The sequence below is a fragment of the Microcaecilia unicolor genome, chromosome 6, assembly GCF_901765095.1.
Source record: "Microcaecilia unicolor chromosome 6, aMicUni1.1, whole genome shotgun sequence".
NCBI lineage: Eukaryota > Metazoa > Chordata > Amphibia > Gymnophiona > Siphonopidae > Microcaecilia > Microcaecilia unicolor.
In genome coordinates this window covers 340,725,941-340,852,015 of record NC_044036.1, presented here as the reverse complement: position 1 = coordinate 340,852,015, position 126,075 = coordinate 340,725,941, and the positions used below count along the sequence as shown (strand labels likewise).

Genomic DNA, 126,075 nt, shown 5'->3' with positions numbered 1-126,075 from the left:
GACTGTGCATCTGACAACAACCTGTGCCCCTAATGCCAAGATTGTGCCTCTGACAACAACCTGGACTGTGCCTCTGACAACAACCTGTGCCCCTAATGCCAGGACTGTGCCTCGGACAACAACCTGTGCCCCTAATGCCAGGATTGTGCCTCTGACAACAACCTGTGCCCCTAATGCCAGGACTTTGCCTCTGACAACAACCTGTGCCCCTAATGCCAAGACTGTGCCTCTGACAACAACCTGGACTGTGCCTCTGACAACAACCTGTGCCCCTAATGCCAGGACTATGCCTCTGACAACAACCTGTGCCCCTAATGCCAAGACTGTGCCTCGGACAACAACCTGGACTTTGCCTCTGACAACAACCTGTGCCCCTAATGCCAGGACTTTGCCTCTGACAACAACCTGTGCCCCTAATGCCAAGACTTTGCCTCTGACAACAACCTGGACTGTGCCTCTGACAACAACCTGTGCCCATGATGCCAGGACTGTGCCTCTGACAACAACCTGTGCCCATGATGCAAAGACTGTGCCTCTGACAACAACCTGGACTGTGCCTCTGACAACAACCTGTGCCCCTAATGCCAGGACTGAGCCCCTTTGTGGGGTGAGCGGGTGCATGATTTCTGTTCCACTTTCTAATATACTCACCAGAGCCATCAGTCTAATGGAAGGATGGCTGCAGTTGCTTTATTTGTAAAGAGAGCAGTGCCTGCTAATCCCTGCAGAATTGAAATTTGGAGTAAACAAAGAGATGTTAACATTTCTCCAGTCCATTTTTAAAAAAGGATTTATTTATTCATTACAAAAATGGGCTAGGCTCCCTTTCAAAGAAAACCTATCAAAGCAGTTTAAAACAGGCACTAGTTAAAACATGAGATCTCTGAAAATGCCAGGCAGCCAGCTGCAGCACCTCTCCCCCCCCCCCCCCCCCCCCTCTTGGTTTTGGGCCAACTCATCCACAAATCATGGCACGTGACCTAAGGGTGCGAAGCAGTTGCCCTAAGATGGCTGTACATGCTTGCTGGTGAAGCAATATTTGTGAGGGCAGTCTCCTGCCCTAATACCAAATGAAAGCTCTAAAATCAAAAGCCAAGCCATACTATCAAGAACAGCTTATCCTAATTTATGCTTAGATTAATGAGTGAGTTATTTATTTATTTGGATTTTGCTCACACCTTTTTCAGTAGTAGCTCAAGGTGAGTTACATTCAGGTACTCTGGATATTTCTCTGTCCCAGGAGGGCTGACAATCTAAGTTTGTACCTGAGGCAATGGAGGTTTAAGTGACTTGCCCAAGATCACAAGGAGCAGGGGTGGGATTTGAACTGGCCACCTCTGGAGTGCAAGACCGGTGCTCTAACCACTAGGCCACTCTTCCACTGCAGTTGCTACTCTGAGATTCTGCATGGAATCTAGTCACTCTTTAGGATTCCAGAATCTTGCTATTCTTTGGGGTTCTGCATGGAATGTTATTATTATTTATTTAGATTTTGCTCACAACTTTTCAGTAGTAGCTCAAGGTGAGTTACATTCAGGTACTCTGGATATTTCTCTGTCCCAGGAGGGCTGACAATCTAAGTTTGTACTCTGCCATCTGTGCCGAAGCTGGACCTATCCTGTCTTGCTCATTAAACAGTGAGAATTAGCTGAGTCTGAATGGAGTGGAGAAGTTCCACGGACGTATTCTGCCCACCTGTGGTAAACCACTGCTCCCCATCAGCCAGTCCTCTCAGTGTCACCATGGAGGGACAGTCATAGCCTGGGAAAAGAGAGGCAGGAACGGCAGAGTACCTCTTTCTGATACAGCACATATCATCAAATCTGGGCACCACTTGCTACAGTGAGACACTCTCATGGTGACTCCAAGCTTCTGAATGTTTTGCTTTAAGCAGAAATAGGTGAGTGACTCCTGAGGGAGAAGTTCTACAGCAGCCCAAGGGGTCTGGATTGGTGAGGAAAACCAAGAGGGAAAGGGAAATGGGACTTGATATACCACCTTTCTGAGGTTTTTGCAACTACATTCAAAGCGGTTTACATATATTCAGGTACTTATTTTGTACCTGGGGCAATGGAGGGTTAAGTGACTTGCCCAGCGTCACAAGAAGCTGCAGTGGGAATTGAACCCAGTTCCCCAGGATCAGAGTCTGCTACACTAACTGCAGGAACCACTAGGCTACGCCTCCACTCATTCCACCAATAAGAGCCAACCTCATCAGTGATGTCACAATGGCTTGATTGCCCGATACTTGGCTCACTTCTGATATTGTGATGTCATAAGGGAAAGGGGACTTGATATACTGCCTTTCTGAGGTTTTTGCAACTACATTCAAAGCGGTTTACATATATTCAGGTACTTATTTTGTACCAGGGGCCATGGAGGGTTAAGTGACTTGCCCAGAGTCACAAGGAGCTGCAGTGGGAATCAAACTCATTTCCCCAGGATCAAAGTCCACTGCACTAACCACTAGGCTACTCCTCCACTCATTCCACCAATAAGAGCCAACCTCATCAGTGATGTCACAATGGCTTGATTGCCTGATACTTGGCTCAGATATTGTGATGTCATAAGGGAAAGGGGGAAAAGAGAAAGGGGACTTTATATACTGCCTTTCTGAGGTTTTTGCAACTACATTCAAAGCAGTTTACATGTATTCAGGTACTTATTTTGTACCTGGGGCAATGGAGGGTTAAGTGACTTGCCCAGCGTCACAAGGAGCTGCAGTGGGAATTGAACTCAGTTCCCCAGGATCAAAGTCCACTGTGCTAACCACTAGGCTACTCCGGAGCAGAGAAGGAAAAAGGTACTTCATTGCTGACGTCTGATTAACTCAGCAGATGCTCCACAGGCCACTGGACCAAGCAAGAAACAGAACTTCTAGACGCAGAGCTGCTATGAGGCCAGGAGATATCAGTCAGGTCATTTGACTAAGGCCCAACAATTTATGACAGGAGCCCTGTCGCAAGCGCTAAAGTATTTCCTAACCGATCGATGTGCAAGTAGGTTTTTGCCTGGTTTGCCCAGTAGAGAGGAGATCAAGGGTTGGCCAGAGCCACCACTGCCCCTGTAGGTCTTTGTCTGTCCCTGGTGAGCAGAGCTTTAGTTCCTGGGTCGGTCACGTTAGCGTGACGTAAATTTAGAGGTGTGGCTAGAAGATCCTGTCGATGGAAAATTAGGTCCTACCTGTCACTTCCTTCTCCTCTGCAGCTGGAATTTGCGGTGCCAGTAAGTGGCATGAAAACATAAAATGCTGCTTGATGATTCCTCCTGCTTGGGGGGGGGGGGGGGGGGGGGGAGGGGATGGAAGATGGCAGGGATGGTACTATTACATTGGGAATTTTGGGGAGATAAGAGGGTGATATAATTAGAAGTAAAAACCAATGTACTACATAAGTACATAAGTAATGCCATACTGGGAAAAGACCAAGGGTCCATCGAGCCCAGCATCCTGTCCACGACAGCGGCCACTCCAGGCCAAGGGCACCTGGCGAGCTTCCCAAACGTACAAACATTCTATACATGTTATTCCACATATTTGTGGAAATGTAAACACATTTATATTACAATGGGGAGGGGAGGGAGGTGTGCAACCCATTAGTTTAGCTAGTATCCACCAAAGGGTTAATCCTGTCCTGGTGCTAAGAACACCTTAGCTTAACTCTATGTTTTATGAGATATGAGTTCAGTCCTGGTTTAATTCAGTCCTTATTTTCCTCCAGATCAGAGCTTCAGGATATGTGAAGAAGGACGTTATAGTGGGGAGACCAGCCATATGCTAAAAGGCAAAAATTAACGCATACAGGCACCACATCAGACACCATAAACCAAGGAGACACCTCTGGGATGAGCATAACCCTGCATCTGTGAGCAATTATTTTATTTTTCAAATAGGTTTATTGAAAAGATAAACAGAAACAAAATGGCAAGGGCATAATTTCCAATCCAATCAATTGTCAATCCCCCCCCCCCCCACCACCACCACCACCACCATCGAGCAAGAAGACAACAAACAATGGTAAAGCGAAATCAGTCAAGGAATGTTGGACCTTTGAAGTTAAGAAGATGAAATACATCAACAGCAACAAGAAAGGATATAACAAAGATCTGGGTTTCATATCACATTATAAACAATACATTTATACTGTTTTTGTCGTCTTCTGATCACTAATCCATCACTCCCTTATTTCTCACCCCACCCCCGCCTTCCCCATGAGACTGTCATTGGAATACTTTTATGTTTCACTTATATGTTCTGATATTTTTATCTTTTTCTCATATTGACCCAACAAGTTTATTTATTTATTGTATTTGTACCCCACATTTTCCCACCTTTTTGCAGGCTCAATGTGGCTTACAGAGTATGGATATGAGAACGCCATTACATGATTTAAGAAAACAGTCGATCATAAGCTGAGGTGAAAGAGGAATTTAGATGGAAAGGTGTTAGGTAAGGTCCTGTGAGAGGTGTTCTTTGGTGTATTTGGGTGGTTTTAGGAATGATTTGCTTCATTGAGGGTGACGTTTGTAGGCTCTATTGAAGAGATGTGTTTTCAGAGCTTTGCGAAAGCTGGTTAGATTAGTTCAAGGCTGACCTGTTCAATAATTTTTATTTTTCAAATAATTGTTCTAATTAAGGAATGCTGCTATTTATAAAAAGAAATGTGTTTTGATTTCAAATGCTTGACTGATTTTATTTGCTCATGGATATTTGTAATTGCGGTTATTGGATGATGTATATTTTGGTTTGTCCATTCATTTATGTATTTTTAATTGTTTTTTTTTTCTATTTTTATTTTCACAATTTAAATACAAGATTGCTGTTGATCCAGAAACAAAGAAGATAACAAAAAAAAAAAAAAAGAAGATACATTTCAGAAAATTATACGTTCTTCCTTAGACCACAAAACAGCAGGGGAAGCGGAAACAAATTCAGGGAGATTCAAAAAATAAAAGAATACATAATCACAATCTCTGCCATCTACTTAATTAAACTATGAATACAATATCGCTGTATGATCTTCAAATCTAGGAAGGTTTGTGACTACTCAGGAGTTAAAAAAAAAAAACAGTCCATATATAGTCCGTTGTCCCCCCCCCCCCCAATCTAAACCATACCTTTACAAGGGTAAGCCAACAAGACCGTGGCACTAAGATTTTTTTGTCTCTTGCCTCATGACCAGGGACGCAGCTACGGGGGGGCCACGGGGGCCTGTGACCCTGAAAATTTTGTCCGGGCCCCTGGTTTGGCTGGCGGGGGTCCCCAACCCCCACCAGCCGAAGCCCCCTTCAGCGCCGATCTCCAGCGCAGCCACACCCGCCGCCCCGCTCCTCCCCCCTCCCGCTCCCTCTGTGCACACCGACGCGAGCGTCAGGGTGCACAGGAGGAGCAAGAAGAAAGAAGAGCAGGGCAGCGAACACGGCCGCACCGGAGACCGGCGCCAAAGAAAGCCCCAGCCGGCGGGGGCCGGGGACTCCCGCCAGCAAAGGTATTTGTGAGGGGAAGCTGCAAGGAGGCGAGGCGGAGCGGCGAGTAGGCAAGGCGAGACGGTGGGGGGGCGAGGAGGCGAGGTGAGACGTGGTGGTGGTAGGGGCGGCGAGGCGTGGCTTGGCGGCAGAGGGGCAGTGGGGCAGCACTCAAAATGTGCCCCCAACCTCGGGTTCTGGTCCTCTCCCACCGTAAGGTCTGGCTACGCCCCTGCTCATGACTAAAAAAGCCTTCCTTTTTTCTTGAGTTCCCTTTCTTACATCAGGATTTATCCACATTTCTGTCCACAAAATATTTCTTGTGAATGTTTCAATTAAGTCTTAAAAGAGCATTCAAATCCTGTTCGAATTCAAAGGAGACCAATAAAGTGGCCTTTTGACTGGACTCCTTTATAGATTCCTCCAAGATAGCAGATATATTTTTGATGTCAAATTGCCCCAAGCCCCCTTCCATCTCCCCTTGGATATTCTTTGAAGAAACAGGTTGATAATAAATTGTATTCAACATGAAGTCAACAATTTAAAGTCACCTACTCAGTTCAGAAACAGGAAAAGTTGGCTGCAGCCATGGTGTGTCTTGTTTTTTTTTTTTTTAAGTTTAAATTAATTTTATTGATAACTCAAAGTTAAGCAACACAACACACAACATACTCAATATTGCCAACTTACAAACAATAAGATACTATGCATGAACCATACAGCTTGTAAACCGCCCTTTCCCCCCCACCCCACCCCACCCCACCCCACTCCTCCCCTTCCCATCCCCTCCATCCCAACCCCTGTACCACTCAATTTCCAAAGTCTCAGGAACCTTCCTGTTGCTATCCGTGTTGATTCAAGGAAGTACAACAGTACCAGTAATCCAGAACTTTATTGATTTGAATTTATGTTTGTCTTACGATTTTGTTACCCCTGATGCAGCCATTTGGGCGAAACATTGTCATGTTAGGTTTGATTTTTAATTCTCCTCCAAATGCTGTAGTTTATGAATAAATATTTGAAAGTTTTCCCTATTCTTGTGGTTTCCCTCACCTTGTGTCTTGTGGATCCGAGCCTTTCCTGGTTGTCTAGTGGTTAGGGTGGTGGACTTTGGTCCTGAGGAACTGAGTTCGATTCCCAGCACAGGCAGCTCCTTGTGACTCTGGGCAAGTCACTTAACCCTCCATTGCCTGCCGCATTGAGCCTGCCATGAGTGGGAAAAAGTGCGGGGTACAAATGTAATAAACAACAAAAACATATTCATTGTGGATAACTGAAACCCCAGGAAAGGTTTGGGAAGCTTGCTGTACAGTGCCTTGGGATGGAATTTCTAAAAAAAAAAAATGATTACCATCTCATGACATGGAGGCAGGGTGGTAGCACTGAACTCACAGGAGTGAAAGATAAATGTGATGCACATTCTTAGGACTTCTTAAGATAATTCAACAACAATCACAAAAAAGAAAAAGGGATGGATTCATCAGTGCAGAGAGAAGGAAGCTGTAAAAAGCATGAAAATTATTTTAGGAGACATTTAAAAACACAAAAGAAGCTTAAATAAAATGACACAACGTAGCCATGTTTTGGCTACTGCCTGAATGAGGGTCCGTAAAGTGATCATAAAAACTAATTGTAAAAAACCTTCAGGAGTTTATACCTCTTCTAAAGAGCTTATCCAAAGGTTAATTAATTAATATCCCATATACCATAAACATTAAGGGCTAGATTCTATATATCACACCTAAAAATCGGCACTGAAAGAAAATGCTTACTCATCTACTATAATAAAACTCACCCTCAACGTTCTGAGGACACTGACGTCAGTGAAGCCAAGCCACTGACAACAGTTCCTTCAGGTTCGAAGGTTCGTGGTGGTGAAGCCACCGGGCCCCGCCCTCGCGTCAAACGTCATGACACTGAGGGCGGAGCAAACGTTATTACTGTACCTGTGCTCCGCCCTCGCGTCAAAACACGATGACGTCGAGGGCGGCACAGGAAAATCGACACCCACACAGAGCAACGCTAACAGCGGCGGCAAACGAACCACCTGCAACCGCGATGAGCCACGGGGCGGCCCAGGAAAATCGCCACTGATCTCCATATGTGAGTCACCCCCCCCCCCCAAAAAAAAGCTAGCGCCCGTTTCATTGCTCAGAGAAACGGGCCTTCTTTCCTAGTAGTCTATAAAGTACGCCTAAATTTCGACATATAGAATACAGCTACATTTCAGCATGGTTTATAGAATATGCCTAGTGCCTGTCTGAGCAACTAAATTTAGTCAGGGGCAGTTATGCCAAATAAAACTTGGTATAAATGCCTATGCTTAAATTAGACATGGACTGGGTGTATTCTATAACAATATGCATAGATTGTAGAAGTGACCATGCCCTGCCCATTCCACGCCCATGGCCACGCCCCCTTTTCTGCTATGCGCCTTAGAATTCACATGCATTCCGTTACAGAATATGCTTAGTGTCAATCATTGCTTGTTAATTGGTAATTATCAGTACTGATTGGCTTGCTACTTAAATTACATGCACAAATCCCGATTACGACCAGATTTGCATGCACAATTTGAGTCGCATTATATAGAAGCTGGGGGTATATTCATTATAACGCATGAGTGGTTGGAAAATGCAAACCTTTAAATGGTGCTTTTAATGCTAATGCCTGTTGCAAAACCACCAAACTGAGAAGACCCTGAAAAGCTTGCAGGCAAAAACACCCATTCACCAATGACTGTCCATTTCTTAGGCTACAATGCCCTCTTACATACATAAGAGTGTTTCACATGCAAAACACCTATTGCCAAAATCTTCAGGGGAGCAGGAATCTCACTGGAGTTCATTGGCACAAGAATGAGCTCATTGTCACATAGTAACATATTTATTTATTGCATTTGTATCCCACATTTTCCCACCTTTTTGCGGGCTCAGTGTGGCTTACAATACGATATGAAAGATGGAAATATAATTTGTTACAACTTGGTTATGGATTACATTGTGAAGAGTAATCATAATGAATGATGGTACATAAAGACCAGTAAATTGCCCATCTAGTCTTCCCAGTAAGGTGATTACAGTTGCGCCTGCCACTCTGTGCAGGTTACATCCCTGTATGTCTTAACTGTGAAGATCATTTAAGTTTTGCTTTGCATCTATCCTCATGAAAAAGTCTTCCAAGTCTTCCATCCTGCAACCTCAGTTCATGTCCTCCACTTCCACCACTTCTCAATCTCTGAAAAAAAATGTGTTTGTATGTTAATAAACATATGTATCACATCACCCCTATCACTCCTTTCCTCTAGGGTATACATCAAATCTCATATGTCTTTTGGCACAAGCCTCATACCATTTTGGTCAGATTCCTTTAAACAGCTTCAAGCCTTTTGAGAGATCCGGTCTCCGAAACTGAACACAATACTCCAAGTGAGGCTTCCCAATGACTTGTACAGGGGCATCGACACCTCCTTTCCCTCTCTCTATGCAACCTAGCATCCTCTTGATTTTGGCCACCAAATTGTCACATTGTTGTGTCACCTTGAGGTCCTCAGACACTATCACCCCAAAGTTCCTCTCCGAACTGTGCATATTTATTTATTTGTTACATTTGTATCCCACATTTTCCCACCTATTTGCAGGTTCAATGTGGCTTACATAGTACCGGAGAGGCATTTGCAGACTCCGGTGTGAACAAATACAAAGTGATGTTGTGGTAAGATAAAGTTCATGTGGCACAGTCAACGGAAGAGTTGAGTTATGTCCATTACATACTTTTGTTGTGTTGCAGAGATCAGGTATTTAAGTTGGATCGGTAGGGTATGCCTTTTTTAACAGGTTAGTGTTTAGTGATTTCCAGAAGTTTAGGTGGTCGTACGTCATTTTCAAGGCTTTTGGTAGTGCGTCCCACAGTTGCGTGCTTATGTAGGAGAAACTGGATGCGTAAGTTGATTTGTATTTAAGTCCTTTGCAGCTTGGGTAGTACAGATTTAGGAACGTAAGTGTTGATTCAGATGTGTTTCTAGTTGGTAAGTCGATCAAGTCTGTCATGTATCCTGGAGCTTCACCGTAGATAATTTTGTGAACCAGGGTGCAGATTTTGAAAGCAATGCGTTCTTTGATTGGGAGCCAGTGTAGCGTTTTGCAGAGGGGTTATTTTCCGGCTGATATTCAGTCAGCGGCATATCAACCTTTTGCCCTCTATCACATACATCCCCGTTGGATATTTATGCCCTGAGTGTATCACTCTGCACTTCTTTGTTTTAAATTTTAACTGCCAAACCTTAGACTCTTTTCCTCAGATTCTTTTCCTCTCTGGTACAAAAGGGGTAAATTGTCCTAAGATTTTTAACATTGACTCTGCTAATATCCCTATTGTCCATCAGAATAGAAATTTGGGGGTGCAACTTGACACTACATTATCTATGAAAAACCAGGTTGGAAACATAATAGCAAAGGTATTTTTATAAATTAGGAATTGTACGGCGTATTAGATCACTGGTTTCTGTCGAAAACTTTCGTAAATTGTTCAGTCTGTAGCTTGTCCACTGTTAGATTACTGTAATGGTTTGCTAATGGGGATTCCCGGTAACATGCTGAAGGCATTACAAGTAGTTCAGAACACTATAGCCCGAGTGATTAAAGGAGGTTTTCGTTATGATCATGTTGCTCCAAGTTTGAAATCACTGCATTGGCTCCCTGTAAAATTTAGCATTGAATTTAAAATTGTATTGCTAGTTTTCAAAATATTGAATGGTAATATTTCAACCTACTCGCTCTCTGAGATCATTTCTGATAGTAGGAACCAACTTTTCAAAATTATTGGGGGTGCCAAGCCCAATGGAAATAACCCCTCCCTGGACACATGCAAGCAATTTTCTCAAGCACCCGCAGAGTCAGCTCCGATGCGTCTGATTGTGTTGTTAGAAACAGCTTTTTCACGTGCTCAGCCGGACTTCATGTCCTGTGCACAATCATTAGTCACTGGCAGAATGCGTGACTCAGTCTCCCTCCTTCTATCTGGCTTCTCACATTCATTCCGCTCTCCTTGCTTTCATTATGTCTTCCCTTCTCGTTGTCTTGTTGCTGTGCTTATGAGGAATAACATTCCCATAGCTGTGTGGGTCTCTTTAGCTTGTGACAGCCATCAGAGCTGCCCAGCTCCCAACCAGGAGAAGGAGCCTCAGATGTGACTCAAATCTTCTGACAGAGAGAAACTCTCTTATTTTCACAGGGACACACTGTTCTTTTTTGACAGCAGAGAGCTACAGGAGTGTCATACAAAGTACAACCCACACCCTTGCTCCTCTCTTCAAGGGGGAGAAGCCTGCCTGAATAGGGTATAGCCTGCAAGATGGTCGCTGGAGTTACCTTCCCAGTTTCTGCCCAGGGACCCAGCATGACTAACAGTGGCCTTGGCTGTCGTTGGGAAGAAATCTTTGGAAGACAAGCTAAAAAGAGACACAGACGAAGATCAGAATGGATAATTTCACTGCAGCATGAACAAGTGGACCCCATCACAGAAAGATACATTTATTTATTTATAAAAGTTTTTTTTTTTTTTAGTTTAAAGTAATTTTATTGATAACTCAAAGTTAAGCAACACAACACACAACATACACAATATTGCCAACTTACAAACAATAAGATACTATGCATGAACCATACAGCTTGTAAACTGCCCATTCCCCCCCCCACCCCTCCCCTTCCCATCCCCTCCATCCCACCCCTGTACCACTCAATTTACAAAAACTCAGGAACCTTCCTGTTGCTATCCGTATGAATTCAAGGAAGTACAACAGTACCAATAATCCAGAACTGTTTGGCAGTCTACAGATTATGCGGTTACCTCTATACACTAGGGAAAGCAGCTTACTACGAGGCAGAGAGGAGGTGGAACCCCCCCCCCCCCCCACCCACCCACTCCACAGCCAAAATCAACAAGCATTAATAAGTAAACTCCGACCCCTTGGGCTTAGAATCTGAAGATAAGGCATCCAGATCTGAAGAAATTGTTTTCTACATTTAGGCGACATCTTGGAATCTCTAGCCTCCCAAGATGCTAAAAGGTGCACCTGATTACGCCAATGCCAGTAAGCGGACGCTTCCGAAGAGGTCCAATATTGCATTATACACTTTCGAGCTACCAAACTCAGCTTTCTGCATAGCATAGTTGCAGGAGTACTCAAAGAGGCAAAAGCCCTTGGATGGTCTAGCAAAAACTGTCCCTCCGTGCCCTCAATTTTATTCCCAAGCTTGATCAGAAACCCCCGGACCCGCTGCCAAAACGCTCGCACCCCTGGACACTGCCACAAAGTTTTATACCATTTATGTGACAAAATTATTCAAAATGGTTTACAAACTTCAAATAAAACAGTGCAGGGACTTGTGAGCTTAGAGCATTTGTTGGGTGATAATGGGGAGGTGTTGCCTTTTGAAGCTATTCAGAATAGGGTGGGAGTGGCCTGGGGTAATAGGTTTGCTTATGCGCAAGTTAAACATTATATTAAGTCCTTACCTCAGGCTTCTTTGAGGGGTCGTTGGGGAGACCGAATCCGAGGTTTTTTCAAAGAGCTGGTAGCAGAAAGGCATTCGGTCTCGGATTTGAATGGGGCTTTGGTGCGGTGTATACCCCAGAGATGGTATGATGGACTCAAACAAAAATGGGAACAAGATTTGGGATATGCATTAACATTATGGAATGTGGAGGCCACTTTAAGAGGCCTTCGGCAGCTAGTAACGGATGAGCGGTTGAGAGAGTGTGGGTACAGAATAGTCCTTCGGGGATACATGTCCACAGCACAACGGGCTCATGTGTTAGGGCAGGTTAGTTCTACCTGTTCTAAATGTGTGTGTGTGTGTGTGTGTGTGTGGGGGGGGGGGGTCCAGGCACCTTCTATCATGCATTGTGGCAGTGCCCACAGGTGCGAGCGTTTTGGCAGCGGGTTCGAGGGTTTCTGATCAGGTTAGGGCGTAAAGTTCAGGGAACAGAGGGACAGTTTTTGCTAGACCAACCAAGGGCTTTTGCTTCATTGAGCGCTCCTGCAACTCTGTTATGTAGAAAGCTGAGTCTGGTGGCTCGAAAGTGTATACTGCAATATTGGACCTCTCCGGAGGCGCCCGCCTACTGGCATTGGCGTAATCAGGTGCACCTTTTAGCTTCTTGGGAGGCTAGAGATTCGAAATCCTCGCCTAAGTGTAGGAAGACATTCCTCAGGATATGGATGCCATATATTCAAATTCTTAGCCCAAGGGGACGAAGTTTGCTTATCAATGCGTGTTAAGGATGGTATGGATGGGGAAAAAGTACATGTTTATGGATGAGGAGTAGGGAGAGGGAGGGGTCAGGCTTGTACTCTTAGCCTAGTCCATGGATACATTTCCAAGTTTTGTAGAATGTGGGCAACCCAGGCATACTGAGTTATTGGGTTTAGAAGTAGTGGGGGGGGAGGTGGATTGGGTTGGATGGTGGGGGGAGGGAAGGGACATATACACGTTATATGGTTTCAGCATGTTATCTTATTGCTTGTATGTTGGGTAAATAGAGCATGTTGAGTTGTTTACCATTGATGTTGTCAATAAATATATTTAAATTTAAAAAAAAACAATAATAGGAAAAAAACAAGTTACAAAAAAAGCATCATTATACAGTAAGGGTAAGGGCAGCGCTCACCTTGCATCACTGGAAATTCCTGCGCAAGTCAAATGGGGAGGAGACGGGGCAGATCAGAGACATGGGTGCCTGGACAAGCCACACGGCCTGCTTGTATATGACAGAGAACAGATTGCCTGATACAAAAATATTAGAAGAATGCATTTAGGGGGGAGGTTATCAATGCGGGCTATCGTTACAACGTGTTATTTTACTGTTAACTCCACTTATTAGTAACTAGGTCACTGTTGTCACAAAAGGTTTCATTGCCATGTACTTGACTTTTATTACATATAGAAGTAATATTTGGTTTCTAGAGATATTTCTTTCTTCTTTAATTAAGGGGGAAAGTTATCAACATAGGCTACCATTAAGAGGTGTTATTTTACTGTTAACCCAGGTTATTAGTAACTAGGTCTCACTGCATCAAGTTAGTGGTAAAATAACCCATATTGATAACATTCCTCCTTAGTGTGAAGAGTTTCAGTCTCTGATAACCAGAGCTGATATTGTGATGTCATAATACCTCCTTCCACCAATGCCTAAGAGCCAACCTCATCAGTGATGTCACAATGGCTTCATTGACCTATCACTTTTATTACATATAGCAGTGATTTAACCAGAGATGATATTGTGATGTCATAATGCCTCATTCCACCAATGCCTAAGAGTCAACCTCATCAGTGATGTCACAATGGCTTCTTTGTCCTACACTTGGCTCACTTTTATTACAATATAGCAGTGATTTTGATTTCTAGACACATTTTATGCCGCTTATTTCCACGCTGAAATCCAAGTGGATTCTATAACAGCGCGTGTAACTTAATTAGCTTAATCAGATAATTAGCATTGAAAACAGCACTTAACAAGCAATAATGAACACTAATTGGCAATAATTAGAATTTACCCGCACAACTCGCTAAGTGTATTCTGTAACATGCTGCGCCTAATTTCTAACGCGTGCAGAGAAAAATGGGTGTGGTTATAGGTGGGGAAGTGGGCATTTTATGGCCATTCTGAAATTCACATGCGCAGTTATAGAATATGGCCCTCTGCACCTAAATCTTCACGCCGGAATTTATGTCATGTTTTCATTGGCGTAAATGGAGGCAGGAAGATTTAAGTGCTACAATTGCCACCTAAGCATGTTCTATACACTGTGCCGAAATCTAGGTGTGGATTATAGAATATTTATTTATTTTGTTACATTTGTACCCTGTGCTTTCCCACTCATGGCAGGCTCAATGCGGCTTACATGGGGCAATGGAGGGTTAAGTGACTTGCCCAGAGTCACAAGGAGCTGCCTGTGCCTGAAGTGGGAATCAAACTCAGTTCCCCAGGACCAAAGTCCAACACCCTAACCACTAGGCCACTCCTCCACTCCATATGCTTAGGCGGAAATGTTTTCCATGCAGATTTTTTAGGCACTATATATAGAATCCCCCCTAAGTGACTGGCTAATAAAGGTCACAAAGTGAGTTGGTGGTTTCATGACCTGTTCATTTACCTTCTTATAACATGATGCGATACCGGTGTTTTTTGTTCATCATTTGTTCTGTCTATAAACTTATCTACCATTAATTGATAGATGCTAAAAATAACAGGTCATGTAAATTAGCTTATGTGCTGAAGAGCAAAATGGAATGACAGGTTTCAGCAGCTCTGATGATGTCACCTGTCACAGCTGCCAGGTTCATAAGTGTTGCCATACTGGGACAGACTGAAGGTCCATCAAGCCCAGCATCCTGTTTCCAACAGTGGCCAATCCAGGTCACAAGTACCTGGCATGACCTCAAAACAGTACAATACATTTTAAGCTGCTTGACCTAGAAATAAGCAGAGGAATTTCCACGAGTCCATTTTAATAATGTCTTATGGACTTTTCTTTTAGGAAGTCATCCAAACCTTTTTTAAAACCCCGTTAAGCTAACTGCATAATCCCCCAGATTCAATCTAACTTATTTTCGAAAGGGAAGGACGCCCATCTTCCGACACAAATCGGGAGATAGGCGTCCTTCTCCCAAGGTCGCCCAAATTGGCATAATTGAAAGCCGATTTTTTTGTGTCTTCAACTGCTTTCCATTGCGGGGACGACCAAAGTTCACGGGGGCATGTCGGCAGTGTACCGAAGGCGGGACGGGGGCATGGTTAAGAGATGGGCGTCCTCGGCCGATAATGGAAAAAAGAAGGACGTCCCTCACGAGCATTTGGTCGACTTTACTTGGTCCATTTTTTTAACGACAAGCCTCGAAAGGGTGCCCGAACTGACCAGATGACCACCAGAGGGAATTGGGGAGGACCCCCCTTACTCCCCCAGTGATCCCCAACCCCCTCCCACCCTAAAAAAAAATAAAAAACATTTTTTCCAGCTTCTATGGCAGCCTCAAATGTCATACCCAGCTCCATCACAGCAGTATGCAGGTCCCTGGAGCAGTTTTTAGTGGGTGCAGTGCACTTCAGGCAGGCGGACCCAGGCCCATCCCCCCCACCTGTTACACTCGTGGTGGTAAATGTGAGCCCTCCAAAACACACCCAAAACCCACTGTACCCAAATGTAGGTGCCCCCCTTCATCCGTAAGGGCTATGGTAGTGGTGTACAGTTGTGGGGAGTGGGTTTTAGGGGGGGTTTAGGGGGCTCAGCACCCAAGGTAAGGGAGCTATGCACCTGGGAGCAATTTGTGAAGTCCACTACAGTGCCCCCTAGGGTGCCCGGTTGGTGTCCTGGCATATGAGGAGGACCAGTGCACTATGAATGCTGGCTCCTCCCATGACCAACGGGCTTGGATTTGGTCATTTTTGAGATGGTCGTCCTCGGTTTCCATTATGGCCAAAAACCGGGGACAACCATCTGTAAGGACGACCCAAGGATGACCATCTCTAAGGTCGACCTGAATGTTGAGATTTGGGCGTCCCCGACCGTATTATCGAAATGAAAGATGGATGTCCGTCTTGTTTCGATAATACGGGTTTCCCCGCCCCTTTGCCAAAACGCCCTTAGAGATGGTTCGATTATGCCCCTCCACATGGTGCGGCTAGAGATCCACGCCAAAATCCAAGCAGATTATATAACAACGCACGTAACTTAATAAGCTTAACAAGCTAACGAGCACTGATAACAGCAATTAACAAGCAATAATGAGCACTAATTGGCAATAATTAGAATTTAGGAGCATGAGAGAGATTCCAAGATGGCGACCTGAAGGGAGCACACTGAAGCATCTCCTGAATCCAAATAAAATTATTCTACTTTTCTAAACAACTTTTACCTTAAAATGCCCAAACGGAGAGGCAGGCAAAGGCCAGGTCCTGCGGCAGCTGCCTCCCCTGTAGTTGGGACGATGGACTGCTTTGTGACACCAGGATTACAGATGGGCTGTGATACTTCGCTGTTGGTGGAGGCGGAGAAAGGTGAAACGCCTCCACAACTTGAAACTAACACCTCGTTCAGCCCAGAATTGAGATTTCCACCGCCAATGCCTGCTGCCGAGCAGGGAGTCTTTGTACAGGGGTTTTACACCCTCCGAAGCGGGGGCAGTAATCCCTGCAGCAGGGCCAGACCCCAGCGATCGACTGTAGAACGCCCCGATGGAGAAGGGCGACAATCAGCATGGCGACGGCCTTTCTGAAGGAAAATCTGGTGAGAAGGAGAAGGTTGCCTCTGTAGAATCTGAGAACATTTCCTCATCACTAAGTAAGTCTTCTTTTTTTCCCCAAACCTTCAACTGTTACTCTTGAAACAATATGGGACGCCCTTTTGACTCTGGAAGCATCTTTTTCCCCAAAACTGGTGTTATTATCTCAGAATGCACAAACCCCTAATGAAACCATTTCAAAAATGGAGAATCAAATTAAAAATGTCGAAGAAATATTTGAGAAAAATGCTAAGGATATAGAACTACAGTGTAGTAAATTTAAAACAAATCAGAGATTTTTTCACCCAACGTGTAATTAAACTCTGGAATTCATTGCCGGAAAATGTGGTGAAGGCGGTTAGCTTAGCAGAGTTTAAAAAGGGGTTGGACGGTTTCCTAAAGGACAAGTCCATAAACCGCTACTAAACGGACTTGGAAAAATCCAAAATCCCAGGAATAACATGTATAGAATGTTTGTACGTTTGGGAAGCTTGCCAGGTCCCCTTGGCCTGGATTGGCCGCTGTTGTGGACAAGATGCTGGGCTCAATGGACCCTTGGTCTTTTCCCAGTATGGCATTACTTATGTACTTATGTACTTAACTATCTCAACAGGTGCCTCTTTGAGCACTCCTGCAACTATGCTATGCAGAAAGCTGAGATTGGTAGCTCGAAAGTGTATAATGCAATATTGGACCTCTTCGGAAGCGCCCGCCTACTGGCATTGGCGTAATCAGGTGCACCTTTTAGCATCTTGGGAGGCTAGAGATTCCAAAATGTCGCCTAAACGTAGAAAACAATTTCTCCAGATATGGATGCCTTATCTTCATATTTTAAGCCCAAGGGGTTGGAGTTTACTTATTAATGCTTGTTGATTTTGGATGAGGAGTGGGTGGGTGGGGGGGGGGGGGGGGGGGTTCCACCTCCTCTCTGCCCCGTAGCAAGCTGCTTTTCCTAGTGTACAAAGGTAATCGCGTAGTCTGTGGGCTGCCAAAAAGTTCTGGATTACTGGTACTGTTGTACTTCCTTGAATCAACACGGATAGCAACAGGAAGGTTCCTGAGACTTTGGAAATTGAGTGGTACAGGGGTTGGGATGGAGGGGATGGGAAGGGGAGGGGTGGGATGGGGGGGGGGGGGAGGAAGGGCGGTTTACAAGCTGTATGGTTCATGCATAGTATCTTATTGTTTGTAAGTTGGCAATATTGTGTATGTTGTGTGTTGTGTTGCTTAACTTTGAGTTATCAATAAAATTACTTTAAACTTTTTAAAAAATGCTAAGGATATAGAACTATCTCAACAGGTTCAAGCAAATATCATAAAGGAAAATAAATGGTTACAAAGAAAAATTGAAAACCTAGAAAATCAACAGAGAGCAAAGACTCTACGAGTAATAAATTTTCCAAAAGAAGATATGTTTGCACCGTTACTGACATTTAAAAAATACATGTTTGAAATTTTTAAAGTACCAGAACAAGCTTGTCCACCAATTTCAAATATTTATTACTTACAACCATATAAAAAATCAAGTAATACTAAATATACATAATAGATGACGGCAGAAAAAGACCTGCATGGTCCATCCAGTCTGCCCAAGAAGATAAATTCATATGTGCTACTTTTTTATTTGTACTGTCCTCTTCAGGGCACAGACCGTATAAGTCTGGCCAGCACTATCCCTGCCACCCACCACCGGCTCTGGCACAGATCGTATAAGTCTGCCCAGCACTATCCCCGCCTCCCAACCACCAACCCCGCCTCCCAACCACCAGCTCTGGCACAGACCGCATAAGTCTGCCCAGCACTATCCCTGCCACCCACCACCGGCTCTGGCACAGACCGTATAAGTCTGCCCAGCACTATCCCCGCCGCCCAACCACCGGCTCTGGCACAGACCGTATAAGTCTGCCCAGCACTATCCCTGCCACCCACCACCGGCTCTGGCACAGACCGTATAAGTCTGCCCAGCACTATCCCCGCCTCCCAACCACCAACCCCGCCTCCCAACCACCAGCTCTGGCACAGACCGTATAAGTCTGCCCAGCACTATCCCTGCCACCCACCACCGGCTCTGGCACAGACCGTATAAGTCTGCCCAGCACTATCCCCGCCTCCCAACCACCAGCCCCGCCTCCCACCACCAGCTCTGGCACAGACCGTATAAGTCTGTCCAGCCCTATCCCCGCCTCCCAACCACCAACCCCGCCTCCCACCACCAGCTCTGTCTATCTTATCATGTATTTCCATTATTCATGACGTATTGTAAGCCACATTGAGCCTGCAAATAGGTGGGAAAATGTGGGATACAAATGCAATAAATAAAAAATAAATAATAATAAGTATAGGTGGGCTACCTGACTCAGAAGGGACTGAACCGATATTTCAGACTTTGAATCTCTCACAAATTATAGAAGGAGAAGAATGTGGGTTTGGAATCAGCAACTCTTACAACCAGATAGGGATTGGATAATAAAACAATTTTTCAGGCATAGAAAAGAAATGTTCCTTAATTTCAAAATAAGAATATATCCAGATGTATCCAAAGTAACACAAAAGAGGCATCAAAGTTTTCTTAAATTGCGCCCCATTGTGTTTCAATTGGGAGGATTATTTTGGTTGAATTTCCCGTGTAAATGTGTTGTGAAACTGAACTCAGTGAAATATATTTTCTTTGACCCATTACATTTGAAAACTTTCTTGGATTCTAAGAGAGTAATCACGCCATCTCTGAACTCAGAAACGGTTATAACAACTACCCCTCAATTGTAATAAATATAATCCTGTGAACCTCCCTTCTAAGTCCCCGACTGAGAATTAAAAACACAAATTTTGCTTTGTATTGTGCCTTGTTTCTCTCCCAGTATAGTGGACTAACATAAGATGATTACAACCTGTTTTCATAATAGATAATTTTTCCTTTCTATATTATAATATTGTGAATATAATCTTCTTATTTCTGTACAGGATTTGTTCTTGGAATTGTTAATAAGAAATATAAATAAGGAATAATAAAAAAAAAAAAGAATTTAGGAGCACAACTCGCTAAGCGTATTCTGTAACAAAGTGTGCCAAACTTCTGACATGTGCAGGCAAAACGGGCTTGGATAAGGGTGATGAAATCGGTGTTTTGCGGGTGTTCTGAAATTTACACACTTAGTTATAGAATATGGCCCAGTGCATCTAAATCTACGTGCTGGAATTTACACCACATTTTCATTGGTGTAAATGGATGTGCGCAGTTTTAGACGCTGAGATATCAAATAAGCGTATTCTATATACTACGCCTAAATCTAGGCACTGCTTATGGAATACCCTTTGCACTGATTTCCGTGCCACTTTTTTTAGATGCCATATGGAGAATGCCCCCCAATGTGACAGTTCAGATCTGCATCTCCTCACTAGCGACTCACTGTTAAAGTTTGTATCATTACTGGGAGCTGCTAATGTTGCCGTGTGTGTGTGGAGGTAAGTGCTAGGTAACCATTGCGTATGTTAGATTTTGTATCTTTATTTAAATAAAAACCTAGTGTATGATGGTAAAAAAGGATCATTAGGGCTGCTGGTCTGGTTCCTAATGCAGCTCTGTATACCCTGGCTCGTCAATATTAAACCTTCACCACTAGGGGCCCCTCTGCACTTATATTAAGTGGCTGTGTATTACATGGGCTTGTGCCTGTTGTATTTATTTATCAGGATTTATTTCCTGCCTTTTTGAAGGAATTCACTCAAGGTGGTACGTGTATATGCCATGAATAATATATATGTTGAGGAACAGAAGCTACAGCACCGAGAACATTTTAAGCCCGTGCTCTGCTGAGACAAATGGTGATGGAACCCACGAGGGAGGGAGCAATGCTGGATCTGATGCTCACAAATGGGGATAGTGTGTCAAATGTCCGAGTGGGTGCCCACCTGGGCAGCAGTGACCATCAAACGGTTTGGTTTGATATGAAGGCTGAAGTGGAGGGTGGCCACTCAAAACTCAAAGTCCTGGATTTCAAGCGTGCTGACTTTAGTAAAACGGGGGAATACCTGAGGAAGGAGCTGATGGGATGGGAGGAAATACAAGAAGTGGAAGGACAATGGTCCAGGCTGAAAGAAGCTATAAATAGGGCCACGAACCTTTATGTAAGGAAAGTAAATAAAAGCAAGCTAAAAAGGAAACCGATATGGTTCTCCAAGCAAGTGGCTGAGAAAATAAAGGCTAAAGAGTTGACGTTCAAGAAATACAGAAAAACTCAAGAAGAGGAAAGCGGAGAGGAATACCGGATTAAAATGAAGGAAGCCAAGAGAGAGATACGTCTGGCGAAAGCACAAGCGGAAGAACAAATGGCTAGAAATGTAAGAAGGGGTGACAAAAATTTCTTCAGGTATATAAGTGAAAGGAGAATGACTAAAAAGGGAATTGTGAGACTAAAAGATACTGCGAACTGTAGATAATGATGAAGAAAAAGCCAATTTGCTAAATAGATACTTTGGTTCTGTTTTCACAGAAGAAAATCCTAGAGAAGGACCACGAGGGACTAGCAAAAGTACACCTGAGAATGGAGTGGATAGAGCACCGTTCACGGAAGAGAGTGTGTATCAACAACTTCAAAATCTAAAGGTGGACAAAGCAGTGGGACCGGACGGGATCCACCCCAGGATATTGAGGGAGCTCAGAGAGGATCTGATGGGTCCTCTTAAAGATTTGTTTAATAAATCCTTGGAGACGGGAGAGATTCCGTGGGATTGGAGAATGGCGGATGTGGTCCCTCTTCACAAAAGTGATGATAGGGAAGAAGCTGGAAACTACAGGCCGGTAAGCCTCACTTCGGTTACTGGAAAAGTAATGGAAGCCATGCTGAAGGAAAGGATAGTGAATTTCCTGGAAGCCAATAAGTTGCAAGATCCGAGACAACATGGTTTTACCAAAGGTAAATCGTGCCAAACGAATCTCATTGAATTCTTTGATTAAGTGACCGGAAAATTGAATCATGGATGTGCTATAGATGTAATCTACTTAGATTTCAGCAAAGCTTTTGACACGGTTCCCCACAGGAGGATCTTGAATAAACTACACAGGCTGAAGATAGGACCCAACGTGGTGAACTGGATTAGGAACTGGTTGACGGACAGATGCCAGAGGGTGGTGGTTAATGGAATTCGCTTGGGTGAGGGAAAGGTGAGTAGTGGAGTGCCAAAGGGATCGGTGCTGGGGCCGATTCTGTTCAATATATTTGTGAGTGACATTGCTGAAGGGTTAGAAGGTAAAGTTTGCCTTTTTGCGGATGATACTAACATTTGTAACAGAGTGAACACCCGGGAGGGAGTGGAAAACATGAAAAAGGATCTGCAGAAGCTAGAAGAATGGTCTAAGGTTTGGCAATTAAAATTCAATGTGAAGAAATGCAAAGTGATGCACTTAGGGAGTAGAAATCCAAGGGAGACATATCTCTACCTGGGGCAATGGAGGGTTAAGTGACTTTCCCAGAGACATAAGGAGAATCAAATCCAGTCCACTGCACTAACCACTAGGTTACTCCTCTATGCAAGCAAGGGACATCATATATAAAAGGAAAAAAAAATTTTAAGAGAAAAGTGGAAGAAAAATAAAGTCATAGTCATAGGCGCCCCGTATAAGAGGCTTGGGGAGGCTAAGCCTCCCCAGCCGAATCGTCGACTTCCGCTTGTTGTGGAGCCCACCCTCCCGCCCCGCGCATTTTCATCTTTTATTTCCGTGGCAGCGACGTCAATGAAGAAAAAGACTACAGGCTCGCCGCCAGCTTCTCCCTTCTCTCTGCTCTCGCGGAAACAGGAAATGCATCACGGGACACTGTGTGCAGAGAGAAGGGAGAAGCTGGTGGCGAGCCTGTAGTCTTTTTCTTCATTGACGTCGCTGCCACGGAGCGTATGGAGGTAAGCTCCGCCCCTTTAGCCTCCCCAAACAGTTGGGCTACCGACCGTCTATGGTCATAGTACTATTTAAGGAGAACATATCTGTAACAGAATAAACCACCAAAAAGCTTTAAATATCCAACACAATATCTGTAATATGTATCTAGGGTCCAAGTCTATGAATACACACATCCCCTGGATTCTATATATTGAATCGCGATTTCCATGCAGAAATCAAAGAGTGTTCCATAACAATGCGCATAACCTAATTGGTTAACAAGTCAATCAGCACTGACAGTTGCCAATTAACAAGCAATTATTGATACAAATTGGCATTAATTAGAATTTACACACAGAGCTGTCTAAATGTATTCTATAACATGTTGCACATAAATTCTAAATTGCATAGTTGAAAAGTGGGTGTGGCCATGGGTGTGAAAAGGGCAGGTCATGAGTGTTTCTAGAATCTACGTATGTTATAGAAAGGGAAGGGAAATGGGACTTGATATACCGCATTTCTGATGTTTTTGCAACTCCATTCAAAGCGGTTAACATATATTCAGGTACTTATTTTGTACCAGGGGCAGTGGAGGGTTAAGTGACTTGCCCAGAGTCACAAGGAGCTGCAGTGGGAATCAAACTCAGTTCCCCAGGATCAAAGTCCACTGCACTAACCACTAGGCTACTCCCCCACTCATTCCACCAATAAGAGCCAACCTCATCAGTGATGTCACAATGGCTTGATTGCCCGATACTTGGCTCACTTCTGATATTGTGATGTCATAAGGGAAAGGGGGAAAGGGAAATGGAACTTGACATACTGCCTTTCTGAGGTTTTTGCAACTCCATTCAAAGCGGTTTACATATATTCAGGTACTTATTTTGTACCAGGGGCAATGGAGGGTTAAGTGACTTGCCCAGAGTCACAAGGAGCTGCAGTGGGCATTGAACTCAGTTCCCCAGGATCAAAGTCCACTAGGCTACTCCTCCACTCATTCCACCAATAAGAGCCAACCTCATCAGTGATGTCACAATGGCTTGATTGCCCGATACTTGGCTCACTTCTGATATTGTGATGTCATAAGGGAAAGGGGGAAAGGGAAATGGGACTTGATATACTGCCTTTCTGAGGTTTTTGCAACTACATTCAAAGCGGTTTACGTATGGATCCTAAGGAGCTTAGCCGAGATTGGGTGGCAGAGCCAGCCGGTGGTGGGAGGCGAGGATAGTGCTGGGCAGACTTATATGGTCTGTGCCAGAGCCAGTGGTGGGAGGCGGGGCTGGTGGTTGGGAGGCGGGGATAGTGCTGGACAGACTTATACGGTCTGTGCCCTGAAGAGGACAGGTACAAATCAAAGTAGGGTATACACAAAAAGTATCACATATGAGTTTGTCTTGTTGGGCAGACTGGATGGATCATGCGGGTCTTTTTCTGCCGTCATTTACTATGTTAACTATGTATATACAGGTACTTATTTTGTACCTGGGGCAATGGAGGGTTAAGTGACTTGCCCAGAGTCACAAGGAGTTGCAGTGGGAATCGAACCCAGTTCCCCAGAAACAAAGTCTATTGCACTAATCACTAGGCTACTCCTCCACCAGAATATACCTGGCCTGCACCTAATTTAGGCGTCGGGAGGTTCTCCTTGGTGTAATTGCCCATGAATAAATTTAGGAACACAGACCGGTGATCAATGTGTTCTCTAAACCACGTGGAAATTTAGGCTTATTCGATAAAGTATGCCTAACTTAAGGCATACTTTATAGAATGCGCTTAGGTGAATTTCATTTTGGCACCAAATTTTTAGGAATGAATTATAGGGAATACTGTAGGACAGGAGCGATGCTCCGTGTGGGGATCTCATTGCTGGAATAGCAGGATAACGCTGCAGTACAGCAATGATGTGAATTAGCAGAGCTGTGGGATTAGGGAGTCTCAGTACTAGAGTAATAGGGGGAGAGGCTGGAGGACAGGAATAAGATGTTTTCACAGAGCTATTTTGGCCCCATAGCTGATTACAATACAATGTTCTGTATCGGACTCTCTTAATGAGATATGCAGGAAATACCACAGTATGTACACAGCTTTAAGAAATGATCAACACATAGGTCTATATTGATAGGGGAAACAGATAGAAGAAATGGATCTATGGAATCTTAGCGGAGATTGGGTGGCGACGCTGGTAATTGGAGAGTAAAACCAATGCTGGGGGCGGACTTCTACGGTCTACGCCCTGATCTTGACTGAATTGATAGGGATGGGCTGGAGTGTAAATTTTAAGGGGCTTCGACATTAGCTTCAGAACTTAGTACAAGAACAGTACTGGGTAGACTTCTATGGTCTGTGTCCTGAGAATGACAAGGACAAATCAAACTCGGGTATAAAGTATCACATACCATGTAAAATGAGTTTATCTTGTTGGGCAGATCTGGATGGACCGTTCAGGTCTTTATCTGTTGTCATTTACTATGTTACTATGTTACTCTTTGGGGTTCTACATGGAATGTTGCTCCTAATTGGGATTCCGGAATCTTATAACTCTTGATGATTCCAGAATTTTCAGAACTTTTAGTATAAGAATAGTGCTGGGCAGGCTTTTACGGTCTGTGTCCTGAGAATGACAAGGACAAATCAAACTCGGGTATAAAGTATCGCATACCATGTATAATAACTTTATCTTGTTGGGCAGACTGGATGGACCGTAAGGTCTTTATCTGCTGTCATTTACAATGTTACTAAGTTACTCTTTGGGGTTCTACATGGAATGTTGCTACTAGCTGGGATTCCGGAATCTTGTAACTCTTTAGGATTCCAGAATCTTCAGAACTTTTAGTACAAGAACAGTGCTGGACAGACTTCTACGGTCTGTGCCCTGAGAATGGCAAGGACAAATCAAACTCAGGTATAAATTATCACATACCATGTAAAATGAGTTTGTCTTGTTGGGCAGACTGGATGGACCGTACAGGTCTTTATCTGCCGTCATATACTATGTTACTCTTTGGGGTTCTACATGGAATGTTGCTACTAGCTGGGATTCCGGAATCTTGTAACTCTTTAGGATTCCAGAATCTTCAGAACTTTTAGTACAAGAACAGTGCTGGGCAGACTTCTATGGTCTGTGCCCTGAGAATGGAAAGGACAAATCAAACTGAGGTATATATATAAAGTATCACATACCATGTAAAATGAGTTTATCTTGTTGGGCAGACTGGATGGACCGTTCAGGTCTTTATGTGCTGTCATTTACTATGTTACTAAGTTACTCTTTGGGGTTCTACATGGAATGTTGCTACTAATTGGGATTCCGGAATCTTGTAACTCTTTAGGATTCCAGAATCTTCAGAACTTTTAGTACAAGAACAGTGCTGGACAGACTTCTACGGTCTGTGCCCTGAGAAAGGCAAGGACAAATCAAACTCGGGTATAAAGTATCACATACCATGTAAAATGAGTTTGTCTTGTTGGGCAGACTGGATGGACCGTACAGGTCTTTATCTGCCGTCATATATTATGTTACTCTTTGGGGTTCTACATGGAATGTTGCTACTAGCTGGGATTCCGGAATCTTGTAACTCTTTAAAATTCCAGAATCTTCAGAACATTTAGTACAAGAACAGTGCTGGGCAGACTTCTATGGTCTGTGCCCTGAGAATGGAAAGGACAAATCAAACTGAGGTATACATATAAAGTATCACATACCATGTAAAATGAGTTTATCTTGTTGGGCAGACTGGATGGACCATTCAGGTCTTTATGTGCTGTCATTTACTATGTTACTATCTTTTGTTATTGGAATCAGTTAAATCTTCCTCTACTCTGAACCTCACTGCTCTCTCCCTTGCATTTGTTGAAGGAGGCTGGAGATCTTGTGATGGGAACTGACAGGAGCAGCAATTCCTGCAATCTGTACAGTGCATGTGCATCAGACATTACTGGAAATCCGAGTCTGCGGTGCCTAGCCCCGATAGCACTGAAACTACAAAGAGCCCTTGATCGTTTTTTTTTTTATTTGATCGTTTTAAACAGAAAAACAGTCTTTAGATGGTTATTAGGAGTCAAGAAGCCTTTTGTTTGTTGTTGCGATTTTATTATGAAAAACTATTTTTTGCCTTAATGAATGATTCACAATTGCACTCCCTTACTCCATAAATCTGTGAAAGACTTCTATTTTGCAACTTGAATTTATTTAAATTATACCTCTTCTATTTTAAATCTGTTTTTATTGATGACAAAACTAGAACTAGATGAATCAACATACAACAATGCAGGGTACAAAGAAAACCCCAAAATACAATTGCCACCAACATTTGTTTTCTGTGTATAATATTCCCCAATCCCATCACTCTATAAAATAATGAGTGCAGTGGAACGGGTAGATGTGAATCGCTTGTTTATTCTTTAAAATACTAGGGGGCACTCAATGAAGCTACAAAGTAGTAAATTTAAAACAAATCAGAGAAAATATTTCTTCACTCAATGTGTAGTTAAACTCTGGAATTCATTGCCAGAGAATGTGGTAAAAGAGTTAGCTTAGCGGGGTTAAAAAAAAAAAAGACTTTGATAGCTTCCTCAAAGAAAAGTCCATAAGCCATTATTAAGATGAACTTGGGGAAAATCCACTGCTTATTTCTAGGATAAGCAGCATAAAATGTATTGTACTGTTTGGGGATCTTGTCAAGTGACCTGGATTGACCACTTGTTGGGCTTGATGGACCTCGGTCTGTCTCAGTATAGCAAAACTGATGTTCTTTGCTTTTAAAAGTCACCTGCAGTGTTTCAAAGTAGCCAGCTGACAGGAGCAAGGCCCATAGGAGCTTACTTCATGCTTTTAGCATGTGCGTGATTTTTTAAAATTTAGACGTGTTTACAAAGACACGCTATAGGTGTGTTAGCATTTTTAACACACGTTAAATGCTAATGTGCGTCAAACACTAACGTGCCTATAGGAATGTATTGACGCATTAGCATTTAACACGCCTTAACTTTAAAGGCACGTTAAAAACGCTAACCTCCCTTAGTAAACATACCCCTTGGTTTTTATTCATTTTGTAATTTGGTTTTGATTGATGTTTTTTAAAAATCAGTTTATTGTAGTGCGAACAGCATTTCTAAAACAAGCGCCATAGTAACTAATGCCAGATAACAGTAACATAGTAGATGACGGCAGAAAAAGACCTGCACGGTCCATCCAGTCTGCCCAACAAGATGAACTCATATGTGCTACTTTGTGTGTATACCTGACCTTGATTTGTATCTGCCATTGTCAGGGCACAGACCTAGAAGTCTGCCCAGCACTAGCCCCGCCTCCCACCAACGGCTCTGCCTACACAGTCCATCCAGTTTGCACAACGAACAGCCAGAGCCGCACTTGCCAGTCTGTGCAGGTTACACTACTTCATGATTAAACATTGTTATTAACACTGTTGGCCGAGATGGTTTCAGAAATATGTTATGGGTTACCCAAGTTCCTGGTTGACCTTTGTGTCCATCACAAGCTCAGTATTCAGGAAACCAACCTGTTTCGCTTAACATTGACCACAGAAAACATAATAACCATGAAAACCGATTAGGCTGTAAATCATTATCGCCATGAGAGCACCTAACTACCAAAGCTTCAGCGACATGCCTGGAGGCAGCACCTAATCAATTTAGGAAGTAATTGCAATAATCTTCTTTTGTGATCTGCCTAACAAAAAAATGAGTTGTCTTCTTCTCTCTATCATCAGCTCCCGTTCCCTAAGAAACTTCCAGGGCCTCCGTCTCAGCCGAATTCCTTTGTGTACGCAGAGAACAGCAGACATGGTAGCACTTGAGAGCAAATTAGCTTCCTGGCCTGACTTGAATGATGAAATACATCAAGTCAGCAATAGCCCCTGGTGTATCCCGGCAATGCTCTGTCAGATAAAATGCTTTATATAGCTTTGATCAGGCAAACACCAATGAAATAAAATCTACTTAGACAGCTGAGTGAAGTCAAAACCTCTCCATTAGTATCTGATCAGACTGTACCAGGGGCTAATAGATTATTAATGCCACATCCTGGAATGGTTAGCATCCCCGAGAAGGGCCAATACCTCCCTGAATAGATAATGCCCTTGAGAAAGGCTGATACAGTAGTTTTCCCTTCTGCCACATTCTGGAATTCGATCTTACTGAGATTCAATTCTCATCTTTGGCTCACCTACTTCAAAAGTGTGAACTTTCTGTTCCCAGATATATCGTGTCTGTAATTCCTGGTACTGCTCCGGTGGCTCCTCTATCAGATGGGGATGCTGAGGCTGTGATCCAAGCAACTGATACAGAAGGAGACAGAAGGATTAACTTACATTTTAGACACGAAGGGGTTATAATGTGAATGTGGTTAGTATGGATGAGAGGAAGAAACTTAGCCATTGAATTCTTTCCAGGTTGTAATATTAGGCCAAAGGATGAATGATCTGAAATGAATATATGCAGGTTAATGGGTACAATTAGGAAAACCCTGACAGGGGCTCTGCAGGAACAGAAGAGGGAGCTGAAGATGCTCCGTCTGAAACAAAATCATGTATTGTTCTGGAAAAACAATTACAATCAGAAAACCTGTTTTTTCTTGCAATGGGGTCATTGAGCAACATGGACTGTTATAAGTGATCTGTTTATAAGTCGGTAATATAAGATTAGATTCAGTAAATGGCGCTCAGAAAATCAAACTCAGCGCTCGACACTCAAAGTTCAGCACTCATTAAAGAATAGCATTATATAAGTACATAAGCATTGCTATACTGGGACAGACCGAAGGTCCATCAAGCCCAGCATCCTGTTTCTAACAGTGGCCAATCCAGGTCACAAGTACCTGGCAAGATCCCAAAAAAGTACAAAACATTTTATGTTGCTTATCCTAGAAATAAGCAGTGGATTTTCCCCAAGTTCATTTTAATAAAGGTCTATGGACTTTTCCTTTAGGAAGCTGTCCAAACCTTTTTTTTAAACTCCGCTAAGCTAACTGCTTTTACTACATTCTCTGGCAATGAATTCTAGAGTTTAATTAGACATTGAGTGAAGAAACATTTTCTCCAATTTGTATTAAATTTACTACTTTGTAGCTTCTTCACATGCCCCCTAGTCCTAGTTATGTGCTCTTAAAATGTTGATTGGCTTTTTAAACCAATTAAGTTATAGAATACGCCCAGAGTTCAGTGGAAATCTCTAGGCGTTTCTATATAGAATCCAGGGGATATTGTGCTAAATTTGAAAAATAACAGTGCGCAAGGGAGGTTTACCTTGAAAACTACCTAAGAACGTAAGATGTACTGTGCTGAGTCAGACTGAGGTTCAAGGAGCCAGACATCCTATGAGCAGATTCCAAACAGTACATTTCTCAGAGCTCATTTCCAAGGCTGAACGATGCCTCTTTCCAGGGGTGTGCTGGTAAATTTTTAACAACAGGCTCTTTCTCCGGACATAGCCAGCTCTGCAGTTGGAAGGACCAGGGGTTGCCGGGGGGGGGGGGGGGGAGCAACACTTGCCTCTCTCTCCTCCCTCCCTTCATGCGGGCACACTAGGCATACCTTTGCTGGCAGCCAATAAATGGACTGCCACCACTCCCAACGTCTTGCTCTGAGCAGCATGCTGAAACTTCTCACATATGCTGGAGAAGTCCCAGCCTGCTGCTCAGAGCTGGAAACAAGGAGTGGGGAGCAGCAGCAGTCTATTGGCTGGCAGGGCTCAGCATCCCCACCAGCAAAGTAAAAGAGAATTCAGCAGGGGGCCCAAGCCCACATTTTGGGAGCCAGTTGTTAAAGTAGCCATGGAGGGCCCTACTTTAACAACCGGCTCCCAAAATTCTTAAAAACTTAACAACCGGCTCTCGCGAGCCTCTGAGAGCCTGCTCCAGCACACCACTGCCTCTTTCAAGTCTGTCTGATCATAAGAAAAACAGAGCTGCAGATATTTTATTTAAATACTAGCCGTTGAGCCCGTAAAAACGGGCTGGTATTGGGGTTTTCCTTCCCCCTCCCTCCCCGCGAGGTCGCCACCACTACCGTCCCCCACCCCCACCCCCGGAGTTGCCGCCATCCCTCCACCTGGCCTGGGCCTTCTCTCCGCTACTAAACTTACACATTCATTCGCCGGAACACAGCACGCACATCAGCTGAGCTGCCGTCGGCCCTTCCTTCTCTGCCTGTGTCCCGCCCTCCTGTGACGTAACGTCAGCGAGGGTGGGACACAGGCAGGGAAGGAAGGCCGATGGCAGCTCAGCTGATGTGCATGCTGCATTCCGGCGAATGGATGTGTAAGTTTAGTAGCGGAGAGAGGGCCCGGGCCGGGTGGGGGGGAGGAACGGTAGTGGCGATCTCAGGCGGACGGGGGGAGCGGCATCAACCTCGGCGGCGCAGTTTTCCTCTCTGTCCCGCCCTCGTCATCACGTATTGACGCGGGGGTGGGAAAGAGAGGGAAGTCTCTACTGCGCATTTGCGAGTGAGTCGGTCACTCGCCGTTTATATGTTTGATGGCATTTGTACCCCACATTATTCCAAACAAGATCAGGGTCAATGTAGCTTACATCAACCTTTGAAAGCAAATTACTATAAGAGAATTGTAACGAAAATACAGAACAATAATAGGTAAAAACATACAAGCAGTAAGATGACATTTTGAAATAAATTAACTAAAAGAATAACAATCAGCAACAGTGGCGAGGCATTCGCTAAATAAGAATGTTTTGAACAATTTATGAAATTTCAAGTTGTCAGTAACATGTCTGAGTGACTTTGGTAGGCAATTCCATTTTCTAGTAGCTTGGTATATGAGGCTTGATTCATGAACAGATTTGTAACGAAGATTTTTGTAACACGGAAAATGGAGGAGAAGATAAGAGGCGTATTTTCAAAACACTTAGAATTATAAAGTTACGTGGGGGGAGGGGGGGGAGGGGCATTTTTGATATGACATCTAAGTCCAACTTTGGACGTTTTGCTACAACATCCAAGTGGAGAATACAGCCATTTTCAAAACAGAAAAAAGTATTTTTTTTTTCTTTTTCAAAAATAGCTATTTGCTAGATGTTTTTTTTTTTACTTTAAGTTTTATTTATTGTTATAACAAAGGTAAACAACTCAACATACTCATAACATCCTACATACAGTCAATAAAATATCTCGGTTGAACCATACAACGTGTAAAGTTCCCTTCCCCCCCCCCCCACACCCCCTCCAACCCCTCCTCCCCCCTAGTACTTAGTCTCGGGAACCTGCTTACTGCTAACTGAGTGGTTACAAGTAAATACTTGCTAGATGTTTTTGTGCTCTGTGTGTTCATCTTTTTAGTCCATTTTAGAAAAAAACAAAAAAAAACAAATCCAAGTGAAAAATGTACAAACTCAAACCATTGGAAAGTAGGTGTCCTTGTAACACCAATTGTATTACTACCCTGTTATTGGTGTTGCCATAACAGATGTTTGTAAGCCACATTGAGCCTGCAAATAGGTGGGATACAAGTACAATAAAGAAATAACAGGCTGTCCACCCAGACATCCCAGAAGAGCAATGGGGCACCCTAGGGGCAGGGCCGGTCTTAGGCAGGGGTGACAGGGGCGGTCGCACAGGGCCTCGCACTCCTAGGGGCCCCGCATCTCTGTCCTCCTGTCTCGGAACACCTCCCTGCTCCGTACCTTAATGCGCGTCCACATTTCAGTAGAGAGCATCAGGCAGCGGCAGAGATTTTCATATCCTGTCAGCTACCAAGCCCGGAGCCTCCTAGCTGCTGTGGCCCGCCCCCTTTTGATGTCACTTCCTGCTTCCACAAGGACGGGATGCAGCAGCGAGAAGGCTCTGGGCTCGGCAGCTGACGGGATATGAAAATTGCTGCCGCTGTCTGCCGCTCTCTACTGAAACGTGGTGAATGCATATGAAGGTATGGGGTGAGGTGGGGTTCCGAGAGCTCTAAACCTCCTTTTAAACTGATAAATTATGGCTTATGGTAGGGGAGTGAGTGGGGGCAGGCATGGGCAGAGGTGGAGTGAGCACGGGTGGGAGGTGGGCGGGCACAGTCAGGGGGGCCCACTGAACTGGTCTGCACAGGGCTCCACTAAGACAGGCCCTGCCTAGGGAGCACTGCAGTGGACTTTAAATAAATGCTCCCAGGTACACATCTCTCCATTGCTCCCTTATCTTGTCTGCTGAGCCTCCAAAACCCGCTACCCCCAACTGTACACCACTTTAACAGCCCTTATGAGTGAAGGGGGCACCTATATATGGGTACAGTGGGTTTCTGGTGAGTTTTGGAGGGCTCACAGTTTCCACCACAAGTGTAACAGGTAGGGGGAGGTATGGGCCTGGGTCCACCCACCCACCACTAAACTACTCCAGGAGCTTGAATGCTGCTCTAAAGGACCTGAGTATTTTATCGGAGGCTGGCATAAAGGCTGGTAAGTAATGTTTTTAATCACAGTTTCTTGGGGGGGGGGGGGGGTTGGTGACCACCGGGGGAGTAAGGGGAGATCATCCTCAATTCCCTCCAGTGGTCATCTGGTCATTCAGGGCACTTTTTGTGGTTTATCCTATATAATAATTTGCACCTCCAATGTTCTACACCTGGATGCTTGGGTTCGTAACACAATTTCCATTGGTCCGTCCTCGCGTCGGAACGTGATGATGTCAGAGGGCGGATCAATGAGAGGAAAGCGAAACCAGCACCAGACAGCAAAAGAACATTGGAGGTGAGGATTAAATCGACGGAGAATCGCCCCCCCTCCCTCCTCCCCTGTCCTCCAAATTTCAGGCCCCCCTCTTCTCCGACTTCCAGGGCTGCCCCCCTGTCCTCCGACTTCCAGGGCGGCCGTCCTCCCTCCCTCCTTCTTCCCTCCCCTGCGAGTTCCATGCCCCCGTCTTTGGTTCCAGACCCCCGCCCCTCCATCTCTCTCGCTCAGTGGCAGCCCGACCTGCATTGGCCGCTCCCTCCCTCCCCCCCCCTGCGATTTCCATGCCCCCTGTCTTCGGAGTTCCACAACCCCACACCTCCCTTCCTCTCTCTCTCTCAGTGGCAGCCCGACCTGCGTTGGCCGCCCACTTCTCGCAGTCCTGCGCCTGCCCCTTACCTTCCTGCGTGCCGGCTACAATTTAAAAGTTCTTACCTCGGTGTACGCTGGTAGCAGTGAAAGTAGAGCACGCACGGTGCTTCAGCGATAATGGAACCAAGGACTCCCATCTCAGAAATGACCAAATGCAAGCCTTTTAGTCATGGGAGGAGCCAGCATTAGTAGTGCACTGGTCCCCCTCAAATGCCAGGACACCAACCGGGCACCCTAGGGGGCATTGCAGTGGACTTCAGAAAAAGCTCTCAGGTACATAGCTCCCTTACCTTGTGTGCTGAGCCCCCCCAAACCCACTCCCCACAACTGTACACCACTACCATAGACCTTATGAGTGAAGGGGGCACCTACAGTGGGGGAAATAAGTATTTGATCCCTTGCTGATTTTGTAAGTGTGCCCACTGACAAAGACATGAGCAGCCCATAATTGAAGGGTAGGTTATTGGTAACAGTGAGAGATAGCACATCACAAATTAAATCCGGAAAATCACATTGTGGAAAGTATATGAATTTATTTGCATTCTGCAGAGGGAAATAAGTATTTGATCCCTCTGGCAAACAAGACCTAATACTTGGTGGCAAAACCCTTGTTGGCAAGCACAGCGGTCAGACGTCTTCTGTAGTTGATGATGAGGTTTGCACACATGTCAGGAGGAATTTTGGTCCACTCCTCTTTGCAGATCATCTCTAAATCATTAAGAGTTCTGGGCTGTCGCTTGGCAACTCGCAGCTTCAGCTCCCTCCATAAGTTTTCAATGGGATTAAGGTCTGGTGACTGGCTAGGCCACTCCATGACCCTAATGTGCTTCTTCCTGAGCCACTCCTTTGTTGCCTTGGCTGTATGTTTTGGGTCATTGTCGTGCTGGAAGACCCAGCCACGACCCATTTTTAAGGCCCTGGCGGAGGGAAGGAGGTTGTCACTCAGAATTGTACGGTACATGGCCCCATCCATTCTCCCATTGATGCGGTGAAGTAGTCCTGTGCCCTTAGCAGAGAAACACCCCCAAAACATAACATTTCCACCTCCATGCTTGACAGTGGGGACGGTGTTCTTTGGGTCATAGGCAGCATTTCTCTTCCTCCAAACACGGCGAGTTGAGTTCATGCCAAAGAGCTCAATTTTTGTCTCATCTGACCACAGCACCTTCTCCCAATCACTCTCGGCATCATCCAGGTGTTCACTGGCAAACTTCAGACGGGCCGTCACATGTGCCTTCCGGAGCAGGGGGACCTTGCGGGCACTGCAGGATTGCAATCCGTTATGTCGTAATGTGTTACCAATGGTTTTCGTGGTGACAGTGGTCCCAGCTGCCTTGAGATCATTGACAAGTTCCCCCCTTGTAGTTGTAGGCTGATTTCTAACCTTCCTCATGATCAAGGATACCCCACGAGGTGAGATTTTGCGTGGAGCCCCAGATCTTTGTCGATTGACAGTCATTTTGTACTTCTTCCATTTTCTTACTATGGCACCAACAGTTGTCTCCTTCTCGCCCAGCGTCTTACTGATGGTTTTGTAGCCCATTCCAGCCTTGTGCAGGTGTATGATCTTGTCCCTGACATCCTTAGACAGCTCCTTGCTCTTGGCCATTTTGTAGAGGTTAGAGTCTGACTGATTCACTGAGTCTGTGGACAGGTGTCTTTCATACAGGTGACCATTGCCGACAGCTGTCTGTCATGCAGGTAACGAGTTGATTTGGAGCATCTACCTGGTCTGTAGGGGCCAGATCTCTTACTGGTTGGTGGGGGATCAAATACTTATTTCCCTCTGCAGAATGCAAATAAATTCATATACTTTCCACAATGTGATTTTCCGGATTTAATTTGTGATGTGCTATCTCTCACTGTTACCAATAACCTACCCTTCAATTATGGGCTGCTCATGTCTTTGTCAGTGGGCACACTTACAAAATCAGCAAGGGATCAAATACTTATTTCCCCCACTGTATATGTGGGTATAGTGGGTTTGTGGTGGGTTTTGGAGGGCTCACATTTACCACCACAAGTGTAACAGGTGGGGGGTTGATGGGCCTGAGTCCTCCTGCCTGAAGTGCACTGCACGCACTAAAACTGCTCCAGGGACCTGCATACTGCTGTCATGGAGCTGGGTATGACATTTGAGGCTGGCAAAAAATATTTAAAAATGTTTTTGAGGGTGGGAGGGGGTTAGTGACCACTGGGGGAGTAAGGGGAGGTCATCCCCAATTCCCTCTGGTGGTCATCTGGTCAGTTCGGGCACCTTTTTGTGCCTTGGTCGTAAGAAAAACAGGACCAGGTAAAGTCATCCAAGTGCTTGTCAGGGACGTCCTTTTTTTTTCCATTATGGGTCGAGGACGTCCACGTGCTAGGCACACCCAAGTCCCGCCTTCCCTATGCCTCCGACACGCCCCTATGAATTTTGGCCGTCCCTATGACGGAAAGCAGTTGGAGACACCCAAAATCGGGTTTCGATTATACTGATTTGGACGACCCTGGGAGAAGGATGTCCATCTTCTGATTTGTGTCGAAAGATTGGCGTCCTTCTCTTTCGAAAATAAGCCTGATTGTTTCCAGTGCATACCTGTGTGCGCACGTGTCTGGCGCTCTTCCCATGCTAGTGCACATTTTTGCACTGGACCTATTTACGTACTATTTGCTTACTGTGTAGGGGAGAAAAATGTAGGCGTTAGTCTCTCCTCAGGAAGCATCAGTGTGCAGCTCTAATGCAAGGTTTCTGTGTTGGCCACTAAGGGGTTTAAGTGGGCAGGACAGGCTCTTGCTCACTTAAACCCTGATCAGCAGGTTATATTTCGTGGCACGATCCAGTTAGTGTCAGGAAGGTCCAGAGGTGGAGTCAGCAGCTTTACGGGCATCAGGTCACATTCAGTGCCGGCTCCTGCATAGCTAAACAGATAGACGAGACCACACAAAAGACAGTCTTACATTTGCCGACCTAGCTATGTGGTTACCGGCACTGAAAATTAGCCAGGACCTGCATAACTTCCGGGTCCGTAGCTGACCCAGTGGTACCTGGACATGGCCTGGCATTGGATATCCAGGTCTAACTCAGCCTGTGCCCGTTAGTGGCTTGAAAACCGATGGCCTACTTGTGCTGAATATCGGGGAGGTATGTTTGTGTCTGAAACAGAAGATTAAGGGACCTGCCCAAGGAAAGGAGGAGAATGGGTAGGATTTGAACTCTGGCTTCAGTAGTTCCTCAGGTCTAACCATGAGGTTACTCCTTAGCTTGAGACAATAATTACTATTGTGTTAATTTGGCGACTCTCCCCAGTACTAAATTCTTCTTTAAATTGAAAGCAGACAGTAACATGTTGCAAGATAAACAGTTTCATTGTGAGCAAGGTAATCAATAGAAATCAAACAAAATAAAACATGGAAAAGAAAATAAGATGATGCCTTTTTTATTGGACATAACTTAATACATTTCTTGGTTAGCTTTCGAAGGTTGCCCTTCTTCGTCAGATCGGAAATAAGAAAATGTGGTAGATGACAGTATATATAAGTGAAACATCCAAGCATTTCATTGACAGTCTAACAGGGTGGGGTGGGGGTGGGTTTTCTAGCCCATTATAGACCATAAAGTTGTATTTCTCTGTTTATCACCTTCTTCTCACCCATACACACCCAATGAAATGCTTTGATGTTCCCATGTATACCTCCAACCCACCCCCACCCTGTTAGACTGTCAATGAAATGCTGGATAGTAACATAGTAAATGACGGCAGATAAAGACCTGAACGGTCCATCCAGTCTGCTCAGCAAGATAAACTCATTTTACATGGTATGTGATACTTTAGACCCGAGTTTGATTTGTCCTTGCTATTCTCAGGGCACAGACCATAGAAGTCTCTTGTACTAAAAGTTCTGAAGATTCTGGAATCCTAAAGAGTTAAAAGATTCTGGAATCCCAATTAGTAGCAATATTCCATTTAGAACCCCAAAGAGTAACATAGTAAATGACGGCAGATAAAGACCTGTATGGTCCATCCAGTCTGCCCAACAAGATAAACTCATTTTACATGGTATGTGATACTTTATACCAGAGTTTGATTTGTCCTTGCTATTCTCAGGGCACAGACCATAGAAGTCTCTTGTACTAAAAGTTCTGAAGATTCTGGAATCCTAAAGAGTTAAAAGATTCTAGAATCCCAATTAGTAGCAACATTCCATGTAGAACCCCAAAGAGTAACATAGTAAATGACGGCAGATAAAGACCTGAACGGTCCATCCAGTCTAACTCATTTTACATGGTATGTGATACTTATACCTGAGTTTGATTTGTCCTTGCCATTCTCAGGGCACAGACCGTAGAAGTCTGCCCAGCACTGTTCTTGTACTAAAAGTTCTGAAGATTCTGGAATTCTAAAGAGTTACAAGATTCCGGAATCCCAATTAGTAGCAATATTCCATGTAGAACCCCCAAAGAGTAACATAGTAACATAGTAAATGACAGCAGATAAAGACCTGTACGGTCCATCCAGTCTGCCCAACAAGATAAACTCATTTACATGGTAAGTGATACTTTATACCTGAGTTTGATTTGTCCTTGTCATTCTCAGGGCACAGACCATAGAAGTCTGCCCAGCACTGTTCTTGTACTAAGTTCTGAAGCTAATGTTGAAGTCCCTTAAAATTTACCCCCCAGCCCATCCCTATCTATTCAGTCACGATCAGGGCATAGACCATAGAAGTCTGCCTAGCACTGATTGTTCTTGTACTAAAAGTTCTGAAGATTCTGGAATCCTAAAGAGTTACAAGATTCTGGAATCCCAATTAGTAGCAACATTCCATGTGGAACCCCAAAGAGTAACATAGCAAATGATGGCAGATAAAGACCTGAATGGTCCATCCAGTCTGCCCAACAAGATAAACTCATTTTACATGGTATGTGATACTTTATATGTATACCCAAGTTTGATTTGTCCTTGCCTTTCTCAGGGCACAGACTGTGGACGTTGCCCAGCACTGTTCTTGTACTAAAAGTTCTGAAGATTCTGGAATCCTAAAGAGTTACAAGATTCCAGAATCCCAATTAGTAGCAACATTCCATGTAGAACCCCAAAGAGTAACTTAGTAACATAGTAAATGACGGCAGATAAAGACCTGTACAGTCCATCCAGTCTGCCCAACAAGATAAACTCATTTACATGGTATGTGATACTTTATACCCGAGTTTGATTTGTCCTTGCCTTTCTCAGGGCACAGACCGTAGAACTCTGCCCAGTACTGTTCTTGTATTAAGTTCTGAAGCTAACGTGGAAACCCCTTAAAATTTACACTCAAGCCCATCTCTATCTATTCAGTCATCATGATCAGGGCACAGACCATAGAAGTCTGCCCAGCACTGTTCCTGTACTAAAAGGTCTGAAGATTCTGTGTCAACACAATACGTAATAGAACATTTTAATTGATAGTGAAGGGTAAAGCAAAGATGGGTCATATAGATAGGTAAGAGAGTAAGAGGAGTTAGAGAATAATTTAAATAATCACAGGTTTTAGCTCCCATTTCTGTCACCGGGATTAACTGCTTTAAGGTCTGTGAGTCATGGTTTGATTGTCTCTGTTGCACTGGGTTCATGTTTTAGGTGCAACCAATTTGCAGTGTAAGGAGGAGGAGGCTGGTTCAGTGTGAGAGATTGAGGGGCGGAGAGGGGGAGGAAGTAATTATAGTCCACATGTGTAGCCCTGTCTCCTGTCAGGCACAGAGTGGCTTTGTGTAAGACAGACTTTCTGAAAAGAGAAATTATGAAGAGAGGGGAATGGGATTCTTCTCATAGGGAAACAAACAAACGTGCGTGCGGTGCGGATCACTTCTGTGTTAAGATATTGTAGCTCTCGCACCTTGAACGCTGATCTGGCCACAAGGCTTCCTGAAGTCCTCAGTGGTCGACTTGGGAAGTGCGGTGAGCTGGCAGGGAGCTGGACTAGATACCTGTTTCAAGGAATATCTCTGTGTATTGTAAACCTGATATCATGTCCCTCGTGGCCATGCTGCACACAAAATCTAGACTCGCTTACAGTGACCACATGCAAAACAGCAGGACACGAGCTGAGTGTGGATATGTTATTTCTCTGTGCTCTCATGAGAACACCAGAGGTGCCAGGCTGGGTCAGACCAAGCGTTCACTGAGCCCAGCTTCTTGTATTGGACAGCGACCAGGTCCTATCACAAGAGCCCAGCAGGACTCCAGAAAGTAGACTCAGTCCTCAGTGTTCACTCGAAGCGATAAGTAAGTGGCTTTCCCAAGGCGACATGCCTAAGAATGGTTGGGCTGACTTGGTTCTGCCCCCGTTTGGTTACGGGTCATCGGTAGCTGTGCCGATGTATGATTTCTCCCGCTGTATAGCTTTATAATGCCATTGTGGTGCAGTTTCTGCCACAGCTGCATCTCCAGCTTGAAGTTATGGTTCTCATAGAAGAACAGCTCTTTAAAGGTCTTGTCGTAATAGTGATCGGAATATTTATCATAGTCCGGAGTGATGAATCCATAGGCACTGACCTGAGAGAAAGGGAGAGAAACTGTTACTAGACAGAGCGTAACACACCTCGGAATAGATACTACATAATCAAAATAGTACAACACATCTAAAACTAGGTACAGTGTAACACGCCTCAGAACAGATACTACTTATCATTTCTTTAGCGCTACTAGATGTACGTAGCACTGTACACTTGAACATGAAGAGACAGTCCCTGCTCAAAAGAGCTTACAATCTAATCAAAATAGACAAACAGGACAAATAAGGAGGAGTGGCCTAGTGGTTAGGGTGGTGGACTCTGGTCCTGGGGAACTGAGGAACTGAGTTCGATTCCCACTTCAGGCACAGCTCCTTGTGACTCTGGGCAAGTCACTTAACCCTCCATTGCCCCAGGTACAAATAAGTACCTGTATATGTAAGCCGCATTGAGCCTGCCATGAGTGGGAAAGCGCGGGGTACAAATGTAAATAAAATAAAATAAAATAAGGACAAAGAGTAGCAAGATGCCAGAATCCCAACGAGTAGGAAGATTCTGTGTAGAATCCCAAACTGTAACAAGATTCAAGAATTCCAAAGAGTTGCAAAGGTTCTGTGTAAAATCCCAAAGAGTAGAAGAATAGCAAGATTCCGGGTCTCAAAGACTACTACTATTACTTATCATTTCTATAGCGCTACTAGACGTACGCAGTGCTGTACACTTGAACATGAAGAGACAGTCCCTGCTCGACAGAGCTTACAATCTAATCAGGACAGACAAACAGGACAAATATGGGATAAGGACAAAGAGTAGCAAGATTCTGGAATCCCAAAGAGTAGCAAGGTTCTGTGCAGAATCCCAAAGAGTAGCAAGATTCCAGAATCCCAAAGACTACTACTACTTACCATTTCTATAGTGCTACTAGACGTATGCAGTGCTGTACACTTGAACATGAAGAGACAGTCCCTGCTCGAAAGAGCTTAAAGACTAATCAAGACAAACAAACAGGACAATTAAGGGATAAGGACAAAGAGTAGCAAGATTCCGGAATCCCAAAGAGTAGCAACATTCCATGCAGAATCTCAAAGAGTAACAAGATTCTGGAATCCAAATCACTACTACTACTTATCATTTCTATAGCACTACTAGATGTATACAGCACTGTACACTGAACATGTAAGAGACAGTCCCTGCTCGACAGAGCTCACAATCTAATCAAGTCAGAGAAACAGGACAAATAAGAGATAAAAACAGAGAGTAGCAAGATTCCGAATCCCAAAGAGTAGCAAGATTCTACTATTTATCATTTCTATAGCACTACTAGAAGTACGCAGCACTGTACACTGAACATGTAAAAGACAGTCACTGCTCGACAGAGCTTACAATCTAATCAAGACAGACAAACAAGACAAATAAGAGATAAAAGAATTACTAAAGGTGGGAATTATAAAACAGACATGAGTACTGAACAAGTGAATAGGTATTACACAATCAGAACAGATACTACACAATCAGAATAGCACAACACACCTGAAACTAGATACAGTGTAACAGACTTCAGAGTAGATACTGCACTATGAGCATATTACAACACACCTGAGTCTAGGTACACAAACCTCAGAGCAGATATTGCATAATGAGAATACTACAACACACCTGAGCCTAAGTACAGTGTAACACACCTCAGAATAGTACAACACACCTGAGCCTAAGTACAGTGTAACACACCCCAGTATAGTACAACACACCTGAAACTAGATACAGCATAACAGACTTCAGAGTAGATACTGCACTATGAGCATATTACAACACACCTGAGTCTAGGTACACAAACGTCAGAGCAGATATTGCATAATGAGAATACTACAACACACCTGAGCCTAAGTACAGTGTAACACACCCCAGAATAGTACAACACACCTGAAACTAGATACAGCATAACATCTCAGAATGCATACTGCATAGTCCGAACCGTACACACGCTTGAGCTCCTTAGCTTCTAACCACTTGTTTCCTCGTTAGGGCTAACTAAGGAATATCCCAGTAAATGCTGAAATGATGTTAGAATATTCCTGACTTGTGGAAGACCAATTGTTTTGTTTCATTCATGTATTCCCTACTCTTCTTGGAGAATGAATTAAGGAGAAATGAAACTCAAATTCTAGTTTCAGTTGTGTTGTACTATTCTGAGGTGTGTTACACTGTACTTAGTCTCAGGTGTGCTGTACTGTTCTGAATGTGTAGTATCTACTCTGAGGTACGTTACGCTGTATCTAGTTTCAGTTATGTTGAACTATATCTGTCATGGGTGTAACGTAAGATTTCTAAGTACTAATGTGTAGTATCTTATCTGCTCCAAGGTTTGTTGTAATGTTGTATTGTACCCAGTCACAGGTGTGGTGTATTCTACCTGATCACTGATGTGCTGTATTGTACTTGGTTACAGCTGTGTTGTTTGTACTTGGTCCCAGGTGTGCTGTACTGTAGCTGATTACCAGTGTGCTGGTTGTACCTGGTCAAAGGTGTGGTGTATTGTACCTGGTTACAGTTCTGTTGTTTGTACCTGGTCCCAGGTGTGCTGTATTTGGTCCCAGGTGTGCTGTGCTGTACCTGGTCCCAGGTGTGCTGTACTGTAGCCAATTACCAGTGTGCTGGTTGTACCTGGTTACAGGTGTGCTGTACTGTACCTGGTCACTAGTGTGTTGTGCTTGGCCGTTAGCTTGGCAGAGTTTAAAAAGGGGTTAGACGGTTTCCTAAAGGACAAGTCCATAAACCGCTACTAAATGGACTTGGGAAAAATCCACAATTCCAGGAATAACATGTATAGAATGTTTGTATATTTGGGAAGCTTGCCAGGTGCCCTTGGCCTAGATTGGCCGCTGTCGTGGACAGGATGCTGGGCTCGATAGACCCTTGGTCTTTTCCCAGTGTGGCATTACTTATGTACTTATGTCCTCTACTTGGCTCACTTTTATTACATAGAGCAGTGATTTAACCTATTGTGATGTCATAGTGGCTCATTCCACCAATAAGAGCCAACCTCATTAGTGATGTCACAATGGCTTGATTGTATAGAATGTTTGTACATTTGGGAAGCTCACCAGGTGCCCTTGGCCTGGATTGGCCGCTGTCGTGGACAGGATGCTGGGCTCGATAGACCCTTGGTCTTTTCCCAGTGTGGCATTACTTATGTACTTATGTACTGTAATATACCTGGTCACAGGTGTGGATGGCAGCCAGTAGCATTGCTGCTCCTGTAGAGACCCGGTAGATGTCTCTGTCTTCAGTATTTAAAATGGGGTCCCAGAGAAACCTGCAAGAAAGAATTCAGAGAGGCTATTTTTCCTGCTAAATCCTTCATTGCTAAAATATTTTCCCGATAGTCAGTTAAAGTAGCACTTTTATGAGGTTATATGCTAACATAAACGGATCTGTGACTTCCTATTAGCTTCCCTAGGTTTCTGCCTTACCCAATCATTAAACTTTTAAATTTTACAAAATATTTATAATGTAACAAAGTGAGCCAATAACATTGTTTCCCATCCTTATTCCACACAGCCAGCTCACTGCACTAGTAATATAATTCCATATTGGCGGATTATATACCAGGGCTTCTCAAACTGTGGGTTGCAACCTGAGTTGGCCGAAAAAAGCCTCAGGGGTCCACTTCTCCAGATGAGCCCATGCTATAACGAGGCCTGTGCAGTCTCCATGGAAGGTGGTGGTGAGGGGGGGGGGGGGGGGTGATGTAAGCGTCGGCTGTAATGCTGCAGGAAGGCCGAGACCCGAGAGCATAGTTGGCCTCTGGGGATGAAGTGCTTCTGTGGCTGTCATAATGAGGTCACTGTTACAGAACGCTGGAGCAACACTGCTATATATACAGATGTGGTCCTTCACCTCTCAGTCTCTGTGATCCATACCTGTGACTCTCTCTTTCCTTCTCCATCTCTCTCGGTCAAGTGACTTGGAAATAAGAGCAGTGAATCATTGGGAAAACGGTGCCATAGATATTGGCCATTCAGTCAGAGGTGGGAGGCAGTTCGTGAAACCGAATTTTTATGCTTAACAAAATGATATAGATAAACAACCCAGCTGTGCAAGTTTCTGCCAGTGATCTTCAGGTTCATTCTTTCCCCCCCTCCCCTCACCTGCCCTGCCCCCCCATACCAGCAGGTGGCAACCTTCTGTCTAGCACAATCAAACATATAAACGGCAAGTGACCGACTCACCTGCAAATGCGCAGTAGAGACTTCCCTCTCTGTCCCGCCCTCGCGTCAAGACGTGATGATGATATAGGGCGGAACAGAGAGGGAAACGGAGTCGGAGTCACTGTCGGACGCTGCCGCCTGGAAACAAACATTGCGCGCACCAACCTCCACCCTCCCCCCCATCCTCACCGCCGCTCCCGCCCTCCTCCGCATCGGGCTCCCTGCACTGACCTGACAGCGCCTCTCACCTCCGTGTGGAAGCGCTGCAGGCAGCAGCAGAGCGATCTGCTGCTGCCTGCAGTGCTTTCACACAGAGGTGAGAGGCACTGTCAGGTCAGTGCAGGGGGCCCAGCACAGAGGGGGGAGGGAGCGGCGGCGAGGAGGGTAGCTGGAAATCTCACCCATTTTTACGGGCTTAACGGCTAGTTCATTATTATAACATGTGTACAAATTTACAGAGAGAAAAGTTATATAAATTCCTACTAAGAATGTATGTCTCCCCTCATCGAGCAGGACACATGGTTTGGTCTTGCCCCAGGGTTCAAGGTTTTTGGAAAGGGCTGCTAAAGACGGTGGATGCATTATGGAGTTGCACGATAGTATATGAACCATTGCTTCTCTTTAGTAGCTATACTTACACATCTGTCCCACCTCAGGGCTTCAAGGGCTTTATACGGATGGCTATATCTTTTGGGATCAACACCATCCTGGGCTCTTGGCTGTCTGGCACGGGACCCTCCTTGACGGTGTGGAGATTGCAGTAAATACACCAGATGAGGCTGGACAGGTGTGGAGTGGCGAAGTTAGACAGTGTACTGGGTTCTCGATTTCGGGACATGTGGGAGCCGCTATGGCTCACCTTGCCTTCTAGAGGGAGAAGTTATATTTTGAACTTTTAATTATGTCACAGCATGTCAGGGTGGGGAAGGGGGGGAGTTAGGGAAGGGTGTTAAGGAAAAGTTACTAATGGTATACCTGGTTTTTGACTAGACTCTAAATGTTTTATGACTTGGATGTTCTACCAATAGAACTGTATAAACTGTATAAACTTCCCCCATTCTCTATCTCCGTTAATGGCTCTCACATCCTCCCTGTCTCCTCGGCTCGTAAACTTGGAATAATCTTTGATTCCTGTCTCTTCTTCTCTGCACATATTCAACAGATCGCCAAAACCTGTCGTTTCTTCATCTACAACATTAGCAAAATTCGCCCCTTCCTTTCTGAATACGCTGCAAGGAACCCTTAGCCACACCCTTGTCGCCTCTCGCTTGGACTATTGCAATTTACTTCTCACTGGTCTTCCACTCTGCCATCTCTCTCCTCTCCTGTCTGTCCAAAATTCTGCAGCACGACTTATTTTCCGCCAGAATCGTTATACCCACACTAGCCCACTCCTCGAGTCACTTCACTGGCTCCCTGTCCGCTTCCGCATACAGTTCAAACTTCTCTTACTGACCTTTAAATGCATCCATTCTGCAGCCCCCCCATTACCGCTCCACTCTCATCTCTTCCTACATTCCTCCCCGTGAACTCCGCTCACTGGACAAATCTCTCTTGTCGTCCCCCTTCTCCTCCACTGCCAACTCCAGACTTCGTTCCTTTTCCCTCGCGGCACCTTATGCCTGGAATGGACTTCCTGGACCTATACGTCTAGCTCCATCTCTACCTGTTTTCAAATCTATGCTGAAAACCCACCTTTTCATCACTGCTTTTGGCTCCTAGCCACTACTCAATTGCCTCCCCTTGTTCCTTCTCACCCAGTACTTCCCTCGCCCTTAATTGTCTTGTCTGTCTGTATTTTTAGATTGTAAGCTCTTTTGAGCAGGGACTGTCTCTCTGTGTCAGTTGTTCAGCGCTGCGTGCGTCTGGTAGCGCTATACAAATGTTAATAATAATAATAACACTTGACTCTAATTTTGCTGTTCAATAAAAATGACTACTACTACTACTACTTATTTCTAAAGTGCTACTAGACGTATGCAGCGTTGTACACTTGAACATGAAGAAACAGTCCCTGCTCAACAGAGCTTACAATCTAATTAGGACAGACAAACAGGACAAATAAGGGATAAGGACAAAGGGTAGCAAGATTCCGGAATCTGAAAGAGTAGCAAGATTCTGTGTGGAATCCTAAAGAATAGCAACATTCTGGAACCCAAAGAATAGCAAGATTCCGGAATCCTAAAGACTACTACTACTAATTATCATTTCTATAGCACTACTAGACCTACGCAGCGCTGTACACTTGAACATGAAGAGACAGTCCCTGCTCGACAGAGCTTACAATCTAATTAGGACAGACAAACAGGACAAATAAGGGATAAGGACAAAGGGTAGCAAGATTCCGGAATCTGAAAGAGTAGCAAGATTCTGTGCGGAATCCTAAAGAGTAGCAACATTCCGGAACCCAAAGAATAGCAAGATTCCGGAATCCTAAAGACTACTACTACTACTACTTATCATTTCTAAAGCGCTACTAGACGTATGCAGCGTTGTACACTTGAACATGAAGAAACAGTCCCTGCTCAACAGAGCTTACAATCTAATTAGGACAGACAAACAGGACAAACAAGAGATAAGGGAATATTAAAGTGAGGATGGTGAAATAAGGGTTCTGAACAAGTGAATAAGGGTTAGGAGTTAAAAGCAGCATCAAAAAAGTGGGCTTTTAGCTTAGATTTGAAGACAGCCAGAGATGGAGCTTGATGTACCGACTCAGGAAGTCTATTTCAGGCATAAGGTGCAGCAAGATAAAAGGAACGGAGTCTGGAGTTAGTGGTGGAAGAGAAGGGTGCAGATAAGAGAGATTTACCCAGTGAACGGAGTTCCCGGGGAGGAGTGTAGGGAGAGATGAGAGTGGAGAGGTACTGAGGAGCTGCAGAGTGAATGCATTTGTAAGTCAGTAAGAGGAGTTTGAACTGAATGTGGAAACGGATAGGAAGCCAGTGAAGTGACTTGATGAGAGGGCTAATATGAGCATAACAACACTGGCGGAATATTAGTCGTGCAGCAGAATTTTGAACAGATTGAAGAGGAGAGAGATGGCTAAGTGGGAGACCCGTGAGAAGCAAGTTGCAATAGTCTAAGCAAGAGGTGATAAGAGTGTGGATGAGGGTTCTGGTAGTGTGCTCAGAAAGGAAAGGGCAAATTTTGGTGATATTATAGAGAAAGAAATGACAGGTTTTAGCAGTCTGCTGAATATGTGCAGAGAAGGAGAGGGAGGAGTCGAAGATGACCCCGAGGTTAGGAGCTGATGAGACAGGAAGGATGAGAGTGTTATCCACAGAAATAGAGAATGGGGGAGGAGGAGAGGTTGGTTTAGGGGGAAAGATAAGAAGCTCAGTCTTGGTCATGTTTAGTTTCAGATGGCGCTGAGACATCCAGGCAGCAATGTCAGACAGGCAGGCTGATACTTTGGCCTGGGTTTCAGCTGAGATTTCTGGTGTGGAGAGGTAGATCTGGGAGTCTTAAACATAACATGACTTAAACATAACATGGATCCACAGAAGCATAGCTGAAATTGGGTGGCTGGGGGAAGAGGGATTGGTGGTTGAGAGGTTAGGATAGGGGAGGGCAGACTTATACGGGGTCTGTGCCAGAGCTGGTGATGGGAGGCGGGACGGGTGGTTGGGAGGCGGGAAATACTGCTGGACAGACTTATACGGTCTGTGCCCTGAAAAAGACAGGTACAAATCAAGGTAAGGTATACACATATGAGTTTATCGTGGGCAGACTAGATGGACCGTGCAGGTCTTTTTCTGCCGTCATCTACTATGTTACTATGTTACAGAGGTGGAATAGATCAGTCACTGCAGGTGCTAGTCCAGGAAGTTACCATTTCTGGAATCAGGAGCCTCCAAGACCCTCACCGTAGCTCATATGCGGTGAAATGGGGTGGGATACCAGTATTTTGCTCAATTCAGCATAAGCAATTAAGAACTAGAAAGTTGCATGGGGACAGAAATCTTACCCATCCCCACCTGTCCCCACTGGAATCTTACCCATCCTCACCAGGTTTTAACCTGTCCCCACCCAGTCCCACAAGAATTTAATGGTACATAAAAATTCTGGTCGGCTCTCTCGGTCTCTCTCTGGATTCGAGCTGCAGCACCGCAGGCAAGGAAGGAACGAACGGAATTTGGAACCTGGAACACTCTGCTGCGCACATGTAAGACTTGTCTCTGATTCACTGCCACTGTGGGCTAAGAGGTCGCCACATGCACGCGCCAGTAGGTCAGGTGACATCTGATGCTCGTGCCTGTGTCAGAGTTGAGGTCTGCGCATCAGCCCAGGAGCAGAGAGGATTAATAGTAACATAACTGACGGAAGGTAAAGACCTGATTGATCCATCCCGTCTGCTCAATAGTTACACTCATTATCAATTCATTATTAAATCGAGTGTGATATTATATACTTGATTATGGTCTTTGGCGTTTCTGGGACATAGACCATAGAAGTCTTTCTGGCCCTATTTTTATGTTCCAACTGCTGCAGTTACCGTCAAAGTCCAACTCCAGCTTATTTGTCTTCTGATTTGTGGGACACTTGTCCAGCTCTGTCCTCATGTTCCAGCCACTGAACTTGCTGTCTAAGCCTTTCCAGTCCATCCTAAAAGAGACACAGACCATACAAGTCTGCCTGGTATCAGCCCTAGTTCATCACAGCCGGAGTCGCCATCTAAGCGTCACATCCAAACACATACAGCCATTTAAGGTTAGGTTTTATACAACTTCCATTTTCTAATTAGAGATCCTCTGTGTTCATCCCACGCCTTTTTGAATTCTGTCACCTTTTCTGTCTCTGCCACCTCCTTCATGGAACACTTTCCGCATCTGTGCTGTTAAAGCAAGGAGGAGGAGGAGGAGGAGACAGCACTCAAAGAACTTGGTACTTGGTAGTTGAGAGGCTGGCGCAGGTGCAGCTTATATTTTCACTGGAACCCCACAGGAACTGCTTCCGTCCCCACAGGAACCCCACAGGAACGGCTTCCATCCCCACAGGAACGGCTTCCATCCCCACAGGAACGGCTTCCATCCCCATGGGAATTCCCGCGAACCCCATTCCCGTGCAGGTCTCTACTAAGAACCTGGAAGAGGGCTGGAGATTGGCTTTGTTTGGCCTCCTGGTGTTCCTCTGCCCTGGCAGTGCCTTACAGAGTTAGCTCAAAGGTACAATATCCTCTCTTTCCCCTTCTCTCTCCCAGTACACACTGATGCAGAGTTCTCAGCTCAGTCCTCAGGTCACACTCGCCAGTCTGGTTTTCAAGATGTCCATAATGAATATTTATAAAATCAATTCGCATACAATAGAGGCTATGCATGCAGATCTATTTCATGCATATTAATTGTGCATACCGTGACGATCTCAAGAACTGGGTTGACAACCACTGCACTAGCATGTGCTTGAAGGATTGAGGTGTAAATGAAATATATGGTACATCACCACTGGTCAAGCCATTAACTCAGGGTGGCAGAAATGAAATATGTGAACAACCTTTATAATAGTCTGTTCCATTTTGCCCAGCACTGATGTCAGGTTCACTGGTCTATAATTTTCCGGATCACCTCTGGAACTTTTTTTTTAAAAATCGGCGTTACATCGGCCACCCTCCAATCTTCCAGTACCATGCTTGATTTTAAAGATAAATTACATATTACTAACAATAGCTCTGCAAGTTCATTTTTCAATTCTATCAGTACTCTGGGATGAATACCATCTGGTCCAGGTGATTTGCTACTCTTCAATTTGTCAAATTGTGCCATTACATCTTTTAGGTTTATAGAGATTTCATTCAGTTTCCCTGACTTGTCAGCTTTGAATACCATATCTGGCACCGTTATCTCTCCCAAAGCTTTATCTTCCCTGAGTGCCCCTTTTACCCCTCGGTCATCTAGCAGTCCAACTGATTATTTTGCTGGCTTCTTGCTTTTAATATATCTAAAAAAAGTATTTACTATGTGTTTTTGCCTCCAACGCAATCTTCTTTTCAAAGTCCCTCTTAGCCTTCCTTATCAGCTCTTTGCATTTGACTTGCCATTCCATATGCTGTTTCTTATTATTTTCAGTCACAAAAGAGAGGGAAAACAGCATACAAATACAACAAAGCAAACAAAAAAAGCAAACACTGGGCCTTCAGGATTGAGAAAAAATGTAGTCCTTTAATATCACAAATACCCGACACGGGCCGTGTTTCGGCGTACAACCGCCTGCATCAGGGGTCAATAAACTCCTATCGGTCAACTTGCAAACTGTAACGCAAGAGGTAAGTGAAACAATCGGGGTAAAACTCCTCTCTCATATCCAGCGATTCTTCGTCCCTCAGCGTCCTCCTTCACTGCCTGCCAGCCAGCGTCGGACTCAGGAGCGAACGGTGCAGGCAGCGATTGGCTGGCAGCGTCGTAACTTCCCTCTGCAAGTCCCGCCTATGCGTAAACAGCTTATTATTTTCAGTCGGTTCCTTCTTCCATTTTCTGAAGGATTTTCTTTTAGCTCTAATAGCTTCCTTCACCTCACTTTTTAACCATGCTGGTTGTTGCTTAGCAGTGGCATTCCTAGGGGGGCTGACACCCGGGGCGGATCGCTGATTCGCCCCCTCTGGGTGCAGCGCCCCCCCCCGGCGAAACGACGGACACAAACGGGCTGGCTGGCGGGGGCGGGCGCGGGACTCCCATCCCCTTACTCTGCTATCCCTGGTGGTCTAGAGGTACCTCTTCATCTTCGGGGCAGGAAAGAGCCCCCTCTTTCCTGCCCGCAGCGCTGCTGCTAGCTGCCCTGCATACTGTGAGTCCGGCTCTCGGCATTTCAAAATGGCCGCTAAGAGTTGAAGCAGCCTCGTGAGACTTCAACTCTCGGTGGCCATTTTGAAACGCCGAGAGCTGGACTCACCACAGGATGCAGGGCAGCTGTCAGCAGCGCTCCGGGCAGGAAAGAGGGGGCTCTTTCCTGCCCCGAAGAGGTACCTCTAGACCACCAGGGATAGTAGAGTAAGGGGAGGGGAGGTGACGGGGGGGGGGGAGTGGAGATGACAGGGGGGAGGCAAGGTGATTGGAGGAGGAGGGGAATATGCGCCAGGGGCGGGGTGAGGGCGTGGAAAGGGCGGGGCAGGGGATGTGAAAGGAGCAGCTCCCCCCAGTGAAACGACACCCCCCCGGTGCATCTTTACTGCTTGGGGGGGGGTGGCACGCGTCTGTCAGCAATGCTGGTTCCCTGCTCCCTCTGCCCCGTTACAGGAAATAACCCGTTCCGGGGCCAGAGGGAGCAGAGAATGAGCATTGCCGACAGACGCACGGCACCCCCCCCCCCAGCGGCGTGCATCCGGGGTGGACCGCCCCCCCGCCCCCCCTTAGTACGCCACTGTTGCTTAGCCTTCCTTCCTTCCTTCTTTTTTAGGTTTAATAATTTTTATTGATGAATGCATCTCCAAAACAATTCCATATTAACATAACATCTCAGGCATTTAACATTGCCATCCTGCACTAATACAGCAAAACCGCTATCATCAATTTTTCTTTTCTCCCCCCCCCCCACCTTCCCTCCCCCCCCCTCCCCTCCCCCTCTAAATTACTGTATTAATTAACCCTGGCTTATGCAAGCAATAATGTCATAAATAGCTATTATCACCATCTCTGTCTGCGATTTCTGAAATATATCCATTAGTGATCAGAGTATTATGCAATGAGATTTGTGAACAATAAATGCAAATCCCTGATATCATTCTGTGTGCTTGGTTTTATTCATAATGTAATAAAATTTAAAAATAAATATATATCACTGATGTCGTTCTGTGTACTTAGCTTCATTCCATTACTCTATTATATCAGCCTCCGTCAGCCAGCAAGTCATCACTCCTTAGCAGGAGAATCACAGCAATCCTGCATTATGTCAGTATCTCAAACAGGCTTTACTGGTTATAAATTAAATTGATCTGCATCTTGCATATCCAGGCTCCGCTTACCAAGCTGTTCCATTGCCATCCCATAATACACCCAGAACATCACTCTCAGAATCCTCCATTCATACCAATAGATACATATCGATACGATAATACACTCTTTCCCCCCTCATTGCATGTAACCCCCTTCCTTCAGAAATCACATTCCTTTATCTGGTCTCAGTTTCATCAATTGCAGCATAAGCCCAGCACACATCCCCCCCTTTCCCTCCCTCCTCCCTCTTCCTCCCATCACCTCACCCACCCCCCTCCCTCCCACTCCAGCCTACTCTACCCAGTCTTCTTCCCTATCCCAAGCTACAATGAGAGTGAGTTTACTAGTAAGCTGCGGGCTCTACCTGACAGGGCCTGCACATATGGCTCCCAAATCTCCCAGAATCGTTGTTTACTCCTAGGGCTTCGATGTACCTCACGCGCCTCCAGCAGCACCAAGGCATGAAGTGAATTCCTCCACTGCCAGAAAGAGGGTCCACTTTCCTGGGTCCAAAATTGCATAATACATTGCTTCCCTATTATTATAGCCTTATACATAAATATACCTTCTGTATGTTTCAGATTTAGCCCTCTCCCCCCTGGACCCAATATTAGATTTTTAGGTGCCCATCTAATTGTCTTATGAATTAATGTCTCACAAAATTTCCTAATATTATCCCAAAATTCCTTAATGTCCGGACACTCCCACAGCATATGATAAAGTGATGCTCTCTGAAAGTTACACTTGCTGCACTGTGGTGTTGTAAGTCTACCAGCATGGTAGGCCTGTACAGGGGAGAAGTATGCTCTCATAATAATTCTAAATTGAATCTCCCTATGTCGTGCACTGGTCACTTTATATACTATCTCCTTCAGAGCCTGGGCTATATCTCCGCTTCGAACCTCCACTCTCATATCCGCAGACCACCTCCGAGCAACCTCCTCATATCCACGGGGCGGGAAAATCATTCTCAGCTGTTTATAAAGTATTGAGATTGAGGTCTGTTCTCTACCTTGTGGCAGAAATAAATTCAGCAATAAGTCATACATCCCTCTCTCGCATCCAGCAGAATTTAGCTGCTTAATGTAACTATGTAATTGATAATAATCATACCATGTCACATTCTCAGCTCCCACTATATTCTCTAAGGCCTCTCTAGATATAATCTTCCCCGAATCCTGCATAACATCGGCCACTAATACTATCCCTTCCCGTGCCCATTTTCTGAATCTCGGTTGTGTATTCCCAGGATCAAAGGCACTATTCCCCACCAGAGGAAGCAGATCTGTATAATGTGGATTCTTATTTAATCCCTTTAAAATATATCGCCATACCCGTCGCATTGGTTGTAACAAGAGATGCTGACTCCATCCCTTAGGTATCCACTTTCCTTGAACATGCATCATATAGTAGGGGTGATAAGGCTCAAACAGCACACACTCCGTACTCCACGCCGTATGTTCCTCTGAATCTAATATCCAGTCCGCTAAATGTCTGGTCAAACATGCCCAATTATATTGTTGGATATCAGGCATCCCTAAGCCTCCCTCTTTCCTACTCCCATACATATATTCCAGTTTAACTTTGGCCTTCTTTCCACCCCAGCAGAATCTAGTCACCATTCTCCTAAGTTTCTTTACATCCTTGATCTGTAGCAATATTGGCAGCTGTCTTAAGACATATAGCCATCTCGGGAACAGCATCATGGCATACATACCAATTCGGCCACTCAGTGTTAACGGCAGTCCTTCCCATAGATCCAATTGATTCCTTGTATAGTTTAATAACTCATCAACGTTTCTTCTATATAATCTTCTCAAGTCCCCCGTTAATTTTATACCCAAGTATTTAAATTCCTGATCCGCCCACTTCAATGGAAATGATCCCTTCCACCTCTCCCTTACCATGCTGCTAGTGGGTAGTCCTTCTGATTTTTGAAAATTTAAACTAAAGCCCGAAAAAGCCCCGTATTCTGCAAATACTTCCATCAGCACCGGCAACGTTTCCTCCGGTCTCGCCAAATGGACTAAAATGTCATCAGCAAACGCCGCAACTTTAAATTCTTGGTGTCCCAATTTAATCCCCTCTATCTCCACATTCCCCAGAATTTCTCTAATCAGGGGATCCAATGTAATGGCAAATAATAAGGGGGACAGAGGACAACCCTGTCTAGTTCCACGATTTATTGGGAAACATCGTGAATAAGTACCATTAACCAACACCCTTGCTGTCGGGTTCTTATACAGAATGGATATCGCTTGTGTAAAAAATCCCTCAAAGCCATATGCCCTGAGCGATGCGAATAAAAACTCCCATTCAACCCGATCGAACGCCTTTTCGGCGTCGAAGCTGATCAAGAGGGATTCCCCTCCTTCTCTTCGCACTCTCTCCATCGTGGCCAATATCAACCTAATATTCTTCCCACTCTGTCTTCCCTGTATAAATCCCACCTGTGGGGGCGCCACTATATGTGTCAGTACTGTTGCCAGTCTAGCAGCCAAGATCTGAGCCAATAGTTTAGCTTCATAGCTAATAAGTGATATAGGCCTATAGGATTCTGGTAAGATCACATTTCTTCCTGGTTTCAAAAAAACCATAATATCCGCTAGACATAAGGATTGCGGTAATTCCCCCAATTCCACCGACTTGTTAAAGGCATCTGCCAGTGGTTCTCCTATATCTTGCATTAAGATCTTATACAGTTCTGCCCTGAACCCATCTGGCCCCGCAGCTTTATGTAATGCACTGCCTCTAATTTCTCTCAGGACCTCTTCTACTTCTATTGGCTTGTTTAGCTCTTCTTGCTGCTGCACTGTTATCTTCGGCAGTTTAACATTCTCAAGATAAATATCTGGATCCAAATCCTCCTTTTCATTCTTAGTGTACAACTTAGCATAATAGTCATGAAATACATCTAGTATCTCTGCATCAGTATGTACCAATCCCCCTTCCTGTGTCCGAATGGCTAGCACTCTCCTCTGTCCCTTCCCCCTTTTTACTAATCCTGCCATCATCCTCCCTGTCTTATTACCAAACTTATACAATTGGTATCTGTAATACTCTGCTGATTTATTAGCACGCTGATGTAATAGCTCATTCAGAGATGTCTGCATGGCTAATAATTGCTCACGAAGGTGGTCCGCGGATTGCTGTCCGTAAGCTCTCCTCAACCGTATCAGGCTATCTCCTAATCTTATGATCTCTTTATCTCTTCGTCTCTTTTTTCTGATGCTATACGCTATTATCTCTCCCCTTAGGACAGCCTTTCCAGCTTCCCAAAACAATATCGGGGTATGCCTGTGAGATGCGTTGTGTAATGAATATTCTTTCCACTTTGCTCTGATATAAGTCCAAAACTCCGAATCCTTATATAGATCCATAGGAAATGCCCACCTATACTGTCTATTATGTGAGGTAGTATCTTGAAATTTGATATATATAGCCGCATGATCTGATATAATCGTAGGATCAATATCGGCCTCCGCTATATGTGTGAAGCTCTCTTCATCTATCAATAGATAATCAATCCTTGATTGAGTGTGATGGGCTCTTGAGTAGTGTGTATAGTCTTTAGTATTTGGATGCAATACCCTCCACACATCAACCACTCCCAATGTTTCACATAGCAGTTTTATGCCTTTACCGGCCCCCACCATCGTGCTTGCTGTCCCGTGTGATCTATCCAACATTGTGTCCGCCACCACATTAAAGTCCCCTCCTATTATCTTATTTTTAACGTTGAAGTGTTGTATCTTACTAATGATTAAATGGTAAAATTTCTTACAATACACATTGGAGCATATATATTACTAATGAGACATATATTGCCATTCACTTTTACCTGTGCTATTATATACCTCCCTTCAGGATCAACACACACCTGTTCCACCTCCACCTGTAGAGCTTTATGAAATAAAATAACAACGCCCGCTTTTTTCCCTACTGCCGGGGCCTCCAATATGGTCCCCACCCACCAAGTTCTCAGCTTCTCATGCTCCTGCTTTGATAAATGTGTTTCCTGAAGGAGCGCCACATCTGCCCTTTTCTTTTTAAGACTATGAAGGATTTTCTTTCTTTTAATGGGGGAGGATATTCCCCCCCACATTCCAGGAGTATACTTTAAGGCCCATCAACCTCCGTCATCTCTTACATGTCCCCGCTCATGCCTCTTATCCAAAAGCAGGTAGACATGGTGTCCCAGCAGCACCACCCCCACCACTCTGTGTCGCAGCCATTCAACGTTCCACTCACTCACATATCTCCATCTATCATTTTTTGGTAATCGTTCCCCTACTTCCCGCCCTCTAATCCCTCCCCCCTCCCTCCCATATGTATCCTCTCTATTCCCTATTCCCCTATCCTTCCCCCCTAGCCCTCCTGTTCCCAGAACTAGTCACGCTATAACACCTGCACTCACCCACCAACATATCACACATCCCCCCCTCCCTCCTGATTCTTCCCCCAGCTTCCCCAACTTCCCCAACATACAAAACTTTATGTGTTATATCTCTAGCATCATATCTTAATTGTCTCACACTTCCATTCCTGTGTAACTCCTCCGGTGGCCAATGTTACTTAGTTCTTATATGATCAGACCCTGTAGACTTCTGACTTCTACTTCATTTCCAAGAGCCCCAAAGCAGTTTATTTAGCTCTGCCATGTCGTCATCTCCTGCAGTCAAATGGCGTCGAGACGTGCTAGGTACATCCAGAACACTGTCTTGGGCGCACTCCAAAAACACCCGCACACCCGAAATATATCTGTCCAATCTATCAAGAGTCCATCAGTCATGTTCTCAATCCAAAAGGTCAGGTCAATATTCTCCCAATCTGGTTTCCACTATAAAGCTATAATATAATCTCCAGCGTCCTCTTTTATGCCGCTGTTCCATCCTGCACATTACCTCTGCTTCATTTAAGCTCTCCATGTTGTTGTATATATTCTTTAGCTGCCTCCACCTGTTCAAAAAATTGAGTTACACCATTTATGGTGAGTCTGAGCTTGGCAGGGTATAGGAGTGCAAATTTTATCTTCTTGTTATATAACTCCGTGCATAATGGCGCGAAGGATTTCCTCTTCAATTGCACCTGATGTGAATAATCTTGGAAGCAAAGGATTTTTCTCCCTTCATAGGTAAGTGCTTGCCCACCTCGAAGCGCATCCAATATGTATTGTTTATGCCTGAAATTAAGAGTCTTTAGGATCACCACTCTTGGTCTGTTCCCTGACTGCCTCGTGGTCCCCACCCGATGGGCTCGCTCCACACAGAATTGTGATACTTTATCCTCTATATGTAAAGTCTTTGGCAGCCATCCTTCCAAGAAGTTGGGCAGATCCCTATCCAATAAGGATTCTGGTAGTCCAATCAGGCGCAGGTTATTGCGCCTGCTGCGATTCTCCAAATCATCCAATTTAACCTCCAGATCCTGCACTTTCTTTTCCAGTTCTTTGTTTAACTCCTTCTGTGCCTCCACGCTCTCCTCTACCTCTGATATGCGCTGCAGGCCTTCATCCAACTCTAAGCTCATGCTATCAATACGTTCATGAGCCTCCTCTGTGCGATCGTAAAGTTGTTGAAGCTTCTTGTCCAGCGCTGTCTCAACCGCTGCAGTTACCTCCGCGGTAATTTCTGCTAACCACGCGGATCCCACAGCTAGCTCTCCGATCTCACGCTGGTCGGCCATCTTGGCATCGGCCGGCTTAGTCTTGTCTCTCTCTCTGCGAACTGTTTTCGCCGCCATGCCGTGCCTCTGCGCCGTTTTATCGATCGCTATCGATTTCCGCTTCTTTCATACACCAGACAGCGCCGTTTCTCTCCTCGGGACCGTCGAATTTGCTGATTTTTGGGCGAATGTGCGCGGAGCCTAGCTATCCAGCGTCAGCCCTGCATCATGGCGTCACGTGACCTCCCTTCCTTCTTTTTTAATACATGGACTATAACTGGCCCGGGCTTCTAGGATGGTATGTCATGATAACATCAAGATTGGATTACTGTAATGCACTCTTCACTGGCTGGACTACAAAGAGTTTGAACCAGCTCCAATTAACTCAGAATGCTGCACAAGACTGATAGGTTGTAAGCAAAGTTGTAATCAACTTGTTCTTTCTGAACTCCACCTTGGGTGAATTTCTTCAAAAGGCTGGTAAATAAATGTTAATAACTAACTAATTAATTAAGGCTCCCGTTTAAAAAGCCGCACTAGTGGTACTGCTGACACAGCCCTTTCACTTTGAATGGCTCTGTAAACGGTGGGTGGGGGGGGGGGGGTAAATAAATAAAACAAACATTTTCTAGAATTCAAAGTTCAGTGCACCAAAGTTTTGCCAAAGTTGCAAGCAAACTGGCATCTAAAAGTTCAACGAAATTTTCTTGAAAAATTTTGATGGACTGAAATAGTCTCGACTTTTGCATTAAAGTGTTTACACCCCAGTGGTTGGGAAGATAACACTTCCTGCAGGATAAAACTGCCAATGACATTTTTCTTTTAGGATTTTCTGGATCCTTAGAAGGGAGAGGCATGGAGGACCATGACAACATTCCTCAGTACCTGGGTGTGGGACAGCAAGACCACAACATAACCTGACTTGAGCCCAGGACTCCTTTCCTAGTTCTCTTCCAAGTAATCTCATGTCAGTTTATGCTTCGGGTAATTTATTTAATTTATTTATTTGTTCCATTTGTATCCCACATTTTCCCACCTATTTGTAGGCTCAATGTGGCTTACATAGTACTGGAGAGGCATTTGCAGACTCCGGTGTAAACAAATACAGGGTGATGTTGTGGTAAGATCAAGTTCATGTGGCACAGCCACATTAGGGAATCAGAGAACGGAAGAGTTGTGTTATGTCCGTTACGTGCTTTAGTTTGGTTGTGTTGCAGAGATCAGGCATTTATGTTGGATTGGTAGGGTATGCTTTTTTAAACAGGTTAGTTCTTAGTTTTTTTTCTGGAAGTTTAGGTGGTTGTACGTAGTTTTCAAGGCTTTTGGAAAGGCGTTCCACAGTTGTGTGCTTATGTAGAAGAAACTGGATGCGTAAGTTGATTTGTATTTGAGTCCTTTGCAGCTTGGGTAATTAAAACCTACAAGAGGAAGAAAGGGGAAAAGTACCTGTTCCTCAGATAGCGCATGAAGTCTGGGTGCAAAATCTTGAATTTCTCTGTTCTCAGGTTCTGACCAAAGAGACGGGAAGGGCTGGGGAGGTGGACAGAAGGAAGACGTTAAGATTCAACTGCACAGCTGGAAATGGGGAATTAAATTTTCAGTCTGCTTTGGAGAAACACACTTTATTATTAAAACCCAGTATGGGGACTCCCCAGGAAAGTCTGAACTCACCGATATAATTTCTTCACCACCGTGTGTGTGAGAGCAGCTCTCAGTAGCAAATAATCCTGTTCATGGTCTGGCACGAAGATATATCGTGTTTCCTGTTGGGAGACATCAATCTGTGATTTCTCTAGATGACTATTTTTATTCATCTATTGGGTTTTTGGAATTCATCACTTGTTTTTTTGGACTAAATGCAATTATGTATTTTATAAAGGCAGGCACAGATATGCCTGTAAGCAAATCATGCACAAACACTGATGCACCAGTTTATACCTGCTCCAATGCTCCAATGTTAGTGTAAATACATGCATGTATTCTATGCATATATCTGCATATTTTATGTATACATCACACCTCTGCCCCTGGGGACGCCTTTGTGGAATTAGAAAAGGTGCAGAGAAGGGCGATGAAAATGATAAAGGGGATGGGATGACTTCCCTATGAGGAAAGGCTAAAGCGGCTAAGGCTCTTCAGCTTGGAGAAAAGGCGGCTGAGGGGAGATATGATAGAGGTCTACAAAATAATGAGTGGAGTTGAACGGGTAGATGTGAAGCGTCTGTTCACGCTTTCCAAAAATACTAGGACTAGGGGGCATGCGATAAAGCTACAATGTAGTAAATTTAAAATGAATCAGAGAAAATATTTCTTCACTCAACATGTATACTTCCTCATGTATTCCAACTATTCATGGTGTATTGTAAGCCACATTGAGCCTACAAAGAGGTGGGAAAATGTGGGATATAAATGCTACAAATAATAATAATAATAATAATAATAATTAAACCCTGGAATTCTTTCCCAGAGAATGTAGTAAAAGCAGTTAGCTTAGTGGAGTTTAAAAAAAAGGTTTGGATAGCTTCCTGAAAGAAAAGTCCATAAGCCATTATTAAAATGGTCTTGGGGGAAATCCACTGCTTATTTCTAGGATAAGTAGCTTAAAATGTATTTTACTGTTTTGGGATCTTGCCAGGTACTTGTGACCTGGATTGGTCACTGTTAGAAACTTAATGCTGGGCTTGATGGACCTTTGGTCTGTTCCACTATGGCAATACTTATGTTCTTATAAGTTTACCTCATCTTGTCAGCACACATTCATGTAGGTGAATTTGATAAAAATCCTTCTCTGTTTGTTTAACAGGGTTCAGACATGGGAAAACCTTTATAAAATCATCTCTCTCTCCCTCTGTCACGTCTATTTGTGGGAGGTGCAATTTATGGTTTAGCATTGTGCATTGCTTTGGGTGCTTTTTATGAGATCAGGGAGGTTCAAGGTTATATTTATTTGATGAATCGCCTAATGGCAATGCCGTCAAAGCAATTTACATATAATAAAAGCATTATCACACAGTATAATACAGTCACGTCTTACAATCCTATATAATAATTCTCACCTCCAACATTCTGAGGCTGCCTGGAACCGTGGATTCCGCCGGATGTGGTCTGCTTCATTGAGTAGATCAAACTGACGTCAGCAGCAAACAGCGATGCAGCCCGCCTAGGAATCGTTCCACACTGGCTGCCAACCTCCGAGTTCCGAACCACCCACGCATCCTAACCACCCTGGAAAACCCCCCGCCGCCCTCCCTGTCCTCTAAGTACGGCCCTAGCCACCCGCAACCCCCCACCGGCCGGTACAAAAAGAAAGAAGAAACCCAAAACAAAAAACAAACTGCAAAACGCGGCTCCGTAGACAGCCATCTGCCATTCGCTGTCTGTGCAGCTGCTCCTCCTCTCCCCTACACGTCACTGCCCCTGGAGGAAGACCCCGGAGGAGCGCTGCGACGTCAGAAGGGAGAGGAGGACCGGCTGCAGAGACGACAGCCAATGGCAGATGGCTGTCTACGGAGCCGCGTTTTCCAGGTTGGTTTTTTCACCCCCCCCCCCCCCCCGTTTTTGTCCTTTTTTTCCGCCGCTGCTGCTCAACAGGAGAAGCAGCAGCGGCCACACACTGCTACTATTGGGCATTGACGGTGGTGGGGGGGGGAGGGGAGGGGCTTGTGTGATGCGCAGGGGAGAGGGGCTTGGGGGATGAGGCGGGGCAGGGGGGAGGAAGCATTGCTAGCGCCCGTTTCCTTCACAACAGAAATGGGCCTTTTTTACTAGTTTTACAATAAAAGCAAACAACAGAAAAAAGTAAAATAAAACAGTAAAAGAAGTAAAAAAACAAGACCAAACAGAGCACAACTAAGCAAATTAGCAAGCAAACCTGCTGCATCTCACACGACCCAAAAGGCTAAAGCAGACCCATGGTTAGGGAAAACAAGTTTAGAGGCCCTTTTACTAAGCCGCATAGAGGGGCATAATCGAATGAAAACGTCTATCTCCATGGGCGTTTATCTCCGAGAACGGGTCCATGAAGGGGCGGACCGAACCGTATTTTCGAAAAAAATAGACGTCCATGTTTTATTCGACAATTTGTGAGCTGGGCGTTTTTGTTTTTCAGCGATAATGGAAAATGAAAGCGCCCAGCTCAAAAACAAATAAATCCAAGGCATTTGTTCGTGTGAGGGGCCAGGATTCGTAGTGCACTGGTCCCCCTCACATGCCAGGACACCAACCGGGCACCCTAGGGGGCACTTTTACAAAAACAAAAAAAAAGGTAAAAGAGCTCCCAGGTGCATAGCACCCTTCCCTTGTGTGTTGAGCCCCCCAAATCCCCCTCAAAACCCACTGCCCACAAGTCTACACCATTACTATAGCCCTAAGGAGTGAAGGGGGGCACCTACATGTGGGTACAGTGGGTTTGTGGGGGTTGGACGACTAAGCATTAAGTAGCACAATTGTAACAGGTAGGGGGGAATGGGCCTGGGTCCACCTGCCTGAAGTCCACTGCACCCCCTAATAACTGCTCCAGTGACCTGCATACTGCTGCCAGGGAGGTGGGTATGACATTTGAGGGTGAAAATAAAAAGTTGTGAAACATCATTTTTTGTGGTGGGAGGGGGTTAGTGACCACTGGGGGAGTCAGGGGAGGTCATCCCCGATTCCCTCTGGGGGTAATCTGGTCATTTAGGGCACTTTTTGGGGCCTTATTCGTGAAAAAACAGGGTCCAGGAAAAGTGCCCTAAATTCTAGCTACAAACGCATACTTTTTTCCATTATTGGCGAAAGGCGCCCATCTCTGTTCGGGTGATAACCATGCCGCAGTCCTGCCTTCACCACGCCTCCGACACGCCCCCCGTCAACTTTGTACGCTTCCGCGATGGAGTGCAGTTGAAAATGTCCAAGTTCGGCTTTCGATTATACCGCGTTATTCGTTTTTGTGATAAAAAGGATTTTAGAGATTGCTTTTCAACTCTATCTGCCTTGACTAACAAGTGCACTTGGGGTCTGTATTGTTGATTAGAAGTAATTTTGTTTAAAAATGATTCTTTAACTTTGATTGTGTGAAAATAAATTGGAATGCAGAAGATAAGACACTAATTAATTTGGTATGTGAAGAGGAGGATGGTACTTGTTTTCGAAGTTCAGACTGGCCACCTGGACTTGGAAGCATGTGACCACATTCCCAAAGTATGGCTTGTTTACCTATTCTCAAGCATTCTGTAATTTTCCTTGGCTCTGAAAGTAAGCTTTAGCTTAATAAAAGGAGGGGGGCTTGTTGCAGCAGAGCTTTTGAGGCTCCTCTGTGGGTGGACACATCGCGCAGAAAAGACTTGTTCCTGGTCATAAAGAGACTTCGGGCTTTCGCTGCAACGGGCCTCCTGGCTGATGAGATAAGGGCCTGAAATTCCTGACCAGTGATGTTGTATGTATAGTGTATTATTGCTTCTTTTCCTGGTCTAAGAACTCTTAGCATTGCTTAGATGTAGAGACCAGTGATGTAATGATTGTTTATAGATAGGTATTGTTTCTTTTTAGTTATATAGCTAATCATTGTAGATTTTAGCACCTCTAATAAAGGTCTCATTTACCTAATACGAATCCAAAAGAATTCCAAGTAATTATTGAGTAGTCTGTGTCAGTGAGACAGGCTGTAAATTCATAGCAGTACAGCACGCCAAATTGAAGTTACCGCCCATTTACCAAATGACACTTGCGGTAATTTCAATTTTAGCGCGCATCTGCTACGCGCATCTGAAAAATATTTTTTATTTTCTGGCACACATAATGGACGCGCCAAGTGGCATTTGACGCATGTACCACCAGATTCTTTACCACTAGGTCAATGGCTGGCGGCAAGGTCTCAGAATCAAATGGACGCACTGCAACTTTGATTTTGCCACACGTCCATTTTCGGCCAAAAAAAGAGGCCTTTTTTACAGGCACGTTAAAAAATGGATCGGCGCATGGCTAAAATCCACGCCTACACTATCACAAGCCATTTTTCAGCACACCTTTGTAAAAGGACCCCTTAATTGGCGAATGTGTAGATAATAAACACAGTTATGCACCCTGGAGTAGAGTCAAAGGGCAAAGGCCATAAATCGTAAGGCCCAGGAACTTATGATCTGATATGATATCCTTATGGACAAACAGGCCTGGGAGAGGAGGAAGTATAAACAAACATGAGAATGTGGTCTAGCAGGTGAGGGAAACCAGATAGTTTTGAAAAAGCCCAGATGATCCCTAGTAAGATAACTTGCTGAAGCCTTGTAAATCATTGTTAAATACAAGTGTATAAAATAGCTGTTTCAGTTCAGTATGTTGGAGTGATAGATACAGAAAGCATGTATGTATGCAGTAGTTCTATCCTCTCATGAGAAAATATAATTGTATCAATACTTGGTAAGTAAGTAAATTGCTTTTCTCATAAGTGGCAGCCTTGGTCTTTTATCTCTACAAATTGTGGGTAACTGGTATATGTAGATTTGGAGAGGTGGTAAAAAGACCTAAACATTTACAGTGAATTAAGTCATTCAAATGCTAACCAAAAAAAAGAGGCTGTCTAGAGGTTCTTTAAATAAAGAAATAAAACATTACGAACGATTACTTGAATTTACAGCAATGCAGGAACATGCAGACACCTTACCATGGACTTGGGAAGTTCAACAAAACCATCACTGAAGTAAGCAATTAAGGAATTCAGCATTGTATTGGAGGAAAAGCCATAAAAGGACGTGCGGTTCCCAACATCTTCCTCAAAGCCCTTGAGAATGGCCGCATTAACCCTGCAGGAGAGAAGCAGCAGTTTCAGTACTCTGGCACTCAGGATGTCTCTGGCGCAGATGTAGGTGATAAAGATGGGCATTTTCGAAAGAAACGTCTAAGATGGGATTTGGACGTCTTTGTAAAAAGCTTTTTTCGATTATGGCTCAAAGACATCCAAGTCTTAGGCACGCCCAAGTCCCACCTTCACCACGCCCCCTTGAGATTTGGACGTCCTTGCGAAGGACTTCAGCTAGAGACGTCCAAAATCAGGTTTCCATTACACCGATTTGGACATCTCTGGGAAATGGACGTCTATGTTTCGATTTATGTCGAAAGATGGACGTCTATCTCTTTCAAAAATGAGCCTGAAAGTCACCTTACAGACGTGTACACATTATAGAATTCTATCTGCTGATCAACAACAATCATAATTTATTACTGTAAAAGGTAAAACAATCATTTCAGGAGCTTTGGGTGGGCTGTGTGGTCTTTGTCTAACCTTGTGTTCTATGTTATTTGTGTCCCCAAGATGTTTGAACAGTGGTCCAGTTATATATTTGGGCTTACTTTCTATCCTTCTTCCAAGAAGTACCTCAGGTTCACTCTTCAATGACTTTCAGTACAAAGTCTGCCCCTTCAGCCTGTCACAGGCCTCTGGGGTGTTTTCCAAGCGCCTTTTGGTAGCAGATGCTCATCTTCACATACAAGGCCATTTACTATTTCTTTACCTGCAAGACTGGCTTTTAGTGGCTTAGTCAGAGTCACAAGCCCTAATTCTCCTGGAGAAAATAATTGCTCTTCTTCATTCTCTGGGTTTCCTTATCAACTTTCAGAAGTCCACACTACAACCAACCGACATGAATTTCATAGCAGTTTATAGTTTATTTCGATTTGCTAGACTACTCTAGCTGCTAAAGCAGTATCGAGTGGTGTACAGGCTAAAAAAATTGAAACAGGAAAGGAAAACTCCAATTAAAAATAGAAAAAATTATCATTCACACATACAGTTTAGACAGAGAAAATGAGAATAGTAAAGGAAGCTCTCTAGCTGGTGAAGCTCATGCCATCTAATCAGTCTGACCCTCCGAAAACTTGACTAAAAAGCCAGGCCTTCAGGCTGACCTTGAAGGTTTTATGTTTCAACATTTTTATTGATGACAATTATCTGATATACATACTACAGTTGACATGAGTACAGTGCCAATATCTTTTCATTCACTAGCATGAATCTTAAAAAAAAAAATACCTGCCATCAAACTTGTTTTTTTTTATCAATTTTCTCCCATCCCCCCGCTCCCACCCTCTACCATTCCCCAAGCATGCTTTCACTTTGACATTTGTGTAATAACATCAACGTACAATAACAACACAATTCTCTCCAGTGCAGCCTATCCACAAGAAATGTGTTGATACATGGTTAACATAACAAATAAACAAACCTTAGAAACAGAACCATAACTTGTCCTTAATCCCCTTTCTCCAGAACTCTTCTTCCCCTTTCCCCAAGTCCTCACCCCCCCCCCCCAACCACTGCTCAAGACTCCAAACTCCCTTCATTTATTCCAGGGGAGCCTATTCAAAATATGACTCCTCGCCCTGCTAGGAACCTCCGCTGTCTTCCCGGTGACAGACCTGCCCCTCTAGATTCCCAAGCCAACAATTCATGAAGCTTATTCCTCCAGTGACAAAAGTTGGGTGGGCAATCCCGAGTCCAATAAAGGAGAATGCATTTTTTCCCCAATATACAAGCCTTTCCAAGGAACAATTTCTCCCCTCTTGTACCTCCCAGCCATAGTCTAGGCGCACTAAGTATCGCTCTTTCAAAAGTCAGAGTTATTGCTCGCCCCAGCACTCTATTCAAGTACCGGCCAATCGCCGATCAGAATAGCGAAATCGATCTACATTGCCAGATACCATGATAAAAATTTGCCTCTAACGGGTGACACTTCCTGCAGTGTTGTGTATCCGATACTCCCGCTCGAAAAGCTTGTCTCTGAGAGAAATATGCTTGATGAATAGTGCAAAAGTGACACTCCTGTAATTCTGCACTATGCACCATGGTCACCCCACTCTGAAGGGCTGCCAATATCAATGGTGCGGAGATGTTTTTGCCCGACTCTATACTCCAGCTATTTGCAACCTCTGTCAAATCCAGGGTCATTGACAACCTGCCCAACCTATCATAGAACCAAGACACTGAAATTTGCCCCGCTGCATCGCCTTCTAACAATTCTCTTAACTGTCTCCCGAAGTGTGGGCGCAGACTATCCGTTGGTAGTGTGCTCACATGAGACAGCTGCCTATACGCCATCCAGCCGGCTGTCCCCTGCCCACATTTCACCAAGAAGTCTGTGTACGAAAGCAATGATCCATCTTCCATTACCAGATTTTCCAAAGAGTGCGTTCCCCTATCCACCAATGATCGAAAAATCACATTTTCATCTCCAGGCCTAAATGAAACATTTCCCCTTAATGGTAACCATACACTACCCCTACTATCTTGCCCCCAGAGTGGAAGCATCGTCTTCCACAGATACCACAAAGGCTTTAACAAGACACTCCCCTGTACTCTGTCCAGCCAATCTCTTTTTGGAGAATGCAACAAAGAAATCAAATGCCAAGGCCAGAAATAAGCACGTTCTAGTTCCACATGTGTATAACCATCTAAATCCATCAACCGGTCTCTCAAGTGCCTTAGCAGGCACGCCTGGTTATATTTCCTGATGTCTGGGAACCCTAAGCCTCCCATCTTTTGTGCCCCTAACAAATACTTCCACCTCACTTTAGATTTCCTTCCCCCCCAGCAAAATTTCACTGCTAATTTCCGGAGCGCTTCTAAATCCTTTTTTAGCAACCACAAAGGGAGCGTCTGTAATGCATAAAGCCATTTAGGAAAAACCATCATTCGGAACAGATGTAATCGACCCAAAAGGGTTAATGGCACGTTAGCCAGTTCATTAGCTGCTCCCTCATCTCCCTGAGGAACCTTGAAACATTGGTTTCAAATAATTTTGATGGGTCCATTGTCAATTGAATCTCCAAATATTTAAACGATTCTTTTGCCCATCGTAATGGGAACCCCTCTCCCCACGATCACTGCAGATCATCTGAGCTTGCCAATGCTTCCGATTTGGATAGATTCAATCTGAAACCCGAAAAATCCCCATATTCCTCCAAGCTCTCCATAAGATAGTGCAGGGAGCCTCGAGGCTCAGTTATTAATACCAACAGGTCATCTGCAAAAGTAGCTGTCTTAAAAAGAAAGTCCCCTTTATGCACCCCTTTCACATCAGAATTAAGCTGTAACTCCCTCAGCAACGGATCTAAGGTTAAAACAAAACAATAAGGGGGAGAGCGGGCATCCCTGCCGAGTCCCTCTTCTGATCTGAAACTGGTCTGAAACAATTCCATTAGCACACACACACGCTTCCGGGTCCTCATATAACGTCTGTACTGCCCTATTAAACCAGCCTTCTATCCCATAAGCCTTCAATATCCCAAACAAAAAGCCCCAGCCCACTCTATCGAACGCTTTTTCAGCGTCGAAACTAATAAGTAGAGCCGGGTGCCCTTCCAATCTAATCGTCTCTAAAGCCGCCAGGATCCGTCTTATATTTTTGGCTATTTCTCTCCCCCTTGTAAACCCCACCTGAGGCTCTGCTACCAATGACGGTAGAACTCTCGCTAACCTGTTTGCCAATATCTTGGCCAATAGCTTTACCTCAGTATTGAGCAGTGAGATGGGACGATAGGATTCTGGTTGGTCCTCTGTTTTACCGGATTTTGGTAGTACTATTATCTGTGCTGTGTTCAAATGCACTGGAAGCTTGCCTTGCTGTACAGATCTCTGAAAGACTTCCATCAGTATTGGGCTTATATCGTCTTGTAATAGTTTATAAAACTCATTCCGTAGCCCATCCGGGCCCGGTGCTTTTCCTAGAGCACTTTGTTTGATTACCCATGCCACTTCCTCTTTATCTATTGGGGCACTCAACTGTGACAACTCTTCCCGCGATACCTTTGGCAGGTCTATACTATTCAAGTAAATCTCACTATCTACCAACTGGGAATGCTGAGACTCATATAATTTAGTAAAAAAGTCCCTAAGCACTTTATTTATTGCCCTATCTTCGTTCACCCGTATCCCTCTAGAATCCACCATTGTGGTTATCTTACCATGGCCCAAACCTCCCTTTGCTAACCGAGCCAGAAGGGCACTACTCTTATTTGCATATTTATAGAGTTGAAATTTATAAAAGGCCCAGGATTTCTTTGCCTCTGTATGCAATAACCTTGAAGGTTTTAAAGGAAGATCCACTAAGAAGGGGGAGTGGGAGATGGGAGATTGTTCCATATATGTGGTGATAGAATGAAGAAAGCACTGTGCCTAGTAGATTCGTAATGGGCAGTCTTGGGGCCGGGAAGGACAAGGCGATGGTCACTGAGAGAACAAAGAAGGGTGCGAGCAGGTGAGTAAGGTATGGTGAGGCATGTTAGGTAATCCGAAAGGCCAAAGCGAAGTTGCTATCTTAAAGATTATTGCATTTTTTTCTAGCCCAAAAGTTGCCGGTACTCAAATGCCAGGCCACCCTTCAGGGGTGGGGTGATCACCAAGGGACCCACCCCACAATAGCCAGGCCCCCTGCAACCAGTCACAGAATCTATGACAAGGCAGAATTTGTGTATTGAGCTTGAGCTCTTTCATTAAAACTTGGGGACGATATTAACAGACAATAGAAAAGGTGCCGGTACTCAGTACCCCCAAGTACCCCCTCAAAGAAAGCCCTGGATTATACACTGATCAACAGGTAACCGATGGTGTTGTTTAACAAAGGAGTGATGCGATCTGAGTGATGGGCATGACACAGCATTCTGACAGCAGTGTTCTGAAGCGTTTGCAATTAAATTTGCAATTAAATTAATTACTCTTGAACTTTAATGCAACTACCACTATGTATTTCTGACACCGGAACTGGCACTCGCCATCATGGTACTATGTAAGCCACATTGAGCCTGCAAATAAGGTGGGAAAATGTGGGATACAAATGCAACAAATAAAATAAATAAATAAATAAATAAAGAGGATTGGGGTAATCCTGCGTAAACAAGATTACAGTAGTCAAGGTGGGAGATGAAGAAGGAGAGGATAACATCATGAAAGTCGTCGTGACTGAAAAAGTGACGAACTTCACGAAACTGGCGAAAATGAAAGAAACTTTGGACAGTTGCGATATGTAGGGCTTAAAGGAGATTGAGAGAGGAATCCTAAATGATCCCAAGATACTGAAAACTAGTGAGTGGGGAAATGTGCAACCCAAGCAGAGTGAGGGGTGAGGATGGGGGGGGGGGGGGGGGGGGGGTTAGAGAACCTGAAAACCAACAGCCGACCGTTTTGTCCAGATTAAGAACCAGACGACGATCAATCGGCCATTGAGGACTAAGTCTAGGCAGGTTTGGAGTGGGGCAGTTGAAGGGGGGGAAAGAGTAGGATGGGTAGGTTGGGGAGATAAGGAGGATGTCGTCTGCATAATAATAGGCTGAGATACTGAAGGACTGGATGAGGGTTACTAAAGGGACTTAGAAACAGGTTAAACAAAAGAGGGGAGAGAATCGAGCCCTGAGGGACACCACAGTGTAACTCCCTAGTGCGTGAGGCAGATGACGCAGTAAAAACCTGAAAAGAGCAGTGGGATAAAAAAAAGAGGTGAACCAAGCCAGTACCTTGCTAGCAATCTTGGACACTATCCACTCCAGACCAGTGTTCTCTCTAAGCTGTGCAGAAGTCCTCCAACCACATTCCTGACAAAGAAGGACAGGTCTTCTGGAGTTCCACAGAGCTTGCATGTCCCTTGCTATTGAAAATGTGATACTGAAACAGCTCCCCCCACTGGCAGGAATGTAGGTGGCGGACTCCCTCACAGGGAACATTGGTTCAGACCCTTTCTTCCAGAAGACAGGATCCAGATGCTCGTGGTCCATGTTCATGGCATACAGTCAGCATCTAAAGTCACAGTCCGAGAATACTTACAGATTCTATTGAGCGATGTCCTTGGGATCAATACTCCCATCCTCTCTTCTCTATATTTTTGCCACCTTCTTGTCTTCGCCTCATGTTACAGTGGTGGACTCGGCAACCTAACCTAGCAGTGGATGTTCCTTTTGCACTGTAGCAAAACCATAAGCACATAAGCATTGCTAGTCTGGGACAGCCTGACGGTTTACCAAGCCCTGTTTCCAACAGTGGCCAATCCAGGTCCAAGTACCTGGCAAGATCCCAGAACAGTAAAACAGATTTTATGCTGCTTATTCTAGAAATAAGCAGAGGATTTTCTCAAGTCTATCTTAATAATGGCTTATGGGCTTTTCTATTAGGAAAATATACAAGCTAACTAACAGGTTTTACCACATTTTCTGGCAATGAATGTAAGAGTTTAATTACATGTTTGAGTGACATTTTCTCCAATGTGTTTTTGATTTACTACTTAGTAGCTTCATTACATGCCCCCTAGTCCTTGTATTTTTGGAAGGAGTGAACAAGTGATTTAGCTCTATCCATTTCACTCCATTCAGGATTTTGTAGATCTCCGTCATATCTTCCCTCAGCCGTCTGTTGTCCAAGTTGAAGACTTCTATCCTTTTTAGCTTTTCCTCAAAGGGAAGTCGTCTAATCCCTTTTATCATTTTTGTTGCCCTTCTCTGTACCTTTTCTAAATCTGCTATATCTTTTTTGAGATTCGGTGATCATAATTGCATGCAATGTTCGAAGTGTGGTTGCACCATGGAGCGATACAAAGGCATTATAATATTTTCAATTTACTCAATAGTCAGTTAGCTCCGACTACAAATGCCTTGATCTGAGGGCGAGAAACTCATCTTGACAATCAACATTTGCAGGGAGTGTGGTCAAGATATGAAACAACTCTCCACATCAAGCACTTGGAACTCAGGTCAATCTTCTGTATCCTACGAGTATTCATTCATTGCCTTCACAGTTCCTTTGCATTTATTCAGATGGACACTCAAGTGTCAATGTTTTTTCATGAACAAGCAGTGTGGCATAGGTTCTCTGCCCCTTTGCCGAGAAGTACCCACAATCTAGGACTTTGCTATGGCCAATCACATCCAGATAGAAACCACATGAACCAAGTGTGGTACCGGAAGATTGGAGGTTAGCCCATGTAACGCCGATATTTTAAAAAGGTTCCAGAGGGGATCCAGGAAATTATAGACCGGTGAGCCTGACGTCGGTGCTGGGCAAAATGGTAGAGACTATTATAAAGAACTAGAATGGGGAGGAAAGCCGACAATCGCCCAGGAGCGCATGGTTTGGTGCCGAATATCGTAGGAGGATACTATTGAAACAGAACTTTTAGGGAATCCCAGTAGAGAGGTTTCAACAATGCTGAAAGTAAGCCATGTGTGCTTAATGAGAGAGCAGGATAAAGGATGCACATTATCCCCTTCAACTTCTAAGCAGCTTGTAGATCAAAGGAAAAAACACAGTCAGAAGTGCCTGTATACAAATGCTAGAAGCCTAAAAAATAAGATGGGACAGTTAAGAGTATATAACACTAAACGATGAGGTAGAAATAATAGGCATCTCAGAGACTTGGTAGAAAGAGGACAATCAATGGGACACAATGTTAACAGGGTACAAATTGTATCACAATGATCGAGAGGATCAAATTAGAGGGGGATTGAACTATATGTTAAAGAGGAAATTGAGTCAAATAAAATAAACATTCCACATGACACAGATAGCAGCATGGAATCATCGTGGATAGAAATTCCATGTGTGAAGGGAAGGAGTATAATGGTTGGGCTGTACTACCGTCCACCGGAACAGAACAAACAGACGGATGAAGAAATGTTTACACAGATTAGGAAAGCTGGCAAAATTGGGCAACATTATAATAATGGATTATTTTAATTACCAGGTATTTGAAGGTGTGTCTTGTAAGTTTCAATGAAGAGTTGGTGGAGAAAAAAAAGACTTCAGTGTTCACGGAGATACCTCAATTTGAAGGACACACATTTCTGAGTACATAGGGCTCCTCATTAATCATGTCTTCAAAAAAAACTCTGCATACAATTTCATATTCATGAAACAGCTACATAATCACCTTTCCATAATACTTATGGGGTGAGACTGGTTAAGGCGAAACAGGGTTCCCCTGTTGGGAGATTTGATCATTATTATCGAAAAGAGGATATTGGATAAGGAGAACATTTTGTCATCCAAGATACGTAATATCTGTTGACACACTTTCACTATAAAATTAAGTCTCACCCCATAGGTATTGTGGAAAGGTGGTTATGTAGCTGTTTCATGAATATGAAATTGTATGCGGAGTTTTTTGAAGACATGATTAATGAGGAGCCCTATGTACTCAGAAGGGTGTGTCCTTCAAATTGAGGTATCTCCGTGAACACTGAAGTCTTTTTTTCTCCACCAACTCTTCATTGAAACTTACAAGACAAATGCACCCGGTCTGCGGCTCCTCACTACCTCTCTACCCTCATCTCCCCCTATGTTCCCGCCCGTAACCTCCGCTCACAGGACAAATCCCTGCTTTCAGTACCCTTCTCCACCACTGCCAACTCCAGGCTCCGCTCATTCTGCCTTGCCTCACCCTATGCCTGGAACAAGCTTCCTCAACCCCTACGCCAAGCCCCCTCCCTACCCATCTTTAAATCTCTGCTTAAAACTCACCTCTTCAATGCTGCCTTCGGCACCTAACCTTTCGAGAAATATAGTATGCCCTATCAGATCGACTCTACACTTGTCTTTTAGATTGTACACTTGCCTCTACATTGTACACCTGTCTTTTAGATTATACACCTGTCTTTTAGATTGTAAGCTCCTTGAGCAGGGACTGTCCTTCCATGTTAAATTGTACAGCGCTGCGTAACCCTAGTAGCGCTTTAGAAATGTTAAGTAGTAGTAGTAGTATCTTCAAATACCTGGTATATAATTGTAGAATTAATGCCATAATATTGATATTGAATTCTATAGATTCCAAATAGTGTTAAGTTTGGTTTTAATTACCCCAGTGTTGACTGGATAAATGTTACATCAGGGAGTGCCAGGGAGATAACATTTCTAGATGTAATAAATGACTGCTTCTTGGAGCATTTTATAAAGTCCACTGCAGTGCCCCCAAGGATGCCCTATTGCTTTCCTGGAATGTCACTTTTCCACTATTCTACCTGATGCCAAGTTTTCTATTTTTTTTTAATAACATTTGAGCCTTGTGTCTATTGTTTATCAGTAGATCTGGGCTTTGAATTCAGATCTATAGATGAAAAGGAGGTCTCATTACATGTATGTAAATACCAGAGTGCTATTTTTCTATACTTCATAGCAAGAGTGTACGTTCCCTAATTACATGTCCCAAAGCAACTGAAGCTTTTACCTCCTCAGTGCATGTAAATGGTTTCATCCCTGTGTGGAATCTCTGATGCCATGTGAGGCTTTCTTTCCAACCAAAGCTTTTACCACACTCCGGACATGTAAATGGTTTCACTCCTGTGTGTATTCTCTGGTGCACTGTGAGATTTACCTTCTGACCAAAGCTTTTACCAGACTCTATACATGCAAATGGTTTCTCTCCCGCCCTTGCGGAAACAAGAAATGAGGGCGGGACCAGAGCTGAGAGACAGAGAAGGGAAAACTGAAGTAATTGCCGAGCCTGCACCCTTTTTACCGCTGCTACCGGCCACCGTAACCCCGACGAGGTAAGTCAGGATGACTTTTAAAATTCGGAGGGAGGGGGCCTGGAACTGGAAGGGAGGGAGGGACGACGACCCTGGAACATGGAGGGAGGGACGAAGACCCTGGAACTGGGAAGAAGGGAGGGGGGTCCCTGGAACTGGGAAGAAGGGAGGGGGGACCCTGGAACTGGGAAGAAGGGAGGGGAGACCCTGGAACTGGGAAGAAGGGAGGGGGGACCCTGGAACTGGGGGGGAGGGAGAGAGGGGGGACTCTGGAATTGGGAGGGAGGGAGGGAGGGAGGGGGATGCTGGAACTTCCCTTAAAAACATTAATGGCAGAAGGTGATTACCTTGCTAGCGCCCATTTAATTTCAATGAGAAATGGCTTTTTTTACTAGTCTATATATAAACACAAGAGCTCAAGGGGATAATACTTTCGGATAGAGACGAACTAGGAAAGTGAAGTTACACAGACCACAGACCCTGAAGCAGTGAACAAAACTCTGGCCATAGTCGGCCATGGGCTGAGTGAAGACTCTGTGTACCTATACAAGTTAAGTGAAAGATTTCATACAGCATTAAAGTACATCATTTTGGGACACTTCTTGGAGGTTTTCTGAGCCATTGATGACAGCGAGCACTCTGTAAATCAGCGGAATATTTAATCCGCTTTCAAGGAGTCGGTTGAGGCTTTTTCCTCCAATAGAGGGTTCTCTCTAAGAAATTCCACTCACCTGGTATTATACCCACATACGTAGGGGATTTGTTTTGTTTCGTGAATGATAAGAGCCATGAAATTCCTAGAATCATCTTTCCCTTGAAGAATTAACTCAACTTCTCTTTCCACAAGTAGGTTTCAACTTGAACAAGGTCTCATTAATGGTTACTTTCAGATTTGCCACAGCCTCCTTCCTCTGTCTGCTGCACCTGGGTAGGCTTCTGATGTACAAACATTTCTCACAAAAGATCATGGTCTTGATTCTTTGTTTGTGGTGACCACACCAAGACTGAAAATCAACAAGGTAGACAATGGATTGCACCATTCCTCAAAATGATTCAGCATTACCAAACCTCTCTATAAGGACACTGGAGCCTGACTCTCTCTTCAGTTCTTTCATGTAGGACATGGATGAATTCCACTTCATGATCACATAAAACATTGCATGAGATCAGGAAGTGATGTGGCAGATGTCTGGTTGCACTGTCGGCTTGCTACGTTCCTGACAGAAATTATTGTGGACCACACTCGCGGTTTATTTATTCGCACAAAAAGTATCCTGGAAGCGGTGCAAAGAAAAGCTACGAAAATGGTATGGGATTTGCATTGCAAACCGTACGAGGAGAGACTTGCTAACCTGAACATGTATACCTTGGAGGAAAGGAGAAACAGGGGTGATATGATACAGACGTTCAAATATTTGAAAGGTATTAATCCGCAAACGAACCTTTTCCGGAGACGGGAAGGCGGTAGAACGAGAGGACATGAATTGAGGTTGAAGAGGGGCAGACTCAGGAGTAACGTCAGGAAGCATTTTTTCACAACGAGGGGGGTGGATACATGGAATGCCCTCCCACGGGAGGTGGTGGAGATAAAAATGGTAACGCAATTCAAACATGCATGGGATAAACACAAAGGAATCCTGTTTAAAAGGAATGGATCCAAGGAATGTTAGTGGAGATTGGGTGGCAATGCTGGTAATTGGGAAGCAAAACCCTTGCTGGGCAGACTTCTACGGTCTACGCCCTGATCGTAACTGAATAGAGATGGATAGGCTAGAGTGTAAATTTTAAGGGGCTTCGACGTTCGCTTCAGAACTTTTAGTACAAGAACAGCGCTGGGCAGACTTCTATGGTCTGCGCCCTGAAAATGGCAAGGACAAATGAAACTCGGGTATAAAGTATCCCATACCATGTAAAATGAGTTTATCTTGTTGGGCAGACTGGATGGACTGTGCAGGTCTTTATCTGCCGTCATTTACTATGTTACTCTTTGGGGTTCTACATGGAATGTTTCTACTCTTTGAGATTCTATATGGAATCTTGTAACTCTTTAGGATTCCAGAATCTTCAGAACTTTTAGTACAAGGACAGTGCTGGGCAGACTTCTATGGTCTGCGCCCTGAGAATGGCAAGGACAAATCAAACACGGGTATAAAGTATCCCATACCATGTAAAATGAGTTTATCTTGTTGGGCAGACTGGATGGACCAGTCAGGTCTCTATCTGCCGTCATTTACTATGTTACAATGGAATGTTACATGAAGATTTAGTATATGATTTCTGATCTGCAGAAGAAGGTATTGCCTTCCAAAGCTATTCAAAAGTGTATTAAGTTAGTTAAATCATCTTATTTTCTTTTCTTTGTTTGGTCTTATTTCCATTTATTACCTTAAAAAGTGGACTAACATAGTTCCAGGGAATTAGAAATGTGTTCACTTACCTGAAGACATAGTCGTGCTGGTCTATTTCAGCTCCTACCTTGGAGCCATTGAGAATCCCCCCATTCCCCACCACTGCACAGCGGATACAGGAGGAGTCCGCTGAGCGCCTCTGCTGCCAGTCGTCAAACAAGTAGCCATTGGCCGAGGAGTTCAGGAGATTCAAAGTTTCATTCAAGACTGAAAACCCAAGTAAGACACAGAGAGAGGATGAGCTGCCAGGCACAGGCTGTCAGGAGACACAGAGACAGTGCAACACTGGCAAAAGACAGAGAGACAGAGCCAGGCATTACCAGCACTGCCAGTAGACACAGAGACACTGCAACACTGGCAAAAGACAGAGAGCCAGAGCCAGGCATTACCAGCACTGCCAGGAGACACAGAGACACTGCAACACTGGCAAAAGACTGCGAGCCAGAGCCCGGCATTACCAGCACTGCCAGGAGACAGAGAGCTAGAGCCAGGCATTACCAGCACTGCCAGGAGACACAGAAGCACTGCAACACTGGTAAAAGACAGAGAGCCAGTGCCAGGCATTACCAGCACTGCCAGGAGACACAGAGACAGTGCAACACTGGCAAAAGACAGAGAGTCAGAGCCAGGCATTACCAGCACTGCCAGGAGACACAGAGACAGTGCAACACTGGCAAAAGACAGAGAGTCAGAGCCAGGCATTACCAGCACTGCCAGTAGACACAGAGACACTGCAACACTGGCAAAAGACAGAGAGCCAGAGCCAGGCATTACCAGCACTGCCAGGAGACACAGAGACAGTGCAACACTGGCAAAAGACAGAGAGCCAGAGCCAGACACAGGCTGCCAGGAGACACAGAGACAGTGCAACACTGGCAAAAGACAGAGACCCAGAGCCAGACACAGGCTGCCAGGAGACACAGAGACAGTGCAACACTGGCAAAAGACAGAGACCCAGAGCCAGACACAGGCTGCCAGGAGACACAGAGACAGTGCAACACTGGCAAAAGACAGAGAGCCAGAGCCAGACACAGGCTGCCAGGAGACACAGAGACAGTGCAACACTGGCAAAAGACAGAGAGCCAGAGCCAGACACAGGCTGCCAGGAGACACAGAGACAGTGCAACACTGGCAAAAGACAGAGACCCAGAGCCAGACACAGAGAGAGGATGAGCTGCCAGACACAGGCTGCCAGGAGACACAGAGCCAGGCATTAGCAGCACTGCCAGGAGACACAGAGACACTGCAACACTGGCAAAAGACAGAGAGTCAGAGCCAGGCATTACCAGCACTGCCAGGTGACACAGAGACACTGCAACACTGGCAAAAGACAGAGAGCCAGAGCCAGGCATTACCAGCACTGCCAGGAGACACAGAGACACTGCAACACTGGCAAAAGACAGAGAGCCAGAGCCAGGCATTACCAGCACTGCCAGGAGACACAGAGACACTGCAACACTGGCAAAAGACAGAGAGCCATAGCCAGGCATTACCAGCACTGCCAGGAGACACAGAGACACTGCAACACTGGCAAAAGACAGAGAGTCAGAGCCAGGCATTACCAGCACTGCCAGGAGACACAGAGACACTGCAACACTGGCAAAAGACAGAGAGTCAGAGCCAGGCATTACCAGCACTGCCAGTAGACACAGAGACACTGCAGCACTGCCAAAAGACAGAGACCCAGAGCCAGACACAGAGAGAGGATGAGCTGCCAGACACAGGCTGCCAGGAGACACATAACCAGGCATTACCAGCACTGCCAGGAGACACAGAGACAGTGCAACACTGGCAAAAGACAGAGAGCCAGAGCCAGACACAGGCTGCCAGGAGACACAGAGACAGTGCAACACTGGCAAAAGACAGAGACCCAGAGCCAGACACAGAGAGAGGATGAGCTGCCAGACACAGGCTGCCAGGAGACACAGAGCCAGGCATTAGCAGCACTGCCAGGAGACACAGAGACACTGCAACACTGGCAAAAGACAGAGAGTCAGAGCCAGGCATTACCAGCACTGCCAGGAGACACAGAGACAGTGCAACACTGGCAAAAGACAGAGAGTCAGAGCCAGGCATTACCAGCACTGCCAGTAGACACAGAGACACTGCAACACTGGCAAAAGACAGAGAGCCAGAGCCAGGCATTACCAGCACTGCCAGGAGACACAGAGACAGTGCAACACTGGCAAAAGACAGAGAGTCAGAGCCAGGCATTACCAGCACTGCCAGGAGACACAGAGACACTGCAGCACTGCCAAAAGACAGAGAGCCAGAGCCAGACACAGGCTGCCAGGAGACACAGAGACAGTGCAACACTGGCAAAAGACAGAGAGTCAGAGCCAGACACAGGCTGCCAGGAGACACATAACCAGGCATTACCAGCACTGCCAGGAGACACAGAGACAGTGCAACACTGGCAAAAGACAGAGAGCCAGAGCCAGACACAGGCTGCCAGGAGACACAGAGACAGTGCAACACTGGCAAAAGACAGAGACCCAGAGCCAGACACAGAGAGAGGATGAGCTGCCAGACACAGGCTGCCAGGAGACACAGAGCCAGGCATTAGCAGCACTGCCAGGAGACACAGAGACACTGCAACACTGGCAAAAGACAGAGAGCCAGAGCCAGACACAGGCTGCCAGGAGACACAGAGACAGTGCAACACTGGCAAAAGACAGAGACCCAGAGCCAGACACAGAGAGAGGATGAGCTGCCAGACACAGGCTGCCAGGAGACACAGAGCCAGGCATTAGCAGCACTGCCAGGAGACACAGAGACACTGCAACACTGGCAAAAGACAGAGAGTCAGAGCCAGGCATTACCAGCACTGCCAGGAGACACAGAGACACTGCAACACTGGCAAAAGACAGAGAGCCAGAGCCAGGCATTACCAGCACTGCCAGGAGACACAGAGACACTGCAACACTGGCAAAAGACAGAGAGCCAGAGCCAGGCATTACCAGCACTGCCAGGAGACACAGAGACACTGCAACACTGGCAAAAGACAGAGAGTCAGAGCCAGGCATTACCAGCACTGCCAGGAGACACAGAGACACTGCAGCACTGCCAAAAGACAGAGACCCAGAGCCAGACACAGAGAGAGGATGAGCTGCCAGACACAGGCTGCCAGGAGACACATAACCAGGCATTACCAGCACTGCCAGGAGACACAGAGACACTGCAACACTGGCAAAAGACAGAGAGCCAGAGCCAGACACAGGCTGCCAGGAGACACAGAGACACTGCAACACTGGCAAAAGACAGAGAGTCAGAGCCAGGCATTACCAGCACTGCCAGTAGACACAGAGACACTGCAACACTGGCAAAAGACAGAGAGCCAGAGCCAGGCATTACCAGCACTGCCAGGAGACACAGAGACAGTGCAACACTGGCAAAAGACAGAGAGTCAGAGCCAGGCATTACCAGCACTGCCAGTAGACACAGAGACACTGCAACACTGGCAAAAGACAGAGAGCCAGAGCCAGGCATTACCAGCACTGCCAGGAGACACAGAGACAGTGCAACACTGGCAAAAGACAGAGAGTCAGAGCCAGGCATTACCAGCACTGCCAGTAGACACAGAGACACTGCAACACTGGCAAAAGACAGAGAGCCAGAGCCAGGCATTACCAGCACTGCCAGGAGACACAGAGACAGTGCAACACTGGCAAAAGACAGAGAGTCAGAGCCAGGCATTACCAGCACTGCCAGGAGACACAGAGACACTGCAGCACTGCCAAAAGACAGAGAGCCAGAGCCAGACACAGGCTGCCAGGAGACACAGAGACACTGCAACACTGGCAAAAGACAGAGAGTCAGAGCCAGACACAGGCTGCCAGGAGACACAGAGACACTGCAACACTGGCAAAAGACAGAGAGTCAGAGCCAGACACAGGCTGCCAGGAGACACAGAGACACTGCAACACTGGCAAAAGACAGAGAGTCAGAGCCAGACACAGGCTGCCAGGAGACACAGAGACACTGCAACACTGGCAAAAGACAGAGAGTCAGAGCCAGACACAGGCTGCCAGGAGACACAGAGACACTGCAACACTGGCAAAAGACAGAGAGTCAGAGCCAGGCATTACCAGCACTGCCAGGAGACACAGAGACACTGCAGCACTGCCAAAAGACAGAGACCCAGAGCCAGACACAGAGAGAGGATGAGCTGCCAGACACAGGCTGCCAGGAGACACATAACCAGGCATTACCAGCACTGCCAGGAGACACAGAGACACTGCAACACTGGCAAAAGACTGCGAGCCAGAGCCTGGCATTACCAGCACTGCCAGGAGACACAGAGACACTGCAACACTGCCAAAAGACTGTGAGCCAGAGCCTGGCATTACCAGCACTGCCAGGAGACAGAGAGCTAGAGCCAGGCATTACCAGCACTGCCAGGAGACACAGAAGCACTGCAACACTGGCAAAAGACAGAGAGCCAGTGCCAGGCATTACCAGCACTGCCAGGAGACACAGAAGCACTGCAACACTGTCAAAAGACTGCGAGCCAGAGCCTGGCATTACCAGCAATGCCAGGAGACAGAGAGCTAGAGCCAGGCATTACCAGCACTGCCAGGAGACACAGAAGCACTGCAACACTGGCAAAAGACAGAGAGCCAGTGCCAGGCATTACCAGCACTGCCAGGAGACATAGAGACACTGCAACACTGGCAAAAGACAGAGAGCCAGAGCCAGGCATTACCAGCACTGCCAGGAGACACAGAGACAGTGCAACACTGGCAAAAGACAGAGAGTCAGAGCCAGGCATTACCAGCACTGCCAGGAGACACAGAGACACTGCAACACTGGCAAAAGACAGAGAGCCAGAGCCAGGCATTACCAGCACTGCCAGGAGACACAGAGACACTGCAACACTGGCAAAAGACAGAGAGCCAGAGAAAGGCATTACCAGCACTGCCAGGAGACACAGAGACACTGCAACACTGGCAAAAGACAGAGAGCCAGAGCCAGGCATTACCAGCACTGCCAGGAGACACAGAGACACTGCAACACTGGCAAAAGACAGAGAGTCAGAGCCAGGCATTACCAGCACTGCCAGGAGACACAGAGACACTGCAACACTGGCAAAAGACAGAGAGCCAGAGCCAGGCATTACCAGCACTGCCAGGAGACACAGAGACACTGCAACACTGGCAAAAGACAGAGAGTCAGAGCCAGGCATTACCAGCACTGCCAGTAGACACAGAGACACTGCAGCACTGCCAAAAGACAGAGACCCAGAGCCAGACACAGAGAGAGGATGAGCTGCCAGACACAGGCTGCCAGGAGACACATAACCAGGCATTACCAGCACTGCCAGGAGACACAGAGACACTGCAACACTGGCAAAAGACAGAGAGCCAGAGCCAGACACAGGCTGCCAGGAGACACAGAGACACTGCAACACTGGCAAAAGACAGAGAGTCAGAGCCAGGCATTACCAGCACTGCCAGTAGACACAGAGACACTGCAACACTGGCAAAAGACAGAGAGCCAGAGCCAGGCATTACCAGCACTGCCAGGAGACACAGAGACAGTGCAACACTGGCAAAAGACAGAGAGTCAGAGCCAGGCATTACCAGCACTGCCAGTAGACACAGAGACACTGCAACACTGGCAAAAGACAGAGAGCCAGAGCCAGGCATTACCAGCACTGCCAGGAGACACATAGACAGTGCAACTCTGGCAAAAGACAGAGAGTCAGAGCCAGGCATTACCAGCACTGCCAGTAGACACAGAGACACTGCAACACTGGCAAAAGACAGAGAGCCAGGCATTACTAGCACTGCCAGGAGACACAGAGACAGTGCAACACTGGCAAAAGACAGAGAGTCAGAGCCAGGCATTACCAGCACTGCCAGGAGACACAGAGACACTGCAGCACTGCCAAAAGACAGAGAGCCAGAGCCAGACACAGGCTGCCAGGAGACACAGAGACAGTGCAACACTGGCAAAAGACAGAGAGTCAGAGCCAGACACAGGCTGCCAGGAGACACAGAGACACTGCAACACTGGCAAAAGACAGAGAGTCAGAGCCAGACACAGGCTGCCAGGAGACACAGAGACACTGCAACACTGGCAAAAGACAGAGAGTCAGAGCCAGACACAGGCTGCCAGGAGACACAGAGACACTGCAACACTGGCAAAAGACAGAGAGTCAGAGCCAGACACAGGCTGCCAGGAGACACAGAGACACTGCAACACTGGCAAAAGACAGAGAGTCAGAGCCAGACACAGGCTGCCAGGAGACACAGAGACACTGCAACACTGGCAAAAGACAGAGAGTCAGAGCCAGACACAGGCTGCCAGGAGACACAGAGACACTGCAACACTGGCAAAAGACAGAGAGTCAGAGCCAGACACAGGCTGCCAGGAGACACAGAGACACTGCAACACTGGCAAAAGACAGAGAGTCAGAGCCAGACACAGGCTGCCAGGAGACACAGAGACACTGCAACACTGGCAAAAGACAGAGAGTCAGAGCCAGACACAGGCTGCCAGGAGACACAGAGACACTGCAACACTGGCAAAAGACAGAGAGTCAGAGCCAGACACAGGCTGCCAGGAGACACAGAGACACTGCAACACTGGCAAAAGACAGAGAGTCAGAGCCAGACACAGGCTGCCAGGAGACACAGAGACACTGCAACACTGGCAAAAGACAGAGAGTCAGAGCCAGGCATTACCAGCACTGCCAGGAGACACAGAGACACTGCAGCACTGCCAAAAGACAGAGACCCAGAGCCAGACACAGAGAGAGGATGAGCTGCCAGACACAGGCTGCCAGGAGACACATAACCAGGCATTACCAGCACTGCCAGGAGACACAGAGACACTGCAACACTGGCAAAAGACAGAGAGCCAATGAAAGGCATTACCAGCACTGCCAGGAGACACAGAGACACTGCAACACTGGCAAAAGACAGAGAGCCAGAGCCAGGCATTACCAGCACTGCCAGGAGACACAGAGACACTGCAACACTGGCAAAAGACAGAGAGTCAGAGCCAGGCATTACCAGCACTGCCAGGAGACACAGAGACACTGCAACACTGGCAAAAGACAGAGAGCCAGAGCCAGGCATTACCAGCACTGCCAGGAGACACAGAGACACTGCAACACTGGCAAAAGACAGAGAGTCAGAGCCAGGCATTACCAGCACTGCCAGTAGACACAGAGACACTGCAGCACTGCCAAAAGACAGAGACCCAGAGCCAGACACAGAGAGAGGATGAGCTGCCAGACACAGGCTGCCAGGAGACACATAACCAGGCATTACCAGCACTGCCAGGAGACACAGAGACACTGCAACACTGGCAAAAGACAGAGAGCCAGAGCCAGACACAGGCTGCCAGGAGACACAGAGACACTGCAACACTGGCAAAAGACAGAGAGTCAGAGCCAGGCATTACCAGCACTGCCAGTAGACACAGAGACACTGCAACACTGGCAAAAGACAGAGAGCCAGAGCCAGGCATTACCAGCACTGCCAGGAGACACAGAGACAGTGCAACACTGGCAAAAGACAGAGAGTCAGAGCCAGGCATTACCAGCACTGCCAGTAGACACAGAGACACTGCAACACTGGCAAAAGACAGAGAGCCAGAGCCAGGCATTACCAGCACTGCCAGGAGACACATAGACAGTGCAACTCTGGCAAAAGACAGAGAGTCAGAGCCAGGCATTACCAGCACTGCCAGTAGACACAGAGACACTGCAACACTGGCAAAAGACAGAGAGCCAGGCATTACTAGCACTGCCAGGAGACACAGAGACAGTGCAACACTGGCAAAAGACAGAGAGTCAGAGCCAGGCATTACCAGCACTGCCAGGAGACACAGAGACACTGCAGCACTGCCAAAAGACAGAGAGCCAGAGCCAGACACAGGCTGCCAGGAGACACAGAGACAGTGCAACACTGGCAAAAGACAGAGAGTCAGAGCCAGACACAGGCTGCCAGGAGACACAGAGACACTGCAACACTGGCAAAAGACAGAGAGTCAGAGCCAGACACAGGCTGCCAGGAGACACAGAGACACTGCAACACTGGCAAAAGACAGAGAGTCAGAGCCAGACACAGGCTGCCAGGAGACACAGAGACACTGCAACACTGGCAAAAGACAGAGAGTCAGAGCCAGACACAGGCTGCCAGGAGACACAGAGACACTGCAACACTGGCAAAAGACAGAGAGTCAGAGCCAGACACAGGCTGCCAGGAGACACAGAGACACTGCAACACTGGCAAAAGACAGAGAGTCAGAGCCAGACACAGGCTGCCAGGAGACACAGAGACACTGCAACACTGGCAAAAGACAGAGAGTCAGAGCCAGACACAGGCTGCCAGGAGACACAGAGACACTGCAACACTGGCAAAAGACAGAGAGTCAGAGCCAGACACAGGCTGCCAGGAGACACAGAGACACTGCAACACTGGCAAAAGACAGAGAGTCAGAGCCAGACACAGGCTGCCAGGAGACACAGAGACACTGCAACACTGGCAAAAGACAGAGAGTCAGAGCCAGACACAGGCTGCCAGGAGACACAGAGACACTGCAACACTGGCAAAAGACAGAGAGTCAGAGCCAGACACAGGCTGCCAGGAGACACAGAGACACTGCAACACTGGCAAAAGACAGAGAGTCAGAGCCAGGCATTACCAGCACTGCCAGGAGACACAGAGACACTGCAGCACTGCCAAAAGACAGAGACCCAGAGCCAGACACAGAGAGAGGATGAGCTGCCAGACACAGGCTGCCAGGAGACACATAACCAGGCATTACCAGCACTGCCAGGAGACACAGAGACACTGCAACACTGGCAAAAGACAGAGAGCCAGAGCCAGGCATTACCAGCACTGCCAGGAGACACAGAGACACTGCAACACTGCCAAAAGACTGCGAGCCAGAGCCTGGCATTACCAGCACTGCCAGGAGACAGAGAGCTAGAGCCAGGCATTACCAGCACTGCCAGGAGACACAGAAGCACTGCAACACTGGCAAAAGACAGAGAGCCAGTGCCAGGCATTACCAGCACTGCCAGGAGACACAGAAGCACTGCAACACTGTCAAAAGACTGCGAGCCAGAGCCTGGCATTACCAGCAATGCCAGGAGACAGAGAGCTAGAGCCAGGCATTACCAGCACTGCCAGGAGACACAGAAGCACTGCAACACTGGCAAAAGACAGAGAGCCAGTGCCAGGCATTACCAGCACTGCCAGGAGACATAGAGACACTGCAACACTGCCAAAAGACAGAGAGCCAGAGCCAGACACAGGCTGCCAGGAGACACAGAGACACTGCAACACTGCCAAAAGACTGCGAGCCAGAGCCCGGCATTACCAGCACTGCCAGGAGACAGAGAGCTAGAGCCAGGCATTACCAGCACTGCAAGGAGACACAGAGACACTGCAGCACTGCCAAAAGACAGAGACCCAGAGCCAGACACAGAGAGAGGATGAGCTGCCAGACACAGGCTGCCAGGAGACACATAACCAGGCATTACCAGCACTGCCAGGAGACATAGAGACACTGCAACACTGCCAAAAGACAGAGAGCCAGAGCCAGACACAGGCTGCCAGGAGACACAGAGACACTGCAACACTGCCAAAAGACTGCGAGCCAGAGCCCGGCATTACCAGCACTGCCAGGAGACAGAGAGCTAGAGCCAGGCATTACCAGCACTGCCAGGAGACACAGAAGCACTGCAACACTGGCAAAAGACAGAGAGCCAGTGCCAGGCATTACCAGCACTGCCAGGAGACATAGAGACACTGCAACACTGCCAAAAGACAGAGAGCCAGAGCCAGACACAGGCTGCCAGGAGACACAGAGACACTGCAACACTGGCAAAAGACAGAGAGCCAGTGCCAGGCATTAGCAGCACTGCCAGGAGACACAGAGACACTGCAACACTGGCAAAAGACTGCGAGCCAGAGCCAGGCATTACCAGCACTGCCAGGAGACAGAGAGCTAGAGCCAGGCATTAACAGCACTGCAAGGAGACACAGAGACACTGCAGCACTGCCAAAAGACAGAGATCCACAGCCAGACATTACCAGTACTGCCAGGAGACACAGAAGCACTGTAACACTGGCAAAAGACAGAGAGCCAGTGCCAGGCATTAGCAGCACTGCCAGGAGACACAGAGACACTGCAACACTGGCAAAAGACAGATAGCCAGTGCCAGGCATTAGCAGCACTGCCAGGAGACACAGAGACACTGCAACACTGGCAAAAGACAGAGAGCCAGTGCCAGGCATTAGCAGCACTGCCAGGAGACATAGAGACACTGCAACACTGGTAAAAGACAGAGAACCAGAGCCGGGCACAGAGAGAGAATGAGATGCCAGACACAGGCTGCCAGGAGACACAGAGCCAGGCATTACCAGCACTGCCAGGAGACATAGAAGTAGAGCCAGACTTTACCAGCACTGCCAGGAGACACAGAGACACTGCAGCAGTGCCAAAAGACAGAGAGCTAGAGCCAGGCATTAACAGCACTGCAAGGAGACACAGAGACACTGCAGCACTGCCAAAAGACAGAGATCCACAGCCAGACATTACCAGTACTGCCAGGAGACACAGAAGCACTGTAACACTGGCAAAAGACAGAGAGCCAGTGCCAGGCATTAGCAGCACTGCCAGGAGACACAGAGACACTGCAACACTGGCAAAAGACAGAGAGCCAGTGCCAGGCATTAGCAGCACTGCCAGGAGACACAGAGACACTGCAACACTGGCAAAAGACAGAGAGCCAGTGCCAGGCATTAGCAGCACTGCCAGGAGACATAGAGACACTGCAACACTGGTAAAAGACAGAGAACCAGAGCCGGGCACAGAGAGAGAATGAGATGCCAGACACAGGCTGCCAGGAGACACAGAGCCAGGCATTACCAGCACTGCCAGGAGACATAGAAGTAGAGCCAGACTTTACCAGCACTGCCAGGAGACACAGAGACACTGCAGCAGTGCCAAAAGACAGAGAGCCAGAGCCAGGCATTATCAGCACTGCCAACAGTCACAGGAGACTCAGAGTCAGGCACTGCAGCTCTCCCAGACGTCAATATGGAACCCGTCAATGGTAGTGGCAGACGAGCAGAGTATGTGTGAAGGGGGGAATGATGCAAGGACTCATATGAACTTTCTTTCTGGGCTGGAGCAGGATGGAGCGATCCCAGCACTGCCTCTAATTTCAGTTGCGGATGGAGTCCAAGGAAGTTGGGACACTAGACTCTGAAACTCTGGAGTAAAACTGGAGAAATTCCCATCTGAGGACCTTAACAGCCTGCCCTTCATCACAGCAATCCCTAATTTCAACAAAGCTGACCAGATGCTGCTGTGAAACATTTTGCCCTGGGGCTTCACCAAGGGCCATTCACGCTGTTCACCATCTCAGCACCCCCTCCCCCCCCCCCCCCATCTCTTTCACCTTTCAAACAGGCCAGCCATGGAAGGGTCTGAGACATTACGTACTCCAACTCAACAGTATATTAAACCTTATTGAATGTTAAGGAACAGAGATCTGTCCCTATGGCTTAACTACTGTGACTAAAGCAAGGTTCCCAAGTCCGTAGAGATAAGAGGAACTCCCAATGAGAGACAGCAGAAACTCATAGGACAGAATGACAGCGGCTACTCACTGTGCCAGTCAACTTCCTTCCAGCCTTGAGCCCCTTTGTACTTGCGGAGCCTCTTGTATTCCTCCTGGGTGGCGTGTTTTTTCCACTGCAGGACCGGAATCATTGATAGGAAGGAACTCTGCAGTTCAGTCCGTGCAATTCTCTCCCTGATGCTGTCGGGACATGTCTGATACAGGGGACAGGAATGACTGAAGTTATGGTACACACACTAAGTGCATTCTAGAGACCTCCTACCTCAAGAACACATTGTGGAGAGCAGGGGAATAGGGCTAAGAGGTCAGCCTCTACCTCCCTCTAACAGCTTCAGGAGGAGAAAATCCTGGGATGGGCTAGACAGGAGGATCACTGGGATGGAGACAGTATTATCCCTCCATTTCCCTGCTAGTTACACCTCTCCTTATACCCCAGCATCACCCTGGCTCTGACCAACATCTTATCACACCGTTTTGCTACCTCAGGATCATAAGTACATAAGTATTGCCATACTGGGAAAGACCAAAGGTCCATCGAGCCCAGCATCCTGTTTCCAACAGTGACCAATCCAGGTCACAAATACCCGGCAAGATCCCAAAAATGTACAAGACATTTTATACTGCTTATCCCAGAAATAGTGGATTTTCCCCAGTCCATTTAATAATGGTCTATGGACTTTTCCTTTAGGAAGCCGTCCAAACCTTTTTTAAACTCTGCTAGGCTAACCGCCTTTACCACATTCTCCAACAACGAATTCCAGAGTTTAATTACACATTGAGTGAAGAAATATTTTCTCCAATTCGTTTTAAATTTACTACATTGTAGCTTCATCGCATGCCCCCTAGTCCTAGTATTTTTGGAAAGCGTGAACAGACGCTTCACATCTACCCGTTCAACTCCACTCATTATTTTATAGACCTCTATCATATCTCCCCTCAGCCGCCTTTTCTCCAAGCTGAAGAGCCCTAGCCGCTTTAGCCTTTCCTCATAGGGAAGTCGTCCCATCCCCTTTATCATTTTCGTCGTCCTTCTCTGCACCTTTTCTAATTCCACTATATCTTTTTTGAGATGTGGCGACCAGAATTGAACACAATATTCGAGCTGCGGTTGCACCATGGAGCGATACAAAGGCATTATAACATCCTCATTTTTGTTTTCCATTCCTTTCCTAATAATACCTAACATTCTATTTGCTTTCTTAGCCGCAGCAGCACACTGAGGAGAAGGTACATAAGTACATAAGTAGTGCCATACTTGGAAAGACCAAAGGTCCATCTAGCCCAGCATCCTGTCACCGACAGTGGCCAATCCAGGTCAAGGGCACCTGGCACGCTCCCCAAACGTAAAAACATTCCAGACAAGTTATACCTAAAAATGCGGAATTTTTCCAAGTCCATTTAATAGCGGTCTATGGACTTGTCCTTTAGGAATCTATCTAACCCCTTTTTAAACTCCGTCAAGCTAACCGCCCGTACCACGTTCTCCGGCAACGAATTCCAGAGTCTAATTACACGTTGGGTGAAGAAAAATTTTCTCCGATTCGTTTTAAATTTACCACACTGTAGCTTCAACTCATGCCCTCTAGTCCTAGTATTTTTGGATAGCGTGAACAGTCGCTTCACATCCACCCGATCCATTCCACTCATTATTTTATACACTTCTATCATATCTCCCCTCAGCCGTCTCTTCTCCAAGCTGAAAAGCCCTAGCCTTCTCAGCCTCTCTTCATAGGAAAGTCGTCCCATCCCCACTATCATTTTCGTCGCCCTTCGCTGTACCTTTTCCAATTCTACTATATCTTTTTTGAGATACGGAGACCAGTACTGAACACAATACTCCAGGTGCGGTCGCACCATGGAGCGATACAACGGCATTATAACATCCGCACACCTGGACTCCATACCCTTCCTAATAACACCCAACATTCTATTCGCTTTCCTAGCCGCAGCAGCACACTGAGCAGAAGGTTTCAGCGTATCATCGACGACGACACCCAGATCCCTTTCTTGATCCGTAACTCCTAACGCGGAACCTTGCAAGACGTAGCTATAATTCGGGTTCCTCTTACCCACATGCATCACTTTGCACTTGTCAACATTGAACTTCATCTGCCACTTGCACGCCCATTCTCCCAGTCTCGCAAGGTCCTCCTGTAATCGTTCATATTCCTCCTGCGACTTGACGACCCTGAATAATTTTGTGTCATCGGCGAATTTAATTACCTCACTAGTTATTCCCATCTCTAGGTCATTTATAAATACATTAAAAAGCAACGGACCCAGCACAGACCCCTGCGGGACTCCACTAACTACCCTCCTCCACTGAGAATACTGGCCACGCAATCCTACTCTCTGCTTCCTATCTTTCAACCAGTTCTTAATCCATAATAATACCCTACCTCCGATTCCATGACTCTGCAATTTCTTCAGGAGTCTTTCGTGCGGCACTTTGTCAAACGCCTTCTGAAAATCCAGATATACAATATCAACCGGCTCCCCATTGTCCACATGTTTGCTTACCCCCTCAAAAAAATGCATTAGATTGGTGAGGCAAGACTTCCCTTCACTAAATCCGTGCTGACTTTGTCTCATCAGTCCATGTTTTTGTATATGCTCTGCAATTTTATTCTTAATAATAGCCTCCACCATCTTGCCCGGCACCGACGTCAGACTCACCGGTCTATAATTTCCCGGATCTCCTCTGGAACCCTTCTTAAAAATCGGAGTAACATTGGCTACCCTCCAGTCTTCCGGTACTACACTCGATTTTAGGGACAGATTGCATATTTCTAACAGTAGCTCCGCAAGTTCATTTTTTAGTTCTATTAATACTCTGGGATGAATACCATCAGGTCCCGGTGATTTACTACTCTTCAGCTTGCTGAACTGACCCATTACATCCTCCAAGGTTACAGAGAATTTGTTTAGTTTCTCCGACTCCCCCGCTTCAAATATTCTTTCCGGCACCGGTGTCCCCCCCAAATCCTCCTCGGTGAAGACCGAAGCAAAGAATTCATTTAATTTCTCCGCTACGGCTTTGTCCTCCTTGATCGCCCCTTTAACACCATTTTCGTCCAGCGGCCCAACCGACTCTTTGGCCGGTTTCCTGCTTTTAATGTATCTAAAAAAATTTTTACTATGTATTTTTGCTTCCAACGCTAATTTCTTCTCAAAGTCCTTTTTTGCCCTCCTTATCTCCGCTTTGCATTTGGCTTGGCATTCCTTATGATCTATCCTGTTACTTTCAGTTGGTTCTCTTCTCCACTTTCTGAAGGATTGTTTTTTGGCTCTAATGATTTCCTTTATCTTACTGTTTAGCCATGCCGGCTGACGTTTAGTCTTTTTTCCCTTTTTCTAATACGTGGAATATATTGTCCTGAACCTCCAGGATGGTGTTTTTAAACAGCATCCACGCCTGATGCAAGTTTTTTACTCTGCGAGCTGCTCCTTTCAGTCTTTTTTTCACCATTTTTCTCATTTTGTCGTAATCACCTTTTCTATAGTTAAACGCTAGCGTACTTGATTTCCTAGTTTCACTTCCTTCAATGCCAATATCAAAACCGATCATATTATGATCACTGTTATCAAGCGGCCCTCGTATCGTTACCCCCTGCACTAGATCATGAGCACCACTAAGGACTAAGTCTAGTATTTTTCCTTCTCTTGTCGGCTCCTGAACTAGCTGTTCCATGAAGCTGTCCTTGATTTCATCAAGAAATCCTATGTCCCTTGCGTGTACAGATGTTACATTAACCCAGTCTATATGCGGGTTTCAACGTATCTTCAACGACGACACCTAGATCCCTTTCTTGGTCCGTGACTCCTAACGTGGAACCTTGCATGACATAGCTATAATTCGGGTTCCTCTTTCCCACATGCATCACTTTGCACTTGCTCACATTAAACGTCATCTGCCACTTAAACGCCCAGTCTCCCAGTCTCGTGAGGTCCTCTTGTAATTGTTCACAATCCTCCCGCGATTTAACGACTTTGAATAACTTTGTGTCATCAGCAAATTTAATTACCTCACTAGTTACTCCCATCTCTAGGTCATTTATAAATGTGTTAAAATATGTTAGAGGGAGTAGCCTGATGGTTAGAGCGGTGGGCTGAGAACCAGGGGAGCCAGATTCAAATCCTGCTACAGCTCCTTGTGATCTTGGGCATGTCACTTAACCTTCCAGGGACAGAAATTAAAATAAATAAATGGATAGACATTAACCTCCTGACGTCTCTCTCCTGGTCCTTGCACATCAGCTTTTTCATCCCAAATTGTACTGCTCCCTCAAATTTCTGTATCCCATTTCTCGGTTTTTCTACCACTTGCAGACTGCAGAAAAAAATTGGCCCAGGGGATTTTTTTCCAATTCTATCCCAGTCCATTTCTTCCTCCTATGTCCCCTCTGATGGCCCAACCTGCAGCATGAAGGTAAACTCTAAGCCTGGAGCCTGAGCTGCTGCAGGGGGTAAAACCCTGCCCTGTTTTTTGGCACCAGTGGCGTTCCTAGCGTGGATGGCACCCGGGGCGGATCGCCGATGCGCCCCCCCCACCTGCGAAATGACACCTTCCCCCCTCCCCAGCGAAATGACACTCCCTCCCCCGGGTGCACGCCGCTGGGGGGGGTGCCTCGGCGCACGCTTGTGGGCTCCGACTTCGCGAACTTCGCTCGTTCGCTGCAGCTCCCTCTGCCACGGAACAGGAAATAACCTGGTCCGGGGCTGAGGGAGCTGCAGCGAACGAGCGAAGTTCACGAAGTCGGAGCCCACAGGTGCGCGCCACGGCACCCCCCCCAGCGGCGTGCACCCGAGGCGGACCGCCCCCCCCCCCTTGGTACACCACTGCTTGGCACAGACTTCTTTTCTCCTTAGAGTGAAGTCCAGGCTGCCCTGTTGTCTGTCTCTCAACCAGTTTCTAATCCAGTCCTGCACTTTCAGACCCCCCCCTCCCCTGGCTGCTTAGTTTACGTATGAACCTTTCATGTAGGACAGTATCAAATGTTTTGTTGAAGTACAAGTAAATCCCATCCAGTGAATTAACCTTCATCTGGTTACCCAACTGTAGAAATCAGTTTGATTTGTTTGACTCGATCTACGCACCCAGGTTCTGGCAACTAATGAGCTTGTAAAGACATCACTACTTTTTCGTTAATAGTTTAGGTCAGACTAACCAGTCTATAGTTTCCAAACTCCTCCTTCAGTCGCATGGGATACTGCCATCTAGTGGTGTACCAAGGGTGGGGCGGTGGGTGCACTCTGCCCCTAGTGCAAGCAGTAAGGGGGTGCATTGAGCAGTCGTGCAGCTGTCGCCTCTGCCGGTCCTCTGCCACCTCTGACATCATTTTCCTGTTCCAGGGCAGGGGACCGGCAGAGACGACAGCTGCATGACTGCTCGATGCACCCCTTACTGCCTTGGGGGTGATGTGCCTGAAGGAGGGGGTGCCCTGCTCCAGGTGGCAACCAAGCTAGATGTACAAAACACTGAAAACAAACTGAAGCTCTAAAACTCAAGATAAACAAAATAATGAAGAGTCCAGTAATGATACAAAAACCATTTAGTGCAGAAATCCTTACTGAAAAAAAAAAACGAGGAAAAGACCTCAAAACACCCAAACGCTTTTGGCGACTTTTGTTGGGGTTGTGGTATTCATCATTGGTCTAAAAAAAAACTCGTAACATTGTCTTTATTTACTGTTTTAATTTATTAGTCCTTTGTTAAAATATTTATTTATTTTTTGTTACATTTGTACCCTGCGCTTTCCCACTCATGGCAGGCTCAGTGCGGCTTACATGGGGCAATGGAGGGTTAAGTGACTTGCCCAGAGTCAGAAGGAGCTGCCTGTGCCGGGAATCGAACTCAGTTCCTCAGGACCAAAGTCCACCACCCTAACCACTAGGCCACTCCTCCACTGTTGCTACTATTTGAGATTGTACATGGAATGTTGCTATTCCACTAGAAGTCGTCCCTTGCAGATCACCAATGTGGCCGTGTAGGCTTCTACATGGAATGTTGCTAGTGGAATAGCAACATTCCATGTAGAATCTCCAAAAGTAGCAACATTCCATGTAGAATCTCCAATAGTAGCAACATTCCATGTAGAATCTCCAATAGTATCTATTTTATTACATTTGTACCCTGCGCTTTCCCACTCATGGCAGGCTCAATGCGGCTTACATGGGGCAATGGAGGGTTAAGTGACTTGCCCAGAGTCATAAGGAGCTGCCTGTGCCTGAAGTGGGAATCGAACTCAGTTCCTCAGGACCAAAGTCCACCACCCTAACCACTAGGCCACTCCTCCACTGTTGCTACTATTTGAGATTCTACATGGAATTTTGCTATTCCATGTAGAAGTCGGCCCTTGCAGATCACCAATGTGGCCGCGCAGGCTTCTGCTTCTGTGAGTCTGACGTCCTGCACTCACAGAAACAGAAGCCTGCGCAGCCTTCTACATGGAATGTTGCTAGTGGAATAGCAACATTCCATGTAGAATCTCCAATAGTAGCAACATTCCATGTAGAATCTCCAGTAGTAGCAACATTCCATATAGAATCTCCAATAGTATCTATTTTATTTTTGTTACATTTGTACCCTGCGCTTTCCCACTCATGGCAGGCTCAATGCGGCTTACATGGGGCAATGGAGGGTTAAGTGACTTGCCCAGAGTCACAAGGAGCTGCCTGTGCCTGAAGTGGGAATCAAACTCAGTTCCTCAGTCCACCACCCTAACCACTAGGCCACTCCTCCACTGTTGCTACTATTTGAGATTCTACATGGAATGTTGCTATTCCACTAGCAACATTCCATGTAGAAGTCGGTCCTTGCAGATCACCAATGTGGCCGCGCAGGCTTCTGCTTCTGTGAGTCTGACGTCCTGCACCAGACTCACAGAAACAGAAGCCTACGCAGCCTTCTACATGGAATGTTGCTAGTGAAATAGCAACATTCCATGTAGAATCTCCAATAGTAGCAACATTCCATGTAGAAGTCGGCCCTTGCAGATCACCAATGTGGCCGCGCAGGCTTCTGTTTCTATAAGTCTGACGTCAGGACGTCAGACTCACAGAAACAGAAGCCTGCGCAGCCTTCTACATGGAATGTTGCTAGTGGAATAGCAACATTCCATGTAGAATCTCCAATAGTAGCAACATTCCATGTAGAATCTCTAATAGTATCTATTTTATTTTTGTTACATTTGTACCCTGCGCTTTCCCACTCATGGCAGGCTCAATGCGGCTTACATGGGGCAATGGAGGGTTAATTGACTTGCCCAGAGTCACAAGGAGCTGCCTGTGCCTGAAGTGGGAATCGAACTCAGTTCCTCAGTTCCCCAGGACCAAAGTCCACCACCCTATATATTTACGTTTTCAATCTTGACAATTATAAAACAGAAAAGGTCGAGCACTTTCATTGTGCAAGACAATCATACAGCTGTTATTGTATGATCAAAAGAGTATGACCTTTTTGTTAAGATCGAAAAAGTAAATAGATATTTTAACAAAGGACTAATAAATTAAAATAATTTTAAATTAATAAATTAAAATAGTCAATAAAGACAATGTTAACTTTAAGGCCATCACACTAATCCACAAGAACATCCATGGAGTATCACCAGGTTACATGGCCAATCTTTTAAATCTTCCATCCAGAAACAGGTCAACATCTTCACGAAGGGAAATGGGACTTGATATACTGCCTTTCTGAGGTTTTTGCAACTGCATTCAAAGCGGTTTACATATATTCAGGTATTTATTTGTACCAGGGGCAATGGAGGGTTAAGTGACTTGCCCAGAGTCACAAGGAGCTGCAGTGGGGAATTGAACTTAGTTCCCCAGGATCAAAGTCCACTGCGCTAACCACTAGGCTACTCCTCCACTCATTCCACCAATAAGAGCCAACCTCATCAGTGATGTCACAATGGCTTGATTGCCCGATACTTGGCTCACTTCTGATATTGTGATGTCATAAGGGAAAGGGGACTTGATATACTGCCTTTCTGAGGTTTTTGCAACTACATTCAAAGCGGTTTACATATATTCAGGTACTTATTTGTACCAGGGGCAATGGAGGGTTAAGTGACTTGCCCAGAGTCACAAGGAGCTGCAGTGGGAATCGAACTCAGTTCCTCAGGATCAAAGTCCACTGCACTAACCACTAGGCTACTCCTCCACATGCCTTAACCTGCACCTTCCCAATTGCAAAGGACTAAAGTATAAAACATATCATGCATCTAACTTCCCCTACCTGGGATCCCAACTCTGGAATGCTCTACCCAGATACATTTGATCAACTAGTGAATACCTTCCCTTTAGGAAACTACTGAAAACCCATCTATTCAAACAGATTTACCCTGAGGAGAGACATGATAGAGGTATATAAAATAATGAGTGGAGTGGAACAGGTGGATGTGAAGCTTCTGTTCACGCTTTCCAAAAATACTAGGACTAGGGGGCATGCGATGAAACTACAGTGTAGTAAATTTAAAACAAATCGGAGAAAATTTTTCTTCACCCAACGTGTAATTAAACTCTGGAATTCGTTGCCGGAGAAAGTGGTGAAGGCGGTTAGCTTAGCAGAGTTTAAAAAGGGGTTGGACTGTTTCCTAAACGACAAGTCCATAAACCGCTACTAAACGGACTTGGAAAAATCCAAAATTCCAGGAATAACATGTATAGAATGTTTGTACGTTTGGGAAGCTTGCCAGGTGCCCTTGGCCTGGATTGGCCGCTGTCGTGGACAGGATGCTGGGCTCGATGGACCCTTGGTTTTTTCCCAGTATGGCATTACTTATGTACTTATGAACGACTTGACCTACCATAAGCAACCCATCCATTTACCGGTTCATCTAATCATTAACAACAATGACTCAGAAATTACCTCCTACCAACCTTCTTACCCTCCATGCTCTTCCCCTACCTCTTCTTTATCGCTCTACGTCCTTACCTATCCCTATCCTTTCTCTCATACCTCTTTTATCCCATTTACCCCTTGTTCATTTGTCCTACCACCTTTGCTGGTCCTGATACTACAGATTGTATTCTCTTGTTACTATGTAAGCCGCATTAAGCCTGCGATGAGCGGGAAAGCACGGGATACAAATGTAATAAATAAATAAATAAATGTTGCGAGGTTTTTTTTAGACCAATGATGAATACCACAACCACAACAAAAGATGCCGAAATCATAGTAAGCGTTTGGGTGTTTTGCGGTCTTTTCCTCGTTTTTTTTAAAGAAAATAAGGATTTCTGCTCTATATGGTTTTGAATCATTACTGGACTCTTCATTATTTTGTTTGTTGACCAAGCCACTGCTCCCATCTCCAAGGATGCATCTCAAGCAGCCCCAGGACTTTGTCCAACCTCTGATTTGCTGGTTTACGTCTACTGACTCTCCTCTGTAAACGGTGCAGTATCTACCCCATACCCATAGGCGGTCGGTGGCCCAACTGTTTGGGGAGGCTAAAGGGGGTGGGGTTAGGGGTGGGGCCAGGGGTGGAGCTTAAATCCATAATTGTCTGATAACACACAGAAAAAAATAAATAAAAATAAAAGTCACAATTAATACCTTTTATTAAATTTAGATATTAGATATGTATCATATGTCAAAGAATAAAGTGGTTGCTCAAAGCATATTCTAAGCACAATCGCTCAACTGCAAAACACTATGCACAACTTTGTGCAAAAACACACTCAGAACCTTACTGTACCATAAATATTACACTGGGCAGAATCTAATACACCAATATACCACCCATACGGAAAATGCAGACCGTCAACAATATGAAACAAGGGATCATAATATCACAAATCTCATGTAGAGCCACAAAACACCCTAATTCATGTTTAATATGGGATAAAATGCCATAAATAAATATAAACTTTTAATGTTGAGCACCTGATTCTCAAAGTGGACATATTCCAAACACTATAATGAAAATAAAATGATCTTTTCTACCTCTGTTGTCTGGTGACTTTTTCTGATCATGCTGGCCCAGTATCCGATTCTGTTGCTATCTGTCCTCAGTGCAGGTCAGGAAGTCATCCTCGTTAAATATCTCCCTGGCAACCCAGGACACCTCCAGCCAACCCCCCCCCCCCCTCTCCCAGCAGTAAGATAAACAAACCATAAACCAATTTCTACAATTGGTTACACAAGGCTAGAGGGCTTTCACTGCAGCTCCTGCTGTGAGGATGGAGGTAAATCAACAATTTAAACCTCTCACAGCACAGCAGGGGAGGCTTAGCCTCTCCAAGCCTCTTATACCGGGCGCCTATGCCCATACCTATATGTATCTGCCCACCAACATCAGTGTTCACCAAACAGAAGTATTTCTTCAGCATTTCTGCTTTTTCTTCATCTCCCTCTTCTGCTCTCCATCTTACAATGCCGACTTTTCCTGGTGTACCTAAAAAAGGTCTTGTTACCTGGTTTTACATCTTTAGCTATTTTTCCTTGCACCTGTGCTCTCAACATATAGTTACGCTCTGGAATTCATAGCCAGAGGATGTAAAAGCAGTCAGTGGCATAGTAAGGGAAGATGGCACCTGGCAAACACCCCCAGCAATGGGGGCTCTTAACTGCACTCCCCCACCCCCAGTATTATTTAAATCCTTCTGTTCTTCACCGGTAGTGAGCAGGGACTCCTACCTGCTGCTTACGTAGACTCAAGCCTTCCCTATGATGTAACTTCCTGGTCAGGAAGTTATGTCAGAGGGAGGGCTCAGGGCCAGCTTAAGCAATGGGTAGGAGTCCCTGCCTGCTTGCTGCCGGTGAAAAACAAAAGGATTTAAGAAGTACAGGGGAGGGGGGAGAAGAGATGCCACGAGCTGGTGGAATTTGAGGCTCCTTGCCAGCCACATCGCTGCTGTGCTGCTACTGGGTGGTGCCCCTGCTAAGACAGCGCCCGGGTGGTCTGTCCACCGCCCCCCTGACTACGCTACCTAAAGCAGTTAATGTAGCTGGGTTTAAAGAAGTTTTGAACAAATTCCTGGAGGACAAGTCCGTAAGCCGTTATTAAGGAAGACCAGGGGAAAGTCCCTGTTCGTTCCTGAGATTAAGTAACATGGAATCTTGCTGCTTGTTCGGACTCTGTCAGGTACTTGGTGACACTTGGCAGTGAACTGGTCTGTGTTGGAAACACGATACAGGGCTTCATGGATCTTTGATCTGACCCAGTACGGCAACTCTTATGTTCATATGACCTCTTCCCGTTTCTGAGCTCCTTTGTACTCTTATGTTTTCAGGTACATCCTTGGAGAACGGTGCCAGTTTCCTTTTTTTTTTCTTACTTTTCCGACCTCTTGCTCTTCCTGTTGCTTCCTTAGTTGACTCCTCTAAATGCAATATATGGTGGTGGTGGGAGTAACTCTTCAAACAGTGATACTATAACACAGAACTCCCACTGTACTGTAAAAAAGGGGACCGATATATCTGCTGGGGGGGGGGGGGGAAGCTTTTCCCAGCTTTTCCCAACATGGACCCTGAAGCAGCTAATAGCTTATAAGGAGCACAGCGAAACACTGGCCACCGTTGGTCGGGGAAACGAAGCTATGGCAACCGTGGATATCGGCAGACCGTCTAATAGAAGCTAAGTTTCAACTTTTGTTAGAATTATGCAGATGAAGGAGTTGTCTGGCATTTAAGCAGCAAATGTTCAGGAGTAATAGAATCATTGAGGAAGTTTCCCAACGACAATATCTCCTTCGCCGTTGAGTGGTTACTCTGGGGAGGTTTTTGCCCGTGATGAGGAGTGGATCCCCTCAATGACCGAGTGATTGGTCAAAAGGATCAGTATGTTGCCAATGGGAGCGTTTCTGAACCAGGCACTTTGAGGCTCCCCCCCCCCCCCCCCAGGGTACCACTGATACAGCATCTGCTAACATTACAAGCGGATATATCGGTCCCCTTTTTTACAATACAGTGGAAGTTCTGTGTTATAGTTTCTTTAGTTGAGCCATCTGTGCTTCCATAACACTTATCTCCTCCCATCCTGCCAGGGCCTCCTTAAAGTGCTCTCCCATATTACTAAAGTCTTGTATTTCTCAAATTTTGGACTTTTTTTTTTGTTACATTTGTACCCTGCGCTTTCCCACTCATGGCAGGCTCAATGCGGCTTACACGGGGCAATGGAGGGTTAAGTGACTTGCCCAGAGTCACAAGGAGCTGCTTGTGCCTGAAGTGGGAATTGAACTCAGTTCCTCAGGACCAAAGTCCACCACCCTAACCACTAGGCCACTCCTCCACTGTTGCTACCATTTGAGATTCTACATGGAATGTTGCTATTCCATGTAGAAGTCGGCCCTTGCAGATCACCAATGCGGCCGCGCAGGCTTCTGCTTCTGTGAGTCTGACGTCCTGCAGGACGTCGTGCAGGACGTCAGACTCACAGAAACAGAAGCCTGCGCAGCCTTCTACGTGGAATGTTGCTAGTGGAATAGCAACATTCTATGTAGAATCTCCAATAGTAGCAACATTCCATGTAGAATCTCCAATAATATATATTTTATTTTTGTTACATTTGTACCCTGCACGTTCCCACTCATGGCAGGCTCAATGCGGCTTACATGGGGCAATGGAGGGTTAAGTGACTTGCCCAGAGTCACAAGGAGCTGCCTGTGCCTGAAGTGGGAATCAAACTCAGTTCCTCAGGACCAAAGTCCACCACCCTAACCACTAGGCCACTCCTCCGCTTTGAGCTGGGCTAAGCCCATTATATTGAACCTTCTGCCATCTGGTGATCACTGCCACCTCTACTTGGATATTTGAGATACTTCTGCTGTTTGCAAATATCAGACCCAGGGAAGTTCCTTTCCTCGTTTGTCTGAGGAAAGCTCATGGAAAGGAGTCCAGGATCAATCTGTTTCTAACCAAGTCCCTCCCAAACAGCAACAGCTCACCTTTCACCACCACCTTTTAATTCCCTAAAAAGTAGTTCATCTGCCATCCCACCCACCCCCCCTTTCCATGACAGCTCACTGTCAGCTGCATTTCAGTGGTTGTGACATTATGTTTCCAAGAAAGTGCCACACCTGCTCCTTTTATGCTGGCCCTGTTCTTCTAAACACATTCAGCAACTGGTAAGTCCTTTCAATGACAACCTCACTGGGCTAAAAAAAACAAACAAACAAACCTTGAACCCATAGATTTTCAGGTAGCACAGCTGCTAATCTGCACAACTTTAAATGGATTTCTCACCTCTTTAAAATTAGTTTGCAGCTGCTGAAAATTGACACTCTCTCTCTTTGTCTGTTTCTCTCTCTCTCTCTGTCTCTATCTCTCTCTCTTTCTGTCTGTCTGTCTCTCTCTCTGTCTCTCTCCATATAAATTCATGCACCAACAGGATGGTAAGTGCTTATCCATCCATCACACAGGGGCGTTCCTGGGAGCACAACTTAATTGAAACAGGTGGTTCAGAAACAATTTACAGCATCTTTGGATTGAGTACATTTGCGCTTCAGCATTTGCACATTGTCAGGACTGGTTCTGGCTGCTCAGTGACCATTTATAAAGCCCCCAAGTGCATTATAAAACCGGCATCTTTTTGGATTCTCCCCCCACCCCTTAGTGTCCTATTATAAAACCAGGTGCAGTGACCAAAGCTGCTCTACAGATAAATGGATTATTTGTCAACTGCCCATCTGCAGATAAAAGTGCACATGGAGGGGTCTTTTGCTTTGGCTATAGCTGCCCCCCCCCCAGACGCTGCTGCACTAGGTGACCACCTAATGGTTAAAGTGATCCTTGTCTGGACAAATCTATGACTTGTTTCTTATAGCTGGTGAGTGATCTCAGGAGAGGAGGTGAAGAGCCATATTTAATGTGGAGCACCATGAGTTATATGAACGATTATTGGAACACTTGCTTGATGGGTTGAATGACATAGGAGTGGACTGTAAGGACACTAGAACACGACTGACCCCAAGTGGGGAGGGGGAGGGGATAGACTAGTGCCTGCTGACTAAGCTGAATCGTTTTGCACGGTCATGTATGAGACTTGGGTTTGGTTAACAATGAACATGAACCACACTGGTCCATGACATCTCTGAAGCTCTGGTCCAGTAGGCGTGCCTAGTACTCACCAGTTTCAGGTATGTGATGTCCTCTCCATACTCATCCCCCTGATCTAAAAACCGAATGGTCATATCAGCTGTGGTCAGACGCCTGTGTGTGGTTGTTGGTTGGGGTTCCAGTCTTGGCACTGGGTGGACCCCCACAGCTGCCTTTCCATTCCTTGCTTCCAATGTCTTCTTCTGTTCTCTGTCCACCTTGTGTTCATGGTGGGGGATCTTCAGTTTATTGCTAAGAGAATGAGTTAACAAGTTAGCTTCATCCAAAGTGAACGATTCTCTGTTGGCCAACCTTTGCACAGAGCTGTGAAGTGACTGTTTCTGGAGGAAGATTTTAGGCCTGACCTGGTTTTCTAGGTTACCCCTCCTGAAGCATTGTGGTATCTGAAGTGTTGATTAAATGAGTTAAAAACAGGAACTACAGATTTTATTGTACTGTGGGCCAGTGGCGTACCAAGGGGGGGGCGGTGGGGGCGGTCCGCCCCGGGTGTCAACGGGTGGGGGGGTGCGCAGCACCTCTCACTCCCCCCCCCATCCGACAGTCCCCCCCACCTGCCTATCAGCTGAGCTCCGTGCACGGCCCCTCGAATCTGCAGCGCTGAGTCCCGCCCTCTGATGTAACTTCCTATTTCCTCGAGGGCGGGACACAGTGAGTGAAGGGCCAATGACGAGATGGTTTTCTTCTTTTACAGTCAGCAGCGCTGCAGATTCGAGGTGCCGTGCACAGAGCTCAGCTGGTAGGCAAGTGGGGACTGTGGGGGGGGGGGAGTGAGAGACGCTGCACCGGGGGGTCCATGCCGGGGGGGGGGGGTGCCGTGCCACGCCCGGGGGGGTCGCCGTGTTGCACTGCACCGATCCGCCCCGGGTGTCAGCCAAGCACGGAACGCCACTGCTGTGGGCTACAAGTTTATCAAGCAGAAATACCTGAAAATGTTCTTCTACAATGTAAATCGCCCTCCGGGTAAGAGAAGCCCCACCGGAAGTGTGTGCCTATGGATTTGATTATTCAAGAGCTGCCAAGTTACCCAGTTCCAGAAGGGAGAATTTTGGCCAGTCTTGGTTTTGAACATATTTATTTCTTAGGATTTATTTACCGCCTTTGCAAAGGAATTCACTCAAGGCAGTGTACAGTAAGAATAGATCAAACATAACCAATAGACAATTACAGCAGTAAAAATATTCAAATAACAATTTAAAGTATGGCATAGTTACTACTTACAATGTCAACCAGGTATATAATAGAACATTTTAATTGATAGTGAAGGGTATAAGCAAAGATTTATTTATTTATTTATTTATTGCATTTGTATCCCACATTTTCCCACCTATTTACAGGCTCAATGTGGCTTACAGAATTTTGTTCACATTGTCATTCCAGGATATCGGATACAGTTAGTGATGTGCAGAGATTAAGTAAAGGAAGAGAGAAGGGAGTAATCAGGGTAGGTGTAGAAGGTGGGCTTTCATAACTGAGTGGGTTGGTGAGGTGGATTAGTGAGGTTATAGGTTCTCATTGTAGGCTTTGTTGAAGAAATATGTCTTCAGAGATTTGTGAAAGATAGTTGTTTCGTCAATTGTTTTCAGGTCTGTAGGTAATTCATTCCGTAACTGCGTGCTCATGTAAGAGAAGGTCGTGGCATGCATCAGCTTGTATTTTAGTCCTTTACAGCTAGGGAAGTGCAGGTTCAGAAATTTGCGGGATGATCTTGTGGCGTTTCTGGGAGGTAGGTCCACGAGGTTTAGCATGTAGATTGGGGCGTCTGCGTGAATGATTTTGTGTACAATCGTGCAGATCTTGAACGCAGTGCGTTCCTTAAGTGGGAGCCAGTGAAGTTTCTCTCTTAAGGGTTTTGCACTTTCATATTTAGTTTTTCCAAATATGAGTCTGGCGGCCGTATTCTGGGCAGTTTGGAGTTTTTTGATTGTCTGTTCTTTGCACCCAGCATACAGTGCATTTCAGTAGTCCAGATGACTTATTACCATTGATTGTACCAGGGTACGGAAGATGTATCTCGGGAAGAAAGGTTTTACTCTTTTTCCACATGGTGTAGAACATCTTTTTTGTCGTGTTTTTCATGTGGGCATCAAGAGTGAGGTTTCGGTCAATGGTGACTCCAAGAATTTTCAAGTTTTGTGAGACAGGAAGAGAACAGTATGGTGTGATTATGGTGGAGAAATTTTTGTGTTATGTTGTGAGGTGAGCACAAGACATTGTACTCACCTCACAACATAACACAAAACACATAACACATATAGATAGGGTAAGAGAGTAAGAGGAATTAGACATTTAAAGAAAGTTGAACATGAGGTCGGAGAGATGGTTAAATATTATCTCAGCTAGGGTAGGAGTGGATAAACATGTCCCGCTGCAGTATGTGTAGCCCGAGTCATTCCTTGTGTGTGAGAGTGAGACTAACAAGTTAGTTACTTCTTCCATTAAAGGCCTGGTTCCACCCAATGAAATCAGTGCTGCAGATCCCATAATGCATCAGGATGAGATTGGTAGAAATCCAGAATTGGCTGAAAATCTCCCTCCAGGAACTGGGTAACTTGGAAATTCTACATCTTTTGAAATCCAAACAAAGGCAAGTTACATTCTAAGAGGGTCTATTTACTCAGCTGCATTATGGCCATGGAGCCCTTTGAAGAGAAATTCACAGCCATTAAACCCTCAAATGCCCATTCATTGTGCTTGATGCTCATTATTTCACCAAAGTGCATGGAAATCTGTCCCATCAGGTGTTAAAAATGTATGCAGAGCAGCTCATAATTACGCAAAATGAATACTGAAGCTTTTGCTAAACTTTGCATGTTGCATTATTCATGGGAAATTGAAAATATAAAAATAAACAAAATGACACTGTGTTTGGCAATGTGGTTATTGCAAAAAATGTTTTTGTATGAAGAGAATCCCTCAGAAACCTATCGGACCTTACGTCCTAGGTTTACAGCGGATACAATGAGAGCCACTGGTATTTATTTATTTATTGCATTTGTATCCCACATTTTCCCACCTTTTTGCGGGTTCAGTGTGGCTTACAATATGAGTTAAATGATGGAAATACAATTTGTTACAGATTGGTTATGGATTACATTCTACAGAGTTATGCGAGACAATCGAGGTGTCGTTAAGGAATGTAACAATGGAACACAAACATTGAAACGTTGGAAGGAGACAATGGGAGCTTAGAGGGCGATAATAAGGCATGAAGACATATGGTATATATCTTTCTGTGAGTAAAGGTATGGGTGATGTGATATTACGGGAATGAGAGTTCAGAAGTGGATGTATGATGCATTAATGAACAGTAAGTATGGACTTTATGTGTTTTGGTTCTTTCCGTAAATTTTTTTAAAAAGATGGGTCTTCAATAATCTGCGGAAGGAAGCTTGCTCATGGATCGTTCTTAAGTTGCGCGGCAGTGAGGGGCATAATTGAACGAAAACGCCTAACTCCATGGGCGTTTATCTCCAAGAACGGGTCCGTGAAGGGGCGGACCGAACCGTATTTTGGGAAAAAATAGACGCCCATGTTTTATTCAACAATGTGTGAGCTGGGCGTTTTTGTTTTTCAGCGATAATGGAAAATGAAAGCGCCCAGCTCAAAAATGAATAAATCCAAGGCATTTGTTCGTGGGAGGGGCCAGGATTCGTAGTGCACTGGTCCCCCTCACATGCCAGGACATCAACCGGGCACCCTAGGGGGCACTTTTACAAAACAAAAAAAAAAAGGTAAAAGAGCTCCCAGGTGCATAGCACCCTTCCCTTGTGTGTTGAGCCCCCCAAATCCCCCTCAAAACCCACTGCCCACAAGTCTACACCATTACTATAGCCCTAAGGGGTGAAGGGGGGCACCTACATGTGGGTACAGTGGGTTTGGGGGGGTTGGACGACTAATAAGCATTAAGCAGCACAATTGTAACAGGTAGGGGGGATGGGCCTGGGTCCACCTGCCTGAAGTCCACTGCACCCCCTAACAACTCCTCCAGTGACCTGCATACTGCTGTCAGGGAGCTGGGTATGACATTTGAGGGTGAAAATAAAAAGTTGAGAAACTTCATTTTTTGTGGTGGGAGGGGGTTAGTGACCACTGGGGGAGTCAGGGGAGGTCATCCCCGATTCCCTCCAGTGGTCATCTGGTCATTTAGGGCACTTTTTGGGGCCTTATTCGTGAAAAAACAGGGTCCAGGAAAAGTGTCCTAAATTCTAGCTAAAAACGCATACTTTTTTCCCATTATCGGTGAAATGCGCCCATCTCTGTTCGGCAGATAACCACGCCCCAGTTCCGCCTTCGCCACACCTCTGACACGCCCCCATCAACTTTGTCCGCATCCGCGACGGATTGCAGTTGAAAACGTCCAAAAATCGGCTTTCGATTATACCGCTTTATTCGTTTTTGTGAGATAAACGTCCATCTCCCGATTTAGGTCAGAACTTGGGCGTTTTTCTCGTTCGATTATAAGCAGGAGTGTATTCCAAAACTGCGTGCTCATGTGAGAAAAGGTTGACGTGTGTAGCGCCTTGTATTTCAAGCCCTTGCAATTGGGGAAGTGGAGGTTAAGGAAGGTTCGGGATGATCTTTTGGCGTTTCTGGGTGGTAAGTCTATTAACTCAGACATGTAGGCTAGGGCTTCGCCGTGAATGATTTTGTGTCTATTATAGGGATTTGTTGATATCTCTTCTTATTTTACATTTTTTTTAAGTGCTGAATTGCTAAATTTATATTATGCAATTCTGACCAGAACCGATTTTAAATCCAGGAAAGCGCCAAACAGATAAAATGCAACACACTTAGTAAACTCTTCCTCAGATAAAATGGTGCCATTTTATCTCAGGAAGCGTTTACTAAAAAATCATGGAAAGCAGTTGCAACGCCAGTCCCTGATGAAGCCACAGAACGGTGAAACGGTGGCAACGTAGGACTATAAGCTAAGTGTTGCATTTTATCTGTTTGGCCAAACACAGTGTAATTTTGTTTATTTTTGTATTAGTTTACTTTATTGTTGACACTTGTTATACTGCACATTTTCTTTCGAAATTGAAAATATCTCCAAAAATGTGGTAACTTTCTGGCAATGGAGGGTGGACCAATGCTGCTGGAGAGAAACATAAAGAGGTCAGTGCTTAGGAGACCCCCCCCCCCATACCTCCTGATCCATTTGTAAAGCCTTACCCCCTTTCTCCACCACAATTCATTGGAAGTAACTCCCCCAGGAACCCACATCACCCTTCTTCCATTTGTAATGGAGTCCTTTGGGACCCAGTCCCTGCCTCCACCCTCCAATCCCAGATCTCTGAGTAACAGAACCCTCCTTTTAATCCCCTGCACCTACAGGGGATCTCCTTGGCGGGTAGGAGGAGGCAGGAATGTTCCCCTAGGGCTCTGGTCCCCTTGGCTCCCTTATTCAAAATGGCAGCTTCAGCTCCATAGTATTAGTCTTGTGGTAAGACTGCTGAAGCCGAGGTGTCAGACTATAATTCTCTCATGAATATGCACGTGTTATATTTGCATGCATTGCCTCACTGTATGCAAATATATCTAATGAATTAGGGATATCCAAAACATCTGACTGGGTTGCAGCCCTCCTGGACTGAGGTTTGACACCCCTGCGCTAAAGGGTCAGGCTCCCTTATTTGGCAGCATAATCCCCTAGTGGTAGTGTCGTGAAAGTTCAGCTAGGGGGCGTATGTGGGGGTGAATCCTAGGGGATCCTGGATTTCTGTGGGGAAAGGCTTAATTTTTAGATTGTAAGCTCTTTTGAGCAGGGACTGTCTCTCTGTGTCAGTTGTTCAGCGCTGCGTGCGTCTGGTAGCGCTATACAAATGCTAATAATAATTAAATCGGGCCACTGAAGTAGAGAAAGGGGGATGGGGGCTTGATATACCACCTTTCTGCGCTTATATACAGGTGCTTACTTTGCACCTGGGGCAATGGAGGGCTAAGTGACTCACCCAGAGTCACAAGGAGCTGCAGTGGGAAGTGTAAATGGAAGTTTAAAACTTGACATTGCCTCTTGGGCTGGCGTTAAAAATGAACGCTAAGAGGTGAAGAAAAACGCTATAAATTCAATGCACTTCCCTGTACTGTAAGTAAGCTCTCTTGAGCAGGGACTGTCCTTCCCCATGTCTTAACTTGTACAGCGCTGCGTAACCCTTGTAGCGCTATAGAAATGCTAAGTAGTAGTAGTAGTAGTAAGTAATTCCAGATGCCGCTCTTTTCCAGCCACTTGCATGGAATATGCACTAAACTGAAACTGCATTTCTAGCACACGTTTTGCCACAGGAGAACTCGGCCTAAACACAGACGTAAATTTAACATGGAAAATAAGTGGGCTATATCAGAGCCAGGGCCGGTGTTAGGGCAATTGTTCTGGGTCCGCATGCCACAGGGAGCCCCGACCTGCCTCAATCTGAAAGAGGCATAGCTTCCAGGCAGGCTTTTGGGGCCCCTGCATGTCTAACACCAGCCCAGCCGTAGTCCTAACTGAGCTAGAAGCCCCAGCGAGAAGGGACCTGCCAGGTTGAAAGACGCCCCAAAGGGGAGAAGGCGAAGAAAAGAACAGGATCCAAATTTGAGAACGCAAGGGACAAGCACAGAGGATCTCTGAAGGAGAAAAGACACTAGGCTGTTGGTTTGGATGGATAAACGATACGGACGTTTTCTGCTGACATTTTCTCCGTTTCGATGTTTATTGGATTTTATACAAAAGTTTAGAAAACGGGTCAGATTATCAGTGCCAGGCTTTGATTTTATTTCACCTCAGGTTATTTGAGCACAAATATTTGTTTTATGGGTTTGGAATCTGCCCTTTACCAGTTTGCATAATACATTTTCTCTTTCTTTCAATAGCTAAGCTGCTTCTGTGAATTCGGTTTTGGCTGAGGTTCAGGACGTGCAGGACGTCAGACTCACAGAAACAGAAGCCTGCGCAATCTTCTACATGGAATGTTGCTAGTGGAATAGCAACATTCCATGTAGAATCTCCAATAATAGCAACATTCCATGTAGAATCTCCAATAGTAGCAACAGAATCTCCAATAGTAGCAACATTCCATGTAGAATCTCCAATAGTAGCAACAGAATCTCCAATAGTAGCAACATTTCATATAGAATCTCCAATAGTAGCAACATTCCATGTAGAATCTCCAATAGTAGCAACATTCCATGTAGAATCTCCAATAGTATCTATTTTATTTTTGTTACATTTGTACCCTGCGCTTTCCCACTCATGGCAGGCTCAATGCGGCTTACATGGGGCAATGGAGGGTTAAGTGACTTGCAGGACGTCAGACTCACAGAAACAGAAGCCTGCGCAGCCTTCTACATGGAATGTTGCTAGTGGAATAGCAACATTCCATGTAGAATCTCCAATAGTAGCAACATTCCATGTAGAATCTCCAATAGTATCTATTTTATTTTTGTTACATTTGTACCCTGCGCTTTCCCACTCATGGCAGGCTCAATGTGGCTTACATGGGGCAATGGCGGGTTAAGTGACTTGCCCAGAGTCAGAAGGAGCTGCCTGTGCCTGAAGTGGGAATCGAACTCAGTTCCCCAGGACCAAAGTCCACCACTCTAAACACTAGGCCTCACTCCCCAACAATAATCATGGTCACTCCAACACCAGCCCTCCCAGAATAAATGGAATAAATAGGCTGCTTGAACCCCCCCCCCCCCCCAAACTCTGCACTGATTCAAGATGCGTGTCCTGTTTCTTTGAGCTCACCTGGTTGTCAGTCCATTGTTTTGATTTGACTGCAGCTGTTCTTTGGTACCCCTTCCCCTCCCCCCCCAAAGCTGCTGCCCTAGGCGATTGTCTAGTCCAGTCTAACGCAGAGATACCAAGGAGGACAACCCACTCGGGGCCCACTCCAAGCCACCCCACTCTGCCTCGCCCCCTCCATTGCTCCGCCCTGCTTCACCTATTGCTACCCCCATCCCGAGTGATTCGCGGCCAACGCCCAGCGGGAAAAGGAGTGGTCTTCCCGTCCAGCAGCAGCAGGAAATGCCTTCATATAATGCCATCTTCTGCTGCCATGGAATCAGCAGCAGGGGCGTAGCCAGACTTTGGCGGAAGAGGGGTCCAGAGCCCGAGGTGAGGGGGCACATTTTAGTCCCCCCCCCTGCCAATTTTCATGCCCCCTCCCGCCACCACCAACCCTCCCCCGCCAGGTACCTTTGCTGGCAGGGGTCCCTAACCTCCCCACCAGCCGAAGTCCCCTTCAGCGCCGGTCTCCGAGTCCAGCGCATTCGCTGATCTGGATTCTGTTTCTGTGAGTCCTGATTTCCTGCACGTCGGGACTCACGGAATCCGGATCAGCAACGCACCGGAGACCGGCGCTGACTTCGGCTGGTGGGGGTTGAGGACCCCCCCCCCGCCAGCAAAGGTACCTGATGGCGGCGGGGAAGGGTTGGCAGCGGCGGGAAGGGGGAGGTCGAATGTGGCAGGGGAGGATCGGCGGTGGGGGGGGGGGGTGTTGAAAGCAGGGGGGCCAGGGCTAAAGTGGCCTCACCTAGCTACGCCCCTGATCAGCAGCATTATGAGATGGTGCTTTATGGAGGTGTTTCCTGCTGCCACTGGACGGGTAGGCCACTTGGCAGGAGATTCCAGCTTCTAGGCAGCAGTAGACCTGCAAAAGCAGGAGTTTCCCGCTGAAAGAGGGAGACTTGGCAGGTCCGCTAACAGTTGGGCTGACCCTGAGGCTCGCAAGTCCTTTCCACTTTGCCCCCACTGATCTGAAACTTCATGCAATGGCCAGTGCCATGGAGGTATTTCTTTAGCCCACATTCTTTGCAGGTAGAGGGTCATGGATTTGATATATCGCCTTTCTGCAGTACAACCAAAGCGGTTTACATTTAATATATGCAAGTACTTTCTCTCTCCCTAGTGGGCTCACAATCTAAGTTTACAATGTATGCAGTGTAAACAATGCAGGGGGGATTTCAAAATGTGGATAAGCTAGGTACGTTCTCCTGCAGCGGGGACATGTTTCTGTAAACAAACATTTTATCACAGATAATCCACCTGAAAACTGCACCTTATTAGATACCGCATTCAATTCAAGCTTCTCCTTCTTACCTACAAATGCACTCAGTCTGCTGCCCCTCACTATCTTTCTACCCTCATCTCCCCTTACGTTCCCGCCCGTAACCTCCGTTCACAGGACAAATCCCTCCTCTCAGTACCCTTTTCCACCACCGCCAACTCCAGGCTCCGCTCATTCTGCCTCGCCTCACCCTATGCTTGGAACAACCTTCCTGAACCCTTACGCCAAGCCCCCTCCCTGCCCGTCTTCAAGTCTTTGCTTAAAGCCCACCTCTTCAATGCTGCGTTCGGCACCTAACCCTTACCGTTCAGTGAATCCAGACTGCCCCAATTTGACTGCCCCTATCGGAACGACCGTTCACTTGTCTATTAGATTGTAAGCTCTTTGAGCAGGGACTGTCTCTCTTTGTTAAATTTACAGCGCTGCGTAACCCTAGTAGTGCTCTAGAAATGTTAAGTAGTAGTAGTAGTATTACATATAGCAGTGATTTAACCAGAGCTGAGATTGTGATGTCATAATGCCTCATTCCACCAATGCCTAAGAGCCAACCTCATCAGTGATGTCACAATGGCTTGATTGTCCTATATTTGTCTCACTCTTATCTATTAGATTGTAAGCTCTTTGAGCAGGGACTGTCTCTCTTTGTTAAATTGTACAGCGCTGCGTAACCCTAGTAGCGCTCTAGAAATGTTAAGTAGTAGTAGTAGGGTCAATTCACACTAATCTCGTGTTATAAAATTATCCCCCACCCCCACCCCATGACTAGGGCCTCAGTCTTCCTCAAGGGTCGCTACCAGCTCAGGTTCTCAGGATATTTACATGCCCACTAACTCCATCATAAGCAAATCTCTTATACATATTTATGAGGGTCTGAGGGATATCCTGAAAACCTGGCCCGTTGGTCGCCCTAAAGGACTGGAACTGAAGACCAAGGAACTAGAGCAATGTTTCTCAAGACCAGTCCTGGAATACCTCTTGCCAGTCAGGTTTTCAGGATATCCACAATGAATATGCATGAAAGAGATCTGCATGTAATAGAGGCACTATATGCAAATCAAGTTCATGCATATTCGTTGTGGATATCCTGAAAACCTGACTGGCAAGGGGTAGTCCAGGACCGGACTTGGGAAACACTGTACTAGAGCTTGCTCACTTTTCTTTAGACCATGGGTTCTCAATCCAGTCCTCGGGTCACACCTAGACAGTCATGTTTTCATGATACCCACAATGAATATGCATGAGATTGATTTGCATACAATGAAAGTGAGCACAACAACATACCTATACCCTGCGTCCTACACCACCCAGCGGGAAAAGCCACCCTCTTCCTGAGGAGAACCTGGACAGTCGGAAAAGGCACTCTTAAAAATAGAAATCACTCACTTAATGGACAGCCACAACAAAAGAACAGAAAGAAGACCAAGAAACACAAAAACCCAAACAAATGGCAACTAACGAAAATTGTCACAGTTGTGCTAAGAGGAGAAATATCTACCGTTGTATCGCTCCATGGTGCGACCGCACCTTGAGTATTGTGTTCAATTCTGGTCGCCACATCTCAAGAAAGATATAGTAGAATTGGAAAAGGTGCAGCGAAGGGCGACTAAAATGATAGCGGGGATGGGACGACTTCCCTATGAAGAAAGATTAAGGAGGCTAGGGCTTTTCAGCTTGGAGAAGAGACGGCTGAGGGGAGACATGATAGAGGTATATAAAATAATGAGTGGAGTGGAACAGGTGGATGTGAAGCATCTGTTCACGCTTTCCAAAAATACTAGGACTAGGGGGCATGCGATGAAACTACAGTGTAGTAAATTTAAAACAAATCGGAGAAAATTTTTCTTCACCCAACGTATAATTAAACTCTGGAATTCGTTGCCGGAGAAAGTGGTGAAGGCGGTTAGCTTAGCAGAGTTTAAAAAGGGGTTGGACGGTTTCCTAAAGGACAAGTCCATAAACCACTACTAAATGGACTTGGGAAAAATCCACAATTCCAGGAATAACGTATAGAATGTTTGTACGTTTGGGAAGCTCACCAGGTGCCCTTGGCCTGGATTGGCCGCTGTCATGGACAGGATGCTGGGCTCGATGGACCCTTGGTCTTTTCCCAGTGTGGCATTACTTATGTACTTAGAACTATGTATGTTGTGAAGGATCCCTCCGCTGCTTTAAGGGAAACTCAGGCCTCCGGCCCGAGTTTTATATATGATAATCCACCGGGATACAACACCCTCAGCAGCACTATTTCAGCACAGCTCCCAAAATATATAGTCAGGAAAATAACTCCAGCAGTTTCAAGAATATAATTCCAAAACCAAACAGTTACCCCCCCCCCCCCCCCCCCCACCACCCAGTAGTTTTAATAATGCAGTTCCAAAAGCAAAACAGTTCAGGAATCTCAACAGCTTTAAAAATGCAGTTCATAAACACCCAGCTCAGAAATCCCCCATCAGCTTCAATACTGCAGTTCAACACAAACAGGGCATGAATCTCAGCCGTCACAATGATGCAATTCAAAATAAGCAGTTCAAAGAAAACAAGCACTTCCAAACAGGCAGTTCAAAAACAAGCAGTTTAAAAATCCCACCAGCAGTTCAGAGGGAGAGAGCTTCCAGAGGTCCCACCCTTCTCTGGCCAGCTCAATCTCCTGGCTAGCTCCCAGTTGCGCTTCCTGGCTCCTCCACGATAGCCACTGCCTTTCTTTTTTTACCAAGACCCCACACCAAGTGGTTACCTGCTGTTTGAACTTTCCACCTTTGGATCTTGCCAGAGCTGCAATATCCATCAATTCCTCTTGCCTCACTTCCTCCTCCATTTCTTCCTCCTTCCATTCCATGAGCTCCTCACCCCACCCATTCTCCAGCTGATCCTCCCCCCCCCCCCCCCATGATTTGTTCTACTTAGAGGCTCCCCCTCCATTCTTGGACTCCCGACCGTGTTTTGGGTTTCACCTTTACCTGCCTTTCCCTTGGGCTCCACTGGGGGCTGCTGGGATAGGAAGTTTTTGATTCTGTTGTAAGACCTCCTCAAGGGCTGCTGGGAATCGTAGTTTTTACCCTGCCTCCAGCCCTCTGGGGAAAATGATCTATGCCTTCTCCTAACATGTGGAATTCCTTGAGCTAAGAATCTGGGTTGTCACCTCCTCTGGGCCTTATCTTCTCCTCCGCCGGTACCCCCCTCTCTGTTCCAATGCAATCAAAGGCACAGGAACCTACCTCACTCTTCACTTCCCCAAATGCCAAGGCCTAAAATACAAATCTGTACACTCAACCAGCTTCACATACATCTGTCCCAAAATCTGGAACACAATACCGAAAGTCCTAAAACGTACCACCAACTAATTAACCTTTCGAAAACACCTGAAAGCCCACTTCTTCAGACAATCTTTCTTCGAAGAGCCCACACAGGCTGACTATTCAACAATACAAAACACCATGAAACACGACCACTAACAGAAAGTAATCAACAACACCCGCTAACCCCCAACGAAAATGTCACAAGCCTAATTTTACTAAACTGTAAGCCACACTGAATCAACAACCTGATTGGAAAATGTGGGGTACAAATGCAGAATAAATAAAATACTTAAGGCCCAATATTCAGACTTTGGGAGCTAGCCTGGCTAACTTCCAGGGTCAGGGACAAGCCCAGATCTTCAATGTCAGGCCGTTTCCAGTGACCGACATTGAATATCCGGTTTATTTTTGGCCAATTCAAACTTAACTGGCCAAAGCCAATATTCAGTGCTGGCCGGTTAAGTTTGAACTGACCAAAGATATTACAGGCCAAATATGGCCAAATATGGCCGCCAAACTCATGCTGGAAATTGGTAGATAGCTGGTTATATCATGCAATATAACTGGCTAGCCACTAACTGTGAACTTTCAGCGGCTCATGGCCAGCCACATCCCTGCTGAAAATTCACAGATAGCCAGTTATGTGGCATTTAACCCTGTTTCTATTGAAACTGAACACATGAATGGAAAGCTGAACTGAACCCTAAGGATGAGAGATTAAAAGTGAGCAAAGAAAAACTGAGGAAACAGACTTACATGGATTCTGTAACGAAGAACTGGAAACGGTTACTCATCTTGTGACTGGCTGCAAAGTTCCAATGGAAGAAGGTTTGTCTACAAAAAGACAACACAAGGTAACATTTTATCCATCTGAGCCTTATCTTCGCTGTACCAGAAAAGCATTGGGATCACGACTTCAAGAGAATTATAGAAAATGATGAAGAGGATTTGATCACCTGGGACATTCCCATCCTGATGACAAAAAAAGTGAATTAAAAAAAACCCCGACCATCATAGTAAAAGAGAAAAGACCAGAGGTGATCATTCTGAGAATCAGGTGGAGAGGGAGAAGTAGTGTAGTACCGGAAGACTGGAGGGTAGCCAATGTTACTCCGATTTTTAAGAAGGGTTCCAGAGGAGATCCGGGAAATTATAGACCGGTGAGTCTGACGTCGGTGCCGGGCAAGATGGTGGAGGCTATTATTAAGAATAAAATTGCAGAGCATATACAAAAACATGGACTGATGAGACAAAGTCAGCACGGATTTAGTGAAGGGAAGTCTTGCCTCACCAATCTAATGCATTTTTTTGAGGGGGTAAGCAAACATGTGGACAATGGGGAGCCGGTTGATATTGTATATCTGGATTTTCAGAAGGCGTTTGACAAAGTGCCGCACGAAAGACTCCTGAAGAAATTGCAGAGTCATGGAATCGGAGGTAGGGTATTATTATGGATTAAGAACTGGTTGAAAGATAGGAAGCAGAGAGTAGGATTGCGTGGCCAGTATTCTCAGTGGAGGAGGGTAGTTAGTGGGGTCCCGCAGGGGTCTGTGCTGGGTCCGTTGCTTTTTAATGTATTTATAAATGACCTAGAGATGGGAATAACTAGTGAGGTAATTAAATTCGCCGATGACACAAAATTATTCAGGGTCGTCAAGTCGCAGGAGGAATGTGAACGATTACAGGAGGACCTTGCGAGAATGGGAGAATGGGCGTGCAAGTGGCAGATGAAGTTCAATGTTGACAAGTGCAAAGTGATGCATGTGGGTAAGAGGAACCTGAATTATAGCTACGTCTTGCAAGGTTCCGCGTTAGGAGTTACGGATCAAGAAAGGGATCTGGGTGTCGTCGTCGATGATACGCTGAAACCTTCTGCTCAGTGTGCTGCTGCGGCTAGGAAAGCGAATAGAATGTTGGGTGTTATTAGGAAGGGTATGGAGTCCAGGTGTGCGGATGTTATAATGCCGTTGTATCGCTCCATGGTGCGACCGCACCTGGAGTATTGTGTTCAGTACTGGTCTCCGTATCTCAAAAAGATATAGTAGAATTGGAAAAGGTACAGCGAAGGGCGACGAAAATGATAGTGGGGATGGGACGACTTTCCTATGAAGAGAGGCTGAGAAGGCTAGGGCTTTTCAGCTTGGAGAAGAGACGGCTGAGGGGAGATATGATAGAAGTGTATAAAATAATGAGTGGAATGGATCGGGTGGATGTGAAGCGACTGTTCACGCTATCCAAAAATACTAGGACTAGAGGGCATGAGTTGAAGCTACAGTGTGGTAAATTTAAAACGAATCGGAGAAAATGTTTCTTCACCCAACGTGTAATTAGACTCTGGAATTCGTTGCCGGAGAACATGGTACGGGCGGTTAGCTTGACGGAGTTTAAAAAGGGGTTAGATAGATTCCTAAAGGACAAGTCCATAGACCGCTATTAAATGGACTTGGTATAACTTGTCTGGAATGTTTTTACGTTTGGGGAGCGTGCCAGGTGCCCTTGACCTGGATTGGCCACTGTCGGTGACAGGATGCTGGGCTAGATGGACCTTTGGTCTTTCCCAGTATGGCACTACTTATGTACTTATGTGGCGGATACAGAAGGTGCTACAGGCTTGATCAAAAGGAATTTTCAAGCATATTACATCTTATAGACTCCAGAAAGAGTGCGGAGGAAACCCTGAGAGCTCCTGGGGTTGTAGGGTGCTCCGCCTCTCCTAGATGGTGCCCTGTGACCCAAGTCTGGCATGGAAGTAGGGTTACTTGTATAGAAGGAGAAGAAACAGAACAAAATGACTGGCTGCCAAGAGCATCATTTGATCACTGACTAAGGGGGAAGGGATCCTTCGTGCACATGTGCCCCGATGCTCAGAAGCAAACGCAGGCACTAGAAGCCATCAGCGCCAGTCTCGTGCGCTTGATGCTCAACGGCCACCACCGCCAGGGATAGCGAGAGCGGCAACGGAGAGTGCAGAAGGCATTCAAATTAGATTAAAATGAGATCATTACCTATTCTCCCATGCTCAGAGAAAAGCACGGTAAAGTAGGGTGACCTTACTGTGGGAAACCCTACGCCATCTCGGAGTTGGTGACAGGATTTCTGAAGAAGCAGGGAAGCCGGTGTTGAACGTCAGCAGCAGGAGGAAGGGTTTGCTATTATTGGCAGTGGTCTTCAGCAGCAGCTCCGGACAAGAGAGCTGCATGGGGACAGAAATCTAACCCGTCCCCGCTGGAATCTTGCCCATCTCCACCATCCCCGCAAGAATTTAATGGTACCTGAAAAAAAAACCCAAAATCCGGTCGGTTCTCTTGGTCTCTGGGTTCGAGTCGCAGCACTGCAGGCAAGGAAGAAATTGAAGTTGGAACACTCTGATGGGCACATGTAAGGCTCATCTCTGATTCGCTGGCACTGTGTGCTGAGAGGTCACCAAACGCACGCATCAATAGGTCAGTGTGACCTCTGATGCTCGTGCCTGTGTCAGAGACTCAGAGCTGAGGCTGTGGATCAGCCTGGGAGCAGAGAGGGTTAATGGAAGCCTTCCTACATCTGCAAAGAGGAGGAGGAGGTGATACTCAAAGAACTTGGTACTTGGTAGGTGACAGGCTGGCACAGGTGCGGCTTACACTTCCACGGGAACCCTGCAGGAACTGCTTCCGTCCCCACGGGGACCCCCTTGGAGCTGCTTCCATCCCTGTGGGAACCACGCAGCCCTGGAGAGGATTCCCATGGGATTCCCACAAACCCCATTCCCATGCAGGTCTGTACTCCGGACCAGGGATATGGAGCCTCTCTTCCTACTGTCAACAGCAAGGCTCCATCATTTCAGCAAAAAGGGGGAGCCAAAAGGGAAGTTTTGTAGTTTCACGAATGCTGGGACCCAGAAATCTCCAAAGGCTCCCCCTGGGGCATACACGCAATTCTTGAACACATGTGCCACACACAAGCCTCCCCCAGGACTCCCTGATGCTCAATGCTAACAGCGCTCTTTTGTGCATTTAATTAGTGCCAAGCATTAGGGAGTACTTTTGCCACACCTTCCTGGCGGTATTTTTCTGAAGCTGTTCCGTGCAGCGCCAGAGTTTTGATCATTGGTGAATCAGTTATGTCTGGGCTATGCCACGTGACCTTCGTGTCAAATCCCTTACCTGGACTTATCCCGATTCATTCTCTTGAATTAATTAGACTGGACCTACAGCAAGATCAGCAGAGAAGTGCTTTGAAGCTGGGCAGTGTAAACTGGCCCCAGTGTCTGAAGCTGGATTTAAAGTTCCCTCCCCCTGTACAAAGGGACTTGCAGTCCTGCTTATTTTGGGTAAACTGGGATTTCAGCTGAAATGCACAGACCAGTTTGACCTAGTAACAATGGGGTTTCTGTCCAATCTTCTAATGTTGTCTTAAGAAACATCTCATCTATAGAATAATTTGTACCTCTGCTTCTCTGGATGGCTGTCTGTCTGGGTTCGTAACAGCATGCTGATGTCAACTCACCTCCAGTGTTCCTTTCCCTCTCAGTATCCCGCCCTCGCGTAAAGACGAAATTACGTCAGAGGAGGGCGGGACACTGAGAGGGAAGGCAAGGGAAGACTGGAGGTGATGGGAGCCCAGCCTGTCTGCCACTGCTGCGACCTCAGGTAAGATGGATGGCTTAAGGGCAGGGCGGCAGGAAGGACAGAGTCACTAGCCATGGAGGGGGGGGGGAGAATCGCTGGACATGGATTGGATGGGAAGGCAGGGCAGAAGCAAATCACTGGATATCGATGGGATGGGAGGCGAGGGGAAACTCGTGAGACACGAATGGGAGGGGAGTAGAGGGGATGGCAGGGCAGAGGAGAATTGCTGGACATGGAGGGGAGGCCAAAATCGTGGGACACAGAGGGGAGGGGAGGGGATGGCAGAGGAGAATTGCTGGACATAGATGGGATGGGAGGGGAGGGAAGAATCACTGGACATGGAGGGGAGGTCAAAATCACGGGACACAGAGGGGAGGGGGTGGCAGAGGAGAATCGCTGGACATGGAGGGGAGGGCAGGGGAGAGAGGAGAGGCAGAGGGACACTCCAACATACTGTACATCAGAAACGATGGGAGGGCAAGACTCAGGCGAATCGCTGGATATGGATGGGATGGGAGGCGAGGGGAGAATCGCGGTTCACGTAAAAACATAATCGCCATTACATGATAACCTTGCTAGCGCCCGTTTCATTCTTTTGCGAAACGGGTTTTTTTTGCTTGTTGTTAATAACAGTCCAAGCAGGATCCACAGGACAAGTGCAGACAGTCCTGGTTTTATCCTAAGAGAGAGTCTGAAGTCCCCAAACACACTTTAATGAAACCTGTGATAAGAACATGATTAAAGCCCAACAGTCGGGAATACAGAACAGGATCAAATGTAACATAGTAACAAAGTAAATGATGGCAGATAAAGACCTGAATGTGTCCTGTCATGTCCTAATTTGGGGCAAAGTGTTACAGGAGAGTTTCAGCTGCAAGTTTATAGTTTATTAAGACTCTATAGTCCGAGCAGAGGCTACAAAATCAGAAACAGAAAGGAACTGCATTGAAAATAATAAAGCAAAAATCAGCCACACAGAGAATCAAGCAAAAAAGAAAAACCCCAAGGGACAGGAAGGGAAAACCAAACTGTTTTGTTATCTGCTGAACCCGGTCAGACTGTCTAAAAAGCCAAGTCTTTAAATAGGCGTTTAACATTTTGGAAAGGTTACTGGGAAGCGTGAGAGGGAAATTGTTCCCAAAAGCACTGATTATGTGATAACACACCTTAATTGATCTGTTAGAAATGCATTAGTCCTAAGGACACCCAAGAATGCAACATCCCAAAAATGAATCTAATTTAGCAGCACTCGGGAAAGGGTGACTTAAGAGTTTGCCACAGGTTTTGCAGCTCCATCCCAAATCCAGAGGGGAAAGGCTGACACAGGCACCTCTGGTCCGCGGACACTTCCTCCTCTTCCTGAGCCTTGCAGGAGAGAAAGAATCTTTGCCCTCACTCTGTTGTTATCAAAGTTGGCAAACGCTTACCTGGGAGAAAGTCCTGCCCTCGGTTGGTCGGTCAGAGACAGCTCCAGGCTCCAGAAAAGAAACAGCAGCATGGCTGTGCAGGAGACCGTCAGGGCCCCCCATTTCAGCTTCTGGGTTCGCACCCTGAAACAGAGTGCCATGCTTCCCTTGCTTGCAGGAACAGTTTCTGCACCCTGAGTCTCATCCGCTCTGCCAGGCTTACATAAGTGAAATCTGGGCTGAGGAAGGCGTGTCAGCATGAGCTCAGCCTGAGAGAGCAGGATGAGGGGGAGGGAGCCCCAGAAAGCTTCCCACCTCCTTCTTCCCCAAATTGGGCTTTCAAAACACTCGCTGGCACTGGCTTGTTTTCCTGCTTTATGGCTGCTTTGGAAGAATTGACCCTTTTTTTTCTGCAAGAATATATGGAGTTATTTAATGGAGGTTCCAACACCAGATACACTGCTAATATGCTAGATAATCTAATTACACCTATAGCAGAGATTTTTTTGCAAATGAGGGAAAAGTCTCAACTGCTAGGGCTATTTTTACACATTGGTGTTCATTGTATAGCTGGTAGAAAAAGTCATCACTGACTCAAAAACCCTCAATTGTTTTTTTGTTTTTTTTCGATTTTTAATTACAATGTCCTTAGTATTAGATCATGTAAGTGTCTTTTTAAGACTTAAAAAAACTGTTAAACATATCAAAAAAGCACAGAACTGATTCACTTATCTTGCCAAATATTTTTTCTCAATGCTGTGCCAATTTCTTCTTGGTGATGCGCTAGATCCAATTAGATCCAATTTCTACTAGGTAATGCACTGGTTCCTACGGTCCCATTTCGAATATCTTCATCAGGATTAAACTGGAAGTAGCGGAAAAAAAGGAAAAAGACCGAAAAGGTCCTCTTCCAAATCCTTTTTTTTTTTAGTAGCGAAACCAAAAAAGGAGACGCACGAGGTCAACTTAAGGGGCGCGAACGGCGAAACATGACCGTACTGAGCGCGGACAAAAGAAGACTGGCCGGTTTCGGGCGGGAAGACGGCCGCGCGAGGGCTAGCAAACGTCTTTGCTAGTGAAGATTCCGGATTGGAGGGGCTGCCGTGGACGTCACCCATCAGTGAGAACAAGCAGCCTGCTGTCCTCGGAGAATACCTTCTACAGGTATGTAGCATTCGCTTTCTCCGAGGACAAGCAGGCTGATTGTTCTCACTGATGGGTGACGTCCACGGCAGCCCCTCCAATCCGGAATCTTCACTAGCAAAGACATTTGCTAGCCCTCGCGTGCCGATGCGCACCACGCATGCGCGGCCATCTTCCCGCCCGAAACCGGCTCATGCCGGCCAGTCTTCTTTTGTCCGCGCTCGGTACGGTCGTGTTTCGCCATTCGCGCCCCTTAAGTTGACCTCGCGTGTCTCCTTTTTTGGTTTCGCTACTAAAAAAAAAAAAAAAAAAAAGGATTTGGAAGAGGACCTTTTCGGTCTTTTTCCTTTTTTTCCGCTACTTCCAGTTTATTCCTGATGAAGATATTCGAAACGGGACCGTAGGAACCAGTGCATTACCTAGTAGAAATTGGATCTAATTGGATCTAGCGCATCACCAAGAAGAAATTGGCACAGCATTGAGAAAAAATATTTGGCAATATTTGGCAAGATAAGTGAATCAGTTCTATGCTTTTTTGATATGTTTAACAGTTTTTTTTAAGTCTTAAAAAGACACTTACATGATCTAATACTAAGGACATTGTAATTAAAAATTGAAAAAAAACAAAACAAAAAAAAAACAATTGAGGGTTTTTGAGTCAGTTATTTAATGGAGGCACAAAATTATGATCAATGGCTAAAACAATGCACCCAAAACACAGGAATTAATTTCATTTCATTCCACCTCCATGGTGCATTACTCAGTCAAAGTGAATACAATTAAATCTCAAAGAATCTAAGGCAGGATTTTGTATAATTCCCTACGTTTTGTTACTGTTCACTATTTCTTCACATACTTTAAGTAGAGGAGTGTGGTAGCCGTGTTAGTCCACTCTTAAGGTTATCAATAGAAATCAAACAAAATAAAACATGGATAAGATGATACCTTTTTTATTGGACATAACTTAATATAACCTGGGACTACTGTGGCATAAGCTTTGAGCCACAGCTCTTCCTCCTTATGGACCAATGACAGCTCCCAGGCCACACCTGAATTTTCAATATGACGTCTAAGTCCGAATTGAGATGGTTTGGTAAAGGCGTCTACAAAACCTGTCTATCTTGAAGACATAATTGAACCAGAAATGTAGACATTTTCTGGTTCGATTTTGGCTGCAGTCCCAGGTTGAGGCAGGTTTGGACCCAGCCAGCAATTAAAGGTATGCCATGCATACCCCCACCCTCCCAATCTGTCAGACTGTCAAAGTAATGCTTTGATGTTTCTCTCATATATATACTATCTGCTACCACATTTGCTTATTTCCGATCTGAGGAAGAAGGGCAACCTTCGAAAGCTAATCAAGAAATGTATTAAGTTATGTCCAATATAAAGGTATCATATTTTCTTTTCCATGTTTTATTTTGTTTGATTTCTATTGATAACAAGGATCTGGGGTTCCTAGCCCATTATAAACCATAAAGCTGTATGTCTCTGTTGATCACCCCACCCCTCACCTATCCACATGGAATGCTTTGATGTCCCCATGCATACCTCCTACCCACCCCCAGCCTCCCACCCTGTCAGACTCTCATAGTAATGCTTGAATGTTTTCACTTATATACACTGTCAGCTAGCACATTTGCTTACTTCCGATCTGACGAAGAAGGGCAACCTTCGAAAGCTAATCAAGAAATGTATTAAGTTATGTCCAATAAAAAAGGTATCATCTTATTTTCTTTTCCATGTTTTATTTTGTTTGATTTCTATAGATTCTACATGGAATGTTGCTATTCCACTAGCAACATTCCATGTAGAAGTCGGCCCTTGTAGATCACCAACGTGGCCGCGCAGGCGTCTGCTTCTGTGAGTCTGACGTCCTGCACGTACGTGCAGGACGTCAGACTCACAGAAACAGAAGCCTGCGCAGCCTTCTACATGGAATGTTGCTAGTGGAATAGCAACATTCCATGTAGAATCTCCAATAGTAGCAACATTCCATGTAGAATCTCCAATGGTATCTATTTTACTGTCATAGTAATGCTTGAATGTTTTCACTTATATACACTGTCAGCTAGCACATTTGCTTACTTCCGATCTGACGAAGAAGGGCAACCTTCGAAAGCTAATCAAGAAATGTATTAAGTTATGTCCAATAAAAAAGGTATCATCTTATTTTCTTTTCCATGTTTTATTTTGTTTGATTTCTATAGATTCTACATGGAATGTTGCTATTCCACTAGCAACATTCCATGTAGAAGTCGGCCCTTGTAGATCACCAACGTGGCCGCGCAGGCGTCTGCTTCTGTGAGTCTGACGTCCTGCACGTACGTGCAGGACGTCAGACTCACAGAAACAGAAGCCTGCGCAGCCTTCTACATGGAATGTTGCTAGTGGAATAGCAACATTCCATGTAGAATCTCCAATAGTAGCAACATTCCATGTAGAATCTCCAATGGTATCTATTTTACTGTCATAGTAATGCTTGAATGTTTTCACTTATATACACTGTCAGCTAGCACATTTGCTTACTTCCGATCTGACGAAGAAGGGCAACCTTCGAAAGCTAATCAAGAAATGTATTAAGTTATGTCCAATAAAAAAGGTATCATCTTATTTTCTTTTCCATGTTTTATTTTGTTTGATTTCTATAGATTCTACATGGAATGTTGCTATTCCACTAGCAACATTCCATGTAGAAGTCGGCCCTTGTAGATCACCAACGTGGCCGCGCAGGCGTCTGCTTCTGTGAGTCTGACGTCCTGCACATATGTGCAGGACGTCAGACTCACAGAAACAGAAGCCTGCGCAGCCTTCTACATGGAATGTTGCTAGTGGAATAGCAACATTCCATGTAGAATGTCCAATAGTAGCAACATTCCATGTAGAATCTCCAATAGTAGCAACATTCCATGTAGAATCTCCAATGGTATCTATTTTACTGTCATAGTAATGCTTGAATGTTTTCACTTATATACACTGTCAGCTAGCACATTTGCTTATTTCCGATCTGAGGAAGAAGGGCAACCTTCGAAAGCTAATCAAGAAATGTATTAAGTTATGTCCAATAAAAAAGGTATCATATTTTCTTTTCTATGCTTTATTTTGTTTGATTTCTATTGATAACCTTTAAGGTATGCCAAGAAATAGTGGACAATAACAAAATGTAAGGGAATTGTACAAAATCCTGCATTAGATTCAGGCTGTCTATCTGCAAGTACCATTAAAAAAAAAAAAAAGTCTCAGGGAAAAATGTAGAAAAACAAGCCCACAGGGATGGCTGTCTGGCAGCATTCCTAGTTAACTGGCCACACAAACATCCCAGCTAGTGGTCAGTGGAGTGGACTTTACATAAAGGGACCAAATCCTACCTAAACTCTTTCATATTGTATTGTGAGCCCTCCGGGAACACAGAAGATCTAAAGGTCCACCACTCAGGTTTGCAGGAGGAATTTCTATGTTCCATGAGGGCATTGGAGCCGACTCTGTGGGTGCTGTGGGTGCTTGAGCACCCCCAATATTGAGAAAATTCCTTGTATGTGTCCAGGGAGGGGTTATTTCCATTTAGCAAAGCACCCCCAATAATTTGGAAAAGTTGGCTCCTATGCATGAGGGTTCACATATTTGTACTGAAATTAAAGAGTTAAAGTGGGAATTGATCCTGGGTCCCATTGTTCAGTGTCCACTGCACTGACCACTAGGGTACTCCAGCCACTTGCTTGCTGCTTTCTTAGAAATGGACATAATATCCGGAGCTGTCATACAGCCTGGTAGCTACTGTCACATTTTTGGTAGGTGGGAGGGAGGGAGAGGGGGTCAGTGAGCACTAGGGGATTAAGGGGGGTCATGCCTTCATCCCTCCAGTGCTCAGCTGGTCAGTCAGAGCATCTTTGTGGAGGGGCATAATCGAACAGCGCCGGCCATCTATATGGCCGTCCATCTTAGGGGCTGGCTCTGCAAAGAGGCAGAGCCAACCGTATTTTCGAAAAAGATGGCCGGCCATCTTTTCTTTCGATAATACGGTTGGGGCCAGCTAAATCTCAACATTTAGGTCAAATGTTGAGATCGCCGGGTTTAGAGATG

At 45.7% G+C, this 126,075-nt stretch overlaps 1 protein-coding gene across 4 annotated transcripts; it reads right to left on the bottom strand.

Moving 5' to 3' along the window:
- Positions 1-8,403: 8,403 nt before the first annotated feature.
- LOC115473537 (alpha-N-acetylgalactosaminide alpha-2,6-sialyltransferase 2-like) lies at positions 8,404-121,074 on the bottom strand. 4 transcript variants are annotated; one of them, XR_003942679.1, is made up of 12 exons: positions 120,874-121,074; positions 115,596-115,673; positions 102,508-102,727; positions 88,463-88,628; positions 76,853-77,030; positions 64,580-64,718; positions 59,614-59,705; positions 59,389-59,472; positions 43,359-43,458; positions 28,809-28,916; positions 13,135-13,250; positions 8,404-8,700 (listed from the first exon to the last, which is right to left on the bottom strand). XR_003942679.1 is itself a non-coding variant. In XM_030208586.1 (12 exons), exons 1-11 carry the CDS (start codon positions 121,011-121,013, stop codon positions 13,141-13,143), a joined length of 1,419 nt encoding a protein of 472 aa, XP_030064446.1. In that variant the 5' UTR covers positions 121,014-121,074; the 3' UTR covers positions 8,404-8,700; positions 13,135-13,140. The 4 variants fall into 4 exon arrangements, 3 of the variants coding, with proteins under 3 accessions (XP_030064446.1, XP_030064445.1, XP_030064447.1); XM_030208586.1 differs by having other exon boundaries at positions 28,805-28,916; XM_030208585.1 differs by lacking the exons at positions 8,404-8,700; positions 13,135-13,250; positions 28,809-28,916 and adding an exon at positions 39,093-40,188.
- Positions 121,075-126,075: the final 5,001 nt, after the last annotated feature.

Coding starts and splice junctions, on each gene's coding strand:
- LOC115473537 (XM_030208585.1), bottom strand. CDS start 121,013: ATGGCACTCTGTTTCAGGGTGCGAACCCAGAAGCTGAAATGGGGGGCC. Junction 59,706..64,579: donor TTGAACTTCCCAAGTCCATG/GTAAGGTGTCTG, acceptor GTCTCCCAACAG/GAAACACGATATATCTTCGT. Junction 43,459..59,388: donor ATGCGCTATCTGAGGAACAG/GTACTTTTCCCC, acceptor TCTTTCTTGCAG/GTTTCTCTGGGACCCCATTT.